Genomic DNA, 114,803 nt, shown 5'->3' with positions numbered 1-114,803 from the left:
TTTTATACATAGTAGTGTGTACATGTCAATCCCAATCTCCCAATTTATCCCTCCTCCTCCCCTTCCCACCGGTAACCATGTTTGTTTTCTACATCTATGACTCTATTTCTGTTTTGTAAATAAGTTCATTGGTACCATTTTTTTAGATTCCACATATAAGTGACATCATATGATATTTGTCTCTGACTTACTTCACTCAGTATGACCATCTCTAGGTCCACGCATGTTGCTGCAAATGGCATTATTTTGTTCTTTTTTATGGCCGAGTAATATCCCATTGTATATATGTACCACATCTTCTTTATCCATTCCTCTGGGGATGGACATTTAGGTTGCTTGGCTATCGTAAATAGTGCTGCAATAAACATCAGGGTGCACGTATCTTTTCAAATTATGGTTTTCTCTGGATATATTCCCAGACCTCCTTCCCCAGCCCCACTCTGCAGCCCTTGGGAATCTCCTTCTGAACAAAAGCAGAGATGGCCAGATGGTTTTTGGTGGTGGGCCTCGCCCCACTCAGGGCCCGTGGGGGGACCATTACTGAGGAAGGCACACGTGACCCCGATGGGCCCCAAGGCTGCTCCCCCTCCCTCCTGAACCCTTAGGAGCCAGGCCGCAAGGCTGGCCACTCGACAGAAACACCTGAGAGTGAGTTTAAGCTTAAGTTTAAAAAAGGAAAAGGCGACAAGTACTTGCCCCCAGACCCATGAAATCAGGAATTCTACAGTAGGGCCCGGGAGTGGGAATTTTTCTGAAGTTCCCCCAGGTGACTCCAAAGTGCACCTCCCAGGCTGAAAACTACTAACAATTTGATTTGCAGCAAGACTCCTTAGACCAAAGGCAACAGTGTCCACCAGCACGGCTGGGCCCAAGCTCTAACGAAGAGAGCACAAAGGCAGCTCCTGTGGTTCCGAGCACCTTCCAACTGCAGACACCATTTATGCCATTTGACTTGGCAAATGCCTTCTGTACAGCAGGACAGGGTGACGATAACTCAGGTCCTTTCAGAGTTATGGAGGGACCCCCTGTGTACAGAACCAGCCTTCACGGTGCTGCAGAACATTGGGAATTCTATTTAAGCTGAAGCTAAATTTTAGTTTCCTCCCTGAATTATTTATTCCTCAAAAAATAAATGGTGAACCCCAGGAGATGGTGGGGACAGTGCGTGTTGCTCAGGAGGGACTTTAAAAATCACTGCTCCAGCTGCTGCAGTAACAAATTCCACAAATAAAATGGCCATCGCAGAGCGCTCACCTCCCATCAGGTCACTTGGCAAGCTGATCTCGCCCCAGAACACGTATGTCACTTTACGCTCGTGGGTGGTTGGTGCCTCCATCCGGAATGAGTGGGAGGCACAGCGAAGCTGATGGTGCCCATGTCCTGGCGGAGCACAGCACATCTGACTGCACCCCCTGAAGCCACTGCTTTTATAACACGAGTTGTACTTTTGTAACCAGCAGTGGTGACCCCCAACTTGGCCATCTATTCCCTGCGCCCCCATTGGCGCCCCGGGAGCTCCTTTCGTGGGTCACTGTTCATCCATCCCTCCTCTCTCACCCGCTCCCCAATCTTAGCCTGGAGGTGAGCGTGCGTTTCTGGACCAAACGTCAACGTGTAACTGACACCACAACTAGCCACAGTGCACCCTGCAACCTTACGGGTAAGATTCCAAGAACAGCTGAGAAGCAAGGAGAGCTGGGGTTGTGGACTGGATGAGAAACCTGAATAAAACAAATCCCCACCAGATAATTGTGGCATAAAATAAATCTAATGGCAGACTAAATGGAGTATCTGGGAAGTACCTTGAACCTTCATTCAAAAACACATAACTCCTAAACCACGTCAGTTTTCTTGTTTCCACTTTTAATTCTGCCATTTTCCCTTAATGTTCAGGTTTTAACAAAGACAACAGGGCTATTGCTTGCCAAATCCCAGCTAGGAATGCAGAGCATAGAACAAATCAAAACTACAGCAAAAAAATTATCAATCTGTACAACTAACTTTAGAAAATAGTTTAGTACAATTTTGTTGTAAAACTCATTTACAGGAGGTTAATCACATGTACTTATCAAATTTCCTCCTGATAATACATGAAAACAAAAACTCAATAAACTATGCATAGTAAATCCAAAGCAAATTATATACAAAGAAGCAAAACAAATTTTTAAGTACAATATATGCATGTTCAAAGAACTAAGACTGAAAGAAGGCCACTTTCTTTAACGCCAGGGCAAGGACGAAACTAACAGCTGCATTTTTCACCTGCAGTAAGGTTAACCACCAATCAACAACACTGCACTGACAGCCACATCAGGAAAGGCCACACTGTACATATGAAATGCTTCATGCAAATACATACATCAACAGGAACCACCAATCGATTCCAATGCAATGTCAGGTATGACTGTTTCCTGCTGGGAGAGGCTGTCAGGACACAGGCTTGCTCATTACCAGAGATGATGCACTAATTCTCACGTTGCCAGACCAGGTGGAAGGTGGACCAAAAGTGAACACAACGTGTGAGAACAGGCACCAAACTTAACTGGAAATAACATCGTTTGGGTGGGGCAGCAAAGTACGTACGGTGGGGAGCACTTACTTCACGTGTTGTGTGAGCGGAGTGGGAGAAGTTCCTGACCCCAGCTCTTTCCAGCATGCCTCTTCTCTAAGCTTACAGGTTTTAGATTCTCTACATTGTCACTACAAGTGTCTGCTAAATGAAGCATTTTACCAAGATAGCAGGAAAGTAAACTTAAAGAAACAATGAGCTTTCTTGCCAAAGGCCAGGCAGGAAGCTTACGAAGCCCCTACCCAGAGTGGGGCTCAGCCCGCCTCTGTCAACAGGGAGCAGGGGCTAACTGTGGGGACAGAGCACGTGCTCCCCGAGTGACAGGACTGTTCAATCCCATCAGCAGAGGTCTGGAAACCAGAGGGAGGGACAAGGGTAACAAAGAAGTAGCATGCTTAAACCTTTGGCAACCAAATGTTTTTTTTTGAAAGCTCTTAATAACCTGCTTCAGTAGAATTCCTGATGAACACAAAGCCCTTTTTGCTTAAAAAGCAGATGACTGAAAAAGTTTCAAATGGTGCACATTCGTCTTCAGGAATGCATGCTTTCTCCCCCAAATTAACTAGGGCTGCAAAGCATTCACTACAAACCGCTAGTTCAAACAATGGTCAACTGTTACTAACACAGATTCTCAGTCTGTGATACCTCAACATCAGTGTGTGTGCGCTTGGAAAACTGGACTTTGACATTAGGCAGCCCTGCCCTCCATCAAGTCTCTCAAATCACCACCCACCATGGCCACCTCCTTTCACAGAAGCACAACCCCTCTAACCAGATCTTCCACCACAGCGGTGTATTTGCGTCACTTACGATGGTTTCCAAAGATGACAGGCAATCTGTCAACTCTCTCCCTGTTCTCAACTCCCAAGCATTTGCACTCCTCTCCCATCCTTCGCTTTTTAGAGGATGTTTCTCTCCTGCCTAAAATATTGTATCTGGTCTGCCCTAACTGGTTCTCAAGCTGCCTGGTGACCAGTATCCCTTGGGAAGATGTTAAACATCCAGATTTTCATGAGTTGGATTCTCTTGGTGATCCCCAGGCTTCCACAAGCCACCCCAGCACTGCTCCAATACTTGGCAACCACTGGATTTGTAACCCACCAGTTGCAGGAAATTCACAATATGCTGGGGGGATCTGAATGACATTTCAAGAATTATTCTTTCATTTCACATTCTTCTATCTCACGAAGAATGAGAATTTTAGCTAGAGAACTACGTGCTGACTACAATGGGCAGACAAACTCATCACAGAAATGAAACATCCTGTGCCAAGGTGCCTCGTCTAAAAAGGTGCAGGAGTGGAACTTCACCTAACAGAGCTCTGCTTCCCAGGGTCTTGCCCAGGACACTCCAGTTGGTTTAACAGGACTCTGACCCAACGCATTGACTCACTTCTCTCAGGCCACCTGGGCTGTTAAAAACGTCTGTTTGCTACAACAATCTCTGAAAGGAACTGCCCTGCTCCCATCTTTTTTTTTTTTTAAATATAAGGTTGGTTCCGTTGAAAATGATTAACATTTTAAGCAGGGGAAAGAAAAGCTGTCTACCAGATTAAATTTTAAGAGGATTCTGTTATTTGCTATACAAATATACATTCCAACTTTTACAGCATCCTCTTAAAATCCTCCAGTCTGACCTTTCCTACAGAAGAACAAGAGATCAACATTTTAAGTCTTCGACTTTGAGGACATTATTACTGATACACAAATGCCTTCTGAAAGCTTTTGCAACTGACAAAATGTACTGAAGATGACCAAGAGGCCCATGTGTTAGGATACATTTTCTGTTTTCCAACAGCACACAAACTCCTTTAAGACAAAAAAATATAATCTTATCTGGACAGTCCTACTAGCTGGTCATCTGAAATGTGCAGTAATGCTTGTGGCTGACAGTCTCATTTGGCTCCACTACAAAAGCTTCCTCTTCTTCAAGCTACTGTCCTCCTCCTCCAGTCCCCTCTCGTCCCAGCCTGAGTTCCTCTTTGTGTGGTGGCTCAGAGAGCCACACCTCTCCTGATCCCCCTTGGTGAAGGCCCTGGTCTCCCTCCTGTGGCTGAGTGCCTCCCCTTCCTGGGCACATCTTCTCTCACTCGTGGAAGTATTGGTACTAGCAGCTGGAGGATCACACTGCATATGAGGTCTGTGGTTGTTCACAGCAGCTCCCTTGGCGGGGGCCTGCTGCCTGATACTGGTCAGATCCTGGTGACTTCCGGGGGAGCCTGGCTCTCCAGAGGGAGGCGTTGCTCCAGGATACCGGGGGCTCGAGGGCTGCAGCTCACAGAGGCACTTCCCTTTGGCTTCACAGCCCAAGCCCATCCTCCTAAGCAGTCGTGGGTCCCGAAGCCAGTCCTGAAGGGGTGGCCTTTCAGGGTCCTTTGCAGTAACAGTGACAGTGGCTTCTTTGGACTCAGAGGGTGAGGGGTACAGGGAAGAAGCAAGAGACATCTTGGCAAATTCACTGTCTAGCTTGTTGCTGGGCACTCTGCCCTGGGGTCTGGACACCTCTGGGGTGATAGCAGGAGGGTGAGTCAGACTTCTCTGCAGTACGGGCCTGCGTTTCAGAATCTTCATTGCATCGTGTCTATAGTTTTTGTTGCAAGTCTTAATAATGGCACCACGCTTCTGCGCATCCTGAATCAGGTGGTTCCAATGCTGGTTTTCCTTGAAACAAAGAGAAGGAAGAAAATTACATCCCAAAGAAACACTCATATGCTTGGGAAGCAGAGGTTCCAGCTTTCACTTCTGAACAAATAGTAAGTATACTTTCGTGAACAGATTCTCAAGAATCCATTACTTTTCAGACAAGGCTGAAAGGAAAAATAAGGTCGAATACAAAACTATAAAGCCATGCTGCTAGAACAGAACACTGGGAACCACCTCTAAGAAAGTACTTCCATCATTTTACCACTGATACTCAGGCCACGTGGTGAATTAGCTGTCATGCAAATCTGTACCAACTGCCGGTAGCCTCATGTAGCTCTTTAATCTTCAATTAAATAAAATTAAAAATTCATTTCCTCAGTTGCACCAGCCACATTTCAAGTGCTCAGCAGACACATGTGACTAGGGTTAGTATCCTGGACAACACAGACACAGAAGGGCTCCGTCATCCCACCAAGTTCCCTTTGACACTGCTGACCCTAGAGTCTTGCCTGTCTCCGGCCAAGGCTAACATTCTGGAAGAGGAAGGCTTGGTTTCAGAAAGCTCTAACTCTTGAGTGCATGCTGACTGTTCTAGAAAGAGGACCACAGCTTGCATCAAATTCCCAAAGGCTTCCCAAACTCCCAAGGGCTAAACCATCTTAATCTGCTGAGATAACTCTTCCAAAGATGTTGTCTCACTTGTGTCTCTTTTCTAGAAGAGTTTAAATTATGAAAAGCACATCTAAACGGAAAAACAAAACAAAAACCCAACTCACGCATCTCTCCTCTCTTCCTTTTAGAGTTTCCTCAGCAATAAATTGCTTCTTTACAACCATCAGAACTTGGGCCTCTTTAGACAGAAGAAAGAGAGAGTATGAGGGAGGAAAAAAAGACAGAGACTGAAGGAAAGAGAAGGAAAGGATAGCTCCCCTCATGGGGGCTCCTGCACTATTCATGAAGGTGCGTAAGGGTATAGCAGTGAAGCTGCATACATAGTACTGACCTGCTGTGTGACCTTGGTCAAATCACTTGACCTCTCTGAGCCTGTTTCCTCACTGTAAGGTATGAATAGTATTTTATTTAAATGACTCTAAAATGTGCGTTGAAATAAAATAAAATAAATAAAATGCACTTTATTTTCACATTTTACCATTTCTGACTTTAGGGTGCCTCTAGGCCAGACAGCAGTTTCCATGTATGTAATCCTGGAGGAATTCATGGCTGGGCGACTACAACCGCTTGACTTTTAGTCAACAAACCACTTCTAAAAAGAATGAGTCCTGGCTCTTGCCTGAAAAATCTTTCCACAGACATCCTCTGATAAGACAAGAAAGTACCAGCACTACAACTTGGAGAATGGAGATCAGAAGTTGGAAAAAACCCCGGGACCACAGTGGGGCCCTCTCATGACATGCCTCTGACTGCACAGGGAATGGTTCGAGCATCAGCAAGGGTACATGGGATGGTGAATGGGGACGACCAGAGTGTTAGTCTGAGAGTGAGATGCTTTCAGGGGTATCTTAGTCTACCTATTTTGCTGTTTTTCCTAGGTATGAACAAGAGTGATATGACACTGGGTTGGCCAAAAAGTTCATTCAGATGCTACAGAAAAGAAACAAATGAACCTTCTGGCCAACCCAATAAAAATCTGTCTGAAGTCTAAAAGAGTTCTTTCAGTCACTATAAGACAAAAATTCTAAGTGAAAATAAAGTGTCACAGTTCAATAGTGGAGCATAAAATAATGACGCACATTATATAACTATTGGCTTCTTGGATTTGATAAACTATGGTGGCAATGCAGACCTCACAGGGCCTTTTAAAGTAAGTCACGTAAATCAAGTGCACGGTACGGTGACCGCATGCATCAGGAAGGTGCATGTAAGCAGTACCAGGCTCAGATCTCCCTGACTCAGGAGAGCTCTTGAGAGTCCTACCCTGTGGCTGGAAAGCAGATGTAAAGCAGATGGCCTTGCTGCTATTTCTGCCAATTCTACTGCACCTAAACTTGCTGTTTAATCCAATCCCTAGATCACAAAAACAGTTCTGAGAAGGGGCTATTAGTCTTGATTTCTCAGAGGAAACCGAGTGCCTTAATCACTGATTCTATCTCCATAAGGGAAACTGGGCTGAAAAACCAAAAAAAAAAAAAAAAAAAAAAAAAAAAAGAGGCTAGGGAAGGGGGAAGCCCAAGGACAAATACGCAAGTTGGATTGCGAAGTCCAAATGATAAACTGGAAGTTTTTCTACTCTGTTCTGTCGGTCTCTTTTGGCCACACTGGCTTCCCAGAGTGAAGATAATAACGTCTATACTGCAGCTAGACGTCAGTGGTCTTCAAATCTGCGTGACGGTGACTCTGGGGCTCACAGAGACTTACTCGGGGGGATGTGAGCACGTTTTCTGGGAATCAATTTCCAAACCTCAGCTTCCAAACCCCAGTTCCCTATGTCCTCCTGGGGCTTTTCTGCCCTTCCACTCCATCCTTCACAACCACAAGTCTCACCTGTCCCAAATCTGACCACAGGGCACACAGCTAGGGGAGGTAAACACGCCTGGGTGTCAAATAGAGGGGGTGGTAAACAGAGGGGTGCCCATGAAGGCTCCTGCAATCAGGGCATCTAAGAGACACAACTCTATAAACATTTTACTTTTCGGGTTTGAATATTATCAAAATTCAACTGTGTGAAAAGAGTAATTGTTAATATGTTACTCAACTGACAAGATATCATTTGTTAATACTCAGATCCTTATGGTCACAGGAAAAATATATTTTTTTAAAAAACTCTTCGAGGTAACTATACATTCATAGGAAGTTACCAAAACAGTCCTGAGGTTCCACACACCCTTCACACAGTTTCCCCAAATCGTTATGAAAACCAATTCTTTAAATTTTCAAATTTACATGTAAAGTTTTTGTGGCAGAAAAGCCTAATAGTCATATTAACAGAAAGCCTTTTAATTATGAAAATATATAAACTACCCCCACTGAATTTTATCCTAAACAGTATAAATGGCAATTCAATTTTAAAGAGCAGAAAGAATAGCACTGCTCTCTATTCCACTGGATATATTTAAGAGTGGCATAATGGATTTATTTTTAATAGCTTTCTTTTAAAATGTCAAATATTTACAATACATTAGAAACAAAATCTTTATCAACACTTAACGATGAAACATTTTCAATATAAACTTAAAAGCGGAGGATACACAGCTTTTAAACATTCTTTCAAGGGGGTACACAAACAACAAAGGTTGAAGACCACAAATCTAGGTAAGAGCTGAATGAGAAAGACTGTATTTGGGCGCCCTCTGGTGGAACTAACCAAAACAGGGGAAAATCCTACTGAGTTGGCACCTCTCCTGAGATAAAACAATGACTCTGTTAAATACAGAAATTAGAGAAACTGAGTTATTACACCTAATGAGGCAGGCAAATACATGCTTTATCTAGCTGTGGTTCACCAAATTAAGCTGTACTATTACTATTTGTCGACTACACATGTAAACTTGCCCCTCCTTCTACAGGAGTATCTGTACGCATGGATGAGCTCTGATGCCACTCACCCCTCAAGGGAAACAGCAAGCAGTGCTGCTCTAAGTGCCAAGACAGAAATGAAGATCCAAGCACTTTCCTGCAAATTCCCCCTCTCTCTGGCATTAAGCTAGGCTAATAGCCACATTTACTGAGTGTTTACTAAGTGCTAACCCATCTTCTAGCACTTTACATATATGGGTTTACATGTCTTCTTAACAATTCTACGATGTAGATACAATTTTTTTAAAGCTCATCTTGAGAGTACACTACGGATACCTGGGTCTTGGGCTAAGAAAGGGTGAGCGGTTTAGGCATTATAAAAGCTCCCAGGAAGAAGCTGCTGGAGGACAAAACAACCAGTGGGAAGAGGCTCATTATTGTTTGTAGCCTCAAAATCATTTCCACTTTGATGAAAAATAAAAACAAAACCTCAACCCGGTATCAGTCATCATGAGCAAACTCTGGAGTTCCCCGGTCCTCTAGAATGTACCTACCATCAGGGTCCTCAAATGTCCCAGGATGAAGAGGCTGTACTTGGCTCGTGTGATGGTGACATTCAATCTCTGCAAACTTGCCAGAAACCTAAGCAATAGAAGGAAAAAAAAAAGAGTTACTTCTTTCTTCAGAAAGACTCGGCATGTCAGTGTAGGTGAGACACAGGCATTTCAGACAGCTTTTCTTGGGCTCCTGCTTTAAGCTCGTGGTGCAGGACCCGACACAGAAGCAATTCCCATTAAGGACAGCAAACAAACAAGAGGCCCAGTGCTTTCCTTCAAAGTGATGCATCTGTCTGTCGATTTCCTATTTTGACTTGGATGAGATATTGGAAATTTTAATGGTATGATTTTTAAGCCTTCAAAGATCCTAAAAATATGATAGTAGATCAATTATGACACATACCATGGAGAGGAGCATGCCCCTGCAAAATATACTGGATTCAATAATCTGTTTCACTCTTATCAAGTGAAACAACAGATTCACACTGTGACATGGGTTAATACACAAGGTACCAAGAGAAGCAGACCTAACAGTGGATCAACTTCACAACTTAAAAAAGAAACCTTCATGATATTACTCAATTTTTTATAAAAGAAAATAGAGCAAATGATGGTATTCTCTAACAGTGATTAAAAAGATCTAACTCTGGATCATAAACAAGCAAAGAATCAATGATGACAGTTACCCACCCAATTGAGCCTTGCATGGCATTTGCTCTGACACATGTAACAATAATACAGTCTTTCTCACGACCCTGGAAGGCATCCACGGTATCTACTTCTGCTGGCCTATTTACGAAGAGAGAAACATATTTGCTGAAAAAAGATAATTATTAAATATACATATTTATACAGTAGTATTTCTTACTTTTGTAGTGCTATCTTTTAAAACTGGAGTAGAATTCACATAACACAGAATTCACCATTTTAAAGCACACCATTTGGTGGTGTTGAGTCCATTCACTACAGTGTGCAGTCATCACCGCTATCTAATTTCATAGCATGTCCATCACCCAGGAGAGAAGCCCTGTGCCTATCAGCCATCAGTCTCTATCTCCCCCTCCCCAGGCCCTGGCAACCACTAATCTACTGTCTGTCTCTATGGACTTTTCTACATGGGAAATTTCATATAAATGGAATCATAAAATATGGGACCTTTTGTGTTGGGCTTCCTTCACCTAGCATAATGTTTTCAAGGTTCATCCGTGTCGTAGACTGGTAACAGTACTTCATTCCTTCCACGACTGACTATTCGCTTGTACAGATACACAATTTACTTCTTACCTATGTACCATTTTGGGACATTTGGGTTGTTTCCACTTTTTGACTATCATGAATAATGCTGCTACGAACATTCATGTACAAGCTTTTGTGTGAACCCTTTCTCAATTCTTTCAGGTATGTACCTAGGAGTGGAATTGCTGGGTCACGTGGTAATTCTATGTTCAACTTTAGGAGGAACTGCCAAACTGTTTTCTGCAGTTTCTCATCAGCAATGTGTAAGTATTCTAATTTCTCCACATCCCTTCCAAAACTTGTTATTGTTTTTTTTTTTTTTTTTGTAATGATAGTCATCTTGGTGGGTGTGAAATGATATCTCCTCACTGTGGTTTTGATCTGCATTTCCCTCATGACAAATGATGTGGAGCAGCTTTTCATGTGCCTGTTGGATTTCTGTTTATCTTGAGAAATGCTCTTCACATCCGTTGCCCGCTTAAAAAGTTAGATTATCATTTTATTAAGTTGTATGAGTTCTTTATATATGCTGGATATGACTTGTCAGATAAATATTTTGCAAGTATTTTCTCCCACTCTGTGTGTTGTCTTTTCACTCTTTTGATAGTGTGTCCTTTGAAACACATAAGTTTTTAATTTTTATGAAGGCCGATTTACTTCTCCTTTGGTTACTGGTGCCTGGGTATCATATCTAAGAATCTGTTGCCTAATCTGAGGTCATATAAATTTACCTTTGTTTCCTTGTAAGTTTTATAGTTTTGTCTCTTAGACTCAGAGCACTCATTCATTTTGAGTTAATTACTCTATACAGTGTGAGACACGGGTCTAAATTCATTCTTTTGCGGGTGGATATCCAGTTATTCCAGCACCATTTGTTGAAAAACTATTATTTCCCCAATGAGTAGGCTTGGCACCCTTGTTGAGTATCAACTGGCCATGAATGTATGGACTGATTTCTGGAATCTCACTTCTATTCTATTGGTCTATATTTGTCTACCCTTATGACAGTACCAGTGTTGATAGCTTTGTAGTAAATTTTGAAAGAGGGAAGTGTGAGCCCTCCAACACTGTTCTCTGTCAAGCTATTTAGGGTCTCTTGCACTTCCATGTGAATTTTAGAATAAGCTTGTCCATTTCTGTAAAAGAAGGTAGCTGGAATTTTGACAGAGGTAACAATGAATCTGTAGATCAACCTGGGGAATGGTGCCCTCTTAACAATATTAAGTCTTCCGATCCATGGACATGAAATGTCTTTACATTTATCTAGTACTTTAAATTCTTTCAACAACGTTTTGTCCTTCTGTGTATGAGCTCACACTTCTTTGGTTACATTTACTCCGAAGTATTTTGTTCTTTATGATGCTAGTGTAAATGGAATTTTAAGAAATTTTCCTTTTCAGACTTCTCTAGAGTGTAAAGAAATACAACTGATTTTTGTATACTGATCTTGTACCTTACAACTCTGCTGAACTTGTTTATAAGGACCAGTAGTTTGCATAGATTTTTTTAGGTTTTTCTAGATGTAAGAGTATGCTCTTTGTTTTTTTTTGTTGTTGTTGTTAGCTTTTTGCGTGTGTTTTTTTGTTTGTTTGTTTGTTTTTGGATTTTTTGTGGCCACACAGCATGCAGGATCTTAGTTCCCTGACCAGGGATCAAACCCATGCCCCCTGCAGTGGAAGCATGGTGTCTTAACCACTGGACCACCAGGCAAGTCCCAGATTATGCCATTTGTTAAGAGACACTTTTACTTCTTCTTTTCCAATATGGATGCCATTTATTTCCTTTTCTTGCTTAATTGCTCTGCATAGAACTTCTAATACAGTGCTGCACAGAAGTAGTGCAAGTAGAGAGAGTAGAGAGTGGCATCCTTCCTCATCATAGGGGGAAAGCTTTCAATCTTAGCATCAAGTATGATGTGTTAGCTGTGGGTTTTTCATAGATGCTCTTTATTAGGTTGAGGAAGTTCCCTTCTCTTCCTAGTTTGTTGAGTATCTTTATCATGAAAGGTTACTGCATTCAGTCACATGTCTTTTCCACATTTATTCAGATGATCACCATCATGTGGGGTTTCCCCCTTTAATACGGTATATCACACTGACTGATTTTCATATGTTGAACCAACCTTGCATTCCTGAGATAAATTCCACTTGGCTGTGGTAAATAATCCTTTTAATATGCTGTTGAGTTCAGCTGCCATTATTTTGTTGAGAACTTCTGCATCCATATTCATAAAGGATATTGGTCCATAGTTTTCTTTTCTGGTGATGTCTCCATGGCTTTGGTATCAGGGTAATAATGGCCCCATAAAATGAGTTAGAAAGTGTTCCCTTCTATTTTTTGGAAGCATTTGCATAGGACTGGTGCTAATTCTTAATGTTGGACAGAATTCACCTGTGAAGCCTGATCCTCTGTTTTTCTCTGTTGGAAAGTGATTACTAACTCACTCTTTTTACATTTAATAGGTCTATCCAAAGTTTCTGGCTTTTCCTAGAGTCAATTTTGGTACTTTGTGTGTTTCTAGGTGCAGAAACTTTTGAGTTAATGGATTTCTAATATTTAATTTTTTATTTTACTGTTGAGGTATAAAGGAGACAAAAACATGATCTTCACCCTATACATGAAGGCACTAAAAGGGTTAAATAATTTATTGTAAGTGAAAATGTGAATACATGATTCTCAGTAGAGTTAGAATTCAGATAACAAGTCATCCAACTAAAGGTAAAGGCCTGAAGAATTTCTCAGTCACTTCCATTGTCAAGTGTAACGGTGATGACATTTGAACTGGCAGGAGGCACTCCATCTGCAGGGGCTACACGTGTAACCACACTCCCTCCCAGCACAAGTCTATGGAGCCAGGGTCCTAGTCTCCTTGTTCTATACTACCAGGGTCTAAGACCACTCCCTAGAGTTAAGTTTCCTTTGCTTCTTTCCTTCTATCCCCTCTTTCTTCTTTTTAATTCAACAGAAAAACTCAAAATATCTGTAAAAATAGAGATGCCTCACCCTTTTGTATCAAACTCTTTGTCCAAATCCTTCTGAATCATCGTCTTCTGAGCCTTGTAATGGGTTATTATGCCAATGTTTCGGAAAGTAACATCCCTTCTTCTGTCTTTCATAAGTTTAATTATTTCCATTACCAGTTTTATTTCTTGAACATTTACATATGAGCTAAATAAGATGAAAACAAAAAAATACAACACATCAAAACTAATAGCAGTCCAATTGCTAAGTTAAGTTCCACTTTGTTTTCCACTACAGTAAAGGGTACATAGGTAGGTTTCATCTTTATTCAGTCAGCAGTGATTCAAAGAGGCTGTTATAATGACCATTAATATTGTACATATGAATAAATATAAAAATAACTGCCCAGTGAAACACAAAGTTGTAGGAGAGAAAAGTGGTTCGAGTTACGTGATGTTAAGGCACCAGTTTCTTCACTTATTAAAACAGGGATAGCCACAGTGAGAACGAAAGTATTCATAATAATAATGAAGATATGACTAATGAATAGCTAACATTAAGGATTGACTATCTTCCCAACACTGAGAAAAGTGCTTCAGATGTACTACCTTCCTGCATTCCCCACCACAGGTCATGCAGATCATGCACCACATGACCGAGAGAATGGCAGCCACACGGACTAAATGTGACCCGGCTCCCAGAGATGAACAAACACGGGGCCCTACAGCAGGATCACGTCCTCTGTCCTTGCTGGCCTCATCCTGCACTCCCAACTCATCTCCTGAACTACAATGCGTTCCCTCATCACCATACCAAATGCAACATGTGTGCACACTGGGGGATGCCCTGCACGCGCAACTTTATTCCCGAGGCTACCTTATCTGTCTCACTTTAAAGCCTTAAATATTCACTATTCTAATTTCAAGACTTACTATACGGACAAGCCAGTCAGCTAGCTTTCTTTTCCATACCTGAAAGCTTTATTTGGTCACCTCTCAGGCCAACTCTCTTCCCGTGAACATCCATCTCCATAATACTTATGCGGTAAACTCTCAATCCCCTGCTCCATTCCAACAGACCCCACTACAACTTCCACAGTCCCTCTGGAATAGCAACCCCCCAGCCAACTGCTCCGTATTTCTAACTTCTTCACTGAGGGGCCCCTCCTTCCACCACTATTAACTAATATCTTATTCTCATGGAGGACACCACTTGCTTTGCAGCTCTCTCTTGACACAGAGGTGGAATTTCTATTTCTTCATACGTCATGATGCAGGGGTGGCATTTCTATCTGTGCTAACAAATGCAGCCTCCGGGCTCCTCCTCCTTTATTCTCTCACAAGAAGCCCCGGCTCCTCTGAGGTGCTTGCTAATTAGCAACCACTGCTCCTTTTGTGCTGTCATTCACAAACCACCTGATTCACAATCCAACATGCTGGAAGTATTGTCCACCCTCTGCCTCACACCTTGATTCAACTGTATCTGTACTTATCCGTCACAATACTTAACCCAACTGGAACCATTAATCACCACGGTGATGGCCTGGTTAATGTCTGTCTCGCCTGTTGGACCACAGCAGCCTTGCACTGGGGCCACGTCTGTTTTACTCACAGCTGGGATCTCAGCATGGATCTACTGAAGTGCTGACCGCATTTTAGGTAACATAACCCCCATTACCCAGTTAAGAAAAAAAAAATCAAGACTGAAATATATAAAGACATCAGTAATTTATGATTGAAAAGGTGAAGTTATCAACCCAGCTAAAAGAAAATGATTGTGCACTGACACTAGGCAGAGAGATTTATATGGAAAGTATTTTGAATTTAAATATGAACAGAAACAATACAAAAATTCTGGGACCATCAGTGGGGACTGAAGAAAAAGGAGAACTTACTCATTATCCCGCTTTTCTGAACCATCTTCAACATCAAACACGAGGTAGGGTTGAAATGGCCAGTCAGATGAACACCGAATGGTCTCTGTCATTCTACAAAAGAGCAGCCACCATTTAGAATGCAAGTCAAATTACAAGAGAAAATGTTTTAGAATTATTATTACTATTTGTTCTTTCTGTGGAAGAGAGCAAGGGAAAGTTAAGAGGACAAGAAGGACCTTCTTTTTAAATAAAATTAAATACTTGTAAATAACATATTTTAGTGAGAGGTAGCAGGTGAATTTCATTTCTATTCTAGTACTAGGGAGAATGACCCATGTAAATTAAAATATAACAATCATGATTGGAAAGTTACTCATAATACAGTAAGTGAAAAAAGCATGCTACAGTATACTATGTAGAGCATGGTGTGCTTTTTTCCTCCAAAAAAAGGAGAAAAAGTAAAAAAAAAAGATGTGCATAGTACAAGGACTGGAAGTAGATATAACAAAATGTTACCAGTGATTACTTCTGGGTAGTATCAATAGGGGTTGGGTTTATCCCTTTCTTTTCATTTATCTGCATTTGCTACAATCAATAGGACTTTTGTAATTAAAATTATTAAACCTTTGTGTTTTTAATAACAAGACCTAAAAGCACAACAAAAGAGCTATTCTTCCTAAGCAGCCAAACCTACAAATAAAACAGGTGAACATGCAATGAACAGAGCTCACCTATTTGTTTTCAAGTTCCTGTTATAAATGTAATTAGAAGGGAAGAGACATATGTCTGGGTGCATCCTGTACTGAATGGTGAGCTGTAAGACAGGCAGCCTGCCAATCACGTTGTGCTCCACGTTCTCTTCCAGAAGGTTGTAGAAGCGGGCCATCATCGACTGGTCATAGCCATACTCCTGGGCCTTCTGAAAGGAGGAAAACAAAACAATAATCTGCAAGAATTCATGTGTACTTTTCCCACTATTAAAAAAAAAAATCACTGACCTCTCAAATATACAAGGTATTACCAACAACCAAAGATTCAGAGAGAGAAGATATTTCCGACTCCAGCCCTAGAAAAGCCATGTAGCTTGACTACAAAAGTTAAGGTATTTTCCCCTTATTTAGAAAACCCACATACTGCTTATGAACGAGATGTGATCTTGTGAATGACCACAACTCTCGCTATTTTATAGGTGCTAACAGGGGTCCCCTGAAAGAATCAATGATAAAAGCAGCAAAGAACTGTAACCCAGATTTTAACAATTATTTCTGGGCTATGCTATCACAACTAGAAATAATGAATGCCATTGTAAATAAGCCTCTGAAAGACCACTTTCTTCATCCATCCATCATATACCAAGCAGCTAAAATTTGGGGTGCTGACAGTCTACAGTGAAGATCAAATGTCACAGAGCTTACATTCTAGTGGAGGACACAGGCAATTAAGTTGATTTCATAAATCCAAGAAAGGGTTACAAACCTGTGATCTGAAACACAGTGACTTAATTGACAAACGAAGAAAACTGTCTTAATGTTATCACGGTCGTGCCTTGGGATATACTTTTCAATGGTAGCATCATATCAAGATTCAAAAAGTATTACGTCTTAAATAATCTAGAAGCAAAAAATGTGCTCTGGAAAACCCACTAGGATGATGCAATCTTTATGAGGGACGTTGACAATATGAGCATTGAAGATGTATGTGCAAAGTTTTAATAAACCTGTTTCACAAACTATCAGAGTGGAGAAAACAGGCGTTACTTCTTATTTATATTAGTTATATATGTGATTATTTACATATGTGATATTAAATAGGTTTGTATAATTAAAGAGAATATTTTAGTAGACATTTGGCAATTTCATCTATACCCCCCAAAGTTTATCTATTCAAGTTAGCTAAAAAACCGCATTTATTTCACTCTGTGAAAAAAGAAAGAGGTTTATATGAGGTAACACATCTACTTCCAGAAAAAAAACCTGAGTCCATCCTACAAAATGATGGAGATTTTTATGTTTTGACATGAACATATATCCCTGATCTATTTACTGACTGGAAAAAAAGGTAATTTGGTACAGACTGATTCTTCCACTTTTAAACAAGGTCAAAACCTACATACAGGGCTTCCCTGGTGGCACAGTGGTTGAGAGTCTGCCTGCCGATGCAGGACCCAAGGGTTCGAGCCCTGGTGTGGGAAGATCCCACATGCCACGGAGCAGCTGGCCCCATGAGCCACAATTACTGAGCCTGCGCGTCTGGAGCCTGTGCTCCGCAACAAGAGAGGCCGCGATAGTGAAAGGCCCACGCACCGTGATGTGGAGTGGCCCACACTTGCCACAACTAGAGAAAGCCCTCACACAGAAACGAAGATCCAACACAGCCATAAATTAAAAAAAAAAAAAAACTACATACATATACACAAATTTATACATTCCCTATAGCCATCTGACATTCTGAATCTAGTAACTTATTTACTGTCTGTTACCCACTAGAATGTCAGCTTCATGAGGGCAAGGATTTTTTTTTTCTTTGTGGTATGCGGGCCTCTCACTGTTGTGGCCTCTCCCGCTGCGGAGCACAGGCTCCGCACACGCAGCCTCAGCAGTCATGGCTCAGCCGCTCCGTGGCTTGTGGGATCTTCCCGGACTGGGACACGAACCCGTGTCCCCTGCATCGGCAGGCGGACTCTCAACCACTGTGCCACCAGGGAAGCCAGAGGCCAGGGATTTTTGTCAATTTTCGTCACTGTCATGACGCCAGAACTTAAAAACAGTGCTTGAATTAGCCTGGCACTCAATGAACACAGACTGAAAAAAAGTCAACACACATGCCCACAAACTGTTCAAATACTCACTAAACTGTTCATAGTACTTATCCCTAGGGTTAGAAAGGCATGCTGAGAAAATTAACTTTGTAATTATTTTCTGAATCTTCTCAATAAGCCTCTATTATTTTTGCAACAGTAAGAAAAGCCCGAATGGATTTTTCTCATTTCTGCTGTTTTTAATCAATCACCAAAGGAGACAGTGAAGTTGAGGCCTATCGACAACCCTTTTCACTAACCACGTGCTAAGGCCCTTCAGGAAGTTAAATCAGTAGGTTTCTGAAATACTGCAACTATTCAAAGAATGCAGGGCAGAGCTGGCTCCTCCTAGGTCTCCACAAGCAGAACCCCCCACAGCAGCTCTGTCCTATGGACAAGGTTTTCACTCAGGGACATGGGCGCTCCTAGGCTACTCCCTTGAACAGTCACGCACGAGTGTCCAGACGTCAAAGAACTGCACTATCATTTTGATGATTCCAAAGTCAAAAACAATACTAACCAAAAAAACCTGCTTTCTTTCCATAACGTAACAGAAATGCTGTGAAAATGGTCTGTTCTCTGGGACAGTTTATGCAGCCACTACTCTATATTTGTACAAATAATCTATGTATCAGTAAAATGCTCAAATTTCATTAAACTTCAAAACCGTCATCTAGACCTATGAAGATTACCCAAAACATCTGAATCCTGATTCTGCTGTGCATTTCTAGGAGCCATCTTTAGTGAGATTTAAGAAACGAAGTGAAGGGAACCACAACTTTGGTGCTCATCTTCCCACAAGCACAGCCCACAACCTCTTTCCTTTCACCACCTTCCCTTTCAGAGGATGTGAGGGACACCGGCATTTTCCTGTGCTATAGGATACAGAATCCTAAAATTGAAAACGTTACTGTAAGAATAATTTCTCTTTATACTGTTTTCCTCAAATTTGCACATATTGAAAGATAAATCAGGAGGTTGGATTCTATTCCCTGCTTTTAAAGTTTTTCTTTTATTATTGTTTTGGTGTTTATGTTACTAAAATAAATCAGATACAGCCCTTAGAACAGCTGCACACTGCCTTTCCCAAAGGAACAGCCCACTGCACATGGGACATCCTCCTCCTAAACTTCTGGTCTGTGACACTCACACTGCTCCTGTCACACACACATAAGCACATTATGAACAAAGGAACATTTCCGGAGACTTTCACTATGAAGGCTCTCAACAGTGGTTCTCTTTTCTCAGCCATTCCCTATTTATCCTTGCAAATAAGAGATGATGATCCAAGAAAGACCGCCCCGCCGCCCAAAACAAAACAAAACAAAAACCCAAACAAGCCCCTACCACTTTAAAGCAACACGAATGTGAAAAAACATACCATAGAAATGACTGTGGGAGGGAGCTGCTTAGGATCTCCTACAAGGATGAGCTTGTTGCAACGATGTATGAGTGGAGTAAGAGTTTCAACTTCACAAGACTGTCCGGCCTTGGTAAGAGAGTACAGAATGGAGACATAATCAGAATTATCTCTATTATTTATTTATCCATATACAGTCTATCCAATTCACAAGTGTCCTAACCATTCAGAAACATACACTTTCTCCTTCTGCACCAAAGATCAAAAATAAGAACTTCCTTTGGTTAGAAAACAAAACAACAAAAACATTCTAAATGCCGAAGCGGGGGAAAAAGACCCACACACGTTTTGAAGTCAGCCACCACTCAGGTGCCACTACCACCTGGGAAGCAGCCCATAAGCAAGAAGGGCCATGTCATGTCCCCAGTTTGTCTTCTTTGTCCCTGCTGGGCACATGCCTGGGGGGACTGTGTGTCTGTGTGCCCCACCCCCTCTCTCTTCCTTGCTCCTCAGTAGGCCGCTTCAGTTGCAAGACTCAAGCTTCTTTTCAATTCAATGGCATTTCCTTCAATTATTTCATCACTTCCATCTTTTCTATTCCTTCGTTTTGGTGAATACTGGATCTTGGATCTCATGGATGGGTTCTCTGTACCTCATTTTCCATCTCTTTTGTCTTCTGGCTCTACATTCTGGCAAACAGTAGGTACCCAATAAATGTTTGCTCAATGAATGAAGTAGAAATAAAGATGTTAGCTGAAAATACGGTGGCTCAGAGCTGTCCAGAGTTATATTAAAAATGCTTCAAAAGGTCACCAGAGGGCTTCCCTGGTGGCGCAGTGGTTGAGAGTCCGCCTGCTGATGCAGGGGACACGGGCTCGTGCCCCGGTCCGGGAAGATCCCACATGCCGCGGAGCAGCTGGGCCCATGAGCCATGGCCGCTGAGCCTGTGCGTCCAGAGACTGTGCACCACAACGGGAGAGGCCACAACAGTGAGAGGGCCACGTACCGCAAAAAAAAAAAAAAAAAGGTAACCAGAGATATCCCAAGCAGGAGCTAGAATAATCCTTGGGAGGGATTTTATGAAGAACAATCAGGAATCTCTAAGACTACAGTCCCGATACTGAAAAAGCAATTTTCATCGTGGTGGGTCATTAGCAGCGTATTTCAACATAAGAGAATACATATGTAATGGCAGGTCAAAATCAGATGCAAAGACCACTTTGTCAACATCTCGGCAGCCACTCTTCATCTAAGACTTACTCCTTACTCCTAGCAAAGCTGTATGGCCGACTGCTTACTGACCTCATCAACAATGACACAACTAAAGGGGACACCCCCTTGCCCACGGAAAGCAGCCTCGAGCAGCAAACCACCACTCGTGCTCAGTGTGCAGCAGATGATGTGGGACTCTAAGATGATGATGTTCTGTGTCTTTTGTGGGCATCCTTGAACCTAAGAGAATAAAAGTTCATCAACATTCAGTTGTATATAAATTCTTAACTACGCTTATTATGTGGCAGAATAATGTCTAGTAAATGTTAGGTAGGAACCTCAAGCCTAGAAAAGAGAAGAAACATTCAAGATAATCAGAAGCCACCAGAAAGAACACTTTGCAGTGGAGTCTAATCTCAGAACATGAGTTAATAATAAGCACATTAAGAAAAATTTATTCAGGTTTAATTTGGTCGAAGTGGATTACAATTCTTAAAGCCTGACGTATGAGGGAAGGTATCAGAATAAGCAAAGATTAAGTAATTCTACTGAGTTGTGAAGCAATTATCTGAGTAAAACCAGGATCAGAACTAAGCCTGAACATACACTTTGCTGTTAGTTTTTAAGTATGTAATATTGTTCTTTTATAAGGGATAGTACCAACAAAAACGCCTGTGAAACTGACAAGCATTCTAGTTCCACAGTGGAATCCAACAACCTTGGTCCAGACTATAATGGAATAAACTGTGATGGAGACTAACAGTATGAATGACACCTCACAATGCATATCATTCAGTGTTCAAATTAATAAACTAGTACTCTCATCATAGATTCAGGTAGCCTATCTCCCCTCCTGAAAAAGCTGTCGTGAATCATCCCTGAACATGTGATAGATTCAACCATGGAGGCCAAGGCATGTATGTGAAGAGAGGGTGGCAACTGTGGCCTTCTGGTGCTCACATGTTAACTGTCACATACCTCTCCTCTCAGCTATCTAATGAGTAAAACTGCCAAGGACAATTAATTTAATGGCCCACAGAACAATGTGATCAGCGGCAAAAACCATAATACAGGTAAACATGGACTTCATCCTTAAATGTGGGAAGATTAATTTTGGGCTCAGCTTAAAGTTTTAATAAAAAGCTTTCCACATAACTTTTGATTTAAATAAACAAACTGCTAGTGGAAATACACATTAAGTTCAATTATATTTATTTAGCCACACAGAGAAGGTCAATAATACATTCAAGAGGAAAACCACAGCTCAAAAATACAAATACCATTACCGGTTGAGTATTACCCTCTCTTTCCCTGACCGCCAATTCATTTCATTAAGGGCTGCATGCTGGTGATGGGGTACACACCTGGCTCATTCTAGCTTTGACCAGTATAAATGTTAGTTGATATTTTTATATCCAAAGAAAACTGGGAAAAGTTATACATGTTATAGAAGGATTTTTTGTGATCAGAAACAAGTAAAAGGAGTGTATGCTTTCAGAAAAAAACTGAGAAAAAAGGTGCTTATATTTCTTGGGCCACATCCCAGCCACTGTCACTCTACCTGAATTCAGATGTGTATTTTTTTTTCCTGTATCTTCAAATAGTTACTTATTTATTTATTTATTTGGCTACGCTGGGTCTTAGTTGTGGCATGTGGGATCTTCCCGGCAGCGTGTGGGATCTTTTAGTTGCAGCATGAGGGATCTTTTAGTTGTAGCATGCGGGCTCTTAGTTGCAGCACATGGGATCTAGTTCCCTGACCAGGAATCACACCCACACCCCCTGCAATGGAAGCAGAGTCCTAACCACTGGACAGCCAGGGAATTCCCCCAAATTTTTAAATGTAATTGAGAAAAGACCACAGGTTGTCTGAACTATTTCATAATTTTAGAAAAGAAAAAGTAATACCAGTAAAGTGCTACAGGTGAACTACTTACCTCTTTAATTTTAGAAGAAAGCTCCTGCCTTTCTTGTGAAACTTTGGCCATTTTTTCATCTAATTCTTGCCTCTGGAAAAAATCAGAATGCCATCATTAAAATTAAATTAAGCATTTTAAAATGCTTTCCAATGGACTGTCTCACATTTCAAAAGGGTGAGCCAGTACTTTACCAATGAAAAACTGATTCACCCAGTGTGTTTTCTCTATACCAGTCTTTCTGTATTGCTGTGTGTCAGAGTTTAGCTAAGCTACTCCATGGTACTGATGCCCTGGCATCCATTTTGTTTGGCCAAGCAGCCTGCAGAGACCCCAAACTAACACTAGGCCCCTTCACACACATGCACGCCCTAGATGGCAGCCCGTGGAGTCACCGGCCCACCAGCCAACATAAGCTCTTGTGATCAACAGTCTCCTCTGCCATCCAGTGCCTTCCCCTTATATGCCCTTTAGATAAGAGACCCTCTAAGCTACTTACCAAAACCCTGCTCTTTCAGTTAAAATTGGCCAATCCAGCCCTAGCCTGGGAACCCCAAAGTACTCCACGCATGGACTCTGATAATGACATGTGCGCCAGGGCCTGCCTCTCTCTGTCTGCACTCTCCCTTGACCTGCCTGTCATGCCCCACGAGACATGCCTTATACCTTCCTCAAGACCTGTGAAAATAAACTTCTCTATTTCGCTTTCTCTTGTGGTCTGTTTTTAAACATCAGCTCATTGTCCAGCAACCCGACAACCAGCACCCCATGCTTCAATCAGTAGGTGCTAATTTGATAAATTCTTTTATTTTTTGTGGCCACCCTGTGCAGCATGAGGGATGCTCATGAGGAACTAGGGTTCCCTGAGCAGGGATCGAACCTGAGCTCCCTTCAGTGTAAGTGCAGATTCTTAACCACTGGACCACCAGGGAAGTCCAATAAATTCTTAATAGTGTGTATGATTCAGTTCTGTTCAGAGTACTGCAGGTACGCTTTCTGCTTAAGCAGGCCAACCCTTGGGGCATCACTTACGTGTTATCTACTCTGCCTTCATGCTATTAACAGTGGCGTTCAGTGGCTAAAACAGACTGCACGTGGCCTGCAAAGTCTGAAATATTTACTATCTTGTTCTTTTAAAAAAAGGTTAACCCCGAATGTAAGGCATACCATCTCTGTGTACATTTTTGTACACAAATTATGCTATTCCACAATGAAAGAATGGCATCAAATACTCACCAACTAGTTTATCTATGAGCTTTTAAAAAACACTGATCAAGACATGTTTAGATACCTGTAGTTCCCTTCCACCTCGGCATAAAGCACGCTGGCGAGAAAGTTCATCTAGTTGATGATCTAGAAATTCCTTTCTTCTGTGAATCTCATGAATATGAGAAGGTAAGTCTTTTTCTTTAAAAAAAAGATAAAAAGCTGTTGATTCTAACAAATACACACATATGCATACAAATGAGAAGGAAAACTAGCTTTCAAAACTAGACTACTTCTAGGGTCTCCAAATTACCTTTAATGCCCATGCCATTTTCTACCATACAAAAAGAAACAGAAATCAATTTATATATACCTTTATTCAGTACTTACTCATTCTGTGGTTAACTTGGCTCTCCAAACTGAATTTTAGGACCTCAGTATTAATACACTTTTCTGGACCTAGACGTACTAAATTTATATCTCCACAGTTTCCTGTTGATAGAAGTCACACTTAGAGGTTAATAAGAATGCTGTCAATTTCTGTACATAATAATTATTTCTAAGCAAATATATTAACAATCAGAGAAAGGAGCTAACATGAACTATTAATCAACCAAATACCTGGAACTGCGCTAGAGGTTCCACACACATTCTTTTAGATTTGCTTCATAAGAATCCTATAAGGCAAGGATTTATTTCCACCTAATAAAAGCTACTGAGGTTGCACAAGCAGTACACTGCAGAGTTGAGATTCTATTACACTAATGCTTCTCAAACTATGTTCTATACATCACTCCATGGTAAAATGTATTTGGGAAATGGCGAGTGAAAATAAAACAAATTTCTTGACCATAGGATATTTCGAAGATGAAGACTTTTCTCTATTAATGCAGGTCTGAATTCCCCAAACAGAATCTTACAGGACCATCAAATGCTTTTCTGCAGAATACTGAGAACCACGGTTTTGAAACACTGTTCCACATCACAATGCCACTCCAGGATCTAAGGGACACAAGATGCTGGAAATTCTGGAATATGGTAATTCCAAAAACTGTCAGCATCATTTAACTGGTTTATTAACCACATTTTAATTTTAGGTTAGCACATTTCAGATATTATTTAATCTAAAAGTCTCCCACTGCTTCACTGAACTACTAAACTATAGCAATCATGCAGCGTTTATTAGCACTTATCCCAATCTGACACATCACATACTTGTTTGCTATCTCCTTCCACTGAATCCAAGTCCCATAAGAACCAGGTTTTGTTTTGGTCACAGCCTAGAAGCGCAGCTGGCACGTAAGTACAATAAACATACACTGAATGAATAAATGAACTCATTATACAGCTGTTCACACATATTTTTGTTCCTAGTTCAGCTCATTCTTCTAAAATTTGAAGCCATCTTCTCTGACCAACATTTACTTGAAGGTGTCAAAATTGCTAACTTGTGTTTCTACCAGAAAGGTGGATGAGATTTATAGCCACTATAAGCATCTAAAAATGCTCCAGAAATTAAAACAGACATCCTTTAAATTGCAGGGTGAGCTCAGAAGGATGTAAGAGAAATTCCTAGGGGCCAAAAACAAAGAGAAAGGTGAAAAACAGAGGTGAAAGCCCCTGAGCTGCTGTGGCTTCCCTGGAGGGAACAGGGTGAGGGCTGGTCACTCTCTAGATGCTTAGGTGTTTGTTTTTTCATTTACATACAATCAAATGCAGAGATTTAAAAATCCTTAGTTCTACAGAGTTTGACAAATATCTACATCAGCAAAACTACCATTCCAATCAACATATAGAAATTTTACAATGGGGGCTTGGATTTTAACGTCCACTAGAAAGCAAGAGGGCATGGAAGAGGTGGAGGGATGAAAACGACATGAATCTATCTTGGCCTGGGCTTAGCTGGGAAAAAAAACTCTCTTCTAGGACTTTCCAACTATAGGCCCATGCCACATGTGGACTTAGAGCCTAAACACATAATACAGAGAATGACAAAGGTGACCCAACCAAAATACAGTTGAGATTTTAAAAATGAGAATACAGTGAACAATGTTATACCAATATATTTGAAAACCTAAGGTGACGTGGAGATTCTTCTTGAATAATATGAATTAGCAAAACTCACTCAAATGTAGAAAACTTGAATAAACCAACAATTAAAGACATTCAGCACACAGAAACTTACCCATCTGTCAAAAAACAGACAAAAAACAAACAAACAAGAAGCCCCCCAAAAGACAACACTAAAAACAAATTAACCTTCAAGTAACAGGTAATTCCCTGTCATATATGAAACATCCCAAATAAATGTCTGTATAAATTCTTTTTTTTTTTTTTTTTTTTTTTTGTGGTTCACGGGCCTCTTACTGCTCTGGCCTCTCCCATTGTGGAGCACAGGCTCCAGACGCACAGGCTCAGCCGCCATGGCTTATGGGCCCAGCCTCTCTGTGGCACGTGGGATCCTCCCGGACCAGGGCACGAACACATGTCCTCTGCATCGGCAGGCAGACTCTCAACCACTACGGCACCAGGGAAGCCCTGTATAACTTCATTTTTAAAGTCTGTATAACTTCAATACTAAAACCAAAGATATGACAAAGAAAAATTATAGGCTGCCGTCAGTTAAAAAAATCAATAGCAATCCAGCAATGTGGTAAAAAAATCATAGTACACAACCAAGCAGACCTTATTCTAGGAATCAAAGATATTTTCAAATTAGTAAAGCATTGTAGGGAATTCCCTGGCAGTCCAGTGGTTAGGACTCGGCACTTTCACTGCCATGGGCCTGGTTTCAAACCCTGGTCGGGGAACTCAGATCCCTTAAGACTCGGGGTATGGAAAGAAAGAAGAAAAGAAAGAAAAGAAAAGGGGCTTCCCTGGTTGCGCAGTGGTTGAGAGTCTGCCTGCCGATGCAGGGGACAGAGGTTCGTGCCCCAGTCCGGGAAGATCCCATATGCCGTGGAGCGGCTAGGCCCGGGAGCCATGGCCACTGAGCCTGCGCGTCCAGACCCTGTGCTCCGCAACGGGAGAGGCCACAACAGTGAGAGGCCAGCGTACCACACACACAAAAAAAAAAAAGGAAAGGAAAAGAAAGAAAAGAAAGAATGAAAGAAAGAAAGAAAGAAAAGAAAAGCAGAATTCCCTGGTTAGGACTCTGTGCTTGCACTGCCATATGGTGAGGGGGAGGGGTATATGAATGAAAAAAATCTGCATGCAGTAAAATTCAACACCCATTCATTAAAAAACTCTAATTAGGTGGGGACTTTTTTAACCTGATAAAAGCGTATATACCAAACCCCAGGAACAAACATCACACTTAATGGTGAGATGTCCAAGGTATTTCTGTAAAGGACACCCAGGACCACTGGACACAGTGAAAAGAAGCAAAAATGAAAGTACTGAATAAGAAGAAAAAAGCCGTCTTTACTGACAAGAGATGTCATTTTCTCTCTAACAAAAATATTAAAAATCCAACCTAGACACTACACTTGTGCCACCTTCGTCCCAGCCTTCTCGTGTTGTCAGCCCACACCTGAAAAAGGGCTTATTACCCTCCCTCAGGGAAAGGAAAGTGAAAACCACGCGGGAACTGTTCTCGGTTGTATAATTTGATACAACTACTTTGGAGCAGAACCGGGCACTATCTAGAATCAGCACAAATCCTTCAACCCAGCATTCTCATTTCTAGGTATATATACACTAGACCAGTGTTTTTATAAACTCTTTTGACCGTGATCTATAGTATGAGGTACACTTCACATTGAAAGCCAGCACACTCATACCTCACCAATAAAACAGGTTTCACAATACAATACTTTACCCCTCACTACCTACACTCTAATCTTTTCTGTTCTCTTCTGTTCTATCTTATCTTGTGTAAGTATGCTGGTTCTGATCTCCCTAAACTGATTTCACAATCCACTAACTGGTCACAAGCCACAGTGTGAAAGCACTGCCCTAGCAGCCTGTATGAATACTCAGGAGACGTGAGTAAGAACACAGTACTCCAGTGTACTCCCTTCAGCTGCTGTACAGTACAACACAATACAACTCAGTCACTGCAGTAAACGTTTTCATCCTGCACTGGAGAAACAGGCACAAGTACAGGAATTAAGTTTGAAATAACAAAAAAAAAAAAAAGGGAAAGAACTTACATTTCTATCAATGGATAACGAATGAACTGTGCACTCATAGATGAGACACCCTATAGCAGTTAATATGAATGACCGTATCCATATACAGTGATACATAAAGTCATAGTTCTCACAAACATAATGGTGAGTAGAAAAGTTGCCGTTCACAATGCATTTTCAGTTTTAAAAGCAAATGACCTCTAGATGTAGCTAATACATGTGCAATAAAAGGGGAAATATGTGTGATTCCTGCGAAGACAGACGACACATCCTGGCTGCTCCTGCAGCTGGTGTGGCCACGGGACTAAGTTCTGGCCAAAAGGAAATAAGCAGAGGTGCTACTGGCAGCGTCTCAGAACTTTCCTTAAAGCACAGCTAGTATATCTGTCCCTTTTTCCTTGCACTTGCTAGATGGGAATACTGGTGCTGGAGCAGCTGTTTCTGACCATGAGGTGCACTAGGGAGTGGGGGGGTCCCACGTAGTGCAGCAACAAGGTAGAAAGACCCTAGGTCTCTGAAGACTCGGAAGTAGAGTCATCACGCCAGTATCATCCCTCAGCTGCCCATCTCTGGGCTTCTGAGTAAGAAGGAAATAAACTTCTATCATAGTTAAGCCACTGTAGTTGGAGTGTCTATTATTTGAAGCCTAATTGAATCTTAACTGATTTAGGTCACTGCCAGGTAACATCAAGGAAAATAAAATTTGCTTAGGGAAGATGAGATACATGTGCTTAGAAGAGCAGCCCGACCCAGAGCCATAACCACGCCACTCAGGATGGCTGGTGTGAGAGGAGGTGTTAAGGTTAAGTGCACAGAAATGACTTTACACATTCGCTCAAGCATTCCGAATCCTCGGTGGCAATGCTCTTCAATCTGTCAACTGTACTGAAAAGATTTGTCCCTGTGGTATACTTTACATCTCAACTCCTCAGCTTCTCCGCCTATAAAATGTAGATAGGTTATTTATTGCATGGCTCAGAGGATTACTCTGAGTACTGACACATAGTGAGCACTCGGTAACCATAAGTGATGACTGCTCTAGCTTTTGTGTCACTAAACATCTACTAAGTCCCAACTGAGTGCCAGGCACTGTTCCAGGCACGGGGGTTACTACAATGAACACATTTTTAAAAGCCCTTGCCTTGGTGGAGCTCGTTATATTCTAGCTAGACTGAACCATCCACGGTTCTCTGGCTTCTGGTCCTTTTTATGTACAGTAAGTTCCACCAGAGTCCTCTCCCCACTTCACTTCCTCATTGCTCTTCCAAGTTTCATCTTAGATATCATTTCCTCTAAAAGTCTTCCCTAACCCCTACACAACTGAATCAAGGGCTGCTCTAAGGTGTTTCAAACGGCACAGGGCCTGGCACAGAATAAATGCTCCAAAATATTCAGTAAACAAAGCAGTAAGTACACATGGGCCACAGCCTCAAGTAGAAAAAATGACCAGAACTGGCTTGCTCTTTGTCATTCAAAGTTACCACACTAAACACTGAAAACAAAAACAAATGAAAAGCCCACATAAGTATCATACCTAAAGGATTCTTCTTGTCTTTACACTTCTCGTTGAATTCAAGCATAATTTTTTTCGTAAGTTCATCAACAGCTGTATTGGAAGGTGCACACACAAGGACACGGTTTTGTTTGATTTTGGCATTGGAGTTCTCATCTGAATGCCCCCTCCTCTGGTTCGACAATTTGCAACAAATAAACAAACAAACAAAAAAAACAAACAATACTGATAAGCTCTATTGTGCAGTGTTATAGTTCTTCTCTACTGTCACATATATTTGAAAGTTCCCCTAATAAATAGTTAAAAGTAAATAAAAGCACCTACATCTTACACTGATGTTAAAAAATTACTCTGGCCGGGAATTCCCTGGCCAACGAGTGGTTAGGACGCAGTGCTCTTACTGCCAAGGGCCCAGGTTTGATCCCTGGTCGGGGAACTAAGATCCCACATGCCGCATGGTGTGCCCGAAAAAAAAAAAAAATTACTCTGGCATAAAATCTAACTTCTCTGAGCCTTACCTTACTATCCACTTATTTTATTCAATGTTCAATCCAAAATGTAACCCAGGAATACATTCAAGATTGTCTCCTGGGATTAGCCGTGACCTATAATAAAGCCCGAAGACCACTATTCTAGCCCATAGAATTAGTTTCACACAAGATAACATTTTCTGTTCCTTTTAGTTCTTATAACCTTCTCTACCTCTGCTACCGCTTTATCTGATATAGTTCCACACAGTATCCAAAAGATACACAGAAGTGAAGGGAAAAACACACTTTAGTACTTATTTACACGTTAAAGTAAAACAACATACTCAATTAAGGGCACAGATGCCCTCGTGCACACTCTACCTCTGTCAGTAGGCGGTACAGGAGGCCCACAGTGGTTTTTGATTTTCCTGTCCCGGGTGGTCCATGAATCAGACAGATCTTGGCAACTGCTGGGGAGTGTTTCACCATGGCATATGCAGTTTCTATCGCTTTCTTTTGGTCTTCATTGAAATCTTTTAGGTAGGCAATCTATACAAAAGACACTAGTGAGAACGAGCGGTTCTTCCTGGGATGGCACAGGAGAGCGAGAGAGTGGAAGACATCTGTTTGAACTGCTGCTGACCTTTGTCAGACAGAAGCTTTGGTGATGATCAGGCAAAACCCCAAAATGACCCTTAATCTAAGAACCACTTTCACTACTGGAAAGAGCTACTGATGAGTCTACAGGCCTCAGTCCAACTACAACCACAACAACTATATTTTTATTTGTGATTCTTATAAAGATGATCACAATAAACTGTTTTGTACTTTTCTTCTTTTTATTCCGTGGTTCTTCCCATTTTAGTCAATCCTCTCTTTAGACAGTAAAAACATTCCAAGACTTCCTTTGCTAACACAAGTGATACAGTCAAAACAACAGGGATTTGGGGTCAGATCTGAGTCTACACCTCAGTTTCACTCAAAAGCTAGGTCTCTAAACTCCTAACCTCTCTGGGCTTCAGGCTTTGACAATCATTAAATCTGGGATTCCTTAGAGGGTGGGAACTGACTGAGAAAATGCATATGAAAGTCCTAACACAAGACAGGGGTTCAAATAACATTCCTTTCCTTCCGCCTGTCTCTGTGTTAATTTCCTGGAACTTACACCCAACTCTTACAACAATGAGAAATATGTGTTCACACAAAAATCACAACTTCGTCGTCACACTGACAACAGTACCAGTCAATGCTCCACTGATCATTCAAATGCAAAAGTCATTCCATTAAACCTCCTCTTACTCCTGTATTTAATTACCTAACAAACAGTTAAGTAGGATGTTCACCTCACATTTTAATGCTGCTCTGCAAGCATGTTTTCAATTCCTTTTTGGACTCTACCTTTTTTCCTGAGGTAAGCTGACTAACTTAACACAAAGAACTACTTTGCAATATTAAAGAAAACTAAGCACTAAAAACGTCACTGGGCACACATGGTGACTATGTCTTTGTTGTAGACAACAGGGAATGTGTGACAGATAAAAATAACATGCTTTAACATCTTGACATGAAATGTTCTGACTTTCCCTGTTATCAAATGACTGTCACTCACAATTCTCTCAGATGCTGTAGTTAGTAAATCTTTTGTACAGAAGTCCATGGGGTTTGGATTCAGAACGGCTCTGGCCAGTTGGTTCCGACCACTCAGCAAAGACATGGCTTTCAACTTCCTCTGTGTAGTCACCAGAGAGCTGATTACAAGACATTTCACGAATTCATTTAAATTGACTGGTAAATTATGTTGAGTCTGGATGGAAAGGGAACACTCAGATTTCCCATTACGCACTATTATCAAGAAGGAGAAAAAGCAATTTCAGTTACCAGTGAGTAACAGTGTCCAGTTAAAAAGGTTATTCAGAACAAGGTGTTTTGTAACTTTTTTTTTTGTGGTATGCAGCCCTCTCTCAATGTTGTGGCCTCTCCCGTTGCAGAGCACAGGCTCCGGACACGCAGGCTCAGCGGCCATGGCTCACGGGCCTAGCCGCTCTGTGGCACGTGGGGTCTTCTCAGACCGGGGCACGAACCCATGTCCCCTGCATCGGCAGGCGGACTCTCAACCGCTGCGCCACCAGGGAAGCCCTGTAACATGTTTTTTATACATCATTTAAATAATTTTCTCAGTAAGTATCTACTGACTGCCTCCTAAGAACCAGGCAACATTCCTGTCCTCTGGAGGCTTATTTTTTAGAAGAAGGGGGCAGATAAGCAAATAAACATGTCAGGTGATGGTAAGTGCTAGGAAGAAAGCCGAGAAGGGGGATGAGGAAGTGATGAGGGTTGTGAGGGAGTGTTGTTGTAGACAGGAGAGTCAGGGGAGGTTTTCCTGATATGATATTTGAGCAGAGCCATGGCATTAAGTGAGTGAGCCATGCCCGTAACCGGGGAAAGTGGGTTACAGGCAGAGAATCAGCAACTGCAAAGACAATGGGGCAGCGAGGTGCCTGGATTATTTTCACAACAGGGAGAAGGCCAGAATGGCTAGAAGGAAAAGCAGGGAGAAGCGAGCTAGAAGACCAAGACGGTAAATGCAGCTACACTTCAGAGGGCTCTGCAGTTAACCACTCTGAACATGACTCTGAGTCAGGTCAAGAGCACAGGACAGCTCCGCGCAGGTAAGTGACACACGCTAAGTCACACAGTAAAAGAATCACTTATCGCGAATGAAGAATAAACTGCAATGGAAAAAGCACAAGAAGACAACTTAAGAGGCTAAAATCTAGGTAAAAGTGAATGGTCACGTGGGCCAGGAGGCAGCAGGAGAGGTGGCACTTGGATGTAGGATATATGGCCAAGGAAGATCCGACAGGACTTCCTGATGCATTAGATGGAGCGTGCGAGGGAAAGCAGGACTCGAGGATGACTCTGAGGTTTTGGGCTGAGCAACTGGAAGAATGGGATGGAGGTCCCACATGCTGAGTTGGGAAAAAACGGAGCAACAGCAGATGTCAGGCAGTAAATCAAGTGCTTCCTTTTGGAGTAGGTTTGAAATGTCTAATATCTCCAAATGGAGACGTCAGGTAGTTGGATGCATGAGGAGTTCCGGGAAGGAGACAGAAACCATTGCTAAATCTTAGAAACAGAACTTTGGCAAATGTAACCACTTGTAAGAGTTGAAAGCACAGATGAAGCTAGATATCCCTGGTGCTCAATGCATCTTGCACAAAGAACTGAGCTCTGACCACACAATAGTGGACATGGCACACCAGTTATGATGCGGCACGATGTTAAACTCTAAGAGCTTTGTTGCTATTTTTAAGATATGATACAAAAAGGGGAAGGAATAATGATCACATATTCGCTTCCCGTAACAGAGACTAAGAGAGCAGCAATGTCAAAAAGGCAGCTTGGCATATATCAAGCATGTGGACTTCGTAGTCAAACAAAATTAGGTTTCAATTCTGGACCGAGTGTTTAATAGTAAGGATGCCTTTGGATATGTTACTTAACATCCCTGAACTCTGATTTCCCAATGAGCAGGGAACAAACCATTCTGCTTTGCAGGGCTCTGGGAGAAGATGATAAATGTGTACAGGAAGGACAGGGCACACTGGCTGGCACACAGTCAGTAGTCCTTAAATTCAAGCTAACATTATTTTTGTTATGCTACCTTAGGGAGAGAAGTCCCTACACCACAGTGGATGGGAGTGATGAAACAGTAAACCCCTCCAGTTGCCTTACAATTACTTCTGTGTTTGGTCTGCTCATCAATAATTAGCCCCCAAACCAAGGCTGGAATGTGATTTAACAAACAGATGGTTTGCAAACTGTCTGTTTTATAACAAACACACTGACAGATGAAGGAATTTACTAGAAGGAGAAGACATTACAAAAGAAAGCTTTAAAATCCTAAGTCTAAAGCAGTACGTGCTGGGCCTTTTCCAGCTGAGTCTAGAAAAACTAAAAGAGGACTCTGAATGGTAAGTAATCAACCTAGCAAATACAGTCTGGTAAACATAGAGCAAACATACATCTGGTAAATGGACAGCAAATAGAGGGCTGGTAAATGTATAGCAAATACATGGCTAGTAAAGCCTAATTTAGAGGGAGATGAAAAGATGAGCTGCTGACAGATTTCTCTTCCATGTCTCATTAGGTACTTACTGACTGAAGTGCGGCGGAACGTATGAACATAGCCACAGTAATGTTCACGGGGAACTTGCAGGCGATGTCTCTCTATATCCTTCTTCTCTCCATTTAGTCTTTCAGGAACCAAAAACACCAAATCATTTTCCTTTGGATGAAGCTGTTTAGCTAGTTCACATTCCTCAAGATAAACTATAACACAAGAAGAAGCCAGCATTTATTCTAACAGAATTATTTTACATGAGATTAAAGGATATTAAACGCTTGTACTAAGTTCAAGCAAGTATACAGCACTAGCGGACTTTGTACATACTTCAAAATGATAGTCTAAGCTAGTCAGCATTGACAAATATTGATCACACAGCATTATAAAAGTCTTCTTAAAACCTGCTACAAAGCCAAAATAGATGAAGTCATAATATTCAAAAGTAGCTAATACATTTCTTTTCCTTGAAGTTTACCTTAGTTTTTAATCAAGGAATTTTCACTTTTGTGCCCTGCTTTCAAAATCCCGAGAGAAAATCTGGAAACAGATCCATGTACACGTAAGAATTTTGAGCCTACTAGTGGCATTTCAAACAAGGGGGAAAGGACAGTAGTAAAATAAATGGGGCTGGGAAAACAGAGCAAGCTCTAAAATTAAAAAAAGTTCAGTACCAACTGCCAAATCCAGCAGCAACATACTGAACCAAAGCACGAAGTACTAGGATTAAGTAGACTGAACTACTAAGTCAAAAAAGAATTTTAAAAATGCATCATGTAAGAAATGTCTATTTGAAGGCATCAGAGAGCAAATACAACAATGAAGAATCACTCTGTTGAGATCCAGAACAAGGTGGAGATCCGTAAGGGTCAGCCCAGTATTTTCCCTAGAAACATCTGAACTCTTCAGGGAGTGGCAGCCAGGAATTTGAGCAGTACCTGGGATAGCCTTGTACAAAAAAAGAGACAAAAACTGGAGTCCAGGGCCTGCATAGATAAAGTAGGCATCCTGGTAGCCCTCAAGCTTCAGGTAGGGACCATGAAGGACTACACCCAACAATGAAGGCAGCTTCAATTCACCCGAGTACTTCAGGAAAGCTCAATCCTTTAAGCTGATCCCACATTGCTAGTACTCCCAGAATCCTGGCAGAAGCAAAGAAAAATCCTCTCTGGAAGAGGACATCCTATCATCCTAGGCCCCTGATTATTTTTTAAATAGCTTTCCAAAGACAATGACCAACATATTAGAAATAAGCAAAGCACCAGGAGAGAATACATGAACTACTAGAATCAACAAACAAACAAAAAAGGGCTGCACAAGGCACTACACAGAGTACAGTCCTTGAATTGGTTCTAGGACTCCCGCAGGCACCAAAATCCTCAGATGCTCATGTCCCTTATGTAAAACGGCATAGTATTTGCATATAACCCACGCACATCCTCCAGTACACTTTAAATCATCTCTAGATTACTTATAATACCTAATACAATGCAAACGCTATGGACATAGTTGTAAATCCAACATAAGTGGTATGTAAATAGGTGCTGGTGCATAGCAAACATGTTTTTCTGGAATTTTTTTTCCCTGAATATTTTCAATCCACGCTTGAATCCGATGACGCAAATCCCGCAAATACAGAGGACCAACTGTATGTATAACACAGTTTAAAATATAGAGTTAAAATACGTAACAATAATAATATACAAAGTGGAACAGATAAACAGGGTTAAAGTTTTTTAAGATTTTGCCTTATCTATGGAGACACTTAAAGTATCGATGAAATCTGTAAACTTTGAATCATGTACGCTCTAAGTGTTCACCTAAACTACTAAATGGCAAAAGAGGTACAAGTTGACGTATAATTTCCAAACTAAAAGAAAAGAAAAAATGAATGGTTCAAAGGTCTCACATATATGTAAAGAGTACACTCTAGTTCTATCAGTTTTTTCTTTATATATTTTATTAGGTATTCAAAATGGTCCTATCTTCTGTTCACTGAACTTGCTATCATTGTGAAATACTCGCTTTTAATCTCAAATAATGCTCTTCTGCCGTAAAGTCTATTTAGTCTGGTATTAACAGAGCAAAACAAGTTTCTTTTAGTTGGGTTTGCATGAGTAGCTTTCTCCAATCTTCCTCTTCTAACCTTTCTGTATCCTTATGTTTACATGTATTACTTGTAAACAGCATATAACATGCCAATACTGATCTTGAAATAACTTTTTCTACCCAAAGATACTACGGCTACTTAGAAAATTGAAAGCTCACATACAGGATAAAACATATAGATGGTATCGGTTACATCAGGTAGCAAGAAAGCTCTCAAAGACTAGCCTGTCTAAAGGGCTCAGGAGCCAACTTGAAGAAACCAATTACAAAGACTTGAAACAAGTGTATTTAAGTCCATGTGTTCATAACGAAAAAACATTTTTTTAAAGTTCACTGGTCAACCCAGCACTTGCAGAGAATTAAGTCATTATTTTGAAAACTGGTCAGGAGTCAAGTATCAATACTTATTCTACCCTTCTTTATAAAGTATACTACTGAGTAATCAAATAAAATAGAGCACTTTTTCTTTACAGAACTACAATAGCAAATAAATGAAGAAATGATCAAATAAAAATATCACCATTTTGTATCCTTTAGTAAAATAATTAATCTAGGCATTAAGGATCAACGGTTATAAGTATTACAAAAAGAGAAATTAGAGATCAAGCACCTCCTGATAAAGGAACACACCAACCTCAGCTATGAACTAGTTTTGCCAAAAATATTAGGTCAAATGAAACTGATCAAGCCTCTAGATCCAACTATCAATTTACAAAAAGTACAAAGGACTGAAAAACATACTAAACACCACCAGGGGGATGCTATCAGCAAGACACAGACACAGACCCTGTAATTCTACAGGGTCAACAACACAATTTCTTCAAAAAATAAATTACAAAGCGGGAGGGATCCATGAAGGAGACAATTGTAATTGAAGAAGACATATTAACAATGTCAGTGAGTGGACCTAACTTGGATCTTAATTCAAGCAGGCTGAAATAAATTGTTCTTTATGAGGAAACGGAAAACTTGAACACTGTCTAGCTATCTAATATTAAGAAATCATGGTTCATACTTTAGCAACAAAATAATGAATTATCAGCAAAAATACTATGAATTTTTAGGTCCATCTCTATTAGAGATAGTCACTTAAATAATTATGACACCAAAAGAAAAAAAATCTAACCAATGATGATCTGCAAAACCTCTCCCTAGAAAACTGTAAAACATTACTGAAAGTAAACCTAAATAACTGACAGTATGTATCGTTTTCAAATCAGTATTAGAAAGATGTCAATTCTTAACAAATGTCCACATCTTTTTTTTCTCTAAAACTTACATGGTAACGCAAAGGGACAAGAATAGCCAACGTACTCTTAAGGCCAAACAAGGTAAGCAGACTTGCTCATTAATGTTTATAATAAAGCTTAATTAAGTAAAATTAAGCAATGTGATATGGGCAGAAAGGTAGGCAAATGATCCAACAAAGAAGAAAGGAGTCCAGAAAAAGGCGAGTGCATTAAATGGACATTAGATTTGTAACAAATATGACACTGCAGACCATGGAGAAAGGATAATCTTTTCAATAAACACTACTGGGGTAATTACATCTCCATTAGGGAAAAAAAATGAAACATGGCCCCTACATCTTACTCGTGTACAAAATCCATTCCAGGTCGGCAAAACAGCGAAGCCTCTAGAAAAGGGATTGGCAAACTTTCTGTAAAGAGCCAGATTTTTCTTTGCAGGCTACACATGGTGTCTGTTGCATATTCATCATCATCTTTTCTTCAAAAGCTTAAAAAAATGTAAGAACCTTACTCTTGGGCAGTATAAAAACAGGATACAGGGTAGATCTGCAAGCTGTGGTTTGCTGACACCTGTTCTAGATGTTAAGATAATATATTTATGACCTGCAGCAGGGAAAGGTTTCTTAAACCTTTGGCACAGACCATTAACCATAAAAAATACACAGATGCATTTGTTATGTTAAAAAATAAAGTCTAAACAAGAATAAAATAAGAATTTTAAAGACATCACTAAGAGAGACATAATGCAAGCCAAAGTGGGAGGATGGTTTATATCCAGATTGCATAAAGAACTTGCTACAAATCAGTAAGGAAAAGACAACTAACAGAAAATGAACAAGAGTCTTTAATAGGTGCTTCCCTAGAGAGGTTACTTGAGCATCTACTAAATATATGAGAAGGTGCTCAATCTCACTGATAGCCAGGATATTACAAAATAAAACCACAAATGGCCATCAATACACACACACTACAATGGCTAAAATGAACAGCACAATCAACACAAATGTGTTGGCAGAGACATGGAGCAACGTGACTTCCATACGCTGGTGGGGTGTGTCATTCTGCACGACTAGCTTGGCATTATCTACTCATGTTAAGCTCATGCATAATACCCTGAGACTCTGAGACCCACTTCAGGAGACAGACTCCACAAAAATGCCCTTGCATAACACGAAGAGACACATGAATGACCATAATAGCATTATTCATAAAATGCTGTGTGTAGAAGAAGGCCTGAGGCTGCTATCATTAGAAAGGCCTGCTTACAAGGTTGGCCCCCTTGGAATCTGGGAACTTGGTTTTCCAGACAGCTCTCATCATTTGCTGATGACAATGGCTCACTGTACCTTACCTGTTTGCCAAATTTTTTCTCTACAGCTTATGTCAAACACCCACTTTACTTGTGAAAGTCATGAATGTGGGCTAGGCAGAGGGTGTTTTAGGCACTGGGTCTCTAAGCTTCCCTGGTAGATAATGTGTCACATGGGTTGTCGCAGCCCACTACTGGGAAAATTAAGTGTGTCCTGTGTGACTTCGCTGGGAAATGACTCTTGGAAACTTGCTCCTGGTTTCCTTTTTCCCTTTGCTGATTTTGCTTTGTATCCTTTTGCCATAGTAAGTCACAGCCATGAGCAGGAATATAATTCCTGTGAGTCTTCCTAGCGAATCACTGAACTTGGGCATGGACTTGGAGAGCCCTGACACACAGGCCTAAACTGCTGAAAAAATGTCCATTAACGGGAGTTCTCTGGCGATCCAGTGGTTAGGACTCGGCGCTTTCACTGCTGTGGCCCGGGTTCAATCCCTGGTCGGGGAACTAAGATCCCACAAGCTGCATGGCACTGACAAAAAAAACTTCTTTAAAATAATAATCATAAAAATGTCCATCAACAGTAAAATTGTGACACAGTCACATATTGAAATACCACCACAGCAATGAAAAAAATACCAAAGATGCACACAAAATTGATGAATTACGAAGACATGTTACGTGAAAGAAGTCAGACACAAGAGTAAATGCTATGTGATTCTATCATACCATCAAGATAAATGGATGATAAATCAGTGATTTAAATATTAGAAAGAAATATAAAACTACTACAAGAAAATATGGAAGTATTTATCTGATTTCTAAAACCAACTGAACAGTAAAGAAATAAATACGGTATTTTTGAACATGTGAAGATAAAAATTGTCTGCCTCAAAAAGTGCATGTGAAACTGAACAGCAAATAATGAAATTGAAAAAAATTAACAATGCATACAAGTAAGAAAATAACCTCCCTAAGAGAAAAAAAAAAGGACAAAAGGCATGAACAGACAATTATCCGCCCCCCCCCCCAAGAATATAAAAGACCAATAAAGATTTGAGGACAAAAACTACAACTTCAAATGAGATACATGTTCCATATAAAACTGGGGGATAAGTTTAAACTAGCAAATGAGAAGAGATACATTCTTACATTCTTATGTCAGAAGTGAAAATGGTATTCTTTTTGGTAGACAGAGGCAATATGAACCGAAAGTCTTAAAATGCACACACTGTTTGATCTAGCAAAGGGATTTATTCAGTGTAACAGTAAAAAATCATAAGTAATGTACATGTCTAACTAGAAATTACTGGTTAAAGAGAACTATGGAATACACTTACAATGGAATAACTACAAACACTGAACATGCTATTATTATTTATCTCTGAAAAGACATTTATAATAGACTAAATGAAAATAAGTCAAATGTAAGCTTCACGAAGGTGGAATTTTATGTTTTCATCACAGCTACATACCTAGCATCTAGAATCATACACTATCAGGTAGTATAAAGTCAGTAAATATTTGCTGAATAAATACATGAAAAAAGTCACTTAGGTAAAATAACCCTACCCACCCACCCTTCACTCAAATGAATAGGAAGTCTAGCAGTAAGATATACACTACTATGTTCATAAGATGATCTCTGAATGATGGGAACTGTGAGTGATGTTTATTTTACTATTGGCTAATATTATCTGAATAATCTACAGTGAACATATAATACCTTCCCCCCCAAATATATGTACATGCTTTTTTTCTTAAGTGAATCTATGGAGTGGGATGGACTGCAAGGGGGAAGGAGACAGACGGAGAATTTATACTTTTTATTTTAAAGGGTTCTAAATGCTTGGTTTATTTATAACTAAGACATAACTGTGACACCTGCTCCAGACAACTCATGAAGTGAGAGCAGAGACGGCAGAGAGATTTACTCAGAATCTGTACGCACGATCATGTCAACACCCCCTCCGCCCCCGCCAATCAAACTCCCTCGCTCACCTTCTCTCTCCCTTGCCCAGCATCTAGGGACACTTTGGCCTGTGGTATTCTGCTAGCACAATGGTTAAAACCATGAATTTTATAACTGTCCCAGTAATTATCCTCATTAAGTAAAGACTTTAAACATACTCTTTGTAAGAGCTTACAAATTCACCTCAGGAAACCTATATCCCAGAAAATTCAAGCAATTATTATGTTCCCTCAAATAGCAATCTCCAATTATTATATGGTAGAGCCCAAGTTACATAAGAAAGAACTTACCCACAAACTCCCAGTATTTTTTATAATCAGCAGGAAATTTTCATAAATGCAACTGATGGAATTTCTCTTTGTTTGGAGAGCTGTTCCATTCCTGTGCCACCTACGCAAAGCAAAAAAAGCAACTTAAGAAAGCAAAAACATCTGAAAAGCCAATGTTAAACGGCAAAATTTTCCAAAGTAAGCAACCATAAAATCCAGAACCTAGAACTCCTGTGTGACACAAACATTAAAAATTAATTTGGGACTTCTGGTTTCCAGCTTGGCATGTAAGGAACTTAGAAGTCGCCACTCCATCCTAACAAGTAAAAAGAGACAAAAAGGTGGATACAGACAATCACAACTTGCCAGCGCAGAAAACTCTTAAGTAGAAACCTCCATGCCAGGAGGAAATCCTGAACTGGATGCGACAAACTGTTGGAGGCTCAGCATGACCTCTCTTAAAAACTCTAGGGGGACCCAGTCATAAAAGGGACTCCACACTTTGGTGAGTCTTACCTCTAGGAGCTCGAACAGGCCCTCACAGTGAACACTGGAGAAAATTCCCTGTGTGCTTCCAGCGGGGGTGGGGGGTTGGTGGGGACTGGGGTAAAGGAACCATTGTGTAATACACCAGAGCATTCTTGACCTTCTTAACAAGGCCTGATCTATGAGATGCTATTTTACCGGAGTCAAAGTTGCTGGGATTTTATCAGAGCTTAAACTACTTGAGGGAAGAAAACCAGCTCCAGCCCATTCTAACCATCCTGTCTCACCCAAGGAGGTGGGGGGAAACTAAGAAGCATGTGGTGTAAAGTTCTTAGTCCAGAGGCAAAGGCTCACTAAAAGAGTGACACCTTATCATAGGACTATGGAATGGTCTTCCTTCCCCCATACCTCATTTCTATATCACTAAAGGCCTATTTACTGCCGTTCCTTTTATTTAGTAGATTACGTCTGCCTTGCAACAAAAAATTACAAGGCATACTCAAAGGCAAAAAACACAGTTTGCACAGAATAAAGAAGCACTAAAACCTGTCAGATATGGCAGGAATACTGGAATTATCAGACCAGGATTTTTTTTTTTAAACTATAGTTAATATACTAAGAGTTTAATGAAAAAAGGAGGCCATGAAATAATAGATGGGTAATGTAATGAATGAGATGTAAAGTAGAAAGAATCAAAAGGTAATGCCAGAGATCAAAAACACTGTAACAGAAATGAAGGTTGCCTCTGATGGCCTCATTACTACACTGGACATTGCTGAGGAAACAATCTCTGAGCTTGAGGCTACAGCAATAGAAGCTACCAAAGCTGAAAAGCAAGGAGAAAAAAATGGGTAAAAAAAAAAACACACCCCAGAATATCCAAGACTGTGAGATAATGACAAAAGATGCAGCATACACATAATGGAGATACGAGAAGAAGAGAGAGCGAAAAAGAAGCAGTATTTGAGGTATAATGACTCAGAGTTTTCCAAAATTAACATCAGACACCAAGCCACAGATCCAGGAAGCTCCAAGATCAAGCAGAATAAATGCCAGAAACTACACCTAGGCATATCATATTCAACCTTCAGGAATATGAAATATCAAAGATAAAGGGAAAAAAAATCATGAAAGAAGCCTGTGGGTATAAACACCTTATTTATAGAGGAGGAAGGATAAGAATTACATCTAACTTCTCCTCAGAAACCATGCGAGCAAGGAGAGAGTAGTGAAATATTTAGACTGTTGAAAGAAAAAATCCTACCAATCTAGAATTCGGAATCCTGAAAAATTATCCTTTAAAAGTGAAGGAGAAGGGCTTCTCTGGTGGCACAGTGGTTAAGAATCTGCCTGCCAACACAGGGGACACAGGTTCGATCCCTGGTCCAGGAAGATCTCACATGCCACAGAGCAACTAAGCCCGTGAGCCACAACTACTGAGCCCGCATGCCACAACCACTGAAGCCCACATGCCTAGAGCCCGTGCTCCATAATAAGAGAAGCCACTGCAATGAGAAGCCCGCACACCACAAAGAGTAGCCCCTGCTCGCTGCAACTAGAGGAAGCCTGTGCACAGCAATGAAGACCCAATGCAGCCAAAAATAAATAAACTAAATTTATTTAAAAAAGAAAAAAATAACTCAACAGTAAGAAAACAGACAACCTGATGAAAAAGATGTGCAAAAGGCCTGGACAGACACCTCACCAAAGTAGATATACAGACCGTAAATTAGTATATGAAAAAATGCTCCATATCTTATGTCATCAAAGGAATGCAAATTAAAACAACAAGATACTATTACACACGTATTAGAATGGCCAAAATCTGGAGCACTGACAGGACCAAATGCTGACGGGGATGTGGAACAGTAGGAACTCTCATTTATTGCTCGTGGGAATGTAAAATAGCACCATTACCTTTTTTTTTTTTCTTTTTTTTTGCTGAGCCACGTGGCTTGTGGGATTTAGTTCCCTGACCGGGGATCGAACCTGTGCCCCCTGCAAGTGGAAGTGCAGAGTCCTAACCACTGGACCACCAGGAAATTCCCAAGATGGTACCACCACTTTGGAAGACTGTTCGGTGGTTTCCTATGAAACTAAACATATTCTTACTGTAGGATCCAGCAATAGTGCCCTCACTATTTATCCAAATGAACTGAAAACTTATATTTACGTTAAAAACCTGCACATGGATATTTATAGCAGCTTTATTCATAACTGCCTAAACTTGGAAGCAACCAAGATGCCCTTCAGTGGGTGAACGGATAAACCAACTATGGTACAACCAGACAATGGAATATTATTTAGTGCTAAAAAGAAATGAGCTATGAAGCCATGAAAAGACACAGAAGGACCTGAAATGCACATTACTAAGTGAAAGAAGCCAATCTGGAAAGGCTACATACTGTGTGATTCCAACTATTTGACATGCTGGAGAAAGCAAACTATGGAGACAGTAAAAGGATGAGTGATTGCCAGGGTTGAGACTGTGGAGGGGTGAACAGGCAGAGCAGAGAGGATTTTTAGGGCAGTGAAAGTACTCTGATATTAGAGGACTGCTACATGTCATTATACGTTTGTCCAAACCCTTAGAATATACAAATCAAGAGTGAACCCTAATGAAAACTATGGACTCTGGGTGGTAATGACGTGTCAATGTAGGTTCATCAGTTGTACGAATGTACTACATTGGTAGGGGATGTTGATAATGGGGGATGCTATGCAGAGTTTCTCTAGCTCGCTGCAACTAGAGAAAGCCTGTGTGCATCAACCAAGACCCAACCCAGCCAAAAATGAATCACATAAATTTCTATATATATTTAAAAAAGATAAGTACTGAGTACTATCTCCAAAATTTACGCCCAATGAATTCACTTCTCTTTATTTCCATAGCTACCACCTAGATCAAGCTACCATCATCTTTCTCCTGGGCTATTATAATAGCCCCCGACAGGTCTACTGCATCTATGCTTACCTTTCTACAGTTATTCTCTAATGAGCAACTAAGAATGTTTTCTTTAAAACAAAAAAGTAAACTATTACATATTGCTACTCCCCCAGCCTAAACACCAACCAACTAAAAATCCTCCAACATCTTCTCACTGTACTGAGAATGAAACCCCAACCTGCACTTACAGGGTTGTATACCATCCAGCTCTTGACTGATTTCTGCAATCTTACTTCATTTCCCTTTACCTCTAAGTTACCTCACTCCAGTCACATCAGCCTAATCTCTTTGCTCACATATGCTCAGTTAGGCCTACTTCAAAGCATTATAGTCTTGACCCTCCCCCCTCCTCTGCACAAAACCCTCCTCTCCTGGCTCTCAGCCCGATCTCAAAAGCAGCCTCCCAATGTCGCTCATCATATCAACCTGTTTTGTTTCCTTCACAGAACAAATTATAACAGGAAATTAGCTAAAAATGGTGCACTCTCCCTATAAGGGGTGTGGGCACTAAGAATCACAGCTGGTACTCCAGAAGGGCCCCCTTTCTGCCTGCTCCTTGTCTACACAACCTAAAAAGCAGCTGCCAATTACACTCTGCATACACGTGCATGCACACACAGGTAACCGAAGGGGACTGCAGACAGAGCCAGCAAACCAAAACTTTAAGAAAATAGAGTATTTGCCAAAACTGACCAAAAAAATTGGTCCCTGTCAAAATAGTGCACATTTATCTAATATTTTTGTGTGTTAAACGTAAGGATTAAAAACTAATATATCTTCTATCAGTCACATCAGTACACAAAAGACTCATATTTCTTTTTTTCCCCCCACACACTGTATTTTATTTTTACAAGAGATAAATAAACTGACACCAAGCATTGCAAATGGATGACCACAACAAAAGCAACAATGATTGCAATTACCAAACACGAAACAGACTCACACTATGTCATAATATTGACATTCAGTCCAGGAATCCTCCACTGTAACAGCTCCTTTACTTTGCTGTGAAAATTGACTTGTATACTTTTTGCCTCTGAGTCCTGTGGGATTTTTTTTTTTATTCAAGAGACTCATATTTCTAAAAGTTGAATTTGCTCGTTTGCCCTTTGGGGCAAGGGATAATTCTACGCAATGTCATTGCATTCCACCTGCAATAAGACATAAGAACTGGATAACCAAACACTGCGTTTCATGTCCTAAATAGGATACCAACCACATTTCTGTCAAAGGACTCTAAACACACTTCAGCATTCCATTAACAAACAATATTATGAAGTCAAATTACATCCAAATGAGGATAAGAAGCCTTGGCCCAAGACTGTGGTTGATGCCACAGTCTCTGGCTTATAAGAAAGAATAAACATTAAAAGTAATCAAGGTATCTGAGAATTCTCTGGCAGTTCAGTTGTTAGTGCTTTCTTTCACTGCTGAGGGCCCAGGTTCAATCCCTGGTCAGGCAACTAAGATCCCACAAGCCACACGTTACAGTGGGAAAAAAAAAAAGGAATCAAGGTATATTAATAACACCATTAATAAATGTTGGCCTATATAAACTAGAAATGCTAAAACAATGCTGTTTCACTACATGGTTAAAGAAAAAGAACAAGATTGCAAAAATAAGAAAAAAAGAACAAGATAAAACTTCATGGTAAAGATGACAGATTGAACACAGGCGTTTCCTTTCATTCCCCTGAAACCCCACTAAAACACCCAAGGGATTTTTCACAACAGGATTAATTCATTAGGATGAAGAGAACAGAAGACGAGGCAAGAGTATCAAAATCTGGGAAGCTGGTAAGCAGATGGATGAATGGTTAACTAACTCAGCAAGTCCAAGAAGCTGAACTCTAAGAAGGAAGTGTCTGACATACACCTCTAGGAGGAGGAGGGCTGAAGGGAGACTGCCCATCCCTGTTCCTAGCAAAAAGCTAGAGTGGTTTCACTTCTATAAAGTGTGACCGTCTCTGCCTGTGGGGCAGCAGATAGAGAGGGGATACTGTACTTAAAAAAAAAAAAATGGTGAGGGGGGCGTCCCTGGTGGTACAGTGGTTAGGCATCTGCCTGCCAATGCAGGGGCCACGGGTTCTATCCCTGGTCCGGGAAGATCTCACGTGCCATGGAGCAACTAAGCCCTTGTGCTACAACTACTGAGCCTGCGCTCTGGAGTCTTTGAGCCACAACTACTGAAGCCCTCGCCACAACTAGGGAAAAGCCCACGTGCAGCAACGAAGACCCAACACGGCCAAAAATAAATAAAATAATTTTAAAAATAAAATAAAATAATTTTTAAACAGGGAATTAAGCAAATATTTAGATACTGAATGCCTGGACCTTTCCCTCTGCCCCCACCCTCACCCCACAGTCAGCTCCCCATCAAGCCTATGCTTTCCAGGCAATCGATCTGAAGATTCTTCTTGGGGAAATCTGACCTCACTAAGAGGGGAAAAGAAAAGACTAAAAACAGTGACATGAGGGTGGGGATGAGGCTTCCCAATAAAATGCCAAATGGTCAACAAGCCTATCCCTTTCACTCAGAGCTTCTAATCTGTTTTAAAATCTTACATGTAACAAAATATAGATTATAACTATACCTAAGCATGTAATCTTAATATAAAGAATGAAACTAATTTGGATTTCACCATGTGATGGTGTCCTTCAGATCACATTTGACTTCCACAGTGCAAATAATAAAGGACCATTTTAGTAAAAGTATCTCTTTTCCTAAGCATCTCTTTTGACCTGTCATTATTTAAATGCATCCTCTTTTCTTATAGCATTAAAAAGTTGAGATATATTTCACAATATAAAATTCACCACTTTAAAGTGTGCACACTACAGTGTGTTTTTAGTACATTCACTATTTTGTGTAACCATCACCATTATCTAATTCCAGAACATTCCCAACATCCCCAAACAAGCCTTATACCTATTAGCAGTCAGTCCTAATTCCCACACCCCTCCCTCACCCATCCCCTGGCGACTACTAATCCACTTTCTGTCTCTACGGATGTGCCTATTCTGGAAAATTCATATAAATGGAATTACACAATGTGTGGCCTTCTGTACCTGGCTTCTTTCACTTAGCATAATATTTTCCAGGCTCATCAAAGAACAGGTAAAAGTACATAGAACGGGTCATTCCTTTTAATAGTAGACTAATATTCCATTGTAGGAATATACCATGTTTTGTTTACCCATTCATCTCCTGATGGACATCTCGGCTGTTTACAACTTTTGGCTATTATGAACAATGCTCCAATCTGCTTGTTAGTATCCTGTTCTTAAATGTGAGTAAACCAACAAAAATCATTAGACATGTGAAGAAAGGAGTTAACATGAAAGGTCTGTAGACACTAAAATGAATAGGAAAAAAGCAACTGGGAAAACAGGGACAATGAAAAGAGAAGAAAACTTTCAACTAACTTTAAACTTATCATTAATTAACTTCAGGTAGTAAAAAATACTGTGCACATGAAGAAAGCACACAATCCTATAAAAAGGAATAATGAGAGGACAAGAGTACTGTGAAACTAAAAATATGCTCAAAAATTGTTTCAATAGACTTGGACGCTGAGAAAGTCTCCAAGGAAGGAGAATGACGATGACAACAACAAAGACAGAGATGGCAAAATAGAAAGAAATTTTAAGACATGCAAAGTTTCAAAATTTATCTCCTACGCATTCTTTTCTCAGGAAGCTTGAAGGATGTGCCTTACTAAAATGAGAGGGTGACAAAAACAGACAACCCTGGGTACAGGAGACAAAAGATCCAACACAGGAAAGAAGGAAATGCAAGCCCTAGGATGAGGATGGTGAGCATTTCAGGTTAACCATCCTAAACCAAGAAGATGAAATTTATCAACTATCTGATGTGCCTGATCATACTGAGAGGCCTAAACATCCAAGAGACAGCCTGAAGCTAAATTAGTAATACGTACATAGAAAATTAAGTAAACAATAAATCCAGAGAAAGCAAAGAGTCGGAAACGAAAAGTAGTTACAACTACCACATGACTTAGTCGCGGACACTTTTGTTTTTAATTCAATGACCTTATTCTCTTTTGTTTAAATTAATTTATTTTTGCTGTGTTGGGTCTTCGTTTCTGTGCGAGGGCTTTCTCTAGTTGCGGCAAGCGGGGGCTACTCTTCATCGCAGTGCGTGGGCATCTCACTATCGCAGCCTCTCTAGTTGGGGAGCACAGGCTCCAGACACGCGGGCTCAGTACTTGTGGCTCACGGGCATAGCTGCTCCACGGCACGTGGGATCCTCCAAGACCAGGGCTCGAACCTGTGACCCCTGCATTAGCAGGCAGATTCTCAACCACTGCGCCACCAGGGAAGCCCAGTGGACACCTTTTATATCGTCCAAATAATAACAAATACTGACCTAAAAATTACAAGACTACTCCATAGTGAGGATGGGAAAACAGGAGAGGTGTGTGTGAACACAGGGCTGGGAAGAGAGGGTACTTCCTGTAGTGGGTAATTACAGAAAATGTCTAGTACTGAAAACTTAACAAGTCAAAATAGTGGCATGTTATTTAGAAATATGGAAGTAAATAACAAAAGCATCCCTCAAGGATCAAAAATAATTACTTGGGGAGGTGAGAGTGGCTGATTTTTTTTTTTTTTAATAATGGGCCTTCCACAAGTATTTGACTATCTTAAACTTTGTGTATATACAAACGGAACTTGTGCTCATTCTGTTTTGAAAAGGTTCTGGCTACAGAAATGTCCTGAAGGAAGAAATCTTAAAGATAAACATATAAATACTTCTGAACTAAGGGAAAAATAAAATCACAAATGTGTCCTAAATTTAAGGGCTATGAATGGCCTCTAAGCAATTTAGTGTTTTCTGGAAAGGATAAACGTTCAAGAAAAAAAATAAGCTCCAAGATGAAGAAAATCTCTGTATATTCCCCAGCTTATTTAACTGTATACACTGTTCACTGAACTAACGATTTTGTAAGGTAAGAAAATCATTCTTGTAATACTATTTCACATTGTTCTTAAGGAGAGAGACTGAAGAGCCTTTATCAGTTAGTTGTTTCTAATGGTTCTGAAACACTAGTAAAATAATTCTTACGACAATGGCTGAAATTTAGGGCATAAATTGACACCAACTTGCCTCTTTGTGCAGTACATCTCCTTTGCCTTTAACAATTCTAAGCTGGATCTTTGCAGTCTCTCTGCCTGCGATATACTTCCTATGGCCAACTCCTTCTGCTCACTCTGGTCTCGGTGTGAATACCATCGCTCACAGAGGCCGTCTCACCTTTCAGTCTCAAGTGCCTGCTCCCTTTTGTTCTAGATCATTCTAGAGCACTCTAGAGCCTTTTGTCCCGATCTGAAATGATCATTCCCAGAAGGCAGAGGCCTTGTCTGTCGTGTTCACCACTTTACCCCCGCCAGGTCTGTGATAGTACTGGGCAAGTATCAGGCACCCGAGGATCTGCTGACTGAATACGTGGGTATTTACCTCAGTGCTCTTGGTTTTGAAGAGTCTTGTTGCACACTCACCTTTTGGGTTTTTGTTTTTTAACCAATTTGAAAAAAAGGAAAAATCGACCTGCTGTGAGAACACCAAAAACATCCTTCAAAGTGCAGGTGGATGTTTACACTAAAGAATTACTGTTTTTCTGAGGTTCAAATTTAACTGGGAATCCTATATTTTTCTTGGCAATCCCAGTCAGGCAGTAAGAAAGAGAGAAGAACCAGAATGGGATGTGTTGGGGTAGGGGGGCAGCTAAAGGCTGCTATGAGGCCTAAGAAGTTGGGAAGACAGATGAGAAATTTGGGATTTACTGCTTTGTGCTGACCAGTGTAACTTGCCCTTTGCTACCTCCTCAAGAAAACTTCAGTAAAGGTTTACACAAATACTTTTCAAAAAAATAAACGCAGATGAGAGACTATGTCCTCTGAGAAGTCTTCCCTTATTTTACACCGAAAAACGTTTCCTCCTCCTGTGCCACCTCTGGACTTGGTAAACTAGCACTCTGAATTGTGTCTGTAAGCTCCAGAAGGGCAGAGTTTAAGGGTTTCCTCTGTATCACCGGCATCTAGAACAGTGTGGGGCACAATGTCTGTTCAACATGAAATCTACAAGCTACATCTAAATCAAAATGCGATCAGTTATTTTAGCCGTACTCAGCATGGTAAAGAAATGTAATTTCAAAGTCTGAAGGTATACGATTAGAACATATACTTACAGTTTCAAAAGTATTCAGGATCATCAAAGGGAAAAACACATTAAAATAATCTCTACCATCTTGAAATCTCACAGGCACAGGTCTTGTGATGGACTGACAAAGAGTTGAAGGGGGTCCGCACTGATCAAAGTCCACAAACATTGCGTATTTCCATTTTAAGACCTCTTTAACGAAGGTGTCAGAGATGGACTGTGCTGACAAGAAAACGTTTACCGGAGAGGAAGGTGAAAAAGATCCGTTTTCACAAAATGGAACTTTGTAGCCTTGCCTGTTGGAATTATTTGGAGTATGACACTGGAGAACGTTGCACAAACCCTTCATTTCAGCCACTGGCTTCTGAGACACCACAGAGACTGGCTGTGGTACTTTCAAAGCAGATTGTACCCCACTTGACTTATTTTGCAGAGTTGGTAAGAGTGCTGACGTATTTACCAAAGACTTGTAAAGACCAGCAATTCGTGAAGTACTACTGGAGGTAAATATCTTAGCAGTGGGAGGTCTCGAAGGTTTAGATGAAGAGAGAGGCAAGCCAGGTCTACGAAATGTATCTTCATCTGCTGCTTTAGCTTCAGAGTGTTTGGAACAGTATTCACCCTGGTTTTCCAGTGTTTCCACACAATCTTTGTATTTACATTTTGTGCCACTCCAAGATTCCAACTGAGGCCGACTCACAGAATCTTCTTCTACCTGGACTCTATCTTTTCCATGAACTACTTCAATGAGTTCATCATTCTCTTTCTCCATTTGTGAACATAAATCCATATCTTCTGGATCACATTGTGTTAAAAATATATTATCCTCCTCTATGTCACTGTTGCATTCAGGTTCTCCCTCCTTCAAAGCTGCCTCTGCTGCTTTTTTAATGACCTCTTCAGGTACATAAGCTGGACCATAACCCCAATCATCTGTGATATCCCCTACATGAGTCAAGCACGAATTCTCTTCATTCTCTTGAACTGAATTCTTGTTGTCTGGTCTCTGATCTTGCCGAACTGAAAACACTTCACATGGACTTTCAATCTCAAAAAAATGAGAATCCGATTCCTCAAACCGCAAAAGGGACCTTGTATTTTCTTCCTTTATTACATTCTGTTCCACATTTGTGTTAGCTATTGAAGTATGATGCTCTGGACATCCTTTCTCAATGCACGTCTTACCCTGTTTAATGTGTTTCTTAAAACCCACAATTCTTTCATCATCATCATCATCTTCATCAGATTCTGAAATAATAATGACGTGTCCAGAGCAGGTTTCCCTGACACTATTTTGGTTGGCTGTCAAACATCTTCTATCATCTTTAACTTTTCTTTGTAGCTGGGATAAACTTCTTTGGGTTGAACCTGATGGGAACTTAGTAACACTGGCTTGAGCTATTAAAGATAGTATGTGGAGGTCGCTGTCTATCTGAGAATCTGTTAAAGGGTCAGACTTAGGACTGATGCTAAGGACCTGTTCTCTTAAATCAGAAGAAAACTCAACAGTACTCTTGCTAATTCCCATATCTCTTGATTCAAGTCCAGTCACAGGATCTTTAAAGGGAGGTGTTTTCTCCACAAAAATATTGGTCATTTCTGTGAATGAGACCAAATCTTTATTACCAACATGACATTCTAGTATTTGACAACTGATATCAGGGGTGGAGAAAATGCCCAACTCTTCTTCCTGTACTTGTTTCTTTTTCAGCAGTAAACTGTTTTCAGGTTTTTGTTGTCCATTTTTATCATCCAGAACACCACTAGGGCCTAAAGAGAGATTGTGTATGAAGCCATCTCCTTTCTGAGCTCCTGTATCTTTCTTTGAACAGAAACTTTCAATGCTAGATACAGTCAGGTTTTCCTCTAAAGTGGTACTTTTCCTGTCTTACATTTTCATTACATGCAATAACTTAGCACAGATTTCATCTTTATGTGCCTTAGTGTTTGCTTTTGAGGTTTTGCCAAGAGCATCATCCTTTAAAGAGAAATCCTCATCTGATGTGGACACTTTTTCCAGAGAGTCATTGCTAGAATCAGTCAACAAACCTGTTGATGTGATTATTCCTCTGTCAAATACCTTTTCTGGACCATTTCTTGAAGTACAATTCTGTGGGGTATATGAGGAATTCTCTTTTACAGACTTATGCTTCCCTGTACTTACTTTAACTTGGCCTCGAGCTCTTTCATTCACAAGCCTTTTACTACTCGGCTTCAAGCACAACTCAGCTGAGAGATGGTCTTTGAGTTTCAAATCTTTTAGATAAGTTTGCTCATTATCCTCTTCTATGGCATTATGTGCCTTGCTGAAAATACTCTCTTTCACTTGACATGCATCAGCTTTCATCGGTTCTTTAGAGAATGTTGGGCTGGAGTTTTCCAGACAGTGCCTTTGTTTTTTAGACTTCTTCCCTGTTTGTTCACTTTCTTCTTTATTGTAAGATGCAGGAGGTGTTTTACATGGAGGAGTCAGATCCACAGAAGTGCTACACTGAGGCACTTTGAATTTTATGTTTCTAATAATTTGCTTTAAACAAGTTTGTAACTCATGGGTTTCCTGACTAGTCAACTGCCAACCTAAAGATATATTTCCTCGTAGGTATAAGTTGAGCTTATCCCAGAATCGCTTACAAAGAGTCTGCTGCCCAAGCTGATAGCCTTCTTTAAGGAGACTTCTGATCAGCTGCACACAAGCAAGTTGTACAGAGTTAGATGGCACTGAATGCAGTGACAGAGATATCATTGTTGTGCCTTTGGAGCAGTTTCCAGATGACTTCTCAGAACTCCGAGCAAACGCGGTGGTGGGAAGCTTGGCACATTTTACGATGGCTTCCACCCACTGCTGGGAACTAACCCACAGCAAATGCAAACACTTTTTATTTCTATGCAGTTCAATCACTGACACCAAAATCAGAAGGAAAAACTCAGTGACTGTGTCACACACGGCGTCCGTCTGGTTGAGGACGTCTTTGACTTCAGAATGCAGATGATGAATAACCTCCACTATATAAGCCACACCCAGATCCTTAAGATCCATGAGGGACTGCACAAAGGGGATGAACCACAGAAACGTGCTGTTATGAACACGCATGTCTTGACCGATATCTGACTGAAGCACATTAGCTAATGTTTCCATTTCTTCATACATGTTAGGACAATAATCTGGGCAAATGGCTGATCTCCACCCTGAATCCTAAAATGAAAGAGATACTGACATTCAGATAAACAAGCACCATTCATGACAGGTTTAACACAAAAGTTGCCAACAAGAAAATACACTGCTCAACTTTCCTGTGTTGATGTACATATATGGACCCCCAAGAAATTGAAAACAGTCCAATTTTGAGGTGAAGCTTTCATGAAAAGTTTAAATTTACAAAACCTCCATGTACTCTGGACCTCTTTCCTTCAGTTGGTTTTGATTTCTAGTCATGTGATTTATCTCCCTCATGCCATAAATGTTCTACCCTTCCAAAATGTACTTAAAAATTAATCTCCCAAACTGTGCATGCTCTCATTACAGACCATTTTTCCTCATGAGCTACTGTTCAATCAGAAACTGTTTTATGCAACAGTTGATTCAGAATAGCTACATATCATAAAATCAGCAATGCAACTAACCACATAAAACACTGACTATACAATATAAAGGCAATACAATATCATCTGAATTCTCAAAATGTTTTATACCTTTTTGGTCTTTTCAGGGTTATAATTGTATACCATCTGGCTGCAAGTCACCATATCATCTAAATATGACTCCGGTTCTGACTTGGTCCTTAAATATTAAGAACAAATAGAAATTACTGAAATGAAGGGTAAAAAGAAGAGAAAAATCCTACTGTTAAAGTCAATTATAGTAGACTTCCTCATACAGATTGTTGGAAATCCTGACACAGGAACTGAACGAACCTCACAGAGCTGTTCCGTATGTTCTGGATCTCTTTCCTGTAGCTCACATTGTTGATAATGGTTTGAAATGCCTCAATAGGATCAATCAGTTGACCCCAGACCTTAGATCCAAGACGATCCAGAATCACCATGAAACAGTGTAACGCTGGCCAGAAAGGATCCACACTATCATCTGAAACACAATGGAGTAATTTGCCAAATTACAACACAATTAGAGAAAGGGACTAAAATATATTGAGAATTAAGCATTCTTTACCTGGGTAGCAACAAAACTGAAAGCAAAGCAGGAAGTAATTTAAAGTAAAGTGTTGTCAACTACAGGTTTTAGAAACCTGGCAAACTTTTAAATAATGTCTGCATTTTTTTTTTAAAGCAATACACCTCTGTTAAGAAATCTTGTTGTGTGGAACAAACTGAGATAGTCCAGATAAACTCAACTTTCTCACCCTATTTGCCAACCTGAAAGAATCGTTCCTCCTCTGCTTCTTCCAGACCTTTATACTCCCATCCTTCAATAAATAACAGAGGTAAAGTAGAAAAAAAAAAAGGGAGAGAAAGAAAAACTTGGTATTTTCAGATCTAAACAAAGTCCATGATATGAGAAATCCTGAATTGTGTGTGTCATTCGGTTGGAATAAAGGACTGAACCCCTCATCCACTGGATAAGCAGAGATACATACTCTTTATCCATCCATTCTCAACATGGCTTTGTTGTTATCTCCATTCCATCCAACTGGCAGGAATTCCCATTACTCACACACTCTTATGCCCGGTCCTTCCCCTCTTCTCTACATGCAGGGGCAAAACACTGCCCTGCTCAAAGACCTTCACTTGCTCCTTAATGTCTTCTAAGGAAATTAGAAGCCCTCAGTCAAGCATCTGTAAGATCTTACTCTACTCTTTCTTTCCAGATTTATTTTTGACACTCACATAAAGATACACCACCTACAGAAAAAAACAGATAGCTGGCTTTTTCCAAGTGAGAACCAGAATGGCTTCACTGTTAGCACCACCTGTCATCTTCCGCAGTATTCTTAGGAGGCAAGTGCTCTAACTCACCCAATTACTGTCAACCTTAGAACTTTCTGCTTTATTTCCCTCAGGGCTCTTAGAGTCTACTTTTTTTTTTATCATAGTCGTTCGTGTAGAACTGCTCATATACTTTTTTATCCTCTACTGAAGCTGTCTTATGTCTAGGAAGCTCTCAAATAAGGAAGAAAGTCATTAGTTAGGTGAAGACAATTATGGAATGTTTCTTAAAGAGGGGACTTCCCTGGTGGTGAAGTGGTAAAGAATCCGCCTGCCACAACATAGGCAGAACACTCTATGACATAAAAGACCCTTTTTGACCCACCGCCTAGAGACATGGAAATAAAAACAAACAAATGGGACCTAATGAAACTTCAAAGCTTTTGCACAGCAATGGAAAATATAAACAAGATGAAAAGACAACCCTCAGAATGGGAGAAAATATTTGCAAATGAAGCAACAGACAAATGATTAATCTCCAAAATTTACAAGCAGCTCATGCAGCTCAATATCAAAAAAATAAACAACCCCATCCAAAAATGGGCAGAAGCCCTAAACAGACATTTCTCCAAAGAAGATATACAGTTTGCCAACAAACACATGAAAGGATGCTCAACACCACTAATCATTAGAGCAGTGCAAATCAAAACTACAATGAGGTGTCACCTCACACCAGTCAGAATGGCCATCATCAAAAAATCTACAAACAACAAATGCTGGCGACGGTGTGGAGAAAAGGGAGCCCTCTTGCACTATTGGTAGGAATGTAAATTGATACAGCCACTATGGAGAGCAGTATGGAGGTTCCTTAAGAAACTAAAAATAGAACTACCATACGACCCAGAAATTCCACTCCTGGGCATATACCCTGAGAAAACCATAATCCAAAAACAGTCATGTACCACAATGTTCACTGCAGCTTTATTTACAAGAGCCAGGACATGGAAGCAACCCAAGTGTCCACCGACAGATGAATAGATAAAGATGTGGCTATACATACAATGGAATATTACTCAGCCATAAAAAAGAAACGAAATCGAGTTATTTGTAGTGAGGCAGGTGGACCTAGAGTCTGTGGTACAGAGTGAAGTAAGTCAGAAAGAGAAAAACAAATACTGTACGCTAACACTTACATATGGAATCTAAAAAAACAGGTTCTGAAGAACCTAGGGGCAGGACAGGAATAAAGATGCAGACATAGAGAATGGACGTGAGGACACGGGGAGAGGGAAGGGTAAGCTGGGACGAAGTGAGAGAGTGGCATGGACTACCACATGTAAAATAGCTAGTGGGAAGAAGCCACAGAGCACAGGGAGATCCGCTTGGTGCTCTGTGACCACCTAGATGGGTGGGATGGGGGTGTGGAAGGGAGACGCAAGAGGGAGGGGACATGGGGATATATGTATATGTGTAGCTGATTCACTTTGTTATACAGCAGAAACTAGCACACCATTGTAAAGAAATTATACTCCAATAAAGATGTTAAAGAAGGAATCTGTAGACCCCACTCGCTGCAACTAGAGAAAGCCCATGCACAGCAACAAAGACACAACACAGCCAAAAATTAATTAATTATTTTTTTCAAAAGTAAGTTAACTTCCTTGGGCTTCAGTTTCTTCTTTTATGAAAGTAACGTGCCGAGTTAAACTCTAAAGGTCCTTTCCAATTAAAAATTCTGACTCTGTGACCAAAACCATAAAACGGTCATTCTTTCTTTCCTCCACATCATACACCCAAGTTCTTACAGTGACACTAGTATTTTCAAAGTGCACCATCATCACAATAGTCAGCAAATAAAGTTTATTACCATCTGATTGCCTCTCCATGGCGTGAAGTATTGATTGCATAAAATCATTCTGTTTGTTTGAGCCCAACAACAGTGAATCCATGGTTTGCTCCTCAAGAATGGTCAGCAACATGCAGATACCTGTAAGATCACGTATAGTTTTCTTGAATTGATTAAATAAAACTGTTCTAATGTCTTCTCCAGTTTAGTTGGCAAAAAGAATAACAAGGCAGTAAGATGAAACCAAACAGTATCCAGTGCCTCAGACATTGAAGTCTGAGATATTCATATACAACTCCTCCTCCTAAGAACAGAACTTTAGACTGAATAAAAAGGGAAACTGGCACGAACCTGGTTAGAAAACCATTTCCAAAATGACTACCACACAATTTGCATCTCATAATATCAAAGACCCCTTAAATTTTAAGATCACTATATTTCAAGTACCAGTCACTGCCAAATATACACATGACTGTAAGACTCTGAATCAATGAAGTAGGACAGAACTACTTTAGGTCAATATACAACTTGATGAAAACCAAAGTTAGTATCGCTTTCTCCCAGGAAATATTTTACAGATGGGAAAAGAGGTATTAAACCTCTGTTTCAAGAGATCAAAACCCTATTAAGTTCAGCTGCTGTGCTAATACGGTAACATCTAATACTGCCTTAAATAAAAGATCTATTTGCCATACTTGAAAATGTACCTCTTACACAGATGATTTCTAGGATAAGAAATGTTTAAAGACAAGATGTTGTAATAGTCAATTTAATGACAGAACAAGAATTGTGAACTATGAAATCCTTTATTTAGCAATTTTGATCAGATTACCAGAAGAGATCCCTTCCCTTGCAGGATAATCATAAGAAATATTGGAAAATACTAATTATATGTGTGTAGGAACAATACTCACCTAACCAATAGTTTTTGTAGTTGGCAGTATCATACATGTGTGAAGGCAGAAGAATCAGTTTACCCTTCTCAAGGACAGAAGAAGTATCAATGTCTGGACTTTCGAAAAGCCCCAACTCAATAACTTTAAAAAGGCAAGTCAAAACCTCCTGTAAGTCATAATAATCATCTCTGTTCACTTTCCCCAAGTTTCTTGCTGTCAGGATAGCCCAACGTGAAACCTAAAAGTGTAACACATTCATTACTTCATTTAACACACAATTGTCTACAGAAAGAATACAGTTAAAATAAGATTCTCTACAGATTACAGAGGACACAAGATACATCAAATACTTTAAAAAATCATTGCACCGTATATCTTAAACTTATACAGTGCTGTATGTCAATTATACCTCAATAAAACTGGAAGAAAAAAACTATCATATAGAATAAAGTACTTTAGGAAAAATACATGATTTTCAGACATTTAAAGGAAATAAACCAAAAGGTCCATGATGACAGAAAAAAAAAAAAGATGGAAGATACTAATTACAATTGAACTTTGAACAACACACAAGGGTTAGGGGCACCTACCCTCTGCGTAGTTGAATACACTAATATAATTCGAATATAACATAGTTGGCAGCCCTCCATATCCTGGTTCTGCATCATGGATTCAACTAACCTCGAACTGTGTAGTACTATACTACATGCTATTAAAAAGAATCTGTGTATAAGAGGACCCATGCAGTTCAAACCCCTGTTGCTCAAGGGTCAACTGGAATGCGACATGTGAACCTTACTTGATCCTGATTTGATCTAACCCTGATAAAGCATTTTTGAGAGAGTAACTTCCACTCAAATACTGACTAGAAATATATTATTATTATTATTATAAGTGTGTCGATGTAATTGTTCTTTTAAAAGAGCACTTACCTTTTTGATACACGAACTAAAGTATTTTATGGATGAAATGCTCTGATGTCTAAGATTTGCGGTAACTAAACAGGAGTAGAATACTGACCACATATTGATAACAGATGAAGCACAGTGATGGATATGTGGGGGTTCACTACACCAATCTATTTTTGTATGTTTGTAATGTTCCATAATAGAAAGTTAAAAAAGGAAAAATGAAAAGAGAAACCTCAGAAGAAATCAAAGGTCACCTCTACATGGCGATATAGCATAGGGAAGTGATTTTAAATTTATTCTGCACTACAAACTGAATTTAGTGATCACAACCAACCTTAAAAACTAAATAAAATTTTTAAAAAAAATCAGTGGGCGTCCTTCATAGTAACAGTAAGTACTGTTTTGTGAAATGTTTAGGTCACGTATGTCTATATGTGTGTGAACTCGATGAAGAATATTTTTACTTAGGTTATGGGCAGAAAAGTTTGCAAAACATAGAACTAGTGGACAAAAGAATGGGCTCTATGCCAACATAATTAAGTAATGGATTTTAAGCTATCGAAAAAAAATACAAAGGAATCAATGAGTCTATAACTTATGATAAACAGATGAATAAATGAAGAGCAGGGAAAATGGCTCTTGATTATAGTATAATCAATGTCAAGTGCTGACTGGTAAACGTGTAAAGTGCTGGGGTTGAAACTATTTTGCAATCTTAGAAAAACTGGCTCAGGGAAGAACCATCAGGTAATGCTAAATTTAGGAGAACATTTTGGTGAGGAGTAAGGTATTTATGTGATCTTAGAGTACTTAAGAAATAGACATTGTACAGTGAAGAAACTGGACAACACCTCAACTAGATGATCAAAATTAACATCACCATGAGAGGCCGGATGATATGGCATGCCGTATATCTGACAGCCTGAGAAGGACATAGCATCCTTCACTTATGTAGTATTCCAGTTGGAACGTATAACCGAAGCCTAACCATGCGCAAGCATCAGACAAACCCAAAATGAAAAGCATTCTATTTTTTGTAAATGGGAGGGAGGCAGAAATGACTATTCTTCAGAAATGTAATTGTCATAAAAGACAAAGATAGGCTGCGGAAATGTTACAGATTAAGGGAGACTAATGTAACACAACTACATGTAAATCCTGATCCTGGTCTGGATACTGGAGTACAGGGGGAAAATGCTACAAAGTACACTGGATCACACGACACAACTGGAAAACAGACCTTACTGTGTCAATGTTAAAGTCACTGAAGTTTATAATATTGTGAGAATATACTTATTCTTAGGAAATATACACTGAAGTATTTAGGGGCAAAAGGCTATGATACATGCAACCTACTCTCAAATGGTCAGAAAACAAACAGCTTTGTAGTTAACTGAAAGCAAATGATAGAACAAATGGAGTGAAACATTAGTAATTGGTGAATACAGCTAAAGAATATACAGGTGTTTTCTACTTTTATTTATTTTTGAGAATTTTCTGAAAATTTTAAAGTATTTTCAAATAAAAACTTTAAAAAAAGCATTAGGGCTCTGGATCAGGCTGCCTATATACAAATCCCAGTCACCATACTAGCCTGTGTAACTGTGGTTAAGTCTCCTGACTCAGTTTCCTCACCTACAAAAACACATATATAATGAAGAATACAGTCATTCCTGGCCCTGCAGACCCAGTCACCCAGTCTGCAAGTGCTTGGCCCAGGTCCTGGTTGCTCAGCTGGACCTGCTTCCTCTACTGCTTTGCAGCTTTAAGAAAGCCAGTCCCGGAGAGCAGCTGGCTGTACTTTCTGTCAGTCTTCTTTCACAGGCAGGAAAGCCCCACCTTTATTTTAAGCACAGGCCTCGACTCTGGTTCTACCCTTGCCTGGAGTAGACTTGTAATTCTTATTATCATGCACAAACTCAGTCCCCTGCTACCTACAGCCACCCAGGCCGACATACAGGTTTCCACCATGTATCACTTTGTATTTCTGTTCCATTACTGGTCCAAAGAAACATTTACCCTTTAAAAAGTGGGACTATACCTTTTAGAATTCCACTTTTTGAATTCTTTTCTATCATTGTTTGGGTTTGGCACAAAGGAGACAGAAATTCACCACCATTCTGACTGGAAACCCCATTACCGTGTTCTTTCTTCGCCACTTAAAAAAAAAGCCTCTTTACTATCCTTCTATTGGCAGAGCAACCCTTCGTGGCTATTGTCTTAACGTTGTAACTCAGTTCTAGAGGCCAATGTGCACAGGTCCTACTGCACACGCTGCCTCGCCACATGATGTTAAGTCCTCAAACTCGAGCAATCAGCTCAAAGTCAGGTTCCAAGCCTCTGGTGTTGCTCTCTGCTTCTGTCTACCTACTGTTCTGATTCTCATGTTCCTCTTCCTGTTTGGCACCTAAGAACTGAATCTCCTTGTTCTCCCCTCTACCCCATCACCTGTTAAAAATCTCATCTATTAGCAAAATAATTATTTCAAGTGTTTTGACTGGCATTTCCATGTGCTTGGAGCGGGGCAGGCAAGCAAGAAAAGCAAGAGAGAACTCTCCTTCTTCGTTAGTTCAGGTCAACACACTGAAAGTTCAGATTATTCCCTCATTTGTCTTTTAAACTGAAGCATCACCTGTCAGAACTGTTTCCCTACTCTTTTAACCCTCTTCTTTGAGCCCCCCGGCACCCCCTCCTGAACTACAGTAATGTTACAACAACAAGAGAATAACTTTGGCAAATATTTTAAACAAAGTACACATCAAAAACCTCTATTATAGTTATCTGTAATATAGGTGCAAAAATAAAATATCCCCTCTTCCACTGCCTAACACTCACACTCACCATTTCATTGGGATGGACCAAAAACAAATAGATCCCTGGATGTTTGTCAAAAACCTGAAAGGAGCAGTTAGCTTGTTCCATCCGGCAAAGTGCTTCAACGCATAATTCATCTAAATAGAAAAAATAAGGCAGTAAACATAAGACATAAATCTTATCAACGTATCAAGATTCCCTAAATTTGGCTCCTTCAGTTGCTCTGTAAGTAAATGAAAAGTTGCTCCTTTTTTTTTTAAACTGAGGCATAAAAATGCTGTAAATGTAGGAATGATATTTAGCTGCTGAAAGACCGGTAGGTTGATCATAGTGTGTGCCTATGAATTGCTCTGACTTTCCTAGTACAAACATCTTTTTTCACACTGGGCATAATTATCTCCAGAGAGCACCTTCTTAGAAGTATGGCTATAGGTCCAATTCCATTAGCATTTTACATTTTGATCCATGAGGACTTTATCTTGTACCACAGGGATAAAATCAGCTTTGCCCCACAAATGGCTATTTTGTCCTACTCTCAGTTACTGAGTAATCCATTTTCTCCACTGGTTTGAAATGCTATCATCAGCAAAGAGTAAATTCCCCAAATATATTCGGTTTACTTCTGGAGTCTCTACACTGCTCCATGAGTCTATCTGTACCAGCACTATCTTAATCCCTGTTGCTTCATGGAAATTTCTTCATCACTCTTTCAAAAGTATACTGAATAGACTCATACGTTTACCATATCAGATGAATCAACTTTATTTTGTCAAGCTTCAAAGAATATTGTAGTGACAGTGGTTAGCTTTGGGAAGGAGGGACAATGACTGGAAAAGTAAGAGGAGAGCTTCTGGTGTGTTGATGATGATTTGTTTCTGACCTGGGTGCCAGCTACACAAGTATGCTTAGTTTATGAAAAATCAAGCTTATATAGTTTTCTGGATATGGTACTCTTTAATAAATGTTTGAAAAATGACTTGTTCGAATTTAAAAATCTAGTTATTTTGAATTTATTTAGAAAGAACTGATTTATCTAATAAATCTTTAGATATACTTTTCAATTTACTGAAAATACAGAGGATAGAGAAACAAGTCAAATAACATGACAAGGAAGAAATCAGAAAAGTCCAGGAAGCACATTATTCTTTAGGGCAACCATCTGGTCTCAGCAAGTCAAAGTTATGACAAAAAAATCTATCTATCTATCTATCCATCTATCTATTTATCTAACTATATCTATACCTGTGCACACATACGTAAAAGTAAACTATTCTGGATTAAAAGAGATGTAAGAAATATGGAACCAAATGGAACCAAATGCACAGTCCCTGATTGGACTCTAATTTAAATAAATCATCCAAAAAACACATTTTGCAACTACTGGGAAAATCTGAATGTGGACTAGATACAGTAGTGGGTGCCTTAAAGGTACTGTTATTTCGTTAGATTTGACAGATCAGGAAAATGTCTTCAAGAGATTCATATTAAGAAATGCAAATATAAATGGCCAAAATCTAGGCAGACATAATATGCTATGCCATTGTGATTACTGAAAACTACTACAGACCAGTGGTTCTCAACCTGGCGATTTTGTCCCCCACTGGCCCTGACCCCCAACTCCCAAGGGATGTTTGGCAATATCTGGAGACAATTTTGCTTGTCACAACTAGGGTAATGGGGAGAGCAAGTCACTACCAGCATCTAGTGGAGAGAGGCCAGGGATGCTGCTAAACATCCTACAATAAACAGCATGTCCCTCAGGAACCAAGATTTATCCAGTCCAAAATGTCAACAGTTCCAAGTATGAAAAACCCTGCTACAGACAAATTCCAAGAATGAAAATTAATTGAATGGATAGAAGAATAAATATGTGATAAAGCAAATACAGCAAGATATCAGCAGCTGTACAATCTATGTGGTGTGTATATGGTATTCACTGTGTAATTCACTTTTCTAGGTTTGGAAATGCTCAAAATAAAACGTTTGGAAAAAAAAGTATCCTAAGTATATGTTTAAGAAACAGATTTTCAATATAGATAAACCCAAATTCTTACAATTCTTAAAATATAAAAATGATACAACTGTGAAACACCCAAGATACTCACTAACACGCTCATGTAAAAGCAAATAAGGATATTTCAGTATTTCAAGAAGAGCAACTCGAAGCTTATTTTTAAAGTCTTCGCCAGTAAGGTCAAACAGCTGTGCCTCTCCATTGTTGTCTACTATATATAACTCGTCATCGTCTCCAATTTCTCCCTTCATGGCCTTTTCAAAGTGATTTATGAGACGTGAGGTTTCTAATTCCCATAAAACCTACAGGAAAAGAAAAACGGGCAGTGTGCTTTATATCTTATTAGCAACAAAATATACTGGATGTGACGATCCTTCTAGAAAGCCTTTTCCTAAGCATAAAAATTCAGAAGTTTAAAGAAGTACCAGGGCTTCCCTGGTGGCACAGCGGTTGAGAGTCCGCTTGCCGATGCAGGGGACACGGGTTCATGCCCCGGTCCGGGAAGATGCCACATGCCGCAAAGCTGCTGGGCCCGTGAGCCGTGGCTGCTGAGCCTGCGCGTCCGGAGCCTGTGCTCAGCAACGGGAGAGGCCACAAGAGTGAGAGGCCTGCGTACCAAAAAAAAAAAAAAAAAAAAAAAAAATTATATTAGATTTAAAGAAAACAGTCACTGAACATAAAAGTGGCTTTTATGATACATGAACATGAGTACATAGAGCATGAGATGTTTACAACATTGCTCTTGCAGAGTTTTGTTATCAACAGCACTGTCAACTATACTCTATTGAAAAGGAAATGAGAAGTTGGAGCTTCTTTACACAAGCTGGGCCTTCTCTGACTTCCCTCCTACGTTCCAGCCATAGGTAATTACCTTGAAACATCAGCTTTAGCATAAAGGCATTGGTTAGCTTCATCGCTAGGCAACTTTGTAAACATAAAGTTTTCCTCAAAATGTTCATAACTTATCATCCCCTCCTCTCTTCTATATTATTATACGTAACTCTATGGTCTGTATTCCATTTCTCACCAGATAAATATAATAAACCAATATTCAAAGCCACATATTTAAAATTATATGTTTCACTTTGGTTCCTGTGAATGAAAAAAAATGTTTGTCTTTATTGATTTATAGCACTTAACATTAAAAAATGAAGAGAGGGGAAAAAAAGAACTATTAGCCAATAAAAGAATAACCCAAGCCATTCAGATACCTGGCTGTTAAGAAAGTCAAACACAACGACATTAAAACATGAACCCCAAAAAACCCCATACGTCACTTCATTTCATGAAACTGTTTCACATCAAAATGTCTAAAAGTGGAGGATTATAAAATTCTGCTTTAGATTTCAATTCAATTCCATCAATCAATAAGCATTTATTCAGCACCTACTATCTACCAGGCTATGAGTTACATACTACACGTATATTAGCATTCACAGTTTAAATCACGTTTTCAGTTCCCTGAATGCTTCCAACAGAGTTTAAATTTATTCTCTTCCTAGTTATCAAGCTCTGAAAAATACTGCCCAATTAATGTAAAGTACCTTATGTAAGAATGGCAATTCATCCCTTGCTTTGTGGTATTCCGCCACACATTCTAAGCAGTAGCAGAGGTCTTCATCAGCTGTTTGAAATTCACTGGAGTGGGTCTTGGATGCATAGCGTTGCAGGAAGTCAATGGTGGAAATACCACCTGGTGTACACCAACAACATGTGCTCATTCTGTACCTGTATCCAGAAAAGAAGACATGGAAAGACTAAAGAAAAAAAAAAAAAAAACACACAACACTTCAGGCCTATTCTGGTGGAGAATGGGTACATTTCCTACTAATGATCATGTCTTCAACTTACAATGTGCCTCGACCACATCCAGAACATTCTGCTGGCCAGCTTATCAATCACTGGCTAAACTCAATCTGAGCTTACTCGTAAAAACTTTACCTGTGACACATGAAAAATAATGAAATGAAAGCAGTTAGTAATAAACATCATAAGGCAACATACAGCTGTGTTATAAAGCCGGCTCAAAACTATACAGTACTGATGGGAAATTATATACAGAGACATAGAATTATCAATGTTTTCAAAGTACAGATTTTGGAGTGTTCTAATCATGTACTGGAGTCAAGTGAAAAGCTCAGGAAACCTTTCACATTCCCTGAGGCCCTGCTCCCGAAATCCCTGGAAACCTTAGAAATCCCCAAATATTAGTCCATACCAATAACAAAAACTCATATAGAGAAGAATTTTCTCTTGGTTTGGAAGTATATATACACATGACTTTGCACATGTGTGTATGAACTGCTGCCCATAACTCACTGCTCGTCAAGGCAGTATAAACTGTAATGGCTGCAAATATAATAGCTACAAAACTATTCCTACTAAGTTTGAAACGTACAGTTTTCAACTGTCTCCAATTTGGGGTTTTATACTACCATCAGAGCCTCCACCATCCAAACTCAAGTAAAAAGGGTTAAATGAAATTAATTTCAGAGATTGGTTCAAGATGGCGGAGTACAGGATGTGCACTCACTCCCTCTTGCGAGAGCACCGGAACCACAACTAACTGCTGAACAATCATCAACCGGAAGACACTAGAACTCACCAAAAAAGATACCCCACATCCAAAGACAAAGGAGAAGCTGCAATGACGAGGGGCACAATCACAATAAAATCAAATACCATAATTGCTGGGCTGGTGACTCACAAACTGGAGAACACTTATACCACAAAGTCCACCCACTAGAGTGAAGGTTCTGAGCCCAATGTCAGGCTTCCCAACCTGGGGGTCCGGCAACGGGAGGAAGAATTCCTGAAGAATCAGACTTTGAAGGCTAGCAGGATTTGATTGCAGGAATTTGACAGGACTAGGGGAAACAGAGACTCCACTCTTGCAGGGCACACACAAAGTAGTGTGAGCACTGGGACCCAGGGGAAGGAGCAGTGACCCCATAGGAGACTGAACCAGACCTGCCTGCTAGTGTTGGAGCGTCTCCTGCAGAGGCAGGAGGGGAGGTGGCTGTGCCTCACCGTGGGGACAAGGACGCTGGTGGCAGAAGTTCTGGGAAGTACTCCTCGGTGGGAGCCCTTCCAGAGTCCGCCATTAGCCCCACCAAAGAGCCAGGTAGGCTCCAGTGCTAGGTCGCCTAAGGCCAAACAACCAGCAGGGAGGGAACGCAACCCCACCCATCAGCAGATAAGCAGATTAAAGTTTGACTGAGCTCTGCCCACCAGAGCAACACCCAGCTCTACCCACCACCTGTCCCTCCCATTAGGAAGCCTGCACAAGCCTCTTAGGTAGCCTCAGCCACCAGAGGGCAGACAGCAGAAGCAAGGAGAACTACAATTCTGCAGCCTGGGGAAGGAAAACCCTATTCACAGAAAGACAGACAAAATGAAAAGGCAGAGAGTGCTTTGTACCAGATGAAGGAACAAAATAAAACCCCAGAAAAACAACTAAATGAAGTGCAGATAGGCAACCTTCCAGAAAAAGAATTCAGGAAAATGACAGTGAAGATGACCCAGGACCTTGGAAAAAGAATGGAGGCAAAGATCGAGAAGATGCAAGGAAGGTTTAACAAAGCCCTACAAGAATTAAAAGAAAAAACACCTAGAAGAATTAAAGAACAAACAGAGATGAACAATACAATAACTGAAATGAAAAATACACTAGAAGGAATCAACAGCAGAGTAACTGAGTCAGAAGAACGGATAGGTGATCTGGAAGACAGAACGGTAGAATTCACCTGCTGTGGAACAGAATAAAGAAAAAAAGAATGAAAAGAAATGATGACAGCCTAAGAGACCTCTGGGACAACATTAAACGCAACACCATTCACATTATAGGGGTCCCAGAAGGAGAAGAGAGAGAGAAAGGACCCAAGGAAATATTTGAAGAGATGATGGACGAAAACTTCCCTAACATGGGAAAGGAAATAGCCACCCAAGTCCAGGAAGCGCAGAGAATCCCAGGCAGGATAAACCCAAGGACAAACACGCCAAGACACACAGTACTCTAATTGACAAAAAATTAAAGACAAAGAAACATTACTGAAAACAACAAGGGAAAAACGACACGTAACATACAAGGGAAGTCCCATAAGGTTAACAGCTGATTTCTCAGCAGAAACTCTACAAGCCAGAAGGGAGTGGCACGATATATTTAAAGTGATGAAAGGGAAGAACCTACAACCAAGATTACTCTACCTGGCAAGGAGCTCATTCACATTCAACGGAGAAATCAAAAGCTTTACATACAAGCAAAAGCAAAGAGAATTCAGCACCACCAAACCAGCTCTACAACAAATGCTAAAGAAACTTCTCTAAGTGGGAAACACAAAGGAAAACGACCTACAAAAACAAACCCATACCCATTAAGAAAATGGTAATAGGAACATACATATCAATAATTACCTTGAACATGAATGGATTAAATGCTCCAACCAAAAGACACAGGCTCGCTGAATGCATACAAAAACAAGACCCATATATATGCTGCCTACAAGAGACCCACTTCAGACCTAGGAACAGTTACAGACTGAAAGTGAGGGGATGGAAAAAGATATTCCAGACAAATGGAAATCAAAAGAAAGCTGGAGTACCAATACTCATATCAGATAAAATAGACTTTAAAATAAAGAATGTTACAAGAGACAAGGAAGGATGCTACACAATGATCAAGGGATCAACCCAAGAAGAAGATATAACAATTATAAATATATATGCACCCAAAATAGGAGCACCTCAGTATGTAAGGCAACTGCTAACAGCTATAAAAGCGGAAATCAACAGTAACACAATAATAGTGGGGGACTTTTTTTAATGTTAATTTATTTATTTTTGGCTGTGTTGGGTCTTCGTTGTTGCGTGCTGGCTTTCTCCAGCTGCAGCAAGCAGAGGCCACTCTTTGTTGTGGCGTGTGGGCTTCTCATTGCGGTGGCCTCTCTCGTGGAGTACGGGCTCTAGGTGCGTGGGCCTCAGTAGTTGTGGCATGCGGTCTCAGTAGTTGTGGCTCTCAGGCTCTAGAGCACAGGCTCAGTAGTTGTGGCCTGCAGGCTCTGTAGCGCAGGCTCAGTAGTTGTGGCGCACAGGCCCAGTTGCTCCACAGCATGTGGGATCTTCCAGGACCAGGGCTCGAACCCGTGTCCCCTGCACTGGCAGGCAGACTCTCAACCACTGAGCCACCAGGGAAGCCCGGAACAGAAACAACGTGCACAAAACACAAAAGGATGGGGGCATGTCAAAGGGACATAATAGACACCAACCTGAAGAGCTCCCAGCGGCCAAAGCTGAAACAATCTGAGTAACAAAATAATGTAATATTGGATTATAACCCACAGTATAAATATACATGAATCCATACTGATACAAATGAATGAATAAACAAATGTGGGGGAAGGAACAAACTTTCCTTATGGAAGAATTGCAAATAATATATACAGATACTCCCCATTCCAGGAAGTGGAGCTTAATCCCACCCTATCTTGAGCGAGGGCTGGACTTGGTGAAACACTTCCAAATAAGAAAGGATGCAAAGTGAAAATCACACTTATGGTGGAGACACCTGGCAAACACAACCTCAAACCAAGTGATCAAGGTTAACATCACCAGTGGTTAAGTCGTGTTGGTAACCCCTGACACAATGTGATGAGGCAGGAACTTCAACTCTGCAGTATGCTTCCCCAAACCCACAACCCCAGTCTATTCATGCGAGAAACATCAGACAAACTCAATGTATTAGCCAAACAGCTATTAGCCAGTCTTTGACAAAAATGGAGAAAACCACACCCAAGGGAAATCAAACCAAGTGTTCTATCGTATGGAAACATTTTATTGGGAATTGGGCCAGGAAATTACCCAACAAAACCGGTCTTGAAAACTTGACCTTCATTATCTAATGAATGTATATCAGCCTGATGGGAAAAAAGTTACAAACCCAACTGTAAACCCAATGAAGTTCATTGCCTAACTGGATGATCCTAACCCATGCATTCTCATCAGGAGTGACATCATCCTCAAGGAGATGAAAACTGGTTAGTGGAACACATCCTACTCTTTTTACATATAAAGCACAGGTATATGGACATTACGTAAAGAAGTATATAATATATATTGGTGGGATTAAAATTCACGGGAAATTCATAGGAAAGAAATGTCTTAAACGTTTCCTTTCAGAGAGGGAGAAGGGACAATAAAAGGTTAAGAAACATGACCCAAGTCATTGAATACTTGGGTACAGAAACTTGACAATGTTACATTTTTGAATGCATTACCACCCAAAAATTCAGAGTGCATAATAAGCTCTGCTAATGGGAAACTGATCACATCTTGACAGTATTTATAGTTTCTGTACAATCAAAAACATGGATTTGTCTTGTGAACTGATTTTTAAAATTTATTAAATATTAACTGTATACTTTCTTCAGGCTTCTGAAAAGAATGCAGGGCAGCTTTCAACATTAAAGTATAAAGAAAAAGCCATTTTAGAAGGCAATTTAGAAAGGGAGAGAAATCAAAACTTATGTACAAGAAATTTAATTTCAATAAGGCCTAATTTAGGAGCTTCTTGTAAAGTAGAGCAGAAAAATAGCATGAGTTACACAGTCCTTGTGTGAAAAATTAAAAAAGTAATATGCTAGTTCAGCTGGAGAGTCCTGCCCTTTCCTAACACTAATTCTAATTCAATTACATTTTTTAAGGGTGCTGCAAACTAGGGAATATGAAGTAACAGAATAGACACTATGTTTCTGCAGAATATAAATTTCACTCAAAGAACTTCTCATACTTGAAAAACCAGTAATATAATACCAGGAAGTTAAAAGTCTGCAGAAGCTGTGTTTTTCCAGTGATGTACTAATTCAACAAGTTTCACCCTTCTAGACAATGCAAGGACAGAAAATGAAACTCAGGGAAGATTTCTCAAACATCAGTTGTTTCAAGCTTGACTTGAGCAGGAAACAAGACTGCAGTCAACTGCAACTTTGAAAAAATCAAGGTACTGAAGTACAAATAAAATGTTGTATACATTTTTTTTTTTTTTTTTTTTTTTGCGGTACACGGGCCTCTCACTGCTGTGGCCTCTCTCGTCGCAGAGCACAGGCTCCGGACGCGCAGGCTCAGCGGCCATGGCTCACGGGCCTAGCCGCTCCGTGCAGCATGTGGGATCTTCCAGGACTGGGGCACGAACCAGTGTCCCCTGCGTCGGCAGGTGGACTCTCAACCACTGCACCTCCGGGGAAGCCCAAAATGTTGTATACTTTAAAATAATTATTAACAGAGAAGTTAGTTAGCAAAATAAACTTTCTAGTAAAAAAAAAAAATTATGGAGGCTGCTTTTTATTTCACTCACTCAGAGAGCTGGCTTACTTCCACATTCCAGAAAGCAAACTAAATGTTCTCAAAGTAGATAGGAGGTACTGCCATATAACAGATAAGTGCCATGGAATTTAGAAAACAGAGAGAACAGTGCTACAGCAAATCAACAATAGAAACATGTTTCCATAGTTCCTCTCAAAGGCCATAAGTGGGTGTGGTTATGTTCCTAAAACTAAAATCATCATTGGCCTGATAGCTAAGCCCAAAAAAATCTGAACAGGGTATACTGAAATTTTTCTTTTAAGGGAAAACTGCTGGTAGATGACTATGAATCTTGCAAATTTTTGTACAATTCAGTTCTTCTGGAGGACAGTTTTGTTAAGTTCATCAGTGTTTTTACTGCTTGGAATCATTACTGAACTACAAATGGGGGAGTCCAGGGAATCCTCAAGCTGCATGACAGAAGTAAGAGCGGCTCCTGTGCATCAGCGAGACAGTATTTTTGCCAATAACATAGGATGCTTCACCAGAGGTATAACTGTAATTTTCTATTGACTTATCCAGGGGATATCATTTATCAATAATAGCTGGCCAGAAACTTCAAATAACAATCACTTTCTTCTATCCTTCCTAGCTAAACTTTTTGAAAATTTATTTATTTTAAACTTCTTCACAATTGCTTTTATTTATTTTTTTCCTCGGCCACGCTGAGCGGCTCGAGGGATCTTAGTTTAGATCCCTGACAAGGGATTGAACCCGGGCCACGGCTGTGAAAGCGCCGAGTCCTAACCACTGGACCACCAGGGAACTCCCCTTGAAAAAATAATTTAGATTCACTTCTTTAGCTCCTTTGCACTCTGGCTTCTACCTTATGTTTCACTGAATGTTTTCACAAAAGTCCCTAATAATCTCTTTAATACCAAATCCAGTAGGTTCTTTAATGGACTCCTCTAAAGCATATGAAACTGCTAAGCATGTATTCCTTAGCTACGACAACACACCATTCTTCTCTCACTTCCTCTACCCAGCCCCCATAATCATCTGTTCCTTTTCCCCCTGCTTCATATCAACATTTCCAAAGGTTTGTCCTCAGGACTCTAACCCTTCATTCAATATCCTCTTTGTGGGTGACAATTCAACCTATTTCTTCAACTACTATTTATAATGAAGCTTCCCCAAAGACTGAGAACGTAGGTAAAACTCAATGCCATGTTTGTGTTTCAGCTACTCAATAAATGATAGCCTAGCCTAGAATTCCACAAAGATATACAGCTGCCCTTCAGTTTCTGCAGGGGATTGGTTCCAGGAGTACCCCCCATGCACACCAAAATCTGCAGATGCTCAAGTCCCTTCCATAAAATAGTGGAGTACAGGGAACACAGTTGGCCCTCTATATCCACACATGGGAAACCCAAAGATATGGAAGGCTGACCGTACTCAATATCCAACTGTACAGTGAATCTATACTCACTTGACAGTTGCCTCAAAGTAAACAGGACCAGAACAGAACAAAGTCCTTCCCGTCAATGTGTTATCTGTCCTGTATTCTCTGTATCCACGGTATTACCATGACTTCACTTTTCAAACCAGTAACCTGTGAATTCTCCTATGCTATCCTCCCTTAGCCCCCATCTCTACAAGTTCTATAGAGTCTACCACCTTGATTACCTCTGTACTTTACTCTCAGTGAGACTGCCATTTCCTTAGTTCAATACATTTTCATTATTTGTCTGGATTACAGAAGAAACCTAAATGATCTGCCTCTTGTTTGATCCACCATCAATTCTTCCTCCAAAGTGCTGCCAAAGGCCAAAGCCAAAACCAGACTCTAAAAGCACAAATGACTCCTCTACCTTTGGCCGATAAAATTAAAATTTCTGACCTCACCACACAAGGCTCTCCATGACCTGGCTTCAGCATCATCTCTTGACATTCCCCCTCACTTGCACATCCTAAAATGCTTCCTGGTGTTTGGCATTACCTGCCTTTATGGAAGCTCTTCCATCTGCCTTGGACACCTACTCTTCATACCTTTGCCTGCTTCTTAACCCTGGATGTGCCTCAGACTCACCAAAGGAACTTGGCAAAAAAAATTAGCAAAGGCACATGGTGAGATACCACTGAGAAAATTCAGATGCGTTCTAAAAAAGACTCCACCAGTACGTCTGATAAAAAGCCAGATTTGGGGGACATCCCTGGGGGTCCAGGGGGTAAGACTCTGCACTCCCAATGCAGTGGGCCGGGGTTCGAGCCCTGGACTGGGAACTAGATCCCACATGCATGCCGCCACTGAGAGTTCGCAAGCCACAACTAAGACCCAGCACAGCCAAAATAAATAAATAAGTAAATATTTCGGGGGCGGGGGTGGGAGGAGCCAGATTTGAGAACTACCTCTGAGCATCATCATGCCTGGAGGCTTGTCTGACTCATTCCCTCCCTTCCAATCTGTCTTTGATGACTTTTTTCTCTATCCCCTCAGGACTTTGTACATGGTCTCTATCACTGCATTTACCATGTTAGGCTGAGCTGTTTACTTATCTGTCTCCCACCTACAAGCTCCATCCTCAGCAATTCTGCGTGTGTTAGGGGGCAAGGATCCGTTCTGTATTTTTTTTTTCTTTTGTCTTACTCCTCAGTGCTTGGCACATAATAAGTGCCTGAAAAAAAAAGTCTTAAGTGTCTATTTAACAAATAACTGCCGACACTTCCCTGGTGGCACACTGGTTAAGACTCCGCGCTGCCAATGCAGGGGGCCCAGGTTCGATCCCTGGGTCTGGGAACTAGATCCAACATGCATGCCACAACTAAGAGTTCGCATGCCACAACTAAGGAGCCCGCCTGCTGCAACTAAGACCCAATGCAACCAAATAAATAATAAAACATGTAAACATTTAAAATTTAAAAAAACCAAATAATTACCTGGGGTAATGGCCTACAGCGAAGCCATCCTTTCAGTCGAGATTCCTGGGTTTATTTGAGAATGGGTGAGGATCTGCATTCATATATAACCAGACTCTGGGCCCCAACATTTCTGAAAAAGCAAAACAAAACAAAACTGAGGAAGTGGTTTTTAGACTCGCTCTCTCACCTGGGCTTCACATCAATCCTTATAAAGAACCACCAAATATTACCATTTGATGACAGGGCTCAAGCTCCCAGAGGTTAGACAACATGCCTGTGGATCTAACAAGGAATGAAGAAACAGTGCAACTGCCATTCTGACTCCACAGGGGGAGTGGCTCCACGGGGGACCTCGTCCCCACGCTGGGGACAGCGAGGCACTTTGTCATTAAGTCCCGCAATTAGCAGGTGAGTTCAGCCCTACGATCGTCAGTAGCTAACACCTCTGCCGCATTGACTGACCAGCCAAGGGTTCTTCTTCCTTCGAGCCTCGGGCCCGATTCCTTCTGGGCCACACAGGTCTTGGCACATCGTCGCTCCTGGAAGGTGGGGAGGACGGCAAAGGGCCCTCTGGCTGGCTGTCAGCGCTCCATCGCCTTCAGGTGGGGCAGGGAGGGCTCAGGTGGCCACTCGGGAGGGGCACACTCTCCAAAGGCACGAACCCCAGCAGGAGAAAGCAGGGGGCGCCGAGCGGACAGAGACTTTCTGTAGTGAGACACCCCACTCACTCCCACAGAAACTACGCAGCTCCCAGACTCAGAAGAGCTCACACGGGACGGCACTGCAGACGACGCGAAGGGAGAGGACCGGAGGGCGCCCCAATGGGCGCCGCAACTGTCCTGAGGGACGCGGCCGAGCTCACGCCGCCCCTACCCCACCCGCCCGGGCCTCACACGCTGCGACGGTTACACCGTGCGCACTCCCACGCTCACCGGGCCAGCAGCCGTGAGTTCAACGCTCTCCTCACCCGTCTCGGCCTCCCCCCGGCCGCTAACCAGCCTCCGCCTCCGTGCCTCAACTCAACAGTCGGCCGAGAACGGAAGTGCGGGCCTGCGATCAGTCGCCAACATCCGTAACCGACCACCCAACCGAAGAAGCCCCGAGCGCAGGACCCGCCCTCTGCGTGGCGTCGGCCGTCCGCAGGCCCCGCCCCGGCCGCCGCTTTCTTGTTTTGGTGCCCCGAGGGGCGGGGCGTGGGAAGAGACACGCCCGGGCTCCGCCTGGAGGCCGGGAAGCCCGGCGTGGCGTCACTTCCGGGCTCCCAGGGCCGCCCAATCAGGAGCGTCCGTGAGGGGCGGGGTCTGGGGGAAAGCTTGAGGCCGAGGTTCCACCGCGGCCTTGACCCGGATTTCTCCGGGTAGCGGCCGCCCACCGATGCGCCCACCCCGGGCGACCTGGACGCTTACCCTGCTGTCTTTTCCGCCCAGTCCTTTTTCTTCCCTTTTAGACGCCTCAGGAGTTTCAGCAGGGGTGTTACGGGTTGCGAAGGAATTGTTTTTCTCTTTCGATTTCCTTTAGAGACCTAAAATATAATATGTAATCAACACGTACTTTGGGGGAAGTATATACTTTGTATCATAGAAAAGGGATACATTAAGTATTGGAAAGAGGAAAAACAGTACAGAATATAACAGTAAAACCCCCTGGGAAGCCTACCCATTTTTTTTTTTTCTTTTAACGCTTACTGCTGACTTCGACGATGAGGCGTCACCACTAGCTTATACTCTAATAGAGGAGACAGAAAAACAAATAATTACTAGTTCTGATCAAGGCTCTAAAGGAAAGCAGAGGCTGAGTTAGGCCCGATCCAGACCGGTCAGCCAGCGACGATCTTACTGAGCAGAAAACCCTAACCAAAGAATGAGAAGGGGTGAGCCAGGGAAGAAGTGGGCAGGGTCCTGCTGAAGAACATTCCAGAAAGAGGGCGTGGCTTATCGGAAAGCCCCGATGCCTATTATGGAAATTTAACAATCCCAGCGGGAGGCAAAGACTGTTATTCTCGTTTCTAGATTTTTCTCTGTCAGGCGGACTGTGTTGGCCAAATTCAAATCCAGTGTTTAAATACGAAAGTTACAAAACTGTGCGGAACTATATTGCACTATAACTTGCGTAGGTATCCTTTTTAAAATAATATTAATACTTTTGTAAAATAGGGATCTGGCTGGCTATTAAAAAAAAAAAAAACTTTTTCTGAAAGAGAAGATGGAAAAAAAATCACCGGAATCTCTATTTCCCTGAGATAACCATTTTAATGTGTATCCTTGAAGAATGTATTACATACGTTTTTATTAAAGTAGCCATGAAAGGATATTTATAAAATGCTAAGCTACTCACCACAGTGTAAGAAACGGAATATTACCGTGAATCCTGAACAGAGGGGCTCCTCCATCCATTTTACAGGGTAGCTTGGGCTAGGGACACACAGAAATGTTTTAACTTCTTATAAAATCAGAAAAACAAGTGGAATATTACGTTGAAGAAAATCTTTTAATATTTACCATTTATTTGTCTTTACACCAATACAGTCATAAAATATAAATTTTGGTATTTTTAAGGAGGAGAGTGCCCCTGAAGGCAAAAAGTGCCTAGGGCCACTGAAGCCATAATTTCATCCTGCTTTGGAGCCCGCTGTGGGTCTTTCCTTATAATATTACCACGTTTGTCTTTAATCTGTAAATATTTGAAGCTTAGCGTGTTTTTGAGCTTTATCAAATTAGACTGAATGCATTTTTCCGTGAATTGCTTTTTATACTCAGAGGTTCATTGACCCAAGGTATGCTCAGGAGTTGTAGAGCCCAAAGTTTACACAACTTGAGGGGTGTCTTTAATATTTATTTGAAATGAATAGCAAAAATCACAACTTTTTTAAATGGACAAACCCCACAAATACTAAAAATTCAGAAAAAAAATATTTAAGCTGCAAACACAACTCTATAAAAGTTATATATTTGGGCTTCATACACTTTTATCTCAGCAATGAGGTTGAAGATCATTTTCTATACAAGGAACACAAATGTAATTCAGTCTCTTTTCTAGTAAGATTGATGAAATTTTATTGTGTTTATGAACATTTCAAATTAATACTTCGTTTGATAATATGCACATTTTAGGATTGTCAAGTTTAAAAAATTTGGATCAAGCCTTTTTTCACAGATAAGCTGTAAGAATTCAGAACACATAAAGTTTCTGGTGTAATGATTGAACCTAAGTACTTGGAATTGATAACACATTACTACTAGGTTGTCATAGATTTTCTCATTTTTAGATTCAGATTGTGAGTTTTTTTTTTTTTTTTTTTTTTTTTTTTTGCGGTACGCGGGCCTCTCACTGTTGTGGCCTCTCCCGTTGCGGAGCCTGTGCTCTGGATGCGCAGGCTCAGCGGCCATGGCTCACAGGCCCAGCCGCTCCGCGGCATGTGGGATCTTCCTGGACTGGGGCACGAACCCGTGTCCCCTGCATCGGCAGGCGGACTCTCAACCACTGCACCACCAGGGAAGCCCAGATTGTGAGTTTTATATGTCAGTATTTTATGTCAAAATTTCAGTACTTTTTCCAGTTTGATCATTTGACTCATTACTCATCATTATTTGGATCATCAACAATCCAAGAACATGTTACACATTATTTCTATTTGAAATGGATCTGTTCTTAATGAATTACTAAATTATTTGTTATATTATAATTTCTATTGACTTCATCATCATTAACCTTCATTGTAGCCTCTTAGTCCATTATTCTGTCAACTTTATATAATTTATAGACAATTATACACAATAAGTACACATTTTAGGTGTATGGTTGAGAGATTTTAACAACTCCATAATTTCATGTAACCATCTCTAATCATGATATAAAACATTTTCTTCCTGCCAGAAAAGTGCCCTTGGGACACTTGGCAGAAAATCTTCTCCCCATTCACCCAATGGAAACATTGATTTGACTTCTATCAACATATCTATCATCATAGATTAATTTAGACTATTCTAGAACTCTATCAATGGAATTATACACTATGTATTCTTTTGACCATCTGCTTTTGTTCAACAGGAAGTGTATGAAGTCCACAGATGTTACTGTATGTATCAGCAATTCATTTTTATTGCAGAGAAGGGTATCATTCAATGAATACACCACAATTGGGTTTTTTTCTTTTAGTCATCTACTGATGAATATTGGGTGGTTTCAAGTTTTCCACTGTTAATAGATAAAGCTGTTGTGAACACTACTGTACAAGTCTTTTTATGCTCATATGTTTTCATTTAACATGGATAAATATGCAGGAGTGGAATTGCTGGGTTACAGGGTAGGTGTGCCTTTAACATTACAAGAATTTACAAGCCATTTCCAAAGTGATTTTACCATCTTCAATTACCGTAAACAAAGTATAAGACTGCCATTTGCTCCACATCCTTGTCAATACTACCCCTATTGTAAGTATTTTAAATTTCAGTCATCCCAATGGGTTAAAATGGTGCCTCATTTGTATTTCCCTAATGAATAATGATGTAGAACATCTTTTCTTTTCTTTTCTTTTGTGGAATGCGGGCCTCTCACTGTTGCGGCCTCTCCTGTTGCGGAGCACAGGCTCAGCGGCCATGGCTCACGGGCCCAGCTGGTCCGCAGCATGTGGGATCTTCCAGGACTGGGGCACGAACCCGTGTCCCCTGAATCGGCAGAAGGACTCTCAACCACTGCGCCACCGGGGAAGCCCTAGAACATCTATTCATGTGCAGATTGAGAATTAGTGTATCTTCTTTGTGAACTGACTGAGCTTTCAGGCAGAGCACAGAGGATTTTTAGGGCAGTGAAAGTACTCTGATATTAAAGGACTGATACAGGTCAGTATACATTTGTCCAAATCCATAGAATGTACATATCAAGAGTGAACCCTAATGAAAACTATGGACTCTGGGTGATAATGACGTGTCACCGCAGGTTCCTCAGTCGTAACAAATGTACTACACTGGTAGGGAATGTTGGTAATGGGGGATACTATGCATATGGCGGGGGGCAGCAGCGGGTATATCAGAAATCTCTGTAGCTTCCTCTGAATTTTGCTGTGAACCTAAAACTGCTCTGAGAAACTAAAGTCCTTTTTAACCTTATGGTCAAACAGCTCAGACGTTTGAATGGAAATGGCAGGTAGGTAGATTAATATTTTAGCCTGGAGTTTGGGGGAGAATCTGACCTATAACTACACATTTGGGAGCCATCAGCACATAGATGTTATTTCGAGGCACCGGGAGAATGTGAAGAGTCCAAAAAGTCTCGAGGAACATGAGCATTTAGAAGTTGGGGGCAGTTGGGGGAGTGTAGCAGAAAGTGGTAATTGATTCTACCTGTATAGAATCAAAGATAGCTAATACTGGGCTTCCCTGGTGGCACAGTGGTTGGGGGTCCGCTTGCCAGTGCAGGGGGTGTGGGTCCGTGCCCCCGTCCGGGAGGATTCCGCATGCCGCGGAGCACCTGGGCCCGTGGGCCATGGCCGCTGGGCCTGCGCGTCCGCAGCCTGTGCTCTGCGGCGGGAGGGTCCGCAGCGTTGAGGGGCCCACGTACCGCAAAAAAAATAAAATAAAAATAAAAAAGATAGCTAACACCATGGCTTGTTTGTATGGTGATAACAATGCAGAATAGAGATGACAATTGGGAACAATTGTCCACAGGGGTATTTACCCTTTCAGCCATTTAAGGCAGGTTGAGCTAAATCCGAGCTCCAGACATGAGCCCAGATGGGTTGAAGACCATCCTATTTTTTGTGGCTACAGTGATGGCTCAGAGTTGGGCACAAGCTCTAATTTGGGCACTGGGAACGAAACCCAGGACTTAAGCAAGAGCTATTGTTCTCTTCTCTGAATGGCATCCTCTATTTAAGTAATAATAAGGATGTGATAACATGGGGCTCTATGAAGGCACCCCTCAGGACCAAGGGGCCCCTTGTGTGGATTGAAGATGAAGTGGACTCTGGAGAAGGGAGAGCTGAGAATCAGCAAGAAAACACATTTTGGGGACTCCGAGTAGCTGGATCCATCCTCTCCCTCTGGATTTTCAGTCTGAGAGTCCCCGGATTCCTTTGAGCTATCTGAGTCTCATTTTCTGGCACTTGCAAGTCAAGACTTCTAACCTATAAACTCACAATCCCACTCCCCGGAGAGAACCACTGTCAACACTTTGGGTTTAATTCCTCCGTTACTCTGTAATGCAACTCTATTTACACATTTTTTTTTTCTTTTTTGGCTGCACCACGCGGCATGTGGGATATTAGTTCCCCCAACAGGGATCGAACCTGTGCCCCCTGAATTGGAAGCAAGGTGTCTTAACCACTGGACCACCAGGAAGTCCCTATTTTTTTTTTACTGTTACAAAATTAAGAAGATAATATGTACACTTCTGAATGAAAAACAGTATATATTTTAGTTGATGATACTGTTTACCTTGTATGTTAAACAAATCTATCACTATCATTATTTTTTTTAATTTATCTATTTATTCATGGCTGTGTTGGGTCTTTGTTGTCATGCGTGGGCTTTCTCTAGCTGCTGCGAGCAGAGGCTGCTCTTTGTTGTGGTGCGTGGGCTTCTCATTGCAGTGGCTTCTCTTGTTGTGGAGCACGGGCTCTAGGAGCGTGGGCTTCGGTAGTTGTGACACACAGGCTCAGTAGTTGTGGCCTGCGGGCTCTAGAGCGCAGGCTCAGTAGTTGTGGTGCATGGGCTTAGTTGCTCTGTGGCATGTGGGATCTTACCAGACCGGGGATTGAACCCATGTCCCCTGCATTGGCAGGCAGATTCTTAACCACTGCATCACCCGGGAAGTCCCTCATTATCATTCTTTAATTACTGCCTAATATTCCATTCTAGGAATACACCATCATATATAGTAAATTTCCTATGAAAGAACATTCATTTTTCTAGTTTCCATATTATAAATGTGCCATTCTTTTACACTAGTTCTATTATTTCTTTAGGTCCTAGAAGTGAAATTGCTGGACCTCAGAATATGTACATTCTTAAGGCTTTGATGTATTCTACCGGATTGTCCTCCAAAAGGAACATGTAATTTATATTCCCATCAGCCTGAAGATTGGTATGTTTGACAGATAGAAGGAGGTGACTAAAGGCAAGATGCTTATTAAAAAGAAAATATTCATTTGTTCTGGGACTTCCCTGGTGGCGCAGTGGTTAAGAGTCCGCCTGCCAATGCAGGGGACATGGGTTCACCTCCTGGTCCAGGAAGATCCCACATGCTGCGGAGCAGCTAAGCCTGTGCACCACAACTAATGAGCCCATGGGCCACAACTACTGAAGCCCACATACCTATAGCCCGTGCTCCACAACAAGAGAAGCAACCAGAGTGAGAAGCCCGTGCACTGCAATGAAGAGTAGCCCCTGCTCTCCGCAACCAGAGAAAGCCTCTGCAGCAACGGAGACCCAACACAGCCAAAAATAAAGTAATTAATTAACTTTTAAAAAGAAAATACTCATTTGTGCCCTGAATATTTATCGAGTGTCTATTATTTGCACAACACCATGATAGGTGCTGTGGATATACTGGTGAATGAGGACTCCTAAACTTGTTTCTCTCTATTCTTCCTCCTCTGATGACGGCAAGCTTGGAAACATGTCTAGCTTTGTGGATGAATTAACCAACATAACACAGCATGATGCTACACTCAGGAGACAAGGGTGCTGCACCTTGGCCCAGAGGGTGGCCTCACTGTATGGGATATTGCTCACCCACACCTTCCTTTCTATGTTCTCCCCTGTACAGATGAGGCTAGAAGCCTGGGCACTTTATTCCCCTTGCCAGCAAGGGAAGTCTAACAGAGGCAGTTTTTCCAGAAGCAATGGAAGAGACTGCTGGATTCTTTGTTTTTTCCAGTTAAACACCAGAAGAATTCTGTGACTGGCTTTGAGAGGGCATCTTGTATGAAAAATACTTATCTTTAAACACTAGAATCACACTCGGGAAGATGAGATACGCACACCATGACAGGCACATGGGAACCGAAACCAGCTTCCAGGAACACAAACGTCCCTGTACCACTTACCTAATACGCACACACACTAAAATATACATCTAAACAACTGAAACACAGAAAAAAATGGCATGCATTATTAAAATTGTTAACATTCTCTGTTTTGCTGAATGCACGTATAGTTGAATCCACACCATGAAAATGTTCATTGGGGAATTCCCTGGCGGTCCAGGGGTTAGGACTCTGCGTTTTCACTGCCGAGGGCCTGGGTTCAATCCCCGGTGGGGAACTAAGATCCCATAAGCTATGTGGCACAGCCAAAAAAAAAAAAAAAAAAAAAAAAGAAAATGTTCCTTGGACATGACTACCCTCTGCTGCCATTAGAGGGACTTGGGATCCTGTTGTTGTATGAAAACCATTAGTTGTAAGTATTTTCAATATGATAATTTTCAATATAATAGCACAGAAAATATTAAATCAACTCATGTACTCGCCTTTCTTTTCACATTCAGACAAACTTGAATATGAAATGTGAATCAATTTTTAATGTTCCACGGTATGTTATTATTTTCATACCCTTCCTTTGGCTGTTGCACCTTCTTCAGTAAAATCAATAGTGGAAATAGCATTATTGACACGTACATAAACACAACCAGACCTAGAAAAATGGACAAGAGAGTATCAGCCGCTTAACATTGTTCATCTCCGTCTTCTCCCTCACTGTCATCGTCACAACAACAGATGTCTCGAAACAGGAAGACTGGCTTGGGGGTTGCCAGAGTCTGGATCTCAGTCCCGTTTTTCTCCATCTTCTTCTCTAATTTTTCTTTAAGCAACGGTAGACTAGTCTCATGAAGGTAGTCTATAATCTCTAAAGAAAAGAAACTGAATCTTGAGATGATCTGACAAAGCCTCTTCCCAAGGTCAAAGGACGGACGGCACAGATGATGACAATGCATTGTTACTGGCACTACTGTGTGCAAGACCTGGCTCTAACTGCTTTATTCATAGTCACTCATTCAATCCTCTCAAAAATGCTGTGAGGTAGGCACTATTGTTCACCCGTGTTTCAAATGAGGCATAAAGACATGAAGCTCATCCAAAGTCATAGAGTCAGGAGGGCGAAGCCAGGATTCAAACCCAGGAAGTGCTGTCCGCTGAAAGCAAGGAGCATTTTGTCACACACTGCAGGGTGCAGTGTTACCCGAACCAGTGGTTCCCAAACAATGATGCTGGGCAGGCCACTGGCGACTCATCTGTGAGCTTGTTAGAGAAAAATCTAGCCTCTGGACCCAGACTAGAGACTAGGATCGACTGGGTCTGGGATGAGACCCAGGTATGTATCTTTTTTCCCAAGTTCCCCACCTGACTCCGATAGTCCAGGTTTGGGAATTACATATGTAAACCACCTAAAAATGGCTGCAGAGAAGAAACTGTACCTCCAGTTTTTTGTGCATCAGTGTGTGTGCAGGCATGTGGTGTGAGCATGTGTGCTGTGCAATCCAGAAGCACTCGCAGCTCCTCACCCAGTGCTTGCTAAACGCCCGGCGGCCTGGTGACCACACTTCTCAAGCTCATTATCTCATTTAGTACTTTTGAAAGTCCTGTCAGGTAGGGGTTATAATTTGCCAATTTTTACCATTTTCCATTTGAAGAATCTGAGGTTCCCAAAAGTCACTACCCAAGGTCACACTACCAGCGTGTGTCCCCATATGCTGCGTTTTTAACTATTCAGATATCGAAAATACTGACCTGGAAAAGTCTTCTGCCAAAACGGAACACAGGAAGCTTTCAGCTTATAAAATTTACTTTGGACATAAGATGGAGGAACACACCTTTAGAAAGGAAAAGGTGTCAAAAAGTTAGTGGCAGTTTAAAAATTAATCATTTCAGTCCTGTGTACTAAGTGCATTGATTGAGGGGTGGTCTACAGACCTAAGCAGCTTTCTTAATCCTCATGTCTACACATGTGAGAAAAATAAGACACGTATGAAAAGCTATTGTTCATCTGGTTAAACACACACACACAAAAGGAAGAAAAACAGAAGTACAACAACACGGATTCTGTCTAAACTAGAATAATCTAAACTACCAGTTGAGAAGACAAGGTGTAACACTAGCTCACAGGGGCTGATGCTAACATTGTCTTCAGCCCCACCCTGAGGGCTCTCCGCAGAGCAACAAATAACCCTCACGACCACTCTGTGTGGGGCCTCCTATGCTTATCCCTCGTTTTGGAGATGGGGAACCCAAGAGAAGATGCCCAAGATCTTACAGTGAATAGGGGGGAAGGGCTGGGACTTCAATTGGGTCCACTCCAAATTCTACTTTTTTCTTTCTTTTTTTTTGATATCAGTGTTTTTTAATGGAAGTATAGTTAATTTATAATGTGTTAGTTTCAAGGGTACAGCAGAAAGATTCAGTTGTACATATATATATATATATAAAATATTTTCAGATTTTTTTCCATTATAGATTATTACAAGATATTGAGTATAGTTCCCTGTGCTATACAGTAGGTCCTTATTGTTTATGTATTTTACATACTGTAGTGTGTATATGTTAATCCAAGCCTCCTAAGTTATCCCCCTACCTCCCGCCCGCTAACCCTTTGGTAACCATAAGTCTGTTCTCTATGTCTGTGAGTCTATTTGTGTTTTGTAAGTAAGTTCATTTGTATCAGTTTTTTAAAGATTCCACATATAATTGATATCCTATGCTATTTGTCTTTCTCTGTGTGGCTTATTTCACTTAGTATGATCATCTCTAGGTCCATCCGTGTTGCTGCCAATGGCAACATTTCACAAATCCTACACTCTTAACCACTACCTTCAGGCTAACTATATATTTGTCACAATGCAAAAGCAGGGGTCTGGATTTTTTACTTTACAAAGCTAAATAAAGTGGATGCTTACGATATTCTGGTGAGTCAAATCCACTTTTCATTTACAATAAGTAGGACAGAAACAACCACATCTTAAATATTTTTTTAAAGTGAAAATCACTAACTTCACTTCCTGGGCACTCATTTCCTAAGCCACAAAAGCGTGGCATATTTGTTTCAGTAATTAATTAATCTAGTTGTTATATGATTAGTGGGAATAACTGGATCTGCTAGGTATGTGGAAGTACAAGATGGCTGGGCTCTCTCTGCCTCTTCATGGCAGCAGCTGCCCGCCGCGTGTGCATGGCATGACACGCACTGTCTCCTTGCTGTCGTCCTCATCACGGTGCTGTTACAACGCTGCACAGATGAGGAAACCGTGACGCAGAGGCAAGTGAGGGAATGACCTGCCCAAGGCTGGCTAAATTATGAGCAGAGTCCCAGGACTTGATGCCCGGTCCACCTGACTGCAAAGCCCAAGATCTAGGGCATCTATGCCTTCCCTCTTCCCACAGCACCCCACACACAGGTTGTTCTGCAGATCAAAGCTCAGGCTTCAAGAAGTAACAATAACTGACCTGGACATTTTCAAACGAAGTAGGTGTTACATCTCATTAGGTGGAGATGCTTTCTTTAAAATCCTGCCTAAACAATTCACAAGGGAGGCTTAACGAACCTGAAGAGATCGAACTTCTAATTTAATTATTTTCACTGTTTTAATTTGTTATTAAAACTTTGAGGATGTACTATTTCCAATGGTATTTGACTGGATGCCATGATGTCTGTATTACAGCTTTGAGATTTCTAAACCTTAACCAGAACAATCAATATTTAAGTATATAATTCTACTTAAAATCATTAAAAACCCATTTTAATTTAAGAAATGTGATCTGAGGCAATGTCACAAGATACACAAACATTTATTGGAAAAGTCAGATTTTTCAAAAGGGGTTTGATATTACAAAGGGAGGGACCTGTCGACATGAATACTTCTTAGGATGGGAGTTGGTGGGGTACACAGCAGGACAGCCTTCCTTCAAAGCCCCTAACACCCTCCCCTCTCAGGGACCCACACCCAAGAGCTGGTGCCCCACCCCTGAGACGAGCTAGAAGAGGAAAGGGTTTGGAACCATGGGCATGTGTCTGTGACTCCCAACAGGGCCTGCCACGAAAAGATTCCAATTCTCCAAGTTAAAAAAAAGGACTGATTGTTCTTTGTCCATAATCCCAAGGTGTAAATAACTAACCAGCAAAACCAGTTTACACCCTTCCTAATGGATCAGTGACAACCTCACGCCAGCAGCCACGTTTCTGAAAGGCAGCCAGGTTGTGGCAGCCCTGTTCCCCTCAGCACCCTTCCCGAACTAAAGGCCAGACAGTCCCTCAACATCCCCACCTCCCAAAGCCCACCAACCCCTGAGCCCTGTGATGCTCAACAGTTTGCATTGCTTAGAGGGACTGTGCTTTGCCAGCCAGCTCTCTGTTGCTTGGCCAGCAGTGAACTCAGGTCTTCAGAGTGATGGCCTCTCCTCCAGTGGCAGGAACTGATTGAAAATGCAAGGACCATAGCAATGAAGACAGACAGTGACAACCGATGAAATCTCACTCCTCAGAGGAGAAATGCAAAGGAACAGCACACCGAAACCACTGAGGCAAATCCGAAGAGGAACAGGAGCTTGATGTGGTCTCAAAATATCTCCCCGTGGCCGTTTCTTTTCACCAAGAGAAAAACTTACTTTTCTACAGTGGGGCAGTGTGGCAGAGGCCGCCAGAGCCAGGGGATCAAAATCAGAACCACATGCCTCATGATGGGATGTGACCTGGTGACACAAACACAGCCTCCCCCGTGACTGATTCCCGTGTAAAATACAAAACCCGAATCTAACAGTGAAGAAGCGTCTGACAAACTCCCCAGCTGAGGCAAGTTCTCCACAATGACTAGCCTGTATTTTCCCACAATTTCAACATCGTAGAAGACAAAGGCATTAACAGATACACACTACTGTATATAGAATAGATAAACAACAAGGACCTAGTGTATAGCACAGGGGACTATATTCAATATCTTGTAATAACCTATAACGGAGGGACTTCCCTGGTGGTGCAGTGGCTAAGAATCTGCCTGCCACTGCAGGGGACATGGGTTCGAGCCCTGGTCCAGGAAGATCCCACATGCCGCAGAGCAACTAAGCCTGTGCACCACAACTACTGAGCCTGTGCTCTAGAGCCCACGAGCCACAACTACTGAGCCCACGCGCCTAGAACCCGTGCTCCTCAACAAGAGAAGCCACCGTAATGAAAAGCCCACGAGCCGCAATGAAGAGTAGCCCCTGCTCGCCCCAACTAGAGAAAGCCCACGCGCAGCAATGAAGACCCATCACAGCCAAAATTAAATAAATAAGATAATAAATATATTTTAAAAAATCTATAACAGAAATCATTTTGCTGTACACCTGAAACATTGTAAATCAACTATACTCCAATAATTAAAAAAAAGAAAAGAAAAGGCAGAACAACTCTGCTGTTTAGAAGACTCTAAGGAGACAGATCCTGGACTGGATCTTAAATCAGGGGGAAAGTGTTATAAAGGACAGGACTGGGACGCTGGGTGAAATTTGCATGGGGGCTGTGTTTTAGACAATAGTAGTGCATCAGTGTCAGGTGCCCTCAGTACGATCACTGTGCTGATGCAGAATAACAGCCTTGCTGAGGACATGGCGTCCACCACTAACACTGAAACGGTTAAGGGAAAGAATTCTATTCCCTTGTAGAAGGGAGCGGGAAAGGGAGGGATGATAAAGTCAATGTGGCAAATGGTAAAAGGCTAATTATGGGCAAAGGGACCATGGGTTCTTCATCCCAGTCATAGCTGGTGTGCTCCATGAAGCTTTTAAGAGACTCTGCACACATTTCATTCACTCTTCTCAGGTGTCTTTGGGTGGAGGTGGTGGTTGGAGCGGAGGGAGGACTGGTCTGATTTACCTGGTCTGGTACGTAGACAGGGTGTTCCCAATACATATATACACAAATACAATTTATAGATGAGTTCCATAAGCAGCAGGAATTTCAGTCCTGTTCTTCAAATCTGAGAGGCATTTATTAGAACTCCTCTCTGATTTTTTCATTAGATTAATATTAAACAAATGGCCTTACCCTATGGTGCTAGCAAGATCTTCCCAGTCTATTTCATTAACATCTTCCACATTTATTTCATTCAACCTATGAGCAAAAATAAAAATTAAGTTTTCAAGCCAAAAATCAACAGGATCCACATCTTCATGGGCTCACAGAATATTAAGAGCTGGAAGGCCTCAGCGTGTTCACCCCTGCTCCAGCTCCCCTGTTACACAGGCCCAGTGTCACTGGCATGCTAACCCAAGGTCAGCCCAAGGTCTTGGGGTGAGCTACAGACCAAAAAATCACCCTTCCTCCTCCTGAGCCCTTTGCATCTCCCACCAAGCCTAGTAAAAAACACAACTTCACAAGGAACTATATTAAATATGCTGTGATAAACCATAATAGAAAAGAATGAAATATGAAAAAGAATATATATATGTATAACTGAGTCACTTTGCTGTATAGCAAAGGTTAAACACAACATTGTAAATCAACTATACTTCAATTAAAAAAAAAAAAAACACAGGGACTTCCCTGGTGGCACAGTGGTTAAGACTCCACACTCCCAATGCAGGGCGCACGGGTTCGATCCCTGGTCAGGGAACTAGATCCCACATGTATGCCACAACTAAGAGTCTGCATGCCACAACTAATGAACCTGCCTGCTGCAACTAAGACACGGCACAACCAAATAAATAAATACAATATTAAAAACCAACCAAACAAACAAACCAAAACACAACTTCACCATTCAATGTAGACACACAAGAGTAGTATACATGTGTACTCAGCACTTACTAAGTGACAAACACTGGGTTAAGACCTTGATACCCACTAATCCATTTACCCTCAACACCACCTGATGAAGCTAGGGGATTATGTCCTTTCCACAGGCCAGGAATCAGGGTTGAGAGCTCGGGTCATTGGCTCAAGGTTTCATGACTCATAGGTGGTACCCACATTGGAACCCAGGCCTGCCTGACGTGAGATGCCCTCCTTGGCTCTGCTAGTCTCTGCTGTCTCTGGTAGAGGAGAAAAACCCCAGCCACGCCAGCGTGGAGAACGAGGAAGCGCACCAATGAAGGAGAAGCAGGCTTCCTGACAGAGCGCAAGAATAATGAAGCTGGACAGGGCGGCCAGAATCCAAAGGTTTCTTCTGCTCTTTGCTGTTCCTCATTGGACATGAGGCCAGGTCCACTAGACTCGCAGTCTTTGTAAAACAGTTCTGTGTCTCCCTGTCGATCAGGGGAGGGAGGACTCTGCACGGACCAGGAACTCAAAGACAAAACTAAAGACCAAGCAGCAGTGACGCCAACTAATGCATGCTAGAGAGCAGTAGGGCTCGGCCTGAAGTATTTACCTCCATTTTCCAATGGACAGAAGTAAGCAATGTCTATGTGAAAGCCTTAAAGACTCAAAGAGCTATGTTTATTGAGTGCATGCTACGTTTTGCATGCATTATTTCATTTCTTCGGCCAATAACACTAAGAGGCAGGTACTGTTATTATCATCCTCATTTAACATGAACAAACCAAGAACTAGAAAGGCAGGAAACACATCCAAGGTCATGCACGTAGAAAGTGCTGGAACAGGAATATGAACCGTGGTAATCTTACTGCAGATTCTGCTGTTTAACAATTACTCTTTGGCTAGAGAGGAAAACGGGTAAAATATCGTCACTTTCTATTTCTGTACCTTTCAATGAGGTTGATCTTGGCCTGTAGGGCATTAAGTCCCTGGTATACGTTCCGACCATTTGTCCTCTTCTTGGTTAGAATTTCCGTCCTACATTGAAAGAAAGAAAAACAGTTTATTTTCGGGGTAAAGTTTCCATTAAAATGTCCTTTGTTTTCCTCATTTAAATTGTCCTTATTCAGAACCACTTTATAACTTTTGCAACTCATCACAGCTAAGATTTACCACCATCAAGAATATACCTTTTTAAAAGTTTTTTAAAGTGGGAGAGGGTAAATAAAGAGATAGAAAGTTGATGGTTATTGAAAATGAGTGATGGATACAAGGAGTTCTAAGTTGGTGTGTGTTACACAATTTCCATAATAAACAGTATAATAAAAGGGAGGAAAAAAAAAGAATAAGCCTGCTTGCAGGTGCTAAAGGATGCTGTGTAGACTCAATTTATTTTTGCTTGTTTATCAAACAGAGAGATATTGCTCTTATTACCATTATAGCTGCTGAAACACCAAACTACACAGATTTACTAAAGTGATCAATGACTCCATGATTCCTCTAAGGCCCCAAGTTCAAGGCTGAGGGAAAGGGTTCCCTGAAGTTCCTAATGAGAGAAGCAGCCCAATTAAAAATATTTAAAAAGTGCTTCTCTTGAAGAGTGACATCTGTCACAATCTGATGGACAGATCATGAGCTGTGACATTTACTTTCTTGAGCAGGGAGGTACATGAGGCACACACAGAGAAACTGACAGTTTTTACGAATAGCCGCCCATGTTCACTGGTTTGAAATGTACCCGATGATGCCATTTCAATGTTTCATGAAGTAAACCTATGCTCAGCATTCAAGTTTCCTACTTTTTTCTTCAAATTAAAAAAGAACCCTTGCATGTTATTTAATTATGCTGATTCTGAAGCACGGCTCCCCTTCATCATTTCCTTTTTAAGACACTGACATATCATCTTCCAACCGAGGCTTTATAACCCACTCCTTTTTTAAAAGTAATTAATTAATAATTTATTTATTTTTGGCTGTGTTGGGTCTTCATTGCTGAACGTGGGTTTTCTTTAGTTGTGGCGAGCAGGGGCTACTCTTCATTGCGGTGCATGGGCTTCTCATTGCAGTGGCCTCTCTTGTCGCAGAGCACGGGCTCTAGGCAGGTGGGCTTCAGTAGTTGTGGCACACAGGCTCAGTAGTTATGGCTCACAGGCTCTAGAGTGCAGGCTCAGTAGTTGTGGCACACGGGCTTAGTTGCTCCACGGCATGTGGGATCTTACCAGGCCAGGGATCGAACCCGTGTCCCCTCCATTGGCAGGCGGATTCTTAACCACTGCACCACCAGGGAAGCCCCCACTCCTTTTTTTTTTTTTTTTTTTTTTTCGGTACGCAGGCCTCTCACTGTTGTGGCCTCTCCCGTTGCAGAGCACAGGTTCTGGATGCACAGGCTCAGCAGCCATGGCTCACAGGCCTAGCCGCTCCGCGGCATGTGGGATCTTCCTGGACCAGGGCACGAACCCATGTCCCCTGCATCGGCAGGCAAACTCTCAACCACTGCACCACCAGAGAAGTCCCCACTCCTTTTTTTAAGCCTAAGATATAGGGGTAGAAAGGGCTCTGGTTCCTCCATATTACACACTTCCCCCCCAAAACATTATCTGTCCTTATTTCCTGAGGGTAGTCTTCTAGTAAGATAAATATTCTACAGCAGAACGGTAAGGTATATAAACAATACTCAGTATAATCTAGCAGTTTGCTTTTAACGTACAACATGCCCACTCTGGATTTCATTCTTCTTTAATGGTCAAGATGACGGAGCCCCCTTTATGCAGGATGATGGAGCCCCGTTTACACAGGAGACCTGGGTCGTGGGCTGTAGAACCACTGCTTCAAGCTGTCATGTTGCAGCTGAAAGTTAGCTCGGAATCCCTCCAGGGCTGGGAAAAGCTACGTTGGGCAAAGAACATGCAGCAACATCTGGACCAAAACTACTTCTTCATGATGGATGTACCTAAAGATGTTCTAGGATGAAAGAGTATGACTGCCCTGCTTTGGATGAAGACAGAGGAACTGCTGAATTAGAAAGCACAAGTAAAAAGGTGGAGGTATTACTGATCACTACACTTGTGATTTCCCTCCTAAATATCCAGACGTTAATTTTGTATTTCTTTCATGCTATAAATAGGTAACAATCTTGTTTTATGAAGAAAGGGACAGAGTGAAGAAATCAGAAGTCAATATTCAATATTAAAAAGATTCAAGTTCTGTTTACAAAACAGAAACAGACTCACAGATACAGAAAACAAACTTATGGTTACCAAAGGGGAAAGGGGGCAGGAATAAATTTGAAATTGCAGATTAGCAGATACAAACTACTATATATAAAATAGATAAACAACAAGGTCCTGCTGTACAGCACAGGAAACTGTATTCACTATCTTGTAATAAGTTACATTGGAAAAGAATCCAAAAAAATAATATATATGCACAACTGAATCACTTAGTACACCAGAAACTAACACAACATTGTAAATCAACTCTACTTCAATTAAATAAATAAATAAATAGAATAAAAAGGTCCAAGTTCTTTATGAAGAAGCCACACAATGAATCAGGGGTGGTTAAATGCTAACTTAAATCAGCTTTCGATATTGAAGTGGTTGGAGCAGCGGATTAGAGAGGATCATTCTTGACCTACTGTAAGGCTTTCCACGTGTTAGTTACAGATATTCTTAGTAACCTCAGCAGTCCACCCCTCTCCGGAAGTTGCTGAGAGAGGGGCAGGGAATGCTTCTTGTTGAAATTTATGTAAGAAGCCTCAAACTTACCACTTACTTTGACACTGCATCCAATTCCTGGTTTCCACTTTTGCCTCCACTTCTACCCAGGATATGCCTTTGTACAGTTTTTCCCAAACAACTGACAGGCGACCTTCAGGATTCTCTTGGAGTTTAGAATCCATCTCGTTTAGCTCCTGGGGAGACATTTCCTTTAGAATCACTTCTTCAACAGCCTTGATTAGTTTCTGGGTGTCCGTCTTGCTCCAAGCACCATGATTTCTTTCTGTTGACATAAAAGGATGGTCTTGAAGTTGCTCATCTATTTGCTTTCAAACACAATATTAACAACAAAATGATGATGAGGGGTATCTGTCATTTGACATCTCTCCAAACCCACAGAAGCTACAACACCAAGAGTGAACCCTAATGTGGACTGTGGACTCTGGGGGGTTAAGATGTGTCAAGGTAGCTTCACGGATTGTAACAAATGGACCACTCTGCTGGGGGTTGTTGAGAATGGGGGTTGCCGTGCATGTGTAGGGCAGGAGATAAGTAGGAAGTCTTTGTACCTTCCTCTCACTTTACCTGTGAACCCAAAACTGCTCTAGAAAAATAGTCTTTTTTTTCCCTTAATTTATTTATTTTCTTTATTTTTTTGGCTGTGTTGGGTCTTAGTTGCGGCACATGAGATCTTTGTTGAAGCACGTGGGATCTTTTGTTGCAGCGCAGGCTCTTTGTTATGGTGCACGGACTTCTCTCTAGTTGTGGCGTGTGAATTTTCTCCCTCTAGTTGTGGTGCATGGCCCCTGTAGTTTGTGGCATATGGGCTACAGGGTGCGTGAGCTCAGCAGCTGTGGAACACGGGCTTAGCTGCCCTGCGGTATGTGGGATCTTAGTTCCCCGACCAGCGTCCCCTGCATCTGAAGGAGGATTCTTTACCACTGGACCACCAGGGAAGTCCCAAAATAAAGCCTTTATAAACAAAAAGGTAAATCAGACACTTTTCAGAAGACAATGGGCAACATCTCAATTACACAAACATAAAACTATCAGTTATGCACTTCCCTGGTGGTGCAGTGGTTAAGAATCCGCCTGCCAGTTCAGGGGACACAGGTTCGAGCCCTGGTCCAGGAGGTTCCCACATGCCGGGGAGCAACTAAGCCCACGCGCCGCAACTATTAAGTCTGTGCTCTAGAGTCCGCGTGTCAGAACTACTGAGCCCTTATGCCACAACTACTGAAGCCTGCGCACCTAGAGCCCGTGCTCTGCAACAAGAGAAGCCACGGCAATGAGAAGTCCGTACGCCACAACAAAGAGTAACTCCCGCTCGCCACAACTAGAACAAGCTCGCGCGCAGCAATGAAGCCCCAACGCAGCCAAACAAAACAAAACAAAACCAAAAAAACTATCAGTTACAGGCAAATCAAAATGAAACTACAAAAGTGGCCATAGATTCCTTTTAAGGACCAATCACACTCACACACACATACACACACACACACACATACACAACCAACTGCAAAGAAAACAAATCCTTTCTTAATGCAATCTTTTTTTTTTATCTTCGAGAAAGCTGTTCTTCCTGTTTCTAAGAGTAATACCTACTGCAAGAAATTGTGAGGTTCCCAAACATTTAGTGGAAAGAGAATAACCAAACGACTTTCATGTTATATAAATAACTCTCCCCAAGAGTTTCTGGAGTGAAATTAACAGCTACAATGGCGTCACCACAGTACTTGATGAAGGCACCTGTGAATTTCTTTTTTTCTTTCTTTTTTTAACATATTGCACTCATTAAGCTATTTTTTTAATTAAAAAAATTTATTTGGCTGTGTTCGGCCTTAGCTGCAGCACGTAGGACCTTCGTTGTGGCACACAGGTTTCTCTCTAGATGCAGAGAGTGGGCTTAGTTGCTCTGCAGCATGTGGGATCCTAGTTCCCTGACCAGGGATCAAACTCATGCCCTCTGAAGTGGAAAAGTGGATTCTTAACCACTGCACCACCAGGGAAGTCCCAGCACCTGTAAATTCCTAAAGCCAGTCCTTGGTGCAGGGCATCAAAAGCTTCTATGATTCGCTCTTCTTGTCTACATGCTCACAGTCATGCTAAGGAAGAGGCCTCAAGCTGGAAGGCTACAGATATCTTCGATCTGGCCTACAGAATGTTATTGTTACTATTTCCCCAATAACAATTTGGATGAATATTTAAAAATCAAGAGAATCCCAAGAGGGTTTTCCCTGGTAGGGCAGTGGTTAAGAATCCGCCTGTCAACGCAGGGGACACGGGCTCAATCCCTGGTCTGGGAAGATCCCACATGCCATGGAGCAACTAAGCCCATGCACCACAACTTCTGAGCCTGCACTCTAGAGCCCACGAGCCACAACTACTGAGCCCATGTGCCACATCTACTGAGCTTGCGCTCTAGAGTCTGTGCGCCACAACTACTGAAGCCAGCGCGCCTAGAGCCCATGCTCCACAGCAAGAGAAGCCACCACACTGAGAAGCCCGCACACTGCAACAAAGAGTAGCCCCTGCTCACCGCAACTAGAGAAAGCCCGCTCACAGCAACGAAGACCCAACACAGCCATAAATAAATAAATAAATAAATAAATAAATAAATAAATAAATAAATTTATTTTAAAAAAGAGAGTCCCAAGAAAAAAAAGATCTTGATTTCACACACACGTGCAAATCCAGATGTTTGCTTTACTTCTTGGAAACTGGCAGAATTGGCTGTGCTGAGTCTTCGCGTGGCACCGGTGGCCAGAGTTGGTGGCACAAAAGGCGTGGTCTCCACCACCTCAGAGTTTACCACGTGCGGACATGCAGACGCCTTGCTGGGACCCGCTGCACGGCTCTGCCTGCAGGGCCGGAGCATGTGAGCCTCTGGGCTGAAGCTAACACCCACTAAGGACTGTCTTCTGAAAGCAACTGGGGACTTTTTAAGGTGAAGAATATAACCAAGGAAGCTTTTTATGAAAGAAGAGAACAGACAAGAGACGACTGACACTGGCTTTGGGAAACGTCCCTGACTAACAGGCCCTCCCTTTGATGGTTTCCCTGGTCACCTGGGGGAAAGGACCTTGGTGGCCCAGGTTCTCCTGCCCACCGGCTGAGTGGGTTTCAGTTTACCTGGCAGTTGGAGTCACACTGAAAGCTACTGACATAACGTGTGGCAGAAATCAGTCTGGTGAATAAAGGCTGCATCAATATGCATGAAGAAATAAATGAATCAGTAAGAGAATGGCTGAAAGAGTGATGACTCTCTCAGAAGACAGGCCTGCAGTGATGCCTGGGCCCTGGGCCACTGTGGGCTGATTTGTTCACCAAAGTGGGCTCTAGAGACCACGACTTACAACTGCTGATCTGGGAGAACTTCAGGGCCACAGAGAGGCTACTTCCAGACATCATCTCGCCAATCTTTCTCCAGTCGTTTCCATGGAGGGACTGGTATATCTTTAGCTTCTCGGTATCTCCTTTGCTATACCTTAGAGGAAGGGAAAACAGATCACAGCTAAGCGTTAACCACAAGCTTAAAACCACTATTCTCACTGCAGCACGCTGCGACGCTGGGAGAAGCCGTATAGGGCGGGCTGTCAGGAAACCTGCTCAGCGCAGTCCTACCAAGGTCCTGAGCCCAGATACTTCCTGTCTCGGCATCGCAACCATGAGCACCCTGTAAGTCAGTCACCGCAGTCCCTGGCTCACTTACACAGAGGCCAGGGCAAATAATCTGATCATGCTATTCCCCAGCCAAATCCATAAAGGCTTCACACAATAAAACCCAAACTTCTGACTGTGCCTGCAAAGCTCGGTGCTCCCTAAGTTCAACCCTATTGGCCTTATCAGCCTTTCTCACCTCGAAGCCTCTGGACCTGTGTTGGGAATGGCCTCCCTCCACCGCTGGAAAGCTCCTGCAAGCTCTTCAGAAGCAGCTTAAATGGTGCATCTTCAGAGAGGGCTTCCCTGACCACCTGGTTGGAGGTGTCCTGCTGTCCTCTCCCACAGGACACTCTGCTGCTCTCTCACTGCCCCCGTCACCACTGGCAACTGTACGCTCGTGGCTTCCCTGGTTTATCTGACCCTTCGTCTAGGCCACCACTGGCCAATGGAAATATGAGCCACAGATGTCATTTAGAATTTTCTAGTGGTCAGGTGAAAATTAATTTTATTAATTTTTTTAAAGATAATTTATTGGCTCAGGCAATTGAAAAGTCCAGATACAAGTGGGCCCTAGGGTGAGCTTAATCCAGGAGCTCAGTCAAATCACCAAGGACCACTTCCCACCATTCCACTCTGCCTTCCATGTGTTTGGGGGTTTTATTTAGCGGCAGCATGCGGCATGTGGGATCTTAGTTCCCCAACCAAGGATCAAACCCACACCCCCTGCAGTGGAAGCACGGAGTCTTAACCACTGGACAACCAAGGAAGTCCCTAATTTTATTTAGTTTTAATGAATTAATAACATATCTTATTTAACTCAATATACTAAAAATGCAGCCATTTCAACATGTAATCAGAACCTAAAAGTATGAATGAGATACTTTACACTCTCTTCTCCACACCAAGCCTTCTAAGTCCATTGTATACTTCACTCTTCAGCGCATCTCAGCTTGGACTAACCACAGTTCAAGTGCTCCATGGCCACATGAGGCTGGTGGTCACATGGATGGACAGCACAGCTCTGGAGGGGAAGTCCTCGGAGGGTGGGGACCCTGTCAGTTTTCTACACTTTGGAACCCGGTAATGCTTGACAGACAACAGGTGCTCAATAAAGATGAGACAGGGACTTCCCTGGTGGCGCGGTGGTTAAGAACCTGCCTGCAAATGCAGGGGACATGGGTTCGATCCCTGGTCTGGGAAAATCCCACATGCTGTGGAGCAACTAAGCCTGTGCGCCACAACTACTGAGCCTGAGAGCCACAACTACTGAAGCCCGTGCGCCTAGAGCCCATGCTCCACAACAAGAGAAGCCACCGCCATGACAAGCCCACAAACTGCAACGAAGAGTAGGCCCTGCTCGCCACCACCAGAAAAAGCCCGTGCGCAACAACAAAGACCGAACACAGACAAAAATAAAAGATGTGACAGATGCCTTAGCACAAATCGGTCACAGTTTAAGGAAGTTAAGAGGCAGCAATCCCACATAAAAGCAAATACATTAAAAGAAAAGAACTAAAGTGCACTATAATATATGCAGATTTTGAGATTAAACATCTTAAATGTTTAAGGGAAAAAAAGCCATCATTATGACATTTTATAATTCCTTTTTGGTGGGAAGGAAGAGGGGTCAGAAGTGGTAATTTATGTTATTACTAATGCAACACAAAAGCAGCCCTAATAAAATACTAACCATTTCTAATGAGGATGATCCACAACTACCGGGGGACAGTAAGATCCTAGCATTCTCAGAAATGGATCTAAAATGCAGAGCATGGTGAACAGAGATGCGAAATCCTTCACCATTAAGAATCAAGCTTTTTAGCAGTTTCCTTTATAAGGCAAGCAGGGTCTTCCTGAGATTTAAAACAAGACTTAAAAGTACCCTTGAAGCAACTAAAAAGAGGACATGAGAGAAAAACAGAGTGTACGAAAATGAGGAAACAGGTGTACTGACCTCCATGGCCCCTTGGAGCCTTACAATTCTTTGATTTTTGACTTTCTATGGCTTTTTCACTTAAGAGTTCCTTAAGTTGGAAACATACTTTAAGGGTAAATGGTCAGCACAACACAAGTAATATGGTACCAGTGAATGAACTTTATTATCAGAATGACAGACCTTCATTATTTGAAAAATGCCATTTCCCACAGTGATGTAACAGGTAGAAAAACAGGTTACCTCATTCATTTACCAAAAGCATCATTTTGGTCCCACTTAAAATGTCACCCTTAGTGAATTTCCTTAAAGTACATGGCGGGGGCTTGGGAAAAAGAGAGGGCAGGTTTCAGTCTGTGTGGAGGCGCCTTTCTTCTACTTCCGGTTTATTTCTTTTGGTAAAATTTTTAAAAAGAAGCCGAGGTCATATCAATGTTACGTTCTGATAGTACCTATGTCCTGATTCAAGATCACGGCGCTCAGTAGGACCCAACTGGCCGTGACAGATTCACTCCATCTGCCTCCTGGAAGTGAGATCAGTAGTTGAGCCCTAGGTGGCTGTCTGGGCCCTCAAGGGTAGGAGCTGATGCTTTCTCCCTCATCCCTTTGTCCTTAAGCAGAGTGCTTACCCACCACTGACGCTCAGTCTACATTTGATTTATTTGGAATGTTGGAAACAGAACATAATTGGGTATTTTATTTAGGAAAAAAGGGAGGACAGAAGGGCTACCGCCAGATGAAGCTCTGCATTGATGTTACCGAATCACACTTAAATGACCTCACACAAATGCTCACCCCCACCTTCAAATATTTACTGAAAACCCAAAGCACTGGGCTCAGTGCTGAAGGGCACACATCACACTGAGAAGGAACGTCTGGGTTCGCAAGGAGCTTACAACTTAGGAGACTGCCGAGAAAACTGCACAGGTGACGCTAAGAGGCAGCGCGTGGAGAATGCTACAATTGACAGCATAAAGTAAAAGCCAGGGATTTAGAAAGGGGAAGATGACAGAAGATTTATTCAAGAGGTGGAAACTGAAAGGGACTTTGGAGACATACACCTGACGGCACATCTGGTTTCACACACGAAACTCTTCACGATTTTGTTGTGTACGTTTTGATTTACAGTATCAGCAAAGACTAGAGAAATGCTCTGCTCAAGTTTTTTCTTACCTGCCTTTGTAATTGTTGACATCAAACATCTTCTTTGCTCGACAGTATATGAGTTTCCAGGGCCAGGCAATGCCCTTACCTAAAGTCGGAAGAGAGGTGGTCAGAGGGACAACCGGAGCGTGGCATGAAACACAGTCGCAATTATAAAAGAAACCCAGAAGGGCCCCTTTTTACAGCACACGCTATCCTAGACCCCAGGTGGAGGGTGCGGTTTCCTATGTCCTGCAGAGAGCCGTCTTGGGGAGCAGATATACAAAATCCCCAGTTTCCGTGGCCATCTCTGGAAACTAGATGCTTAGTATGTAGGGGCTCTAGCTTCTGTTCTGCTAAATTCACGGAAAAGACCCTTATTAGGCAAAGAGCTTTTACCGTAATCTGGAGGTGGAGGACACACTCCAGCAGCTCCCCATAAGATAAACAAAAAAACTTTGCAATTGAATAAGCTTCTTCCTGCTTTGCCACTCTAAAGATGAAAGGATCCCCCAGCAGGGGCTCACTGTTCTGTTTTCCTTTGTGCATTTCACCTAAGAAATTATTCTCTTTAAATTCAAGAGAGATTTTTTTTTCCAGTCCAAACCTACATTGCTTCGTGACCTTCTAACTTCCCCAGGATACCTCCAAGAGGAGGGTTCCAGCTCAAAGCGCAAAAATGGCTCTACTTAAAAAAACGTCTGAGACTCTGGTGTATACCAGAGTACTTTGTGCAGTGTATGCAAAAAATACACAATAGAGGTCAAGAAGAGAAACCAAAACCGTAATTGTTACCAAGTAGGAAAGCTGGAAGCTGATCATCTAATTTGTTAGAAAATCTGTAAAAGCACTATCCTTGGGAGACGTGAACACATTCCAAATCCCTGAACGTATAGGCTGGCAATAAAAATACTATTAACGTAGCAGCGGCTAACATGCACTGCATGTACTGGACGGGCCAGGCATTGTGTTCAATACTCACCATGGTTATCTGTGCAAGGCTGGAAGGCTGCAGATGGTCAAAGAGGCCACAGTTCTAAACTTACCAACGTGCAATCTAAACGAGTACTTTCTTTTTAAGTCGGTGATTAGAGATTTCTCCTCTGGGTATCTGTCTGTGTACAGCAGCTTGTCTGCATTCTCGATTCCTGTCAGAGACAGAAATTCTCGCACATTTTTCTCTAACTGCTTATTTTCCTTCACGGAAATCTTGCCAAATTTAATAGCGACACCTAGGATTTGGGGAAGGAGAAAAAGGTACACAACTGTCAACAATGAATGAAAGCGAACCACCGTTTTGTCTTTAGCAATCACAACAGCACCCGTCAGCTCCTCCCCACCTATCGGGGAGCAGCCCCTACTTGTGCCCTTGACATTGGCTCTCCTGCAGAGTTCGGCCAAAGCCACACTGTCCTCCCAAAGTCTTCCCTGGCCATCCTACTCCAATGTGACCTTTCTTGTGTCATCAATTCCTTTTTACACAGTTATTTAAGAAATAAATTAACAGTAATAGATATTCATTAAAAATTCAAACAGTGTTGAAATAAAAGTTTAAAAGAAGCGCCCCCCCCCCACTTCACTATCCTCTGCCCCTCCTCCCCCCAAGGCAGTGCTGGGAACTGGGTGGCACAAACATGAACATGTATATTCTCTACGAATATATGTTGGGGGGAGGTGGGGACAATGTCACTGCAATTTACGTTCTATTCCTCGTCATAACTCAAAGCACTCAAGTCTCATTATTATTGACTGCATTACACAGTACATTTTCCTAATCTTAAACTTATTTTAAAAATCTTTTATCACTTGCAGTACACAACCTTACATTTGTAGTTCATTCTGAAACCCAATAAGCTTTCTGGGAGGTTCTTGTAACACAGTGAAATCAAGAAGGAGACCAAGCTGGGTGTTGCCTGAAGCCATGCCCACTACAACCAGCTCACCCTCAAATTAATATCCTTGAAATTACACCTCATCAAAGCTGATGATGTTGATATGCGTGTTTTAATTTGATTTCACTTGTGCCCCCGTCCCAGTGTCTCAACCACTTAACCTCCTCCCCCTCTTCTTCCGGGCTTGATCTTCTAGTCTGTGGATCACCTGGATCCATTAGTCCCGTTTTTCCTCGCCTCCCCTACCAGAAGTTGGGCACAGAGGAGGAAAACTAGTGCACTTCAGTTTGGTAATTTTACAGTGCAGATAATGATTCTGGAAGGAGATAAAGCTGAAAGTAGCTAAGGGATGCTCTTTGTGAATCTATAAATATGAACCACTCACAAAAGAAAGTCAGGGCTAGTTACGCATATAGAAAAGTTCAACAAATATTCAAGTCCCACAAGCTTACCCTGGGCTTTAAATTCTTTAAAGCGTCCCAAGTCATCCCGATATATTCACTTAATTGTAGTGGCAGCCCTCTCCTTGATATCAGGGAGGAACTCCTGGAGCTGCCTCACAGTGGAATCCAAATCCACGTCTGAATTATCTGAATCTCTCGAACCTTCAGATAAATATTTCGTTTCAGGATCTTTAGCCGACTCCAAATTGCTTTCTTCTTCATTTGTGGGTTCTAATCTAAGGAGAAAAACTGGATTGATTAACACTGACAGGTCACGTGCCCTAATGGCTTTCAGATTCTTTCCTTACAGTGACTCTCCCTTTGACTACGACAGCATTAAAGCTGGAAGGGATCTTGGAGTTGATTCCGTCTGTGATGTCTGAACTCTTTAATGTAGCTTTACTAACTTGGATACACCTCAGAGGCTGCCTGGAAGGTAAACATGTCGCCTTAAGCCCTATTTCCACCAGGCATTGCTTATGTTACTATTTCTCAACTGTATTGTTTCAGATATTGACTTCCTCATAAGCTCAGCCCTCTTCTACACCCATGGATACTCAAGACACCTCCCCCCGACCAATGAGTTGTTTTATAATAATGGTTACTAATTAGTTAAGTCAATATTCAGGGTTTACATCGTTACAATTGCTTCCTTGCAGTTAACAATGGCCACATATTTTCCCCTTGGCAGTATAAAGAAAACATAGTCTTCTATGTATCTATCACTAATTCATTCCCACAGACTTTCTGCCAGATGTGCAAAGGTGTTCTTAGCCAAGGGCATCAGCTAACCACCCAGACAGGAAACTGAAACAAAACAAAAACAAAAACAAAACTGTACGTATTTGTCTGAGCAAAGGGTCAACAGCTTTCACAGGTCCACAGCCCCATACAAGTTAAGAACCACAGGCCGAGAACATTCCTGCATCATTATCAGTGATCTAAAAATGTCCCCAAAGAGAGGGCACAGAGGATGATGTGAGTTGGGCCCTCTGCCATTTAACTTCTATGTGAAACTATTTTAAGCCAGGACAATCTAGCAAATGTAAGAACGTCACAGAGTAGAAAAGGGGAGAAAACCTGTCCCAACTCCCAGGAACTGAAATAAAGTGCTTCAAAAAAATTCCTGCATCTACTCATCGGCCAGGATACTTAAATGATAATTATATAAAGAACGATATCTAAGTTTCTTTTATTAGGGAGAACCCTAAGTCAAGTTTTTTTCCTGTTCTGTAGCATTCTAAGTTCTCTGATCCTTTCTCCTCTCTCTGTACATATAGACAAGGTAATTGTGGGGTCTTAAAATTCTTTTTAAACTTATACATAGAATTTCAGGGCTGGAATAATTCTTAGTGAAAACAGACTGTAACTGCCTTATTTTGTACATGAAGAACGCAAAGTACCTGCCAAGTTACTCAGTTAAATGTGCACGACATCCTATACATTCGATGGTCTATCTCTTTATGATTTCTGCCCCTTGCTATGGCCGTGCTGAACAAAGAGGTAACGGGCAGACTTCACACCCAAGACGCACACCATCAGAAGGCTCTACACCCACACGTTACCTCTGCACCTCTTCCGAACAGGCCTGGGGTTTCTCCTCTTGTGGCCTGGGTTTCACACTTTCTTCAATCAAGGTACCAGTACCTTCCACTGAATCAAAGCGCGTGTCCTCAGAGCTCGTCCTGAGCACTGAAAACTCACCAGCAGGTGCCACGGCAGTATCAACAGAAGATCTTCTCTTCCTTTTCTTAGACTTTTTCTTAAGGCCACTGGACTCCTGATTGCCCCCTGCAGTCCCGACCGCACCAATCACTTGAGATCCCTCTGAGTATATGTTCTCAGCGCTCTCAGGCGCAGGCAAGGCCTCGAATTCCTGGTCACTTGGACGCTTCCTCTTTCTTGTCTTAGACTTGCTTTGATCTGCAGACACTGGTAGTTGTGCGATTTCACCTTCTTGGCCCATGGGAGGCTGGGGTTCCTGCTCTTGGGATTCTGATCTGGGCAGGGTGATGCTTGCACCCAGACTCTCCTGGACAGCATCACAGGACCTGACTTTCCTCCGATGTTTTTTTATGCTTTTTCCCCCGAACTTTATCATGCAGTTCTGACTCATTTTCACGTGACTTAGTAACTAAATGTGCTTCAGGCCCTTTTGTTGACTTTTGCCGCTTGCTTACATCAATGTAAATGACATCGACATGCTTTCTAAAATTCTTGGGTGTGTTCACAATGTTTTCTTTTTTTTTTAATTCTGTCTCAATTATCCTTTATTTGTAGTTTACCTTGAATTACTCTGGTAACCTATTGAAGTTTTTTTTTTTTCTCCAATTCGTGCTGTCTCGGCGCACGTACGTGTCACCAGCTCTTTTTTTTTTTTTTTTTTTTTTAATTTATGGCTGTGTTGGGTTGGGTCTTCGTTTCTGTGAGAGGGCTTTCTCCAGTTGTGGCAAGTGGGGGCCACTCCTCATCGCGGTGCGCGGGCCTCTCACTATCGCGGCCTCTCCCGTTGCGGAGCACAGGCTCCAGACGCGCAGGCTCAGCAATTGCGGCTCACGGGGCCAGCCGCTCCGCGGCATGTGGGATCCTCCCAGACCAGGGCTCGAAACCATGTGTCCGGCATTGGCAGGCGGACGCTCAACCACTGCGCCACCAGGGAAGCCCCCACAATGTTTTCTTTATCCACCAGGATGTACACAATACCTGTTTCCTTATAGACTCCCAAAGCACCTTTTCTTCTCTTTTTATTCTTTTTCGGTATAGAAGTGGTCTTTTCAGGCTCATCACACATTTCTGATTGTTTCAAAGCAGAAGAAACAAGATGCTGGGCATCCTTTCTCTTTTTTTTTTACCCTTAGTTATGTCAGCCGGTTCCTTTGCCAGGGAGGAGTCTCTGAATCTTTCATGGGGATGCCTCCCATGTCTCTCCTTATGTACAGAATGCTTGATCTTTTTCTAGACGAAAACTGGAGTGTGGATTTCCAATCTGCTTGATCCTCCTTCCATTTTACTCCTATAGGGAAACAGAACCACATGGTTTATTTTTGCAGAGCATTTTAAACATTAGCCTCAGGAGGAAAAAAAAAATCACACAAAAACGAAACTGCAGGACAAATGGCAAGCCTGGAGTCATGATTATAAGTTTTCCATTATTCTAAATGTGTAGCAAGCTCACTGTAATTCACTTGTCTGGTTCCATTGCCTTTATGATATGGAAAAAATATAGTTAATTGAGAACAGTGCTCTGCCATGATCGGGCCCTTGTTCCCCCACGGCCTCATCTTCTACCTCTCCTCTCAAACTCTGTTGCTCCAGCTACACGGGACTTTTTTTTTTTTTTTTCGCTTCCCCAAACATGCTCCAATCCTTTCCCTGGCTTGAGGTCTTATAAATCACGACTCCCTCACTCTGGGCCGCTCTCCGCTGTCTCCTACCCCTCCCTGCCTCCTTTCATCCTTCAGAGCTTGGCTTGAGCATCGCTTCTTCCAGAAAGCTTTAAAAGAATATAAACATTATGATACCATGCATCCTGAGTTAAGACAATATAAATGTTATGATGACGTGTATATTGAGTTAAGAGAATACATACATTATGATGCCATGTATGTTACATTCAAAACACAAAATCGTTTCATGTATCTTTTCTGAATGGATACATATGTAGTAAAACTATGAATAGAGCATGGGGAATATAACTGGTAAATTCAGGGATTAGGGACAAGTAGAGAGCCAGTTACTCTTATATCTTCAATCTTTTATTTCTTAACTGGAGTAACGAGTACAGGGGTATTTGTTATATTTTTGTCTACTCTTATTTGTCTACTCTTTTAAAGTGAACTGAAATAGTTCACTTTCTAAAAAGCAAGGGGCAGAACAAGAATACAGACTCCTTTCACTGAAAAATAAGCATTAAGGACTTCCCTGGTGGCGCAGTGGTTAAGAATCCACCTGCCAGTGCAGGGGACACGGTTTCGAGCCCTAGTCCAGGAAGATCCCACATGCCACAGAGCAACTAAGCCCTTGCACTACAACTACTGAGCCTCTGCTTTAGAGGCCATGCTCCACAACAAAGAGTAACCCCCCGCTCGCTGCAACTAGAGAAAGCCTGCGGGCAGCAACGTAGACCCCACACAGCCATAAATGGATCAATAAATTTATTTTTAAAAAATACAAGCGTAAAAACAAGCAACTGAAGGATGTAAACATACTGTTTCAAGTATTTACCAAAAAGAGAGAGAGAGAGAGAAAAGAAAGAAACCTTTCCTGACCCTTTGAGCTTGGTCCATTCCCCAAATGCTATACTTTCATAGCAAACTATTTTTCTTTTGTAGCATTTAGCCCAGCTGTGGTTCAGAGCGGGAACATCAAGTATCCACTGACCTCAAACTAGTAGATCGCATCTTTGAGAAAGAGGCTGAATGGGCCTTGTTAGTGTCCAACAAAATGTCCAAGTTCTGCAATAAGTTGGAATGAAGTTTAATAAGGCTCCAATGTCAATTCTTATACAGAGCACGTGCATCCTGGAGTTTAAGTACAGGAATAGAAATGTACTTCACAAAAGACATGGTTAAAAATATAATTTTACAAACACATCTTACAACTCTCCTTGCTCCGTATTGCTTCTGGGTTTCAATTTTTAAGATTTTATTTCTCTGCGACTAAAAGTAATACTAAAGGTAATACGTTTACATGGTTCAAACATCAAAATAATCTGTCCTTATTTTCCCTCCTTTCTCACAGAGAAGGCAGCATCTGTATATTCTGATCTGCATTTTGCTATTTTCACTTAACAACAGATCCTGGAGACCTCTCTGTGTCAGTGGTCTTTCAAGTCTGAATGCTTAAGCACCTTTTCTACCAGAAGGTACCTACTTTCTCCTCGGTAGTCAAGAAGCTATAAGAATTGTCTAGCTGGAAGGATGGGGAATAACAAACATATGGACTGATACCTATAAGCCAAAACTACCAGCCTCAGGATCTCACCTCCAACGGAGGCAACAGGAGCTTTGGTTAAGGCCTTCCTCCCTGGTGTCACCCAGAGATGCACAGAAACCCCTTCTTAACCCACTTCTTTGCAGCTTCCATCTCCAAGACACGCCCCCTGAGACTGCTCCAGTTAGAGTGCCTATGACCTTAGAGCCACTAAATTCAAGAGATACTTTCCTGGCCCATCTTTCAGGATCTCTCTCTCTCTCTCTCTCTCTCTCTCTCTCTCTCTCTGGCTGCACCACGTGGCTTGGCGGAATCTTAGTTCCCTGACCAGGGATCGAACCCGTGCCCCCTGCAGTGGAAGCACAGAGTCCTAACCAATGGACCACCAGGGAATTCCCTCAGGATCTCTCAATAACAATGAACAGAGCAGATAATTCCTTTTAGTATTTTTACCTTCCATTAGTTTCTTTCTTTCTTTTTGTAAATACCTTCTATGCTTCTCCTTCTGGTCTCTTGAACTCAGCACCACGTTTTAAATATATAGTCACGTCCCACTAAAACCTTCTTATGGCTTCTCCATTATTCTTTGTAAGTTTATTTATTTTATTTTATTTATTTTTGGCTGTGCTGGGGCTTCGTTGCTGTGTGTGGGCTTTCTCTAGTTGCCGCGAGCGGGGGCTACTCTTCATTGTGGTGTGCAGGCTTCTCATTGCCATGGCTTCTCCTGTTGCAGAGCACGGGCTCTAGGAGCGCAGGCTTCAGTAGTTGTGGCGCACAGGCGTAGCTGTTCTGAGGCATGTGGGATCTTCCTGGGCCAGGGCTCGGACCCGTGTCCCCTACACCGGCAGGTGGATTCTTAACCATTGCACCACCAGGGAAGTCCCTCCATTATTCTTAAAATAAAGTTCCAAATCCTTACAGACCTACCATGCCCTTCATGAGCTAGTCTAGTCCATGCCTACCCCTCCACCGCTCATTTCTCCCTGGGTTTCAGACATCCTGTCTTCTTTCCGTTCCCAGAATACACCGTGATCCTTCTCGTTATCAGGGACTTTACAAAAGCATCTCATTTCCCCAGGAATGCCTTTCCTCCGTTACCTTTCTGCGCTATAGCTGGTGTAAGTTTGAAACTCACTTTCTCTCATCACTTCTGGGTCCCGCCTTCTCGTTACAATGTTTCTCAACAATCCAGCTGCTTGCCTACTGCACTTCGCTCCGTTGGGACAGAACCGGCCTCCTAAGGGCTGGGATCTTCTCGTCCGTCTGGCTCCCAAATGATTCCCCGGCATTCGATATGTATGGATATACATTTACTCACACTTATTCGGAACATACCACTTCCCGCCTTTCAGGGACGTGCCCAAGCCTGGTCCCGATCCCCTCCCCACTTTGGGGTGCCCTGGAGACCCTGCTCTGCCCCGAGGTGGGCGTTCCGGGGCTGAGAGGGAGGAACGAACGAGAGGTTCCCGAGTGGAGGGGCCTGGAGCGGCTGCGGAGAAAACAGGCGCCACCCTCATCCCTGGGGACCTGGGCCAAAGGCGGGCCTCCGGGGAGGTGAAGACAGCAGCCACACACCTCTCGGCCCAGACACGCCAACTGGGAAAAAAGCCGGAGCAACTATAAGGCGCTTTCACTTACCTTCCGAACGCGTGGCCACCTGCCTTCCAATCCGGAAGTGCTGGTGTGGCGAAAGCGGAAGTGGGTGTGTCACTTCCGGCCCGCCCCCTTCGGCATCGCCCTGCCGTAGCAGCTCGCTGGCTGTGGGGCTGTGACTCGCGTCGTTTTCTGCCCAATTTGCTCCCGGGCTTGTGGCGAGTGGGGTGGGACAGGGTAGAGCGGGATCCTAAAACTAAGAAAGTGGGACAGAGCCCTTCCGCCGACTTGCTTTTTCGTGCATGCATGCCATTTATTCAACAGTTTTTTTTGCTGAGGTCCGTCTGCAGTCTAGGAGTGAACAAGATGCTGAGGGCTAACCTGAGGAAGACAGAAAACAAACTAATCAACCAAGATAATTTCAGATTATCCTCTAAGGAAAATAGATCAGAGTAATGTGATAGGGAGCGACTAGGGACAGTGAGAGCTAGGTTAGATAGTAAGGAAGGCCCTTGGACGAGTGACAGTTGAGTTCTAAATGAAAAGGGTGAACAAAAATCGATGGAAGAGTGTTCCAGGCTGGGAGCAAATCCAGGGGCCCTGAACTTGGTTGCTGCAGGAACTGAAAGAAGGCCAGGGTAGTGGGAGCACCGTGAGTGACGGGGACAGAGGTAAGGGGTGAAGTCAGGGGATGGCAGGGGGTCAGCGGTGTGGAGTCTAATGCATATTGAACTTAGGTGGAGGTTAGAGGTAGAAGAAACCTTGAAGATCTATTCCGATTCTCCCATTTCCACTGAGTCCTGAAGAAACTTAGCTTATGATTAAAAGTAAAGCTTTAAGCAGGCCATCAAGTCGAGGCCAGTATACATGCCACCCAAACTTTTAGTCTTACTGCATAGTGAAGACAATCACACCAGCAAAGAGATTTCTCATGGAATCCTATAACAACCCCCTGTTTTAGGAAATCTTTATTAGGTAATATCAGCCTTACTTTGTGGATGAGAAAACTAGGGCTTCATGTAACTTGTCACAGGGGAACTTATGTGGCCCCAGCTAGGATTCAAACCTGTGATCTTCCTACTACTGCAGTATCCTGCGCCTTGCTGCACCACCTGACTTCCTCTGTGTGAGCTGCCAAGCAGCTTTGATTAAAAAGTGCACAACACGCACTTATGTGAAAGTCTGAAAGTGAAGCAGACTAGAGAAACCATAAAGCGTACATCATACACCTGTCACCACCCAAGGGCCTCTTCAGGCCTTGGATGGACAGTCGGAAGTCTGTCTGATTTGCTCTGGAAAGGCAGTGCTGCTGTTGTCCACTGTTGCTGTGCAAGGCCGTGCAGTGAAGGTTTGTTGTCTGTGCAACTTCTCTGTGGTGAACCCTTTACCCAGAGCCTTGTGGATATTTGCACATTTAATGAAGATGATAATGATGGGTGAATGACGGCACTAAAGGCTGGAACTAGAAGGCAGACTAGGGATCATCCAGGCTAGTGGTTCCCAAAACACTGCACCAATCACTCGGGAAGCTCTTAAAAAGTGCAGATTTCCCACTTTGCATACAGACTGCATACCAGGCACCATTATTGTGACATTGAAATCCATAGACATAATAGCATTGTAGTTCTGTGTGAGACTGTCCTTGTTCTTGGCAGGTACATGTATTTAGGGTCAGATATGATGCTGTCTGCAGATCTTTTCAAAATGGTTTAGCAGTGTGTGTGTGTGCATGTTCACACACACACACAGAAAGTAAACGTGGCAAATACTAAGGACCAGTCAATCTAGGTGAAGTCTATATGGGTTTTCCTTGTACTCTTCTTTCAAAGTTTCCATAGCTTTGAACTTAAAAAAAAAAATCCAAAGGGGAAGAAGGATTAAAATACAGATTCTCAGATCCCATTTCCAGATATTCTGATTCAGTGAATCTGTATTTTTCAACTTCCCTTTTTTCTGTTGCACAAAGTTGGGTACCATTGATTTCATTCAACTCTAGACTTTCCCCCCCTACACATTTCACAGAAGAAAATACCGAGGACCCAAAAGGTGACTAATTTGAGATCACACAGTGGTTTAGCAGTAACATCAGGCTTGGCATGCGGATTTCTATTTCATTCTGAAACACGTAACGCTCTGCCCCGGTGTGTGTGTGTGTGTGTGTGTGTGTGTGTGTGTGTGTGTGTGTGTGTGTGTGTGTCGCTGGGAGAAGTGGGAAGGGGCGGCGAGAGGGGTCGTGGTGAGTGGGGGGGTGTATGTGTCTTTGACTTGGAAGTCAAGTGTAGCTGGCCTTCTAGAACTCCGTCGCTTTTAACACAGCCCAGTGGTGATTCTTGGGTTTTTCTCAGGTCTACTTAAGAAAACTCAAAACACGTCCACTTAGGTGGCCGCCAAAAAGTTTCCTGAAAGTAAATCGACCAGCCCTGTTCCAGTGCCATTGGTCCCCTGTCACCATGGAAACGGACGGTTCCATTCTTCCTCAAGGGGTGGTCGTGATTTTCTCTCCTTTTCGAATCCACAGCGCAGAGCCCAGAAGGCGCTCTCAGGAGCCAGAGGGGCTTTTGTAGGTCTTAGTGCTCCTTGCAACGAGGGGGCGGCGCGAGGTGGGCGTGCCTCGCTCCAGAGGGAGCCCGGCGTCTGGTGTCCACCCCGGCGTCCGGGTGGTATGTCCCGGGACTGGCGGAGGGCCCCTCCGAGTTCCGCACCAGCCCTCCACCTGGGAAGGCCGCTCGATCCAGCCGGCTGGTCGACTCGCCACGATCCCCAGGATGCCAGAGGCCAGGACCTCCTGCCACGACCTCACGCGACGGAAGAAGAAGCAGCCGGTGCGCCACACCTTCAGCCAGATCTGCCTGCCCCCGCGGCGGCCCCTGACCGTGGCCGACATCCAACCGGCCATGGAGAATGAGAGGCTGGGGGTCGTGCGGGATTCCATGTTTCAGAACCCGCTCGCTCATCGTCAAGGTGAGCCGCCCCCACGCCCTTCACCCTCTTGCACTCGTCCCCTCACTGGGCACCCACGCGGCCGGGGGTTTCCACCCATCCTGCCCCAGCCCCACCGCCCCGCTCCAAGCCCGGCACTGGGAGCTCCAGCTGTGGTCCAGACAGACCTGGACCCCCAGGCGGTCATGGGCAGGCCGCATCACCTCGCTGAGCCTCAGTTTCCTCATCCTCAAAGTGGGAGGATAATGGCACTCATTAAAGGGAGTGACTGGGAAGATTGTATAAGGTAATCCCTGCGAGATCCCTGACACGTGGTAAGTGCTCCACGTTGGCGGCTATTTGCATATGTATTCACGCAGGGTGAACCCCCAGGGTGACAGACAGGTAGCAGCACCCTTACCACCAGCCAGCCCTCGCAGGGTGCAGGCCGCCTGTCCCGATTCCCCTGCATGCCTGGGCTGCTGTTATGTAGCCAGTGTTCTGTACCTCCCTTGGAAGCATCACATCACACGTTAATTTCCACCCAATCATACTCTTAACCAGAATTACGACCCTAAGAGACAAAAAGCGCGAATCTCTGCCCCAGGGGTCCCACAGACACAAACGAGCGAGGGAGCCGCCGTTTCCAACTAGGTCGCCGCCTCTTTGATCGCACGCTCCCTTACATTAGTCACGTTTCGGGAATGGTGATCACCCAACGCTGGCGTGGCATCTACGCCCCTTTCCGGGGCCTCAGGGAAGGTCAAGTTGAAGTTTGGCGCTTGGGAAGCTGGTCATGGAGCAATTTTACCTTGCGCCACTGGAGGGCAGTGTGCCTTTAAAAATGTGCGCAGTTCCCCAGATTCCGGGGGTGGACGGCGCAGGTGATAACCGTGGATTCAGTAACAATTATTTATCTGAACGCCAGGAGCTGTTTAGAGCCCAGAGGTTTTGGTTGTTGTTAGTTTTTTGTTTGTTTCGTACAGGGAACCTGGGCTTTCTTAACATCGTGGTAGAATTAGCTGAGTTAACTGGCTCCTGTGAAAACATGGATTCTCTGCTCTTGCCCTACCCAAACTGTTTCCTGGACCAGCAGCTGGGAGAAGCTGGCTTATCACACTAGGCACCCTTCCATCTAACACCTCCCCTTCCTAGGCCTCCCAAAGTGGAGCAAAATCCTTCACTTATTTATAGGTGAGAAGAGCCACTCTCAGAGGACAGATGGCACAGACAGATGGGGTTCACCACTCTGGGATTAAGGGGAGAATCAATTTCCTCACCTCTGATCATTGCTTTTACTCAAGCAGTTACTGGGGGACCAACGCCTTCCTAGTTAAATACAAAATGGACAGTGTAATGGAGTTATTCTCCATGGTGAATTAAGTGTGATGCACACCCCAAGCTATAACATAGCCATAGAGACACATACATACATATAGGTATATGCATAGATATATACACCTTGTATATACACATATGTATGCACACATACACACATGTGTATGTACAATATACATGTGTTTAACATGTATAACATGCATCTCTAAGTAAACATTTCCCCTCCCATTTTTCCTTTTGCTCGTGCTGCATATCAAGAAAGACAGTATTTGGCCTCTGGATGGCACTAGCTGAACAGCTTCCAGATGAATTCAGTCCTAATTCCTGAACTTGAACTTTGGGTTGGAAAACGTGCGGGAGACACTGACCCACCACCGAGGGTTCTGTCTTCAGAGCATGTGACACAGAGCAGGGCTGCCCCGTCAGCGGTGACTCGGCTCAAGCAGCAGGGGGCGCCCTGGTGATCGTGCCCAGCTTGTCTCCTGTCAGGAAAGCAGGTGTTTCCTTCTTACTTTTCTCCCTCCAGTTCTTGATGGGCCGTAAGGTAGTTTCAGTAGCAGTGAAGATTATGTCCACATTTCAATACTGACCACCACCACCAGATTTTTCTACTAAAATCTGGCCTAAGTAAAAGCTGCAGAAACATTGAGAGCAAGGAGTAACCTTGATTATTACCTTCTTCAGACCCCTCCTTACACTGGCGACGCTGAGGAGGTCTGTGGTGGGTTCTTTGTGCCAGGTTCTGGCAGAGCCAGGGGTATAAGCTTCGTTCACTGGCTCCCAGCCCAGCTTTACTTTTACCACTCCAAAAAGCTTCCTCTATTTTAAAGGAAATTTAAATTATGAAAAAAAAACTTTGAGGTTTTCAGCTCTCAAGAAAAGAAGATTGAAAGTATCCAAGATGGTGGAGCCTTTAAAAAAATCTTTTTAAACAATAATGTATTGCTGAAATTTCTGTTGAGGCATGGCTTGTGGATTTCTTGACTGTGGCATGTCAGTTTCACAATCCCAGATTTTCAAACCCTTGTTTCTGTGCGAGTTCTCATTGTGTGCAGCAGAGGTGGGAGTGCCCTCTGCCTGGGGTGTCTGCAGGAGAATGATTGGAACTGAAGTATATTTTGGTTTTGTCTCCGTCTGAATCTGAACGTTGCATCTGTATTGGGGGAACATAGCACCTGAGAAAGAGTCATTGACTCCCCCATGTTGGGAGGTTGGTGCTCAGATTGTTTTCTCCAGTGAATAGGATTGCAATTTTCTTTTTCATTTAAAATGCAGACACACTGCCTGAACGAACGTACACACATCAGTTATTCAAGAACATGTCTGCCAGATGTCACCGTAACCAAGTGAAAAGTGAAAACCTCAGACATCCAAGCAGATATTTTATCAGCAAGAGCTCAACAACTCTTTGCCTCATTTAAAACCAAGCCAGCTGGCTATTGAGTGGGGCTGATTGAAACAACTGCATGTTTTAATGTGGCCACAAGAAGATGCAGGTGTTTTCCATTAGAAAGGGCATCTATTCTATTGTATAAAGTGACGTGTGGTTAGCCAGTTTTCCTTCAAATGTGACTCTCTGGGAAGAATAAAATTAAATAGAGAAAGAGCCAGGCTTCTCCCTGCTTGATTCTCATTTCCCCAGAACTCTGTGACTCAACAGAGGATCCTGCGACAATAGCCTTCAAGGCTCCTTTACAGAACCTGTCAGGGTGCACCCTTCCTGCCATCAGAACTCGACTGATATCCTGTCAATACAATTATGGGGAGAGACTGTTTGGTTTGCTCCACTGACAGCCTTGAATCTTCTGTTGCCCTGGAGAGGCAGGCTAGGTACAGGGGTGGAATTTATTGAATTGAGCATCCTTAGAGTGTGCAAATGATCACGGCACCCGATGTTTTTCATAATTTCTCACCAACTCTGTTTTTCGGTGGGGCTTTGTGTCACAAACAAGAAGCGTGTACATTTGTAGATAGAGCTATAGAATCACGTCATTCTGGGGTTGGAAGGAAGCTTACAGCCATCTAGTCCAATTCCTTTTTTGAGGCTATTAAGACCCAGAGAGGGGAAGAGACTCACCCAAGGCACTACCCTGTCCTGGTCACAGAAGTGGGGTGAGATTTATGTCACCTGACTTCCAGACCCATGCTCTTTGGCCGCGATACACAATTAGTTAATGAATGACAAGCCAGATTGGTTATATCTCTACATCAGGCAGTCAAAAAAATGTTCATTGCTGAATCCGGTTCCATTATTGTTTCACTCAACATTCCTTCCAGAGTGAACTCTGCTAATTTCTTGGGATTGGTTGACAGCCAAGAAATATTTATTGAATGTTTACTGAGTACTCTGCACCAACCTA

General features: G+C 42.0%; 2 pseudogenes across 2 annotated transcripts; both read right to left on the bottom strand.

Annotated features, from left to right (window-relative positions):
- Positions 1–4,411: 4,411 nt before the first annotated feature.
- LOC308609688 (putative helicase senataxin) lies at positions 4,412–65,970 on the bottom strand (annotated as a pseudogene). The gene is made up of 24 exons: positions 65,478–65,970; positions 64,025–64,235; positions 61,947–62,056; positions 58,213–58,432; positions 57,320–57,439; positions 54,484–54,655; positions 54,262–54,349; positions 50,600–53,764; positions 40,976–41,075; positions 34,081–34,254; positions 31,532–31,764; positions 30,304–30,471; positions 29,474–29,624; positions 24,197–24,298; positions 23,892–24,007; positions 22,622–22,693; positions 20,775–20,924; positions 19,494–19,601; positions 16,047–16,234; positions 15,334–15,426; positions 13,482–13,646; positions 9,933–10,031; positions 9,240–9,327; positions 4,412–5,229 (listed from the first exon to the last, which is right to left on the bottom strand). The product of its transcript is annotated as a putative helicase senataxin (transcript).
- Positions 65,971–81,858: 15,888 nt separating this feature from the next.
- LOC308609641 (transcription termination factor 1-like) lies at positions 81,859–107,882 on the bottom strand (annotated as a pseudogene). The gene is made up of 12 exons: positions 107,692–107,882; positions 104,315–104,674; positions 103,227–103,877; positions 101,671–101,897; positions 100,373–100,558; positions 99,357–99,435; positions 95,944–96,074; positions 92,636–92,870; positions 89,817–89,906; positions 88,158–88,223; positions 83,873–83,955; positions 81,859–82,991 (listed from the first exon to the last, which is right to left on the bottom strand). The product of its transcript is annotated as a transcription termination factor 1-like (transcript).
- Between the last annotated feature and the right edge of the window lie 6,921 nt (positions 107,883–114,803).

This window comes from Mesoplodon bidens, assembly GCF_964165515.1.
Source record: "Mesoplodon bidens genome assembly, chromosome: Y".
In the NCBI taxonomy this organism is placed as follows: Eukaryota; Metazoa; Chordata; class Mammalia; order Artiodactyla; family Ziphiidae; genus Mesoplodon; species Mesoplodon bidens.
Note: the sequence above shows the minus strand (reverse complement) of the source record. Positions and strands in the feature narration are given on the sequence as shown.